General features: G+C 39.4%; 4 protein-coding genes across 6 annotated transcripts; 1 reads left to right on the top strand and 3 right to left on the bottom strand.

The window, feature by feature from the left end:
• Nucleotides 1–4,868: 4,868 nt before the first annotated feature.
• On the bottom strand, nucleotides 4,869–28,126 carry bahd1 (bromo adjacent homology domain containing 1). The gene is made up of 7 exons (XM_026339504.1): nucleotides 27,547–28,126; nucleotides 12,638–14,377; nucleotides 9,304–9,710; nucleotides 8,875–9,034; nucleotides 8,684–8,763; nucleotides 7,080–7,171; nucleotides 4,869–6,891 (listed from the first exon to the last, which is right to left on the bottom strand). Exons 2-7 carry the CDS (start codon nucleotides 14,247–14,249, stop codon nucleotides 6,699–6,701), a joined length of 2,544 nt encoding a protein of 847 aa, XP_026195289.1. The 5' UTR covers nucleotides 14,250–14,377; nucleotides 27,547–28,126; the 3' UTR covers nucleotides 4,869–6,698.
• Nucleotides 28,127–30,345: 2,219 nt separating this feature from the next.
• ivd (isovaleryl-CoA dehydrogenase) lies at nucleotides 30,346–38,025 on the bottom strand. The gene is made up of 12 exons (XM_026340280.1): nucleotides 37,774–38,025; nucleotides 37,088–37,177; nucleotides 36,931–36,982; nucleotides 35,947–36,116; nucleotides 35,770–35,863; nucleotides 34,748–34,878; nucleotides 34,460–34,556; nucleotides 34,252–34,345; nucleotides 33,800–33,881; nucleotides 33,564–33,668; nucleotides 33,172–33,244; nucleotides 30,346–31,273 (listed from the first exon to the last, which is right to left on the bottom strand). Exons 1-12 carry the CDS (start codon nucleotides 37,903–37,905, stop codon nucleotides 31,140–31,142), a joined length of 1,254 nt encoding a protein of 417 aa, XP_026196065.1. The 5' UTR covers nucleotides 37,906–38,025; the 3' UTR covers nucleotides 30,346–31,139.
• A 2,246-nt stretch (nucleotides 38,026–40,271) lies between these two features.
• Nucleotides 40,272–51,041, top strand: itpka (inositol-trisphosphate 3-kinase A). The gene is made up of 7 exons (XM_026339694.2): nucleotides 40,272–41,071; nucleotides 45,870–45,966; nucleotides 46,386–46,599; nucleotides 47,841–48,045; nucleotides 48,521–48,622; nucleotides 49,203–49,274; nucleotides 49,862–51,041. Exons 1-7 carry the CDS (start codon nucleotides 40,655–40,657, stop codon nucleotides 50,138–50,140), a joined length of 1,386 nt encoding a protein of 461 aa, XP_026195479.1. The 5' UTR covers nucleotides 40,272–40,654; the 3' UTR covers nucleotides 50,141–51,041.
• A 77-nt stretch (nucleotides 51,042–51,118) lies between these two features.
• ltk (leukocyte receptor tyrosine kinase) lies at nucleotides 51,119–89,131 on the bottom strand. Of its 3 annotated transcripts, none has more exons than XM_026339691.1 (29): nucleotides 88,902–89,131; nucleotides 76,842–76,934; nucleotides 75,142–75,291; nucleotides 74,633–74,861; nucleotides 73,141–73,280; nucleotides 72,527–72,652; nucleotides 70,918–71,067; nucleotides 70,610–70,710; nucleotides 70,301–70,461; nucleotides 70,066–70,160; nucleotides 67,529–67,702; nucleotides 67,069–67,243; nucleotides 65,925–66,075; nucleotides 65,617–65,745; nucleotides 65,321–65,477; nucleotides 63,852–64,037; nucleotides 63,281–63,379; nucleotides 62,151–62,312; nucleotides 61,881–61,994; nucleotides 58,643–58,829; nucleotides 58,470–58,560; nucleotides 57,869–57,933; nucleotides 57,076–57,205; nucleotides 56,896–56,993; nucleotides 56,557–56,649; nucleotides 56,204–56,305; nucleotides 54,898–55,032; nucleotides 54,327–54,417; nucleotides 51,119–54,233 (listed from the first exon to the last, which is right to left on the bottom strand). In XM_026339691.1, exons 1-29 carry the CDS (start codon nucleotides 88,951–88,953, stop codon nucleotides 53,169–53,171), a joined length of 4,701 nt encoding a protein of 1,566 aa, XP_026195476.1. In that variant the 5' UTR covers nucleotides 88,954–89,131; the 3' UTR covers nucleotides 51,119–53,168. The 3 variants fall into 3 exon arrangements, with proteins under 3 accessions (XP_026195476.1, XP_026195478.1, XP_026195477.1); XM_026339692.1 differs by having other exon boundaries at nucleotides 53,169–54,233; nucleotides 67,631–67,702; XM_026339693.1 differs by lacking the exon at nucleotides 72,527–72,652.
• Between the last annotated feature and the right edge of the window lie 19,233 nt (nucleotides 89,132–108,364).

Below are 108,364 nucleotides of genomic sequence, written 5' to 3'. Positions count from 1 at the left end.
CTTTGTATGAATTTATACAGCTATAAAAAAAAAAAACACAAGCCTGCTGTGCACAGATTATAATGGAATATGTGTGTAATAATTTATTTTTCTAAACAAAGTTATATATGTTTATGTTGTGAGAGTTTTTTTTACCACTAAAAAATCTTCTTTAGAGCTTTGGACAGTGATTTTGTTTATCTTTATCTTTCTAAGTTCACATTTAAGTACTAATTAACAAATTAAGTACCAGCTAATATAATTATTGCATATTGTTTATACGTTTGTGAATTTCTAATGCTGTGCATAATCTTTATGGCATTTACAGTATGTTTACAGTATTGTAAGTAGTGTTTTACCATCCTGTCAGCTTTAACTGATAGTATGTTGTACGCTGTGTGTATAAGATACATGTTGAGCAATATTATTTATTGTATTTTGTTGAATTTCATTCAATAAACTGAATCACTTCAAACATCTGTCTCTGATTCATTTCATGATGGTTAGGGGATAAAACAGTAGCATGACTAGTTCCTGTGATTGTGTTTCTGTCATTCAGTTTGGCCTTGAGCCACTGAACGCTTTTTACACTGCAGCAGCTGTGACATTTGACGAACACAACACTGTTTGCTAAATCTGAAGCATGTTTGAATGTCAACATTCAGGTGGTGATACAGCAAAAAATATTATGTTTTTATTGGTAAAGCAAATAGTAGAGGATAGTGGTTAAATCTGAGCAAATGCTTGGTGAATGGAGAAATAAAAACAGTCTGTGAGTCATATCACGATGCAATTAAGTCATAAGTTATGGATGTGCAGATACCAGGACAAAGAAATTTAAATTGGCCAGACTGCACCACCTGTGTCCCAGCTATCACTGGTTGTTGATTTGAACATGAACAGATCAAAGCAGCTGAATCACTTTTACCTGAACAAAAGCAGCAAAATGAGCAATCTGGTGAGTAATGCACCATAGCAGGGCTTTCAGCACTTTCTGACCTCAGCACTTCTCCCTCTCTATAGGTTCAGCAGTTATCGTTCTAACTTCAGCCATTAAAGAGCTGCCGAACTGTATCATGTCGTGATGTGAATGTGAGGACTGGATTCTCCTGCACATTGCTTTTATATTGTTTCAGTTAAATCTCCATTTTAATCAAACATATTAACCTGCCTCAAAAAGTCTGACATATCAAACAAAGGTTGGTTACTCACCTGAGTTGATGTTTTTTAACATTTGTCCCTAATGAAAGCTAAAGATCCTTAGAGAGGATGCATTAATTAATGGATTGCCATTAATAAGCAATAATTCAGGTACAGCCAAATATACAAGCCAAAGGAACATAATTCTCCACTGTGTTCTACACCAACTTGGATGATTGTTTAGAGATTTCTTATTACAGAAAACCAGATATCATTTATATAGAAATATCTATGTGATAGCAGTTGGTGACTTAGACTTGATTGTCAAGCAGGCAGTGGAAGTGGGAATGAGCTGCAGTGTGAATATAATAGAAGATAGGAAAAGACTAAGTTGAATATCATATCAGGGAAGCACAACTGTTGTCACTTCTGCTAATGGGTGCATGGAATTACCCACATACAATATATTCAACTCACACTTCTACTCACACATCATGCTATCTTTATTCCTGACTGTCCTTTTTAAAAATGAAAATGTTTGTAATAGATTTATGTGGGAAGTTGTTTAAATTATTGTATTTTATACATCATTTTAATTGTTTAGATGGTATATTACACGATATACTATATAATGTGTTAATGTGTTAACCCTAACTTGAATAATCAGAACAATAACAATAGCAAACGTAACAAATCAGAAAGCATTCAGCCTCAATTCTTACTTAAACCACAAAAACAAATAAACAAAAACAACAACAAAAAAGCACTTCAATAATCTGAAACATCTGCAAAAGTGAAGCCACCGCGCCTGTGATGCACTACATCACAGTACATCAGTGTTCAGTTGTACATGGAGGCAGGAGAGATTTAAAAAACAGAGAGCGGTGTAAAATTGGAATGAGTCAGTCTGTGGAAAACATTGTAGGTGTGTAATTTAAACACTTTATGGCCTCTATTGAAATACATTGCACTCAGCATAGTCTATGTAGCTGACTGACATGACATAAAGTAATCCCCTGTGAAGCCATTACATCACTTATCCAGACACTTCTGACACATGGGAAACTTTTTGTTAGAAGGCTTTGCGGAAAAGGCTTTTTATTTTCTATATATTTATTTTAAACGACTTTAAATTAACTTAATTTAACTGTCCACAGCTACAACTGCTTCTTTAACAGGGAAGTATAATTAAAAGCATTGGTTGCACAGCTTTTTGTCTGAAGTAGCACTGTGAGCTCCAGTATCCTTCCTTTCACCAACCTTCATGCATATGTATGTGCAAATCTGTTCCTCTCAATTGATATGTTCAACATGCAATTAATGAGATTCATGTTTGCGTTTCTTCTGTCATTTTAAGTGGCAGAAGCTAGCATTTTAATTATTTCACCTATCTATTGCTCTACTTGGCTTGTTAGTGAACTACAGACTGAATAGTTTTATGGTATTATCAGATGACAGCCTGTTTTTCATAAAGCTGCTCTGATGGTGGAAGGTTTTTGTAACGATGTAGACACATAATTTGCCAAAAATGTTTGCTAAAATTTTATAATTTAGGTTCATAAAGCTAATCAGTCTATAGCTACTACAGCACTGAGGATCCTTTCCTTTTGTTAATGAACTCACATTATTAGGGAATCTTTACGAGTCCATGCATCAACAGAATAGAAAATGTAAATATTTTGTTCATAAATATATCCACCCTAAAACAGTTATAGGGTGCAGATATTCATGAGCACACGGTCACTGCACACGTCACTGAGTGTGCATATAAACACATCATGTCAGATTTTTCTTACACTTACTTCAAACATGGTCACGGTTATATATTTACTTGCTCATGCCATTTCAAACTATCTAGCACGATTGAGAGGCCTGATACATATTCATCAGGAGCCTGATTGAAAAAGTTAGATGATTTACTTTTAAGACAATCACTCTCTCGTCTTTCCTGCCATGATCTATGCAGACAATGTGACTGTAATTACTTCAGGTGGGAAGAGGTGAGTGAATTATAAAAGCAGAAACAAAAGGAAAAAGGCAATGAAAATGTTTTCAGAAAATCTCTTATTGTGAAACTTTTAAAATAAAAGCAACTAAGGAATTGCAGGAATTTAAATACATTTCGAATTAACTTGTCCATTATGAAACAATAAACATGTTTGATGATGATTGATGGAGATTTGAGAACTGGGTGTGAGAATTAATTAACTGGATTGACTGAACCCCGATTAGAGTACAGGAGCTTTACAAAATGTTTTAATGAGGAGCCAGTTTGTTATATTATTGACAGTTAAGCATGAACCTTGTGCCAAACATAGTGCTGTAGAGCATGTGATTTCTCTGTTTGACATAACCAGATCAAACATAAAAAAATGGCAGAGTGAGCCACCAAGTGGGAAACATCTCTTACTACATCTGTCAACCAGACAAGCATTTGAAATCTGGTAAAGAAATCACTCACACATGTTCAAACTCATATATTATTTATTACAATTAAATATTTTTCTTATATTACAGAGGTCCATTTGAAACCATACAAATAATCTGTGCTGTGATTAATATTTTGATAATATTTCCAAAATGCCATGCAAAGAATAAACATAAATTCACATCAGAAGAACCAAAGTTTAGGTTGTGTACCCCTGGGAATGAGAATAAATTCATGTTTTGATACCCCCCTGACCTCTCTCTGTCTTTTTGGTGCAAACATTTGTGGTGATTCAAAATCAGACCAGCATCAACAGACAAAAATGAAAGGCATTTGGTAGGTGAGTTAAAACAACAGGATCGGCTCATTCTCTTCCTGATGGAAAATGCTTGGTCTATATATGGTTAATAGGAACAGGCACAGAGGACCAATTAAGACATAAGTATCACACATTTTGATTAAACATAATTAGTTTGCTGAATGATTCCTAAGGCCATAATTTATACTGTGTGTGAGTCCTAACACTGATCCAGAACACCCAGTGGGATTTTAATTTGAAATCGAATGTAGTTTACCCAAGTTTGCGTTGTTGCTGTGTGGGCTGTACAGTAGTGCTATAGTACTGTCAACTATGAAAATTCAATAACATGGCTCAGTCAGTGGAGAGGCCACCTGAACACTTTTAGTCTGATCTTTTCATTTTATCCTAAGGAACTAAATTAGACTGTATGAACTTATTCACATGAGGGCGTTTGACTGAAAGCCAAAAAATAATCCATTAACTGATTAAAGTAAATTCTATTTTTGTAGATTAACACACAAAGTTAATCCATCCCACCCTCTGTAAACAGAGTAAAGCAGAAGTGGGCAGGATGTGGGCATTTGTAAGTGATACACCACCCAAAATCTGTCTTTTCACACCACCTGTGATTATAAGATGGCCGTACAGTATATGGTTTGTGGTGTCCTACTTCATGTAGAACAGAGCTTGTGGCACTGAGTAAAATACTTCTTATACATCTTAAATTTTCCTGCAGCACCGTCCTTCTCTTCACTCACAAATAGCTAATGACGTCACCTCTGTGTTGTGCTATGAGCCTCTACAAAGCTCTGCCAAAAAGCGTGTCTTTGGACAAAAATGGGATTATTTGGAACATCATTGGAGCGTGCAGAGGTGCGTTAAGAGGTGATGTGAAGAAGTGGTTCGATGTGTCTTTTTGTCTACTGTATTTCAAAAGGATGAAACAACAAATGTAAAGAAAATGTTTGATATTTGGGACTTTTTCTTTTTTGAGAGCCAACTGTGTGTGTGGAAGTGCTCTTTAACAGCCATTAAGTCTTCAGGTGCTGGTTCTTTGATACTACTGATCATTTTCAATTTGAATCAAACATGGTCAGACATTTGTCTGATTAAATGTGTCAATCATGGGTCTTTTTTATGTTTCAAATGACATCAATGAGATGTACTTTAGACGCATTTCAAGCATCTAGGAATCAATATCAGCACACTAAGAAGCTTCATAATACAAGGCTGAGATTTAAATGAAAGGCTAGGAATGCTCTATAAGGCAGCAAGATCAAGGGCACAGGCTAGTGGCAAGGTACGTTTAAATCATTGTAGCATTTAAAGGTGAACAGGCAAAGCTTTATCATCTGAGGAGACGTGACAGGAAGCTGGGGGAGGCCAAGGTATGATTTGGTCCTGCAGGTTAAGCATCTCTGGTCACACGTTAGCTGGTGTCCTTCAAACTGTATCTGAAATCCTACCACATACTCCACGTGTGTCCTCCAGATCTGCCTGGAGGACATCAACATCAACACACAATACGCCTCTATTGGGAAAGCAAGCTCCATCAGTCACAGGAACACTATTGCAAATGACTCACACAATTTTCATCGTAGACAGTGCAGCTAAGAAGGAGAAACAAGTTGGACCTCCGTCCTAATCAGGAATGAAAGCCACTCATCTAAAACCTCTATTCTTTAAAATTATCTTTTGAAAATAAATTATATATTTTCAGTACAGAAATAAATATGCATCTTTTCTCAAACATAGGAATGAATCATCACAGATCTAAATGCTACACTGAATATATTACTCACCATCTCACTGGTGAGGAAACAAGAATATAGGTGACTAACTGAAGCCATCTGCCATGAAGAGACACTCATCCAGATATATAAATGCAAATATACACTTAGTTGAATCCAGGGTCAAATCACACCTCTGGCAAACAGCTTTGAGAAATAAAAATATTCAATGGCATTGGCATAACAAAAACCTCCTAGTCGCTTGGCTCACTGGACATCTTCACAATGCAAAACCAAACAAATAGAAGTGTGCTTTCTTTGTTGTTGTACGGTGTGGAAATCACCACAGAGGTGAATTTCAGAGTAAATATGTAGCTAGGGCCAGTAGCTGATTAACTAAAAATAGTGGGGAAAACTGGGAACTTGGTTCTTTTCAAAGTTAGACAAGTAGTTTTTAACATGTTTCCCGTATTGTTCCTCTGAACAAATTGAAGCTTTTTTATAAAATGTCAGCATACATTACGTCGTAGAAAACTGTATGTTTCTACATCGAGATGGTCACCAAGAAGCTACAAATTAAAGAGAAATCCAATGATGAATGTGATGAAGTCTTCAGCCACTCAGCCACAAAATCTCCTTGTTTCTCATTTCTTCACAGGAACTAATGCGGCACACTATGCCTGAGCCTGAGCTCTATGTCATATCATTGAGACACACAGAAAGTAACATTATTCACTTGTAACATCAACCTGTCCTCTATCAAAAGTCACATTTCTAAGAGCTACAGTAGCATTTTCTACAGCAGAGCATGTCCCAGAGTCTTCACACAGCTGCTACTACACCAGAAAGCCGTACAGTAAATGACCATTTAAGACCATTATACAACCATTTGGCATGGCATATTAACTCTTACGTCTGACCATCACTCTTACTAAATAAACGTGTGGCATCATGTAAAGTATGAACAAGAGATTTCAAATTATAATAGGCTCATCTTTTAATCCTTCATCCTAAACTTCCAGTTCCTCTCTCACAGAGGCAGCAGGTAGGCATGTAGCTAATTAAAGTTGCGGAGAATTAAACCAGAGCAGCAGCATAATGTGTCATGGCCCATCACATGCTACTGCAGGTTCTTGAGTAGGCGTCCATAGCGGAAGTCATAAACGTGTCGACAGAAAAACACCAGGTCTGGGTCAACGTCATCGGGCACACAGTGGTGGGCAGGCATGGTGTTGCTAACAACAGGTGGCACCATCAGGGAGGCGGCGCTGTCATGTACGCCCTCCCTGCGGCGTTTTACCAAGGCACAAAATCTGGACACAGCACAAATACATGGCATCAAACTCTTAACACCTTCAAAAACATTCTGCAACACAGTCTGAGAACTGAGAAAAGCTTCATAAACCACTACTATTCAGTACAGTGTCCTTAGCAGGTCCACGTACTGTTGTATGAAAAATCCTAGTACCACTGAAGATGTAAAAAAAAACTTCTTTCTTACCGACAATACTGTGCCAATGTTAGGACATAGCATTTGTCTTCAATACAGGCCACACTGTTCACATCCTGGTGACGGGACGCAAAGATTTCATTCTAGAGAAAAAGAGTTGTTTTATTCAGGTGTTAGCTCAGAATAAAAATAGCCATTTAACAATATTTGAATATTTTTATTTAACAATTGAAAGGGACCTCATCTCTCTTCTACATTGGGCACAAACACTTCTCTATCAGCTTCACTTCACTCTTACCAAATATTCCTCAGAGCCGCACAGCTCACACCGCTACTCTGATGTATTTGTTGTTTGTTAGTGCAGCCAAGAAAAGACAGACTCCGTGTGGTTTATTGTTTGTAGTGATTGAATAAAGTACAACTTGCTCCTTTGGGAGAAGCAAACACAACAGAAACATTTCAACAACGTGTGTGTGTGTCTGCCTGCATGTGTGTGGCGTGCTTACGTACTACCATCTCATTGAAACACATTTACAGTTACTGAATAACCAGAAAAAATATCAAATATAATGTACTTAGTTTATAGCCATCATGAAAAAAGGGAGGTTGGGGTTTAGAGAATAATTCTTGTGTCACTCATTTTCTTTTCTGTCAACAAATCTTATGAACAGTCCAACACTGTATAGCTGTAAGCTCTATTTTGCGCTTCTGAAAAACATATAGTTTAATTTTAAAAGGGTAAATGATTTAAGAAGCAAGTGAATTCAAAAAGCAGTAAATGATGCATAGGTTGGGGACTATTTTCAGCCTTAAATTAATACATATTTAGTGCTCTAGTGAGTACTAGTGCGTGGGAGCGTGTATAGTCTTGGCATCTTTAGGCATTATGTATATGGACACATTACACATGTGTGCATGAGAAAATGTGACGGTGCCCTCTTGACAGCATACACAATGTGTGAAAAATGTGTGTGATTAACCCAAAAGAAACCACAGTGCTCATGGTCATGGTAATAAAGGAAAATGTCAGCCAGTACAAGCACGTGGCAAACTGTTGTATTTTTAATAGTGTGTGGATGATGCTTGAAGTCTATGGCAAAGAGGAATACATGTCTACATAGAAGGTGTGGCATTAGAAGCTAATTAGTAGAGCAGCAGCTCTGGTGCTCCCTGTGTGTCTACACAGGAGTGTAACATGCAGCATGCTGCATTTATTTGTAATGACCATGGCCCAATACACAATAACTGTAGTTGCATCATGCATAAAACATAAGAAAGCAGACTTGGACCAGAAAACTGTGCCTTAAGTTGTGTTTGCATACGTTGCAGCACATGGAAAACTCCATAATGTAGGGTGGGCAACAGAAAAACATGGCTGAGGAGCTCTCTGCGTGGACGAGCTGAATCAGGCCCGGCTACACACGCAATACTTATTAGAAAGGTAAGTTCACTGCTGCTTTCTTTATTTTTATAGGGTCTGTTGACAAAACGTTTAATATACTGTACTGTATTGTACCTTACACAGTGATTTACACTCAATTAGTGGAGAGTTATGTTTCAAGTATCCTGGTATATCATTTTATTAAACATCTAATGACCACTTACCAAGCCATTTACTTCTGTGGCTGTGGTATAAAAAAAAATGTGGTTCTCACCTCACAATGTATGCTGAGATTGCGTCTTCCCTGTGTGTGCTCTGGGCGGTAGTACCAAAACAAACTTATCATCAGCTCTCCTACAAGAAATACAAGCACAGTTTACTTCGATGTTTGAGGTAGTTATTACTGCATTACTTCAGCTTCTCTTGTGTTGTGAGTAAACACACCGAGTACAGTGTGTGTCTTACCTGATTCTGGCTCCTCCCACAGAGCTGAGATTTTGGCCACATAAGGCAGAGACTTCTTCCGAGGTCCAGATTTCAGCAAAACAGCGTCTCTGACCCGAATCAGCTCTCCGTCCCTCTGGATTCCCTCAAAACACTTCCTCAGCACCAGACTCTCCTCGCCCTGGGAACACAGGCAGCAGGAAATACTGACTCTGGGCTGGGCATAAAAAGCTGCAGGGTGTGATCTGTATTGAATGATTTCTGTGACTCAACAAGACGTGGACATTTCAGATGTGAAAGTCAGAAAAAAAGTGATGATGAATGATGCACGTGATGATGAATTATCACTAAACTCTCCTAGGACAGTCAAGTTAAATTACACCAGACTTAATTACAAGCGGCACCATCTCGGCTGTGTCAAAAAACATCAGCATGACTTTCTCTACGTACCACAGAGAAAACCTCTCTCTGAAAGGGCACGCCAACTGGCTGCCAGCCGTTGGTGTTTTTTTGGTGGACGTTCTTTGGCTGCTTGGCAACCATGCGCCCTCCAAAGCTGGCAGGGTTGAGCTTCTGTTTCTTGTCCCTGTTGAGAGGGCAGCCAGCCGAGCTGATGCTGCCGGTGCCTCGTGCGCCAGACCTTGACCCACTGGGCGACTTGGCACTCTGCGGACACTCTTTCGCCACCTGCAGCGGAGGCTGTGGTTGGCTGGGGTCGGACAACGGAGTCTGAACGTGGGGCACTGATTGGCCAGCTGGAGGCACAGTGGGAATGGGGCAGCCAGTGAGGATTCTGGGGCTTGGACAGATGGGGATAGAGGAGGGACTGTGGTGGTCATTGAGGCCTGATGGGTAGTCTGAAGACGGGACAGAAATGGCAAGATAATGAGCTAGAGTGAAACTTGTGCACACAGTCCTTTAAGTAGCAACAACGTTTAACAAGGTTACATAACAGACACATGGATAGCACTCAATTGTTATTAGTTCAGCAGAACCAGCAGAAAAGGTTAATAGAGTCTCAATTAAGGTCAATTATAGAATTAAGAGAGCAGCCATACACACACACACACACACACACACACACACACACACTAAGCCATTTAGCTAACAGTAAAAAACACTCTCCTCTGTGTGAGACAACAAAAACAGGTTGTGCGCACTCCCTCGATACAGCTGTAGTGATGTCATTAACACGATTTAATGGTCAGTTTATTTTGGTGTGATCTCTCAGCTCTCTGAATCTAAACCTCATCAGCAGCCTTTATTTCCCCCGTGGAGAATGCGTTGGGCGATATGCAGCAGCATTAAAACGCTGCTAACACAGCTGTGATGATCCAGTGGCTATTTTTCAATGCTTTAAAACTGCAACAACTTGATCACCTTGTGAGAGGAAGATCTGGCTCTGAGCTCCTATGTTGTTCAGTTAGTTGCTAGCTTGCTGCACAGCCACACCCATAATGGCTGATTACCTCTGTGCATGTTGAGGTTGGGTGTGACTTTGTTAACATGAGGTCACCAAAGTCTGTGCACCTGGACTAATTCTTTAAATGAACAGGAAAGTCAAGGTGTACAAACCTATTCAGTCACACATTTAACACCTACACCTACTCTTGGAAATAATAACAGGTTGACCCCCCTTTGGCAGTAATAACTTCAACCAAGTGCTGCCTGTAGGTGTGGATCGGACCTGCACATAGTTCAGGAGGAATTTTAGCCCATTCTTCCTGCAGAACTGCTTCAGCTCGGTCATATTCTTTGGATGTCTCATGTACGATTCTCTTCAAGTCGTTATATAGCGTCTCTGTTGGGTTGAGGTTTGGGCTCTGGCTTGGCCACTTCAAAAGGCAGATTTTGTTTTTCTGAAGCCATCCTGTTGTGTGTTTTGGGTCATTGTCCTGTTGCATCACCTAACGTCTCCAGAGTTTCGGCTGACGTATAGACTTTCTCACATTATCCTGATATTTTTTTGATAAATTTGGGAGTTCATCTTCCTCCGAATCACAGCAAGCAGGTGTATTTCTAAAGTCTTTAACATCACTTTTTAACCCTTTCCAGCTTTTTATAAATCAACAATTTTTGTTTGGAGATCCTCTGAAAGCTCCTTTTGGCGAGGCATGACTCAAGATCAGACTTTTTTCTGTGTTATTATTTTAGGCACATTATATTTTATTATTATTATTATATATTTAAACAATTTCCCTCTGGGATTAATACATTTTTTTTTATCTTGAATCTTGAATCTTGAATTTGTTACTTGAGATCACATTTTATGACAAATCAATGCAGAAAACCATGAAATTGCAAAAGGTTCACTTTTTCTTGTCAAAATGTCTTCCATGAAAAAGTAAACGTTTTTCACTGATATGAAGGTTGGCAGTGCTTTGGTAGAGCAAGCGTTCACAGCCTGACCTGGTTGTGGCTTTTGGAGACCACAGAAAGAGACTGTGTGTGTGTGTGTGTGTGTGTGTGTGTGTGTGTGTGTGTGTGTGTGTTCGTGTGCAAGTGCTATGTTGAGGTGGTCACGTTCAGGTATTTTGAAGCATAAACACAGACGCTCAGACACGCAGACAGACACTCACATACTCATACTGCTTTGCACGTTGTACCGCAGACATCACAAAGAGTTTTCCTGTTCTGGTTCATAGCTCTGACTTGAACACAGCACCGACACTTGAGCCCATACAATCAGCTCATTAGGTTTCAGCTGCGCAGGCTTTGTATTCACTGTCCGGCTGCCTGTATTCAAACTGAGACAAAAGAGGTCTTGGCCTTTATCTGATATTTTTTGTTACTTCCCACTCAAGTGACATTCCAAAATGGGAGATTAAAAATGCCTGACATAATAGCTATTCTCAGCACATTCTGCTTCTTTGGCAGCTACACTAAGAGGGACACTGCATACTACATAACCTAATAACTGTATTGTGCTCATAGACTTTTTACAGAATCCTACTGTTTTACAGTAACAGTTTATCCATTTTACAAATGAACTTCAGTTGACTCAACATAAGGAGCCCTCTTCCGCTTGTACCAACGGTTTAATTTATGTATCTCTGGAGGAAGCTCTCTACATCTGAGAAAATAGCCCTGATGTCATCCGGATGACTTGGAGACTAAAAACTGATAACAGAAATCCTCTCTTACAAACAGGCAGCACAGAGTTTAAAACATGGATAATTACCCTGCGCGTGAAGTCTAACAAAAGAGCTAAATTAAGGAACTTATCTCAGCCTTTGCTACTTTTGTCTTTTCTTTTCTTTTTTATTTGTATCTAGCAAGCCTTCCATCTTTGTAGTGAGAAGTAAAAGAAGTTGCTGGAATGACTCTTTAATTAGGCCTCAGTTATCTCTGGTCTTCCCCATGTAACAGTTGTTTGATCACCATTTGCCATTTTCCACCAAAATCAAGCTTCTTTCAAGAGCAGAAACACAAATCTAATACCTACCAAGATTAATTATACACTCTCTGTTTGTTTACTTCGTTATTAATTGTGTCATTATCTGACAAGTGGCTTCAGAGGAATGATCAGGAATCAACCCCCATTTATAATATTTAAGATGAGCTAATATTTACTATATTACTACCACCTTTACTCTCAAGTCAAAGTGTGGCTCAAACTGCCCTTACTTCTGGTCAACCTTTCGAATCAAGAAGATAATGGGTACTTTTGAGCTGTATCTGATGCCCTTAAAGAAGCTGTCAGTGCATTGACTCATTATGGTGGTTTCTGCAAAAACAATTCAGTCAAAGTGTTGGGTATTCACACAAAGTAAACCTGTCTTACCTCTTTTGATGTCATGTTTACATTTGGTGCAGTCTGTGGGGTTGAAAGAGCACCTTCCTCTGGCTATGGCTGGAATCACACTGGTATAAGTAGAGTAGCCGTTGATCCTGCAGGGCTCTCCGTAGCAAGCCTCCACCGAGGTGCAGCAGTACACTGGATGTGTAATCCCTGAGGGCTGTGGACCTGTGCTGGGGAGCTTGGGTCTCTTGCCATGACATAAAGCAAGTGGTGACATGGGTGAAGGTGAGGTGTCCGAGTGGCTGAAATGGACATAGTAGCCAGGAAAACACGTGTATGTGTGTGGGCTGATGTTTAAGGCTGCTGGGTGGGGTACAGAGTGGGGGGACTGAAGATGGTGGTGATGATGATGGTGGTGATGGAACACATCGGCCAGAGAGCCATCCTCTGGTTCCTTGAAGGTCTTGTCATCCAGGAAGAGGGCCAGTCTGTGACAGTACTCGACACACCTCTTCTGTGAGCAGCAGTAGCAGGACAACACCTTGGTCTCCACTTGCTCCTCTTTAATAGTTTTTAAGGAGAATCCCAGTGTTGAACCACAATGAAGAGGATGCTTGAGGCACTCCGGCTCCCCTGTGGTGCCTTTCCACTCAGGATCCATAGCCTCTGTCTTACATAAACTACAGCATCCTTGGATATTAGGGCCCAGTTGGGAATAGACAGAATCCTCTGTACTTGGTTTTCTGTGCTTTAGTTGCTCCTCGTGTTTGGGATGTACTGTCTTTTTGGTCTGCGTTGTTCCTCTGCACACAGGTTTTTCACTGGCTTCATCCTGAGTTGTAGCTGCAGTTTCACCTCCACCCGCTGGCTTGGACTGGGTCTTCCTTTGCCGTTTGGTTCCATACTGGGAGCTGGTGAGTTTGAGCAGAGTTGCAGCAGTGAGACCTGCCTGACGCCGAGGAGTGGGCGTCAACAAACTTAACCAGTCAATGTTCTGAGCCTCCACTTTTGACCGCCTCTGTTTTTTAGGTTTTTCATTTGGGGTTGCTTTCCCTTCTGAAGCACTTGGTTTGGTTTTATGATCCCTATGTTCAGTGTCAGTGAGACCATCTTTAGCTGGATCTTCCTTGGGAGGTTGCTGTTTTTTTGTGAGATTTGATGGAAAAGAGTCATGTCTGTAGAGCAGCAAGCTGTTGACAGCCTCAGCATTGAGCGAGGCCATTCTGCGCCTGCGGGGCTCAAGGACAGGTGTGGTACACATGAGTAAGGCGTCTGAATGGTTGATTTTTGGTTCTAGTGCTTGCTTCTTGTCTGCGGAAGCTTTCTTTAGTCCAGATTTGGTCCTTCTGTGAGTGGAGCTGGAGTGCAGCTTCTTTCTGACTTTTAAACCCTTTTGTTTCCGTGCTTGTGGTGCATATTTTTCCTTACCCACAACTCCTTTCTCCTCCAGACGAGTAAGCAGAACACAACAGTCCAGTGCATCTCCATCACCCACAGTCAGTGTCTTTTTTCGACGTCGATACAACTCTTTCTTCTCCTTCTTTTTCTTTCCTCTCAGCTCGTTCTTACTCTTTTTTCCTTTTTTTACACTGCCTCCCTTCTCTTTCCACGGCTTCCCGCATATTACTGGCTGGTTACGCTGAGCTTTCACCATGGTCTCAGCGTCCTGGAGCAGATACACCACTTCCTCTTCATCCACAGGATCATACAATGGTGGGATTCAGCTCAGAGAGGGCCTTCAGTGAGCATCATAAAGGATCGTCAGATGGGTCCATACACTCTCTGGGGAGACACAGATCAGATCAGATCAGACCAGACCAGATATTTAACCACACATCAACTTCACTCTTTTAGAGTGACTTAATTCAACAGACAGACCTCTGGTGCATTATTTAACAACTGATTTTACATTTTTTTCAGTTTTTTTTTTTTTTGCTCTCATAATATATTATTTATTGTACTGTAGTTGTTATATAGTTACATATTTTCATTTAAGACGTCAGCCATAATAAAATTAAATAAAAAAAACCTTTTCCATCTCATTGAATTCATGTTAAAGCAGATTAATGACTCACAAATCCACCAGGAAGATGCCTTCACCCACTCACAATTGAAATACAGTGGTACAGATGAGGCGTTTAAGTGATGTATTTAATGTTTGGATTGATTCATTCTTTTAGAGGTGATCTAGAGGTTTAATCAGCTGCAGTCACAGCGTGCAGCTGATCTTCAGAAGTGTTACTATAGCTTACCAAAGACTACGTAATTAGATTAAACATCTAAGGACTGCAAGGACAGGTTGACCTGCTCAGATTACTTACTGCAGTTGTCTGTGAGGCCAAAAGGCTAGTGAATTATTTTAATACACTGTGTGGCACGAAATTAAGGAATAATTCATTCTCCAACATTTGGAGACACAAAAATGAACAGTATGATCAAATGACTCGTGAATTGATGATGATTTCACCAAAGCTGATGGCAGAACCACTTGCCAAACAATAGCCTCTTCAGTTTCCATGTCAACAGGCTGGTACAGAGGCTCCCCTTACAACTTTATTGTAAAAGATGCACAATAAGCTTTGTGGTCATCGGTAATATGTGTCTTTGTGCTCTCTCAACACAAAAAATACCCCACTTAGAGCAAACCTTTAAAGTTCTTGATGATTCAACTGTCAGTGACCTTTTGTGCAATGACACTCCCGTGTGCAACATAAAAAGATGGATCATCTTTTTTCTGCAGTCCAGAAGCACAATTATTCTACTTGACCTCCAAAAACTAAGTCAACAAGGATGTTTGTTACACACAGACATGTGTTCCAGACTCAGTTTCATTTAATACCTGACACATACTGAACAGTTTCTTTTTAATAAGGAGACAGTTTGTGCAAAGTTAGAATCACTTGCAATCAATGTGAGATTTAAGGTTTAATATTTCTCAGTGATTTTTAAGTAAATATGTGAAATTACTCATATTTTGTCATCATGCAAGTGTATGAAATATTACAAGTTAAGCTCAAAAAATTGCAAAGCAGCCTCCATGTGTTGTTTCAATGGTTGCTTAAAAATGACCTAAATTATTGACTGATGTAACAAAATCAATACAGAAATAGTTTTTCATGAATAAAACTGTATTCACCTATTCTTTGACTACACTTCATGTAAGATAATATACTGCAAACATCCTATGCTCCACAGAGAGGTAACCTTTATTTGCAAAGTGCATGGAAACATCATCAAAAAGTAATGGAAATGTGATATCTCTTACTTTGATGGAAAATGCATCACCTCACATATTAAAGTTCACCTTAATGGAAAAAGCAGGATTTACCTGAACTGATTTACTTTTGTCTATCTAGTGAGAAGCACAAAGTTTGTAGTGACTGGGCTTCCAGGGCTTCTTTTTTCTGAATCTACATCAGGGGAAAAGGATTTCCTCTATATCTTCAAGTACACAGCTACAGTATGTAAGTGTTGACAGTAACTGAGTGGAGTGTTTTTGACATTGCACTGTAAGTGGATTTTGCGCTGCATAGTAATAACAGCATCACTTAACTAACAGACACTATTTGCACAACTTCCTCGCAACATTAGATTTGCAGTGTGCGACAAATCTGCTATTCTTATAACACCTAATGAAGCTTAGAGTGGTGAATTGATTGCACAAAGACAAAGTAAGCTGTTTAATGTGAACAATATGCCAACCAGTTCATAATCTGGCACAATGGCTTTCTATGAAATCTTAAATGGATTTCTAAAATTCACCTTGTGACTCTTGAAAGCTGTAATCTGTTGTTTTCATTTAATACCTTGTTAATACATTCAACAAGATACCTACAGGGAAGTGAGTTAAAAAAAAAACCCACTTGGACTCTGTAGTGGACACAACTTTGTTGTTGGACATTTTGAAACCTCATAACCTAGTCTGCCATTATTGCTGAATGACTCGGTGAACCATGAAATGCAATGCATGACAGTGAAATTTAATTTCCAGATAACAAGACAACCGAAGGAGCCTCACATTGAGTTTCTGTCTGTGGATATCAAATCAAGTTGCTTCATTTGAATAGGACAAGCATGTACAACAAAAGCACAGGAGCACTCTGAAGAGCATCATTATTTCCCCTGACTACACCTTCACCACACAGAGCACAACAAAAAAACAGGATGGATTTGTTTTGGGTCAACTTAAGACTATGCTCTTACATTTCTGTGTGTTTTTTATGTTGGTAAGAAAGTAAACTTAAAACAAGGCACCGGCTTAAAAGCAGTTTGCACACACTCAACCTTGCAAAGCTGCAATACTTATACCCAAACACTCCCACACACAGGTTCACACAGGTTCTTGAAAACCTCAACATTCATTTCAGGACACTTTGAAGAAATATTAACATAAACTCTGCAACCATGAATCAAAATGCTGATGATGAACATACTAAGATAATGTGTCTTCTATATTAATATTTTTTTCTTAATAATAATCACAATTTTCTTTGAAATGCTGCTTGAAAATTTTCAAATAAAACAATGTGTTGCTGCTCATGAAGTTATGACCTCAGTGTGTAGATTAACCAAAGTGATTATCTCTCATTCTATGGCTGATTCAGATGGCGACATTTCTGAGATTTGAAGATGTGAAAGTCCGCAAAGTAGAGTCTAAAATATTCTCTATTACAAGTGAAAGCCTTACATTCAAAATGTTCTTAAAGCCACAATATGCAACTTGAGCAACTGCTACCATGAAACTCCAAATCAATCCACTCTGCTCCACTGAGACTTCCCTCTGCCTGCTCTGCTATACGCTTCATCGCCCTCGGCACTTCAGGTATGAGTCAGTATGAAATTACAATAAATGAGAATATTGCACAAAAACATTTAGAAGTGAGTATTTCTGCACTCGATGTTCAATGAGTCTGTGGCACAGGAGGATTTAATGGCAACTTTCCGCATGAAGATAGGTTGTGGAGAATAAAGTCGTTCTAAGAAAAGTTACATACTGTATCTTTAAGTAAACTGTTATTGACTAAATATAGGACAAACCACATGCAGGATGGTATCTTTCTTACTGCTTTTATTGTTATTATTATTAAGCTCGTACTGCTTTTTGTTTTGTTTTAACTCATCATGTCTTTGGATGCCTTTGCAGTTTTACAAGCCAATTTTATATTGTTGCATATTTGAATGGCTGTCAGGAAAATGTAGTGGAATAAAAAGGATTTTTAGTATGATGGAGTGGGCGTATTAAGTGGTGGAAAATTTGGATCCCACTTGGAGTCCTGACCCCTAGGTAGGAAGCACCGACTCAAAAGATCAAATGGAAAGATATAGCTATTTATACTTCTGAAAATTACAGCTCTTTTTAAACTGGAGAATGAACCCTGCCTTTACTGATCTGCAATTTAAAGTTAATTGAGCATAATTGACACATAAAACTTACTTAGGAACAATTTGGTGTCACGGATTTCTCTCTCTCTCTCCTCCTGATGGCACATTAACTGCAGTTTCATCTGTATCGGGAGTCAGATAAAGGAGGCGGCTGTGCTGCCTGGCTGTCACACAGACTCATTCAGAAGAGGGACATGGTGTAGACCTGTCATCGTGAGAGAAACAGCCCCGATGAAGGAGCTCCTGGGGGTTTGAGCTGGTGTACTGGGTGCAGCTCTAGATAGTGCCTATTAACGCAAGTCTACTTTCCTGGAGCAAATCAACAGTCCTAAAAAAAAAAAAAAAACCCCAACACCGCCAACACTCACCATCCACCAACACTACCTCCCTTCACCTCCATGCAGTTTGAGCCACCAGCAGCTCCAAACACACACCCACCACTCGCGGATCGGGATTAGTCAAAAAGCCGAAAATGCAATCGCGGGCAGCGTTGCGCACGGTGCTAAAACACACTCGCCTACTGATCTTGTAGTTGGCCATGGTGGTGGACGGTGGAAATGTGACAGCATGCCGTGGCAGGAGTGCAGGCAGTGATATGAGAAGTGAGGAAAGCTCCTCTGCGGGGAGACGAGTGGAAATGTTGCAGAACCTTCGAGATAAATCGTGGATCTGGAGCTGAGCTGCTGCTTAATGTCATTACGCGCTCGCGTTGCAGCCGAGTTGTTAGAAGCAGGCTACCCCCCCCCCCCACCACCACCACGATCCTATCATCTCCAACTGTGACGGGAATTACAGCCGCGATTCATCATTACCTTGTGTGTCCAGTCGCAAATGAGGAATAATAAAAAAAAAAAAACCCCGTTCAAAGAAATCCTGTCCGTGCTATTAGCGATCCTCAGTTTCCACTGGGTCGGGCTGTCGACCTGGAGAGCGATCCGCGGACCGAGCAGTCCACAGTAGCTGGAGACATGGTGAACAAATCGGTGAGCGGTGACCTACTTCCGAAGTGGCATGCTGGAGATAATATTCATGCGCTGCCTGCGTTCGCCGTTGCACCGGGACATCCCTCTGTAAGGCCAAATCACTGTCATGTTGCTGTTGTATTCCCACAGACACTAAACTGTAATGTCAGCGACAATTTCTCGCCACTTCACAGTGTTATTATTTTTTTTTATTTCCCGACATAGCCGCTCGTATTTCCTGTAAGAAGCTGCCGTGTGTCCTAAACACCTGGCTACATAATGACTACCTCTATTTTAACATGCAGTGCTAAAACAGCCACTTGGAAATCACCAAACTTCCCCCAAGAGGATCAAACCTTAAAACCAGGGCTGTGGTACAAGACGCATTAAGGTCATTTGCTTAAGTAAAAGTAGCCCCCCCAAATACTTGAAGTACCAAAAGTAAAAGTAGGCCTATTCTTTAAGCAACATGCCTTGTTATTGCTGAATTAAATTGATTTATGCATGATTGTGTTCATTGATTTGATGTTACAGCTGGTAGCAATGCAGTTTATGTTATATTGAACGATTTTCAAGGTTATTCAGATTCTAAAAAGTAAGTAAATATAGATATAAGGACAAGTACAAGTACAGTACTTTGTACTTTCAGTGTTTTTCCATGACAGAAGAAAATAGAAGGACGTGTCCCACTGTAATAGGCTCAAGTACTACTCTTGATATAAAAAGTCTTCTACTGTACAATCACTGTAACAGGCCCATATTGAAATTTAACACACAACACTTAAAGATAACATCACTGTGCATTGAACACACTGTGTCCCTGTAGTAAGTTAAATTGTGGATAAAAATACTCATTAAATTAGCGGCGCATTAATTACTCATATTTCTCACTAATGACTTGGCTCGTGCAGTCATAATAAAATGAACTACTCTCTTATAAAACAAGTAGAATTAGGGAAAACAAGAATAAACACAGAAAACACTCACATCCCGGACATCTAATATGCTCATGTTAAACATAAACACATTATATTAAAGTGTTATTGTACAATTAATATCCTGTAGAAATATTAGACTATTATTAATTCACTGTGTATAAAGCATGGTTCAGTCTTTGTATGTGTAGTTAACTGTAACTTTACATTACGGTTTTATTTTAGTCTGTCTTGTACCTAACTTGTGAGTCATCTGCCAAATGACTGTAAATGTGAACCTAACACAAACGTTATGTAAAGAGCTGAAATGTATCAGCAGCAACAGGGTTTGAGTGAAATGATGACATGTCAGGTGTAAGGAATTTCTGTGTTTACATCTTTATATGATAGTAAACTGAAGATCTTTGGATTTCTGCTTATAGAGTAATTCCCCTGAAGACATCATCATTGTGCCCTGAGACGTTTTGATGTTGGCAGATTAATCAATAATGAAAATAACTGTTAGTTGGAGACTGTGCATGAACACCACACAATGTTATTATTACATAACATCTTAAAGATATTATAGAGCACTGAGTTCCTGTACTATAAAACTACTATCAGGTCCATACTGTGGATTCCTAAAGGACTATTCCAGTAATTTGTTCCTATATCGTTGACAGGGGAAAACAGAGGCATGCATCAGTCTTAATTAGTCTCATTTACTGTATCCTCTTCTCTTAACGATACAAGCGATCTAATAATGTGGATGATTGATCAGTTGGATGACATAAACAAAGCACAGTCAATGACGATAAGTCAGCGATCAGTATCTGCACCAAACAGCAGGCTCTGCCTCTTAAGTGATTGGAAAGACACTATGTTATCAAGTTAGCAAGTAGCCAAGCTTAACTGGGATGAACACTGATTGTCCTCATCAATATCAGCTTTACAGTGTGTAATTAACGACTGTGAACGAGCCGAGTGTGCGGAGTTAACGAGACGTGAACACAGGAGGAAGCTGAGGGAGTATAGACTGCTGAGAGTTGACCTGAACAGCAATAAACACACTGCAACACACTGCAGAGAAATGCATGGCACCAAGCAGGAGAGGAGAACTAAATGCTTCCTACATGCAGGAAGCACTCAGTCACTCACACACACACTTTGACGCATGCAAAGCAGACATTAAAATCATTTCTGCAAATGAAATATTGAACTCTTTAACATTTCTAAACCTCTTTGACTGGCTACATGTCCAGCAGTCACAACCTGTAATATTCGCTCTCTTTCAGCTCTGTTTTTGGTCACCACCAACTCACAAGGGAAATATCTAGCTCTTCAATTAAACAACTGTGTCCGTCAGCTAGCTGAGCACTAACCTAAAATAGGGTTGCTGTTTTTTTAGTTTGTTTCCACTGACAACAGCTGGTTGTTGTGCCTGAAGTGACTCCGTGACAGCTGTAAAATTAAACAAAACATTGAAGTTGGAAGCCAGAAAAACAATAAGCTCAAGGACATTGTACAAGTTGTGCAGAAGTGAGGTGAACTGCAATGATGGCTGACGAATCTTAGTTTGTCATCACTAGCAAGTCTTTGTACATTACAGTTAATTACACTGATCCCCTGCTGTTATAAAAGCATTGATTGTAGCAGCAGTAATAATGGAAATTGTCATGATAACAGAAAAAACAGAACGTCACATCATGACAAACTTTTCCACTGTACTTCAGGTTTAGAGTCAGAAACGTGTGTCCCTTATTTCAGCAAACATCTGTACATCTGTCACTGAATGAAAAATAGCATGACTGTACACTCAACAGGATTTCTGAAGAGTTGTGGTCCACGTGTTCCAGACCATTTAACTCAGATATCTCCAAACTGATCTACATTTGGTCGTGTATCCCCATTCAACAAGATATTGCCCCAGAAACTCAATCTCAGGAGATGTTTACTGAAGATGATGAATTCTTCACTCTGACGGCAGAGAGATAGCATCGGGGTGAGTGAAATAACACCGTGATACTTTATTGATCCTTTTCTCTGCTTGCCCTGGCATGAAAAGTTGCAGCTCAGATTCTGCTACAGATCAGCCCCCGAGCTATCAAAGCATCAGCGCCCAAAAACTATAAGTTTACAAAAATATCTACAGCTGCAGTTGACTGAAAGATTTCACTATAAAACAGACTCTGACACTTTCTTTCACAAACAGAAGAGAAAAAGAGCAAAAAAGTCTGATCTCTTTAGCTTTAAAAGATGACAGATGGATGAGGTAAAGTACTTTTTACATTTGTGTTTACTTTTAAAATGACAAATAACCATAAAAGAAAATTAAAAAGTTGATTCCTGAAGAAATTAAACATACTGTAGATTTCAATACACTTCAATTCACTGACTTCAGTGTGTTGTCCACTGTGTGCCCATATTTAATAAAGAGTTTATTTTTATTTTTATTTTTTGAGTTCCTGGAATTTTTGTGCCACACCCAACCCATGCACAAGGGCACACTTTTGGCTTTGTAAGTTTAATAAATATATAAACATTGTTGAAAATGGTACTGGTGAACTTTCAGAGACAGATACAAATTGAATCTAACAATCTAAATACACTTCCAGAAGCAAATAATTCACAAAACAGTGAAATTCTGTTGGTTTGCTAAAATAGATTATTCTTTGCATTTGGGGAACTATAAATTATAAGACTAGTACAACAAATAGCGTTACAGTCTGACCATCTGACTGACTGCTCAGTGATAAGATAGAGATAAGTTTAATGTTTGCAGTAATTCTACTACTGTAGAATTGTACCAGTTGTGATTCTTCAGAGGGAGTTTTCACTGAACATAATGTAGTGACAGGTATGAAGGTGTTGGACTCACCCTGAGAATGATCTCACTGCGGATTACCCATTTGCTGTGCAGAAAGGCATTTCAGTTAACAAGGCTGGTGCAGACACAAAGGATTTGAATATTTAATGAAGTTACCGTTGCTGTGTCATGTGTGCAAATCGTGCACAGCCCCTCTCCAGACTTACAGTAGGCATAGATCCCGATGCAGCGCGACGCCCACAACCCACAACCCACAACTATTTAGCAAAGGACACAGATTCTGCTTTTGTTTAGTCAGCGTGAGACAGTGTCTGAAAGCCACTGTGTTCAGGACAAAAATGTCACATGTGCAACACTCAATACTCGGTGCTATGTCAATGTCAGGAGCCAGAGCTCACCTCTGGTGGGCTCCGGCCCAGTTCAACCCCCTTGCATCAACAGGCTAGAAGGGTGACAGGAGCTGCTGTGAAAGCAGCTCTATTGTGACAAGAAAAAAGAAAAAGAAAATGATTGTGCAGTGTTCCCTTGGCATTTTGCACCCTTGGCAACCGTCTATGTCGCCTATGCCACAGGCCAGCTTAGCTCTAAAAAACCTGTGAATATGGCCTATCAGAAATATAAAGAGCAACGGTTTACTGTCAAGTTCAGAATACAGATCAGGAGAGGTGTACAGCAGAGTTTAGGCATTTAATATATATTTTAAAGGGATTCATGTGACCCAGCAAAGCCATTCAGATGACCTGAGTACAGAGTGTGTGACAAGTATGTGTCATGTGTGGTTAGTAGCAACAATGTTATTCGTGCCTGTTTTATTTGTGTGATAACAACCTATTCGCACAATTATGTGCCTGTGTTAGTTAAGAACATTTAAAGGGAGAATATAGAGAGAACAAATACAGAGAAATAAATGATAACACAGCTTCAAGGGAAATTTGTGGAAATTTCCAGGAACAAAGCTTAAAGAAAACAAAAAAACAAATGTATAATGCGCTACATGTGAGAAATAGATTAAGCAGACAGAACACACAAACAACTGAAGCGATGACAATGGGGCAAAGCACGTGAAAGCTTTTTAAATTTACATCAAAACACAAGTTCACAGCAGAAAATGCACATCAAGTTAAAAACCATATGTTTGCTGCACAACAGAACTGTTAGTAAGCTGTTATTTCTCAGCTTCAGCATGTAGCCGGCAAAGTTAAGCACTAGAGAGCAGATACAGGACAGGAAGTGTAATTATCTTCTTCTACTGTTCCTCTTCAAAGAGATGGGGCAAGATGCCAGACAGTCTGGCTGGTAAAGAGGGAGAAGAGGAAAAAAATAAAAAGAGCCGGATAGAGAGGGAGGCTGAGCTCAGAAAGATCGCCGCAAAGCACCAGGGAGGAGTGGGAGAGTGGAGAGCAAATCTCACACCTCACATCTCATTGAGCACGAGAAAAGTCAAACTTCGTAGAAAGCGGGAGTTGGGGAAGGTGAGGGGGGGGGGGGTGATGGATTGAGATAGCACAGAGAATGGAGACAGAGAGAGACTGTCATCATCATCATGAACAATGACTCTCTGATCAAGAAGGCCTGACGCTGGATTTTCGAACCAGCTGAGGAAAGAGAGGGGAGGGGGCAGCCACCCGCCTTCCCACCTGCCAGGGCTTCAGTCGTGCTTTTAGCATCTGCCAAACCGAAGGACGCTTGGTGCCATGTGCTTTTCACTGAAGGAGCCTGACGTTTGTCAGTCACAGTGAGGGCTTCTGTTCTGTGCGCCCTCAGCCAAACAGGGTTTAATGTCCCCACCCCATGTAAACAATCCCAGTGTGTGTGGGAGTAGTGTGTGAGACCCCGGTTCTGAAAGCTCCATGTCCACTGCAGCTGTGGGACGACAACAGCTGACACTGGGCTGTGGGGCTCTGCTCTTTTTCTCCTCACAGCCCCCCTGCCCTACCTCCCCTTCTCCGATGTTTCCATGAAACAGACCTGTAATTTTCACAGCTGTGTCTCCGGCAGTTTGCCAGTGTGAGTCAAGGAAACAGAGGCTGAGACAGAGAGAGGCAGAGAGAGGGGCTGGCTAATGTCTTTCAGAGGACTACAGCCCACAGCAGAGCTTTGCTAATCCTGAGCCACTAAAGATCCACTGCTCCTTCATTTGACAGCACAACAAGTTCCAGCTGCAAAACTCATTGTCAATTATGCAAATACAAAGTTCCACAAACTGTACGGTGGCCTTCGCGGTCCCAGTTCCAATGCCACTATTCTGCAACGTGCAGGAGTAGCTGAACTGTGGGAACCAACATCGCTTCGACAGAGTCAGAATATTAAACAGGTGGTAAACTGTGTTATTTAGAGGTCAAATTGAAAGTCGGTGTATGAGAAATGACGGTAATAACCCCAAATGGCAGGAAAACTTTTTCCAAGCAAAACTACACAAGTACAAAAAGTCAAAGTTGAGCCAGGAAGTCAGTCTGTAAACGCTGGTGCTTGTTTACAATAGACAGTTTGCCTTAGTTCTGTTTTCCACATAATACTTACTATCCTGAGGGTTTATATCATCTGACTGCTGGTATTTCTTGCCTGGTTGTTGTTGTTCTTTTTAGTAATGTTGCCAAATTCCCAGATCTTAGCTAAGGCTAGGTTACACAGAAGGCATGATGGGCATCTAAGGCTCCAGAGCTCATTAGGGTCAGAGTTTAAAGCTCCCTGGTGACAGTGTGTGAACTGACATTATACATGTGGCTTGTGTCCTCCTTTATTACTTGATCTTGAAATGTCCTTGCAATGTGTGTATTCAACAGCACGGGGGCCTATTTAAAGACAAATATAAAAACATTCAGTGCTCTTTTTATTCCTTAGTTGTGCCTGTCTGTCTCTTTCTCACACCACAGCTACACAAGATGCATCAGTGCAGTACTGAGTCTAGGTCGTCTGCATTGTGGCAGCGATCAGAGCTAAATATGCAGACCTGGGTTACACACATAAAACCACAGAAGGTAGACATGAAACAACCGCATGCTCTGAGCCGTGTTCACAAATAGTGTGAAACATGTCCAGGTAATGTGTCAATTATCTGCTTATAGAGCTGATTAACACAGGACCACTCCTGTTGTGTCATGTGTATTTATCAGACAATTAAAAAAACATGTAAAACTCATGTGCACATAATAATGCTTCAGTAGGAGAAAACTACTCAAAGCCAAAACTAACTGAGTTCACTAGGAGGTGGAGGGCCCTACTAACCCACATCGACGCTCACGCTGACAAACTGAAGGGGCAATAACATTCAAAGCTGGTGTAACTGAAGACAAATCACATGAGTGCAGCAACTTTTTTTAATAACTTCACTAACAGGTTTGTTGTTTTGTTTGGTGAGTTATTATTGTTATTATGTTATTACAGCAACTAGGACGCTGTCGAGCAAGGTGAGGTGATTCATTCGCCACAATCCACAGGTGCAATGCTACATCATCATACAAATGATAATGAATAGTTTGTTATTTGTAATGCTGTGGGTTCCCAAAATCATGCAACTCAAGTCCAAAATAAGTATTTGACTATGGCTGATTTGAAGAGGGGCTACTGAAAAGTGAAGAAAGAATCAACATCTGACAGCAAAGCTTGGAAAGTTAGAGAAAAGAAGACAACTTGTGCTGAGTGGCGTCCAGATAAATCAAGCCCAGTGAGCAGTCTGAGTTCCTCTTAGCTAATATTTAACATCCCTCTGTGGGGCACTCCAGTGAGAGGATGACTGTTTTGGAAAGAAGGGGCGCTTCAGTGTACTTTTCCTATGTAGCTGCACGAACAATAGGCTATTCTGGCTCGGTCGGGTGTTGTTTTCACTTTCAGAAAACGTCTTCCTATACTTAAATATAGTTTGTTCTATTTGATTTGCAAGATGATAATGAACTATAAAGCTTTAGCTGTATTATAAGTGTGGCCTGTATCTGAGCAGGAAGTATTTGTCACTCAGTGTGTTTGGATGACAGGAAGCATGTTGCCCATTTTCCTCATCTTACTTTATGGTCACAACAGGACACTTTGTTTTTGTTTTTTTTTGGTTTTTTTTTTTTTTCTGCAATAATAAGATTATATCAAGCTTCATGGCTGACGTGTGACCACTGCACTGCTTTTCAACATGCTGCTATGACAGGCCTGTCAAGGTGAGCTGTGGAGAACTGACTAGACACAAATCTACCACAACCTCCAAAACTGAACCTCTATTGTCAGCTTTGTCTGGTCACAGCAGGCTTTACAAACACCATTATGCTGAGGAACTTACCAGGCAACTTGTGTTTCAGGCATTATAACCCTGATAAAACCTGTACTTTCAGGGGTTTTCACATCAACTCTAGTGATATCTGATGGATTTTTGATTAAAATAATGCTGGAACCCTACTATTCTTGTCATTATGAGGACTCATGGGCAGATTATTCCCCTTGACTTTGACCAATCATTTAATCTATTAAATGAATAATAAATAAAAAACTAAATGTCCTTCAAGACATCCTTCATCTCCATCAAACACCAGTGAACCCACAAGCACGAACTCCAAAGCAGAGTCGAGCTTTAAACTTTAGACTTTAGCAGAAGCTGCTTGTGTGACATTTTCTCCGACCACCAGTCTGAGCCGAGGCTCTTTTCACGGTTTGGGCGAGAAAAGACGACGGTGCCACCTGCACAAGTGACGGCACACATAACCGACATCTCCAAAAGTTGCCAAAGAGGTTTCTAGATCAGCAGCAGCTAAACAGACGATCTGTGTGTGTCTACAGCTGACAGATTATTCCAACCCCGAGCAGTCTGATCGCTCCATCTTGTCCTGCCTGACACTTTCAGTTTTGCCTCAGATGCGATAGAAGTTGAATGATTTTGCGTCTTACCTCTTTGTAGGCTGGGAAATAAGTCGGCGTGCACGGTATTTTAGAAATCCAAATCACTTCCAAAGGGGGGCAGAGTGAGAGAGATGCGTCAGGTGTACGCTTCCCGCAAGTGAAGGAGGAAAACAGAGTGGAGAACGACTCACGCTGAGCTGATCGGCTCAAGCGTTTCTTTCTCGCTCCAAACTGCGCCGCTCGCTGCGCCACGCGTAAAAGAAAAACCACCTCTCGCCACACTTCAAACTACGGCAGGCTACTGGTGTGCGAGGCCAAGTGAGGCGTGCTCCACATTTAACAAAGCTTCCGAAAACTACGGCTCACTTCGGCGTGTTTTTACACAGCCTAACAGCATCATCCGCTTTTTTATGTTGACGCATCATGTAGCGAAAACATGGAGTTTCTTAAAGGGCCACGGACGCGCCGTCCGCATGTCACCGACTCCTGCAACCCCCGCTGCGGCTGACAGATGGCTTTCACCTAGTTAATGTCTTTAAGCCCCGTTCTTGTGACACTCGTATTAACCCTGGCAGCAGTGGGTGAAGGAGCTGGGTGCTGCTGCCGAACACCTACAGTCCTGTCAGCGCCCACTCGTGAACGAATCCTGCTCCGACATGTTCGGTGCCACCTGGAGTGCTGATATACAGGAGCTGTGTTTTATGTAACTTTGTATTTTTGTCATTGAGAGAAAGGTCGTCAAAATATGACCTGATGAACTTTCTTCGGCTAGTTTCCCTTAAACTAAACTGAAACTAAACTATTTTCTTACCTTGCATACTTAAAGGGGCATTAATTATCATGGCACCACTATCTAACAAAGCACCCTTTACATCTTCTATTAGTGTTATTAAATCCATTAGTGTGATATTTATTAATAGGTTAATTAATAGTAAAAAAAACAACTTGGACCTGGCATCCACCAAACATTTATCAAGGATTCACTTAAAATAACTTCGGTCTCTGTGCTTATTTTAACCCTCACATGACAATAAGCCATTGAGTTTGCACCTCTCCCCTAAAGGGAGGGGTCCTTCCTGCTTAATAAGGAGGCATGCAGCCAGAAAGACAAGGTCTTCTGACATTTCAGCAGATACATTTGGTATTTTGGAGGTCAGTGTCAAAAAAGTGAAGTGGGGAAAAAGAGGAAAATCTCAGTCAGTTTATTCATTATGAACGTGCTTCTTTTGCTTATATATTGATTGATGGTCTTTAAGTCAAAATAAATATGACTAAGAACTCAAACCAAAAATGTACACAAGTGGTTTCAAAGTCACAAAATAGTGTGATGTGTTTTTTTTTTTAATAGGAGGGGGAAGTTAGAACAATGAGTACATGGGTATTAAAGTACCTCTGTTACAGTACAAATATTAGGAAACATGATCATCCTCATCACGACTAAAGGTGCAGAATAGATACAGGACAGGAGAAACTGTGTAGGATGTTTATAAAGTCTAATTGTGTAATATTATGTGTTATATGTTTACAGTGAGGCACATTTTCACAAGATATCATTTGAATCTCATTCCATTGAGACGACACTTCTTTTCAGTCATCTTAAGCAGTTACTGTGGTCCATTGTGTTAGAGATAATGATGTTTTCCCGTAAAGGGAAAATCCACACTGAAACAGAACTCCAATGTATTATTCAAATGCAGTGAGATAGTTCGACTGTCTCCTTTCTGACTTTCCTCGAAATAAGGAGCTCTGTGTTTCAGTAGATACAGAGCAACATGTTTGTTTACTGTGTTTGTATTTATGACACACACACAGCTATCTCTGTTTATAGTCAAAAGAGCAGATACGGTGCGTTTCAGCCTACATTTCTGCACGGGGCTAAGGAGCATCTTCAGATCTGAAATGCCAGCCTTTCATCTCCACTGGAGGCTCCAGAAATAAAAACGTCAAACTCACAGTTTTGTTAATCGCTCAGCTCAGTGCAGTGTTTTTCTCACAGAAGCCAAGTATGACACAGCCGAGCAATAGTGAGCGGTATCAAAGTCCAACCAAACAATCTTCTGCACATCAATCAGCATGACTCACGGTACATGGTGTGACAAAGATGAAACGACAGTAAACGGATCAGAGACATCGAGCTGATGAACCATCGTCTCAACAGGTGATGGATAGAAGACCGGAACCTTTTTAAAACTGTACTCTATTAAAACTTCTACTTGATTATTTCTACAGATATTCATTGCCTTATGATGATCCATTAACTTTTCTTGTGGCACCAATAGCAGTTTAATGTTTTTCACTTATCCTGTGAAATATCTGAACTGATGACATCCTGATCTGGTTTAATGTGCACTTTGGATTTTGTTGCAAATTAGTAAATTTTCATATGCTCACTAAACTATGACATGCTAACGTTTACATTAAGCTCAAAGGACTGCTGACACAAATGCTCTACAGTTTCCACTCGGGTACTGTAATTATGGAGCAGCATAGCGTGAATTGCAGAGTAATTTTGTAGTTTTCTAAGCCATTGTTGATTCCATTAAGCATGCTCTGTATTGTTAGCACCAGATGAAGCATGAAGGGGACGTTAAAGGGGGAGTCCAGTGATTTTGTGCAGCACTTCCATAAAGTTAGGGATTCTGGCATAAACTGAAAAAAATGATCAACATTAAAAAACAAAGGCTAAAATATTCTGATTTCCAATGAGGCTAAAAATGTATGTAACCCGTAGCAGCTCTATGTTAAATAATAAACATACTTCCAAAATAAATCCTGAGTTGAAGCAGTTGATGTAAACTTGTATTCTCAAAGCAAAAATCAAGAACATCCCAATGACTTGATCAAAACTCATGAGAATTGGAATTTATTAGGCCTGGTAGCACTCTAAATGAACACTAAACTGACTATACAGTATGTGTAACATATGGTGGAGCTCAATTATTAATAAAAACAGGTTGCATTTCTTGAAAATAAGATTTCACTCTCAATTCAAAATTCATTCAATCAATTTTGCAATCAATTATTACGAGATGATCAAATGTTTTGAAATACATCGGTTTGTGGGACATAGAATGTTTTTATTTATTGCAAACAAAACTACTGTATTTGATACACCTTCATATTTCTACATACCCTAAATCAAAGTTCTTTAGAGGGGAGAAGACTTGATCTACACAGTACAACAGTGGAGTATTTTTTTCCCCTTTCAACTGGCTTTGCTTAATGAGTAGGAACATTTTTCAGTCGGCACTGACATTTTGAAAGGGACTTTATGAAGACGTGATTGACAGTTGAGTTCTATACAAAGACAGCACACATTAATCTCTATCATCTGTAGTGGTAATGATTGCTACAGTTAGAGAAGATCAATTATAAATGTTATGTAATGTCAGATTTTGTTCCATCTATAACCACTTGACATACTAACATCAACATTTGTTCTTCTCATAGTCAGTCAGCTTGTAACACTCACACACCTTGAGTTATTTAATGTATTATGTAGACGGAGAAAATTGCCAGGGAAAATCGATTCCCCCAACAACTTCCTTTAATTTATTTGTCACATTAAAGGCCCTGGGTGAGAACAACTGTGTTCATTCATGAAAATTCCCTCATTCAGCTTTATTCAATGCCTGTTGTGCCTATCTGAACATGGAGTTAAAGGCTCGTCCAATGACGAGCCGGCGTATTTCACTTGTGCCTGCACCGATTTCATACAGCTTTGCATCACGCAGAAACCGCCCAACGGGATAGTCGTTGATATACCCGTTCCCACCTGTTGACAAGATAGTGTACAGTAAGAGAGCAGACATTTCAGTATGAATAAAACACATTTCAACATATCACACTGTTTGTGAGCACAGTGGTAAAAATGTTGCCTGTTAGAGCAAATTCCAGAAATAAAAGAACAAGTATAAAATTTATACATAGACTAAATTAGTGCCTGAGGCAGTGAGCTGTCAAGATTGTTGCTAGTTCCTAATCATACTACAATGCAACAACTATCAGCATGGACGGCTTGATGACTACTGTCACCCCTGAAATGTTATCAGTACATTCAGATTTTATCAAAACCTTATACGTCTATAATTATTCAGGCAATTAAGTCAGTTAATTACAGCATGAATCAGTTTACAATCTAATGATATCTCTAAATTAAGCACAGTTATAATAGGAAAACTAATATAGTGACAATGTGATAAAAGAGTACAACGTGATAAAAGAGTACAATAGTGTGTGTGTACAATAGTTCACCTTCTGCCTGTAAGAAGCACTCTCACCATGTCTGGGAGTCGTATAAACCTCCACACTGCTAGTTACTGTGTTATTTATTAACCAAAATAGCTGCACCTGTAGCTCCTGACTGAAAAACATAAAGTCCTGAATGTCCTCTAATCTTCTACTCCTAAATTCAGACACAGGTTATTTTGTTTGGTCCAAAAACTATTGTAATTCACTATTAATAGGATTTCCTAATAACTCCTTTAAAAGCCTCCAGTTAATCAAAAATGCTGCAGCCAAAGTTCTGACTGGAATTAGCAAGAGAGATTATATTTCTCCTACATTAGATTCTCTCCATTGGTTTCCTGTAAAATCCATAATAAAGTTTAAAAACACTCCTCCTTACATTTAAAGCACTTAATAATCCAGCTCCATAATTTCTTAAAGACCTCATAGTTCCATATTTTGCAGGCAGAACACTTCATTCTCAGACTTTTCCAAATATAGAATTGGAGGCAAAGTCTTTAGCTATCAAACTCCTCTCCTGTGGAACCAGCTCCCAGTTCAGGTTCGAGAGGCAGAAACTCTCTCTACATTTAAGACTAGACTTAAAACTTTCCTTTTTTATAAAGCTTATAGTTAAAGATGGCTCCGAGGACTCTGGACCATCTCTTAGTTATGCTGCTATAGATTAGTCTGTTGGGGGTACTCTACTGATAAACTGAGCTCCTCTTTTCTTCTCTCCTCTCCCCTCCTATCCTCACGTCTATCCATTCAAATGGCATCTTTTGCATGTCATTAATTAATAACTTAATCTCTCTTCTGTAGTTGTGCTTCCTCCTCTCTGCCTCCCTCTCTCTGTTCTTCTCTGCAGGTATCCTCAATCCTAAGCTGTATATCTCCAGAGTCCAGTTACTGGCCCTACCGACCTGCCCAGTGTTTTTGCTGCTTGTTGTTTTTTGTTGTTTTGTTTGCTGCTGTTCTTTTCTCTCTCCTCTTTCCGGTCGAATATATCGCATATGGCCTCAACCTGGTTCTGGTTCTGCTTGAGGTTTCTTCCTCTAAAGGCAGTTTTTCCTTTTCCACTGTCACCTAGTGCTGCTCAAGTGGGGGATTTTGGGTGTTCTATATAATTTTGTAAACAGTTATATTTTCTAAGGTCTTAAACCGTAAACACTTTAAAAGTACCTTGAGATTACTTCTGTTGTGATTTGGCCCTATACAAATAAAATTTAACTTAAATTTGAATTGATGCCAATACCAAGCCACTACCATTCACAGCAGCAACAAGACTCGGAATCAGAGTGATGACACTAAAGTAGGGGTTCATCTTGTCCCAAAACTGGACTCACTTCTTGTCAAACGCTAGCCTTTTTGTCCATGATAATAAAATAAAGATACATTTTTTATTTAAGATTCAGTTCTCATTCAAACCACATTGCTGGTACTTACCCAAACACTGAATGCCATCCAAAGCCACCTGAGTGGCATTCTCAGCACAATACAGAATCACTCCAGCACAATCCTGCAACAATAACAAAACCAACAGTGACTGCGTGGAGTAGAGGGAAAACAATTGTTTGATTTCATCTGTACAAACTTGGAGAATAAGTGGAATATTTTGCTAACTTATGGAATGCCTGAGTATGTTTCTGTCTCTTTCACAATGTTACTCTTGTGGCACTCAAATGACAAATTATACACATTTTGCACCAATATGCAGAAAGTGAAAGAACAAATATTCCTCAATTCACATAGATGTTCCATTAGCAAATGGTTTACACTTCTGTGTTAGATCTTATATGGCATTGAAGTAGCAGATGAGATATTAAAAATCCTCTCACCTTTGCACTTAAGTGTCCTTTGTCACAAGCTCGAGCAACATTGTAGAGATACTGCCGACAGGAGCTCAGTCTGGTGTACATATCTGCCATCTTGCCTTGCATCAGCTATAAAATTATATTATATTATATTCTATAGTTACTAGATTCACACTTGAGACATGTACGGTTGTATAGAGTGTTTCTGGTTAAGTCATAAAGTTCACATAATTGTTTAATGTGAAGACTGAAGATCAAACCTGAAAATGACCAATCTTCTCTCCGAAAGCTTCTCTGACATGCATGTAGGGAACAGCAAAATCCAAAACTGCCTGCATGATGCTGAAAAACAATAATGTTAAATACTTGGAGCAGGTATAGTTAAAAAGAAGATCTAACAACAGCAATTCACCTAAAATAAATTCTTCTTTTAATGCCAGATGTGTGTGTTTGGTCAAAACTCTGCTATTAGTTGTGTCCATCGTTTTGTAAATCCACTTCCAGATACTGTAGGATGGGCTCAACACAATTCAAACAAGATTTTCCTCATGTAGGATAAATTTACACAAACTAAATGTGCTAACATTTTTATATTTGTAAACACAAAGGTTCTCTACACCATATTACATTGTATGTGTTCTCTACGTACTGCGTGTATGTTATTACATTCTCTGTACAGTTTAATTCAAGCCTCATCCATTTATAAACTTACCCAACAGGCCCTGCCGCAAGCACCAGCCTCTCCAGATCTAGGCCGCTCATCAACACATAAACACCTTTATTCAATCGACCAAGCACATTCTCCTCTGTAACAAGCAGAAAAAAAAGAAGATCAAAATACATTGAAAACCTGGCTGCACAAGGACCACACAACACACATACAAGTGCACATGTGGCAAAATGTGCACTTGAACATACACCTGGGACTTTGCAGTCTTCAAAGATGAGCTCACAGGTGTTTGATCCCCTCATGCCGAGTTTGTCGAGCTTCTGTGCGGTAGAGAATCCTGGCATTCCCTACAAGACACACATACAGCCATTAACAACAAAGACAGTTCTTTGACTGCTATGATTTTTGACTTTTTCCTTTGCCATAATCATACAAGGCTAAGCCCCAAAACGGAGTAAAACACAAACATACCATGTCCCCTGAGCCACAGGTAAATGCCAAGGTAGAGAATAAGAAGTCTGAACGGGCCTGGCGTTACCTTTTCAACAATGAAAGCTGTGATGCCTCTTTGATGGGCCTCAGGGTCTGTCTTGGCATAAACAATAAGGACATCTGCATCTGGGCCATTTGTGATCCAGAACTTGTTGCCATTCAGAACATAGTAATCGCCTGGGACGAAAATCAAATTAAAGTCACTTACAGCATTATCTTGCATGAGAACATATTCACAGATATTACTCATAGGTTAATGGAAAGGAGGTGTGAGTGCAACCTGTAATTGTGGTCATTTAATAGGTACCTTCTCATTAAAAATGTTTAGGCAATCACATTTTCAGACAGCTCAATAATCAATTCTGTCGTCATGAAAACACCTCAGGTCCCTCTGGTCAAACACAAACAACTTCTCTCTCAACCCTTACCATCAACAACAGTGTCAAAAATCTGTGTTTACTGTAATAAGTCTTAGTCATTTCCACTTCCCTCTGCTGTATGTCAGCAAGCTGCATGATGCACTGGTTCACTGGTTAACGGCTTATGTACGGAAGCACTAAACAGCTGCTTGGAATATAAATTTCTGTGTTCAGGTGACTTCCAAACTTCTGCTGTAAGTAATGAGTCACACAAATGCCTGATAAGTATGTGAAGCCTTCTGCAGCTTACTAGTGCTGTTTGTCAGCATTCTCTATTCATATAATGTTGCTTTAAAGTTTTACTGTTTGTAAGTTACTTGAAATGTATTCATGTTTATTATTTTCATTGACTCTGCATTATTTAGGTGTATTATGCCCTTTTTAATGTTTACTAGTATCTTTGGCACGTGGTGTTTTTGTATGGTCCATTGTAAAATGGCTATATCCCCTTCTAAATGCATATTTATCAAACCATGTTTATGATCAATTATTAGGCTACAAAATGAGCACCCAAAACGTTCTTATCTTCTGATAACACTACTATAAAAATGCATAAATAAAACTATGTCAGTGATCATCATTTCTGAACCATCACTTGTCGTGTTTAATGGGTTATGAATGCAGAACTAATGCAGTGGAGTTGTCTTACCTTTCTTCTTGGCTCTGAGTTTCATGGATACAACATCAGAGCCGGCATTGGGCTCACTCATTGCCAGAGCTCCGACGTGCACGCCTGTTATCAACTGATTACAGGTAAGAGTCAGATAAGAATAAAGAATTAAACTTAATTTCTTTTTGTTCACACATGATCTGTTTGGGTTCTGACCTTTGGCAGGTACTTTTCCTTCTGCTTTTCATTTGCATTGCGTACCAACTGGTTGACACAGAGGTTTGAGTGGGCACCGTAACTGAGAGCAATAGCTGCTGATACTCGAGAGATTTCCTCCAACACAATGACATGGTCTAGGTAACCCAATCCTGTGCCACCATACTCCACTGAAAGATATTTAAAGAATAATTTAAATTTTATTCCTAAAGCTAACAGTAATGCAGCCATTATTACATAGAGTGGCAAGAAAAGGTATGTGAATCTTTTGGAATTTCATGGTTTTCTGCATGAATTTGTCATAAAATATAATCTGATCTTGATCAAAGTCAAGCGTATTAACACATAATGTGTCTAAAACAATAACACAAAACATTCTGATCTTTCGTGTCTTTATTGAGAGCAACCACAAAAATGATGATATGCAGTGACCCTTTTACATCAGATGTAGTGCTGTGTGTTCTTTTCTAATAGTTCAATTTAATTTCATCAGTCCATAAAACATTTAGCCAATAACGCTGTGGAGTGTCACTGTGCTCTTTGGCAAACCACAGGCGTGCAGCAATGTTCTTTTTAGTAAGCAGCAGCTTCCATCAAAGTGTCCTGCCATAGACACCCTGCTAGTTCAATGTTTTACCTACTGTGGACTCATGAACACCGATGTTAGCCAGTCCCAATGATGCCTTTAAATCTTTGGCTGTCACTCAAGTTTGCATCTCTACCTCAATAATGAGTGTTTGTTGTGCTCTTGGGGTCATTTAGATTGGAAGCCTAATTCTTGGTAGAGTAGCCACAGTTCAAAAGCTTTTTTGAGGTTCACATACTTTTTAAACTCTTACTGTGAGGTTTTTATGTTTGTTGTCAAGACACGAAACATCCAAATTTTTTGCATTATTATTTTAGGCACATAATAGTTGTTAATACTCTTGGCTTAGATGAAGATCAGATCATTCTTGCCTCCGTATATAGCTCCAACTATCTTACCTGGAGCAGTAATCCCAAGCAGTCCCATGTCTCCCATCTCTTTAAAAAAATTCTGGTGGAGAGAATTCAAAACGTTGCCAAAAACAGAAATCCTGCTCTTGCAACTCAATCATTGAACTACAGACATGTGTTAAAATGAAGAAATGTTTCAACTCACCCGCAGTCCTGGAAATTCATTCTTCTTGTCAATATCATCAGCAAAAGGAGCAAGCTTTTCTGCACAGAATTTACGAACCACATGTCTGAGCTGTGCAAAAGACACAATATGAGCAGCATGCTTTAAATAAACTCATATTACAGTATGTGCAGACTCAGGCACTCATCAGCTTTACATAAGACAATGTAAAAGCTACAGGTGAATATGTTACTGTACTGAACAAGCCTACAGCAATCTGCTAACATTACACCTGTAACATTACAGTTGCAGCCATTTTTGACCAGGATATAAACACAGACACTTTCAGCCAATCAAACCCTCTATATGGATCCCACCCCCTGCCCTCTTCCAGTCGAGTCTCCTTGGCTTGGTGTTATAAAACTGCTGACCCTCTGTCACCTAGATTTTAATTAATAAGCCTTGTATATGTAACGTTGTTTTAGATTTAACTAGTTAACGCTAACTGTTTGCTAAGTGGTTAGCTAGGTCGGCTAATATAAAAGTATGCTAACGTTATGTTGTCACGTCATTACACTGCGACGCAAAATAACTTCACTTCTTTTGTCCCTAAAACGTCATAAACCATAACGCAGGTTAGCTTTGTTTGTGTGATTTTAAGGCTGTTCTTTACTGGCAGCTGTTCACCTGCACGCAGCAACACAAGGCTTCGTGTCGGTGCGGCTAACCTGTATCTGCTCGTCGGTCAGTCCGTTCACCACATCGTCCACCGGGATAGAAGCCCCGGCGCATCCTCTCCTCGCCACCGCGGGGATGGATAACCGGGAGCCGAGGCGGAGAGCGTTTCTAACGGCAAACATGGTGTTTTTTTGCAAGGTGCCGGCTAAAAGGAGATAAATAAACTTAAAGCGGACACAGTGGATGGCTGTCAAACCCCTGACCCAACTCTATTTAGCAGAGAGAAAGTAAGAGGTCTCACTCTGCCTTTATTTCCCAGCACCAGAAACGTCATCCACCTTCACTCCCAGTTTATCAGTGCATTATCGCCACCTATCGGACTGGAGTGGTACAAACACCAGATCAAAACAGCTGGACCACTATTACTTAGAAACTTGTTGACATGAGAATATAATGTATGACAGTGTGTATAAATGCATGCCCAAATGAACCATCTTCAGAGGCCCAGGGCAGAAAGTAGATGTTGGTTCTTATCATAATTCAGGTGAGAACACTCTCTTAAATCAAATAATTAAAAACATTTCTTTAAGAATTTGCAAATAAGCTCATAATCCACAAGTTTTCATTGAGTCACTCATCATACAGGGCCCACACAGAGTAGGCCTTCTTCCTTTGGGGTACCTTTAAGACTGGGGTCCAGCGGTAGTCTTTCTCTGGTTCGTATCCCAGCCTTGGCTGCTGTGAAAACTAGTCCTAAAAAGCAAAGTTGTGTGACCTAATGTAACGTGACAAAAACCCATTACCCCTTTCCACTTTTACATGGCTCATGGCTTTGTGTTATATTGCATGTCCCCTGGCTGTTATTGTAAATAAGTAACATACATGAAACTCTATGTGACACATCCAGCTGTGTGATTTTCTATCATTTTCCACATATGTATTTGTCATCTGTCCAGAGAAGTCATGGGTTCTCCAAAGAAATATTTTGACTGACCATGCCAACCACCAAAAAGAGGAAGAACACAGAGAGACAATAGAAAGGGGAACTAGTAGAAAGATGGGGCTCTGATAGAGAAGAGGACAAAAGTGCTACGTTGTGCTTGGTATAGTGGTAATGAGTAGGCAATAACACTGTCTAGCACAAGTAATTACTGTAAAACTGAAAGATAAAGGAAAATAGTAGAAACGAAAAAGAAATTCAGAGTGATTTCTGTAAAAGGCAGACATAGACGTTACACAACTGAAATAAGACCTCAGCCAAAAGTGACATTTATTATGTAGTTATTATGGATAAAATTATCTTATTATGAATTTATTCTTTACACTGCATGTATTAAAATTAAAATGCATGACAACGAAAACTCTGTCATGTAGAGACACAGGGATCTATACAGCACAAAACCACTAATAGCTTTTGAAAATACAGCCAAAGACCCCATTGTCTTACAGTCAATGAAAAGCCATCCCAATTTCCGCTGCACAACACAATAGACAGAGTAATACTGCTCCACACCTCCGATAGCAGGAAGGCACAACGTTCTCTCTATTCTCTCTTCTCTGATTGCACCTGATTGGTCTCAGGTTAATGATGCAGTAAGAGACAACCTGCAATTACAGAGACTCATCTTCAGTGACTAGAAGAACAAGCGTTGCATCAGATGATCTCCACAAAGCCCTAGTCTCAAACCCATGGAGTCAGTTGGAGATTACATAAAGACAGCAACACAGAAATAGATTAAATCCACAGAACAACTGTGGCAACTTCTCCAACATGTTTGAAACAACCTATCTGCCAGGTACTAGAGAAACCTTTTGCAGGTGTTTTTAAAGCACCTGGTGGTCACAGATAATTTGATTTTCTTTTCTTTTTAAGATTACTGCACATTTTTTAAAGGTACTAGATAATTGCCTAACACCTATGGACTGTAGCCTGGTAAAAACAAACCAACCACACAACAGACATTATACATGAACTTTAAAATGCTATGATTTCAATTTCATTATTACTCAGTCGCTTACTGTCAGTAACTCGCTGGCTATGTGCTTTCTTTCAACAAGTGATTCATCTTTCAGTTTCACACCATCTTTGCTCTGTTTCTAGTCAAAAGAGCAAAAGTTGCAGGTTATGGCAGCGTCGCCTCCTGGACAATAGTGGCATAGTAATATATAGTAAAGTTGAAGTTTGAATCTTGTAGATTTCCTATTATGCTGCCATGTTATTGACAGTGTTTTTACATCAGTTTTGCATAAAAATATATGTGCTATGCTAATTACACATACTTTCATTTGAATTGGACACTATTGTTTGCATAATTAAGCCGCAGTATGAAGACTTGATTGCTAAATCATGTGTGTGCATGTGGGTGCGTGCGTGTACGTGCGCGTCTGCCTGCACAAACATTTCTCTGCCACATCTGTTTGTTCCTGTGCAGCCGACGTGTTTAACGCGTTTTAATGTCGCGCTTTGCTGAAGCGTCACGTTTTTTGTGCAGATCCCTGCGAGACACGAGAGAGAGAGAGAGAGAGAGAGAGAGAGAGAGAGTCCGTCTGGAAGGACCCGTCGCCGTGCGCTGTTGTCATTTCTTCAGCCAGGAAGCGAGAAATGCGGAAGATAACAAATCTTGTAGAGTTGTGTAAGTCGGTGCGTCGGCGCGCGCGTGTAAACCGCGTCGAGGCGCCAGCCGAGCCACCAGCAGAGAGGGGTTCCCTTTACCGACAGTGAGCACCGAGCACAGAGGCTGATGGACGCTTTTCATACGTGAAAGAGCAGATAACAGCGAGGAAGTGCCGCGAGGGAGCGAGTGAAACCCTCACCTCACCCAAACTGTGTCTGAACTTTGTGGAAGTGAAATGACCAGATTTGGAGGTCGCACTTGAAGCGGCTTTTGCGCCCCCGTCGTCGTGCGCTCTCACGACGGATTGACGTCTCTCATGCCGAAAGAGTGCAGGAGAAAGAGCTCCAAGGACTTTGGCTTCTCTGGGGCTGGATTAAGCGAAGGGTCCCGGTTAGAGCGAAGAGCGGCGGGGAAGCCGAATCAGCTCGGCGATGAGCTCCGCCAGAAAGCCCCTCAAGCCGCCCAGTCGTCCGAACCCGGAGAGCCGGCTGTGATGGATGCGCGCCAGGTACCGCAGGTCACCATCACTCCTGAGGGAGGCGGCTCTTCCCGGGAGATGCAGCAGGAAGACTGGGATGACGCGGTGGATGGTAAACTGCGCAGGAAACTGTCCAACTCGTCCATCTCGTCCACGGGCTCCTCTGTTGTGGAGTCCGAGGACGATTTACTGAGTGACAATGAGAGCAAAAGCAAAGGCATCATCACTTTAGAGCACCTGGTGGACACCGGAGAGGTGAGTAGACCACGAACAGATTCAGAGCTGCAGGGCAATGGGCTTTATAAGGGGAATGATTCCAGTGCAGCTTCATCTTCCAGGTACAGGATGTGTTAAATAATTCAAAACACCCACTGTTGTCTCTCTGTATAAATTACCAACTGTTAAATAATGCATGACTAAATCAGGACAGCTAGTGTCAGACTAAATGGAGCAATTAACCATCCTTGACCTCTGGTATATATATGCAAATCCACCGTCTTTATAATTACCAAATTACAGTAAAGAGCCCATGTTCTGAAAACAAGAAGCGGTGAAGCACAGCAGCACATCAGCAGCAGTCAGCAAACTATTTCCTCTCTGAAGACCACTGGGATCAGGAGGGGGGGGGCTCTGACTGCAGAAAATACACAATGGCAGAGCGACAGCAACATTTATAGAACATTTGTTTAGTTGGTTTGGGTGTCCTGTGTCTTTTGAGCGAGTTGTGCAGCAAAGATTTCTCATGGGAATTTAGTCACTTCTACATTTCAGGAGTTATTTCTGTATCCGTTCTGCGGCACAAGTACAATAAGCCTCTTGCTTTGAGATATGGGAAGTGTCAGATCTCCCTGCTTCAGAGTCACTGTCTTCTGTTCTGCTGTTGTTTGAGATCACGCTGAAGGAAGGAAGGAGAAACAACCTTGTGTTAGAGTGCAGGATAATCTTCAGGAAATTCAATTGTCCTCACTCAAATCATGTTATCTCTTGCTTTGTGTAATGGTCTATCAAAGTCTTTCACATCACCTTTATGTATGAACTGAAACTCACACGAAGAAGCTCTTGAAAGCCTGATAACCTTTGTTGTGTTGGTGCTGCTGGACTGCTACTGTCTGAATTTTGCATTAGTGTTGCTCATTAACTTTGCGGCCACTCGATGCACACTAATGATAAACTGTAGATGTAGATTCTTAGCGGCATCTTTATACTGATCTTTACACTAACAACCATTTTATGTGTGTGTGTGTGTTTTGTTTTGTTTGTTTTTGTTATCTGAGCTGTACAAGTCCTGCTCATTAAAATTAAATGGCAAAGTACCTGTTGCATATTAAACAACTGAACTCCAGCAAGTCATTGAACTGTATCTTATTAAAGTGTAACTTCTGACCTTTAACACTGTGCGTCCCTCCTTCAGCACACAGACGGCTGTTGAAGGATCGGCCTTTAGTTCAATAGATGCTGAGGGTGGAAATTTGTTTGCCTTTGACATTCTTGACTGATAAAGTTTTATTCGTGTCTTACAGGTTTACCTGAACGTGCTCCTTCATGCGTCATTTTGTACCTTTTAAAAGCACAAATTTGTCTACGATTAGGTTTGAACAGGATAGCGTGTGCTTTTGCTGCCTGTGAAGCTTTCACACTATCATTGCTTCTTCATGAGATTTGTAGGGAAGTGAAGTGTGACTCACCTCAGTGTTTCAGCCCTGTAGTTAACAACATAATCAGCTTTTTTGTCTACACTCTCACCATGTTTGACTCAGGCTCAGACTTTCATTGGGCGTGTATGTTTAATGGCACCACTTGTCTTTGCGTTCTCCATACAAGGTCTGTAGCTGTCACTTTGTTTTAAACAGACTGAATACACGTGTCTTGTTAAGCCTGTGCGTTTATGTGCAAGAGAGAGAGAGAGAGAGAGAGGGAGTGTGCTGCTGAACGTAGCACTGTCCATTCAAATGAGGCTCAGCATTAAGACCGTGACAAATAGAAGCATTGCGTATTTTGGACATCGTCACTTAAAATTGAAAAAATATTAGTTGTGTTACCTCTGAAAATAGCAGCTTTTATGCTCCTGCCCCTTCATCCCACACACCGTCCCACACACAAACACCCACATACATGCACAGTACAGCACAGACTAACATGTCTTTGTGTAATAATGTTTTTGTGGTCAGTTGCCAATTTGAGCCTTGGCCTTTGACATTTAACAAAGAACCACTTCAGGAAGTCTACATCACATGTGTATCAGCACTTTGCCTCTGATAGTTTTCCCTTTAAAGCATGTGCTGGTGCAAAACAGGTAAATTCCTAGTAGACGGTTCACAATAAAGAAGTTTTTAATGGCACTACAACAGAGGAGAGAACACGCAGGCGAGTGAACAAACAGGGTTATCATTGCAACTAGATTAATTTGACAACTTGAGTGGATTACATTCCATTAACACCCACAATAACAATGCACAATCACATGGAAGGCATGAGTTATAATGGTTGATCAACAAAACCCGTCTGAGGGAGTCACAGTGTGTCACAAAATGCATTGTTGGAAATGGCTGTTTGTGTATTTGCAGAGTTGCTATTGACTACTCTGAGATCAGCTCTGCGTTGAGTCAGATGCCAAATGGGCCTGTATTAAATGGAAAGGTGTGTCTGACAGAGCAGCAAACAATGCATTGGGTGTTGAAGAAACCAACCAGAAAGCAAACATTAAACTGGTCCTACAATTAAAACTTTATTGTCCTTGCATGGATTGTGTAACTTTGTACTAAGCAGTGGTGAAATGTAACCAAGTGCCTTTATTCAAATACTCAAGTTATTTGATTTGATTTTCTGCCACTTTTTACATGTTCCTCCCCCACATTTATAGTGTCTGTGTTTACTTCTAAAACCATACAGTTTCAATAAAAGATTGTGAACTGCAGTGTATTATTAAGGATTATTTCAGATTTATTTGTGAGCCTGTTGAGGCCGGCCCTCTGCTGTTACACATTAGGTAAACGTGCTGTAAATCTACTTACACCTGTAGACTCAACAGCAGTAAAATGCTGGATGTGTGCATACATGTTAATAGTGATATGTGAAAATATAATAATACCTAATGTGTGTGTATAATAATCAATACACAGTAAAATGAGTGTGTTTGCTTTTCTATACTTTGAATGCATGTAAAGGGTTATTTTTTAATATACTGGTAGTGTTAATAGTTTTTAGATTTAAAAATCCTAATGTTCTGTTTTGTAAGCAATAGGTCAAAGAGGTTTTGATTTTAATCAGTCATTTTTCTGTGGTATTTTACTGAACACTTGTAGTATACGGTTGCATATTCCTATTTAAACATTTGTAAAGAAAATGTTTGGAAACGCTGGTTGTGCATTTTAGCCAATTTTCTTTGACATGTGGACATTTATTTCATTACATCAGTTCTTGCCTTTATTATAAGAAAAAAAAAACAATGCAGCTGGCATATTTTGGCACCATTTTTGTTAACATCAACATCATATAGTGATGTTTGCAAACACCAGTTTAAAGGCAGCTTTAGATGCACTTCTTGATGTATTGATGAGGTACAATATTCTCTATAATCTAATATTTTAAGTTATAAGTTAAAAGTGAAACCAGAATAATTCCAAGTGCCGTGGTTTCTGTCACGACTGCTGGAGACGACAGTGTTGGCAATAGCCAGCATGAATAATATGACATTTCAATGTAAGACTACGGGGGAAATTTATTGTGTAGAGAGCTGTACGGTCAGTATGTTCATATTGTCAGGGAACAATTCCATTCCCTCTCCGTATAAAGACAAAACACCAAACAACTTCATTTTATTTGAACCAAAATGCATCAGTCAGTAACATTAATAGTAAATCAACATATAATCTAACAGAAGCCAGTGAAGTCACTTGCAGCGATAATACAAACGTTCGTTTGTGAGAGTCCTAACACCTTCCTAATGTGATATTGTCACTAAACAAGTAGTGCTAAGTGAAACACTGACATTTAAGAGAGACTTGCCCGGCTACTGCAGAGTTCTGATATTAGTGACAATGGCAAACTGTGAGACACTCAAGCATGAACTCAGTGTCTCACTAACATGAGAGTCCCTGTTTCATTTCCTGTTTCAATCAGAACACACAGTGACGTGACCCCTCCAAGGCCTAAAGATAGGACCGATCAGCATGTAATACCTTTTATTTCTAGTGTCCGAGAGTTTGTTTGATTTTGCTATATAATTCCATTTATAGAAATATATAAATGTGAGCGTTAAAAGTGTGCATTATTTGAGATATGGTCTGTTTTCTTGGGAGGGAGGAAAAAAACAGTTCCCCACAAGTGTGAAGTTCTACTGTGTCTCTGCGAAATATGCAAGCTGTCTCTGTGTTTTTCTCTGTGTGGTGAGAGTCAGAAGGAGAAAGAAGGAGAAGGTGAGGGTGTTGAGAGAAGAGTCCTTAAGCAAACACACACACAAAAACAAAACATTTGTGCTAAGAAAAGACAACTTGCTCAGGTCAATTTTTTTCATTTTCACAGTCATATGGCATTCAAAAAAGTCAGACATCGATAACAAGTGAGTGGGAGGTGAGTAGCCAGCAACATAGGCAGTGTCACATGAGGCAACTTGGTGTTAAAATGTTTGACCAAACCTATTATGCATGCTTCATTTAGAAAATGTATGTCCTTGATGTTAAACAGTTGTTGTTTTGTAGGACGTACTGTGCTTTCTCTGTGTGAATTAAGGTTGTGAGCCCATCAACATGCAGCTGGAGTTGCTGAATTGAGATGTTAAGTGCAGATATGAGTTTCCACAGAAATGGCATTTAACTGACCTAGATTGGAGGCTTCACGCAGTGGAAAACCAAAAGCCTGGCTTCAGATTTACTGGGTAGAATTTATTATTTCATCAGCTTTAGTACATATGCGGTGGACCTGAGTCAGAGATCTAAGACCATTTCTTCTTGTTATCATACAAGGAAACTTTGAGAGACACAAAAACCTGCTTCTTCTCTGTGCTTTGTATTCTGTTATATTAACTTTTACTTTATTTCTCGCATGTCCTCTCCAGAGCAAGCCATGGTGGAAGTTGAAGACGATTGTCCACTGGCCCTTCAGTGCTACTCAGAGGCGCAAACTAAACTGGGTTCAGCTAGCTGGCCATAAAGGTATGACATGTTTAGATCGTAGTGTCGAAATCATCACATCCTTGTTGCCATTGACACAAGGTGTTTATAGTATTATGTGTCATTGTTTGCCTTGATCAACTATTAATGCAGCTGGAATATGGAAAATGTAAAAGGTTTGAGATTAGAAACATGTTACAACACTCTGTTGTTTTGCAGCAGATGCAAACAATGATTTAAAAAGCGTTATCTTGGCCTAACTAGGTAGGGTTGAAATCACTTTCAGGTTAACTAGACACTCCTTCATTTCGCAGTAATGCCCAAATGTGTTCCCACATGTTCATTATTGGTACATTGCTGGACCTTTATTGGAAATTCCGAGAGAGTGTATCTCCAATATCTTTATCGTTCCCTTCTGTTCGAGAATACCTGAGCCCTAAGTAATGTTTATCTCATGCCAGGTAACTTCAAAGCAGCAGATGAGGGCACAATTCTGAAGAAGTTCTCTGAAAACGAGATGCAGTGTTTTGAGAAGCTGAAGTGCGACGCGCTGCTCCCATTTGTTCCTGGTTACCATGGCGTTGTGGAAAAAGATGGAGAGTCTTTCCTCCATATGACTGACCTGCTGGTGAACTTTGACCTTCCCAATGTTATGGATTGCAAGATGGGAGTGAGGTAAAAAAATAAAGTAGTTGCTTATTTACCTCTGGTACTTTTTCTTTAATTTCTTTCTTTTGTATTTATTAACCATCATATTTTTCCTTTTGTAGTGCCATTAAGGACGTTTATTTGTTATTTATTTTTGCCATTATAAGTCCCAGTTTAAATAAATAGCTGAAATAATAAGTTCCTTATATGTTTGTTGTTTATTATGATGTTTACTCCTCATGTTCTGTTCTTATAAATTGATGACACAAGTGCAGACTGGTGCAGTACATACTGCCTGAAACATTTTTGTGCTCTACAAGGGAACACCTGTTGTAACTGCAGGCTACATGCTTGGCTTCCTGCCACAGCGGGCGGGGTGCCTCACTGTATCATGTGAACAAGCACACACACACACACACACACACACACACACACACACACACACACACACACACACACACAAAAACATATGCATGAATGCACACATGAATCTATACATGCACATATTCGAGCCTGCACAGGCGTGCAGGTACGGACATTCGCCCCCCCCCCCCCTTTATTTCCGGTTCAACCAAGCAAATACATCCACAATGAATATGGCACACCCAGACACATAGATATACACTACGTACACACACATGATAACAGGCACACACGGATAAATCATTTTCTTGTCTGCGTGTGCCTGTATTTCTGATGCGACACGTAAAAATGTACACACTCAGGGTGTCCCTGGAGACTCCCCTTTGTCAAAAACACTCTCAACCACATGATTGCAAAACCGCCAACTTGCACAAACACACACAAAGATTTTCACACAGTTAAACACTGCACACTGGAGTCTCCTCTCAGCTTCCCTCTTCAGCAGAGAGGAAGTGTAGCTTACAAACTGAAACTGAAATTCACATCTGTTTGCACATAACTGTTACAAATCCAACAAGTGTGAATGTGCTGCTGCACTAGGAGAATGTAAGATATTTCTGCAGTAACACTAAACAGTGTTGTGTTTTCCATGTGTGGTTTTCATTGTCTTTCTGTTTTAGGGGGTCAAAAGAGAAATCATTGTGTGAAGCAACTCTATAAGTTGAGGTTTTTATGCTGTAAACACATTAGGTTTAATTCAGCAAATTACTTTGACTTCATTAACTATGAACGACAGCTATGCTTTGTGTATCTAAATAACTTTGGGTGTGAATGCTTTAAAGTAATGACAATAGGCTCTAAACATGCAGGTACGGCACCTGAATTTTTTTCCCCTGCTGTTTCAGGACGTACCTGGAGGAGGAGCTTGTTCGAGCGCGAGAACGACCTAAGCCAAGGGAGGACTTGTACAGGAAAATGGTAGAGGTAGACAAGGATGGGCCAACCCCTGAGGAACATTCTCAGCGAGGTGTAACCAAACCTCGTTACATGCAGTGGAGGGAGACCCTGAGCTCTACTCACACCTTGGGCTTCAGGATAGAAGGGATCAAGGTAATGAGGGTCATGTGCCATCATGTGCACACTAGTAGCTATACTATGTATTGCTATACACACCAGAATCTAACTGCTGGCCTTGACAATGTGCTGCCATATATGCTACAGATGAGCGCACACTAAGGTTCCTAAATGTACTGATATTAACAAAATTGCAACCACAACTGGTCTTTTTTTTATGATGATAGTTTTTATGGTATATTAGTCTTTATTTGATAGCTTGACAGTGGAGAGGTAGACAGGAAACATGGGGAGTGAGAGCGGATGTGACATGCAACCAAGATCCCCAGCCAGTCTAGAACAGGGGACGTTGTGGTTACACAGTATATTCATTAACCATTAGACTACCAGTGTGCAGCTGGGCTTGATATGTTGTACATTATAAAATATGCTATGTATAATGAGAGATACCTAGTCACTCAATAGCTTTTGTTTTCAAGTTATTCTTACTCAGCACCTTCCTTCTGTTTAGAAAAGTGATGGCACATGTCGAACTGACTTCAAGAAAACCAGATCGAAGCAGAATGTCACCCAGGTGTTCAAGGACTTTGTTGGCGGGAACAGCAGCATTTTAGTACGTGGCAGTCACTTACCACACAACCACACATACACACACACACACACACACACACACACACACACACATATATATATACAATATATTCTTGCATGTGAGACACCACACAATTACTTAACTGTGCATATATACCCAAAGGAATCATGCAAGCATTGTCTGGAAGACTACACCAACTACAAACATACTGGTTGACTAAGTGCTCTCATCCGTGTTCCTTGTTTGGAGGATTATAAATGATGTTCTATACTTTTACTCGCCTTTGACGTTTGGGAAAGTCTAATGATAAATGGAAACAGCCTCAGAGCATCAGTGTTTGAACAAGTTTAGCAAACAGAGTAAATCCAACTGCATTGCAAGGCAAATATTCACACAGTGATGCTATTTAAATTTTCTATTCTATTTGAATGATTATGGAGATTTCCAAATGTACACTGTGTTACACACCCTGTTATGTTAAAACTAAGACTTCTAATTTATTTATTGATACAGATTTATATATTTAAAATTAAATCATAGGCTTGAGACAGTATTAGTGTTTTACTTTTATCACTCTGCTCATTTTCTTTCTTTTGAACAGAAGTCTTACCTCAGGAGACTGTCGGAGATCCGGCAAGCCCTACAGACATCAGAGTTCTTCAAGATTCACGAGGTGATAACTTATCTAGTGTCAGATTAAAGGAAAAACAAACATGAAGTGTCAAAACCACTTTATATGGTGTTACAAAGATGTAAGAGATTGTCTCTAGTGTCTTATCCATTACAATAGGTAACTATTTCAACTATTTGGACTGTCCATTAATTTAACTATTTTTTTTGTTTGTTTGCTTTACCATATATGTTTTGGTTGTTTGGTTGTTGTCTTTTTCTAATCTATTTACTTTTAGCCATTCTCGCTGCCATAATTATTTATCATTTATTCATTATTTTTACAATTTTTTTTCAATGATTTAGTTCTAAACAAATGATACCGCTCTACTTACTTGCAGGCTAGTTTCCATGCACCTGGTTGCACCATGTAGTCTGTGGTGTGTACAGTAGTATCAAATCATAGTAGTTACTCTACAGTTTTGTATGTACCACATAGCAGCTGCAGATGTACCCCCTTTGGTGCAAGGATTATCATCATTATTCAATTTTTTTTTCTGAATACAATAAAACCTGTCTGGATTGATGCATGAGACGGAGCAGAAAAAAGAAAAGCAAAAGCTAATATGTAACCCCTGTTGCTTTCCACAGGTCATTGGCAGCTCTCTCCTCTTTATCCATGACCACACGGGTAATGCACAGGTCTGGATTATTGACTTTGGCAAGACCACAGCATTACCAGAGGGCCAGACATTAAACCATGCCATTTCCTGGAAGGAGGGTAACCGGGAGGATGGCTACCTGTGGGGGCTGGAAAACCTCATCAACACACTGGAATCTATAAGCAATGAAGGGAGCAGTGAAGAAACCTGTTGCTCAGTTTCCAAAGAAAATAACCAACTACAGAAACAGACAGCCAGTGACCTCTGACTTATAAATGGGTGTGAGGAACTCCTACTATGCTAATGGACACCACAGAGAGATTCTTTGAGAGGTTTTATATATATTGATATGCTTTGGGTGATCTATGAGTAGTGCTAAATGTAGTACAGAACAGAGAACATTTGGTGTAGCACAGATAGAGTTGTATAAGCTCTTGAACAGTGGGCAGATTTGACCTGCGCCCACAGTAATCCTGGGCTCTGGCCTTTAATAATTCAACCAGCAAGTACCATATTTGGTACTGAGAGACACTGACAGAAAAACAGACACTGAACAGAGAGGAGCAGAGAATTTGTCACTAGTTTGAGCAAATTAACTGACACTAATTCAACTTCCTACAAATTGAACAGAAGTGAAAGAGTAGGGATTCTGCGTTTCAGTTTGAGAGATGTTGCATGTGAAGGAAATGCTCATAAAATCCCCATAAATCAGGGTGAAAGTGAGAAATCATAACAAAGTTCCAAAGACACTCTCACTTCATAGCATCTACTGTAACCACCAGCCTTGATGAGGGTAATATTAAAGCACATTTTCTCTTCTATATGAAACTCTGACTGGGACACAGACCTCAGTCATATGACTACAACATTAAAACACATTCTCAGTATAGTATTGCATACTGTATAGTGATTAAACTGTAATATTAATGTTTTTTTTTTTTTATCCTTGTCATTTATTGTTTTATCAATTTATAATTTTACTGATTTTATTTCTGTAATCAAACTTGCAAAGTTGCATTCCTTGTGGTGTTTCAAAACTTGTTGGAAACAGATGCTGCACTGTCTGGGTCTTATCACTGCGCAGAATATGTGAGAGACGTGTTGTACACATGAGAGTAATGGAAATGTAGGTTGAATTAAAATGGGAAAATACTGTTAATTTTATTTTATACAGTAAAACTCTATTTTGTTTTTATTTATTGTAAATCTGGACCGAGTTCGGGTAAAAAAATGTGTAAGTGGTCAAAGTGACACAAATAATATCTATATATATGCTGATTTATTTGGGGCATGGTTAATAGAATAAAGTGAGAAAGACAGTATATTGCATAGAATGCCTTTGCACTTTTGGTTGAGGCATTACATCCTCAGCTACATAAATAATACAGAAAAAACATAAAATAAAATACACCAAAAAATAATATACATAATGGCACAAAGAGTCTTTAGGAAACTATGGGAGCCATTGTGAAGTTATGTATTCAAAAAGATGTTATCCTCAAGTGCAACTTACTAATATCAGCAGGCCTGAACATAAAAACCTACAGCAAGCTAACAGAACCCTTCAACAGTAAATGTAACCATTCACTTAACATAGTACAAACTAAACTGTCAACACATTTAGCCTCTAAATAAAGACATGTATTTGAGTGCAACTTCTAAATTAATTAAGTAAGAATAACCTGAAAACGTGAACATTTTCACAATTGAATCTTTGATTAATTATGTAAAATTAAACATGTTTGGTATTTCAACGTTAAATACCTCCCCCCTGTTCAGTAAACATAGGTACTAGCATTGCATCCACAGATGCAATGTATACGGTACATAATGGCAGTGATCAACTACAAGTACAGTATAGATTCATCATGAACTATAAATAAATGGAAAATAAATGACAAATGCAAGGGGGTTAGTCCAGTGTTAGTAAGGAAGTAGGTATAAAAATAGCAAATATTTTCACAGCTGCGTAATTTTGAAAAAACTCTACACATGTATTAGTCCTCCTGCAATCAACGTACATTTTGGGCCATAGGGGAAGATACTTGGTATTAATCAAAAATATACAAAGACAGAAAGGGCTAAGGCTGACTGATTCCCTCTGTTTTACATTAACTAGCTGGCCTTGCTGTGCAGGTTTTGATCTTCTCATCTAACTCAACAAAAAAGCTACTCCTTTGAAATCTCTGCCTGTGCACCCTAAAGACAGACACCCCGTCTGAGAGGAATCTGGATCGATGTAAGACATAACGTGACAAATCGACCCAAAAGATCAATTGGAAACAGACAACATTATCTGTTCCTGAACACTAAGTGAAAGTCACTCACAGCATTAACTGGAAAAAAATTAGAGACTTGTACCTTGAACCATATGCAAACATCTATTATTACTGTACGGAATTTACAGTCTTAGGCCACAACATAACAGACATCATCATGGCAACTTTGTCTTAAGAGATAGTCCTTGAGGTGTGGCCAAAGCTTTAAAACACTATGTAAGTCGACTTTATGTTGAGAGTTTTTTTTTTGCCAAATTACCGTTTCCAGGATCAAGAAACCTTGATGCACATGATCCACTTTTTTAGCAAACCTGAAAAACTTTCAGAAAATACAGATTATTGCAGCAGGAGGATGTGTTTTCACATTATTTGAGGTGAAGTGTTGCTAATTGGATGTAGCTCCCAAATTACGGTGAAATTATAAATGATAGACACTCCTTATTCTTTCCTTGTGATTCCACCTATAAATCAAAAAATTAAATTAAAACAAAATTTTAATTACTCTATATTTTACACTGCTGAAATAGAAATGTCTAATAAAGCACATTCATTGGGACTTCCCAGTGGCTCAGTATTTTTCACTGAATACAACAAACTCCAGCAAACCGTCAACAATAATGCAACTTATTCTACTCTCGAATGCTTTCATCAAAAAAATTAAAATTAAATTAAAAAATACAGCAAAATATAAAAAAGCAGGTCAAAGAAGGAGTCAGATCACAGCAGTTCTTCATGACTGATGTCCCCAATGTGTGGACTGTGTTGTCCAGTGTTTCAGCTTCAGTGGTCAGCTACCAGTATACCAGGAGTCCAGTGTTGGCTCTATTAATCACAGTGCAGAGGAGTGTTTGTGTCCATGTGTGTTCAAGTGTTTTTTCCAGCATTCCAGGAGCTCTAACAATATGATGGTGTTACTCTTCAAAAACAGTGGAGCCCAATCCAAAGCTCGAGTTTCACTGTGAGACACAGATAACATTTTGCTTAAAAATAGAGGTCCCTGTTACACGAAGCTGTTTCTTAGATTGGGGTAACGCTGAGGTCTTCAGACAGAGAAAAGCCTGAATCACGGTCGCGTGTTGGTTTCTCGGTTTTAGTTTGTCTCCTCGCACCCTCGTGTCCGTAGCTTAAGTTGCGTTTCAGCAGCAGCTTGGGCATGCAAGATGAGGGGGTATGGAGGCTTGACGCTTGTCCCAGGCTAGTCCCTGAGGAGACACCTTGGGCAGAGTTGGTGTTTCTGATGGCTTCTGGGGCTTTGGGCGTAACCAAGGGCAGGCTCTCTGCCTCGTAGCTTTGCTCATCGTAGGCATAGTTAACGTTGCCACAAGGGAAACTCTGCAACTTAGCCAGGTCCATGCCCGCCTTTGTGGTGCCACCTGCTGGGGTCTTATGAGAGGATGTGCTTGGGCCAGCTTGAGTCCTGTGGGAAGGCGATGGAGTAGAGGAAGTGCACAAGCTGGAAGGGCTGAGGTGGGTTCCATTGGCATTATCACACCCAGCCTCGTTACTCTCTGAGGTTGTGTTGCAGGTCTGTGTGGAGGAGGTGGAGGAAGTGGAGTTTGAGAGCGGCATGGACTGAGTGTGAGCTAGTGTTTTCTTCCCTCTGAAGTTTTCCAAAACCCAAGAACCGTATGTGGGGTTCCACAGATTTTTAGTTTTGTTCTTCAGCCTCTGACTTCCTGAGGAAGAGCTGTTTCTTGCGCAAGGTCGGTGATGGGGTGGCTCAGGGTGGTGCCAATGTCCTCCTGCACACATGTCTGGTGCTGCTGACAAACCAGGGGCAGGAACAGACTCAGCCCAGGATGGCTCCAGCACTTCGCAACATGATGTCACTTCATGGTGAATAGGTTGGGTTTTCTGTAGAAAAAGATGTGGTTTGGTGGGCTGTGGGGGTAGAGGAGTTAAACCCAGCCCTAGAGGGGGCAGACTCAGCTGGGAGGAAGACTCCTGTGAAATGGGGTGAGACACCAGAAGTGGACTGAGGCTCGTGGAAGTGTGGTCAGAAGGACGGACTACTGTGCCACCATCGTCCTCTGCAGTTGGGCCATATTCTACTGGTAAGGGTGTGTTGATTACATCTGGGTCCTGATAAAGAGAAGTAGGACAGTGCATAAGTACTAGACAGTAAAATAAAGAAACAAGTAGGTGAAGGAAGGAAGAGTCATATGTGATATATACCTGAGTGCAGTAGTTTATTCTCTCCAGGATGGTTGAGAAGTTGGGTCGGTGCTCGGGACAGTGCTGCCAACACTGGGTCATGATTCGATATCTACACAGAAACACATGGTTTCCTTCAGAAAGCTCTTTGTTAAGCTGTATATTGCATTAATTATATTTTAAATGTAATACTTTTGGATAGACTGTAGCATAGCAATAAATGCCCACTGCTTATTCATCAATTTTAAAAGAGAAAAACAGCTGAGAAAACTTTAGAAGTTCAACCAGTTTAAATCAATATCAAAGATGTCAAACAAAGCAGGTTCTGTGCTGCTACCTCTGCTTAAAGATGTTATGTTCAGTCCAACTATCATGCTTACTTGACAATAATGCTACACAGAGAAAGACTTCCTTTAACAAATGCACCTAGAAAATCAACAAAGTCTTTGATTCTACAAACTTCGTATTAGTTTTACGTCATCATAAGATTGTGTTATACAAGGCAACTCGTGTCCAGCTAAAAGCATTTTACTTCTGCACTGCTACTACATCCAGGCTTATTTCTTTTCATGTATTTCATGTCAGTACTCACACAGGGCCTGGGCAGCCCTTGGGAGGATCCATCCTGCCTCCGCTGGTGACAAACTCCAGCACCTCCTGATTGGTCTTACAAGGATAGGGCATGTAGCCCAGGGAGATGATCTCCCACAGCAGTACTCCAAATGACCTGCAGGGGGAGACACAGGTCAAGGGGCCTTGCACATGTTTGTAATGGAGCACAAATTTACAATGTGCACTGAATGTTTTTTTTCTCAAATACTGTCATATTTAAGTAATATTATTTGGACTTTTTTGGAGAATAAATACTGCTGATTTAGAAACTGCACTGGTCCTTTGTCTGAGATCAATTCAAGTCTTTCATTTAATTATATTGCTCTGTTTTTTTTAGAATTTTCTATAAGTTGCACTGTGACATACGCACATTTATCCTTTTCTCCTCATACATTTTCCCACAGATGTTGACTGAGATGAAGTTCTAGTAAGTGGATGGATAGATCTACAAGCTATCACTTTGATTTTTAAATTTTTTCTTCATTTGCTGTGGATGAAAGCCTGGAAAACGACTCATCTTCCTTCTTCCCAACCCTAATGCAAGGAGGAACGAAGTATCTCTGCAGAGTTTAGCTACCCACCATAAAAGATGAACCTATACATGTTTTTAACACCATGTCTGCCCTTGAGTTTCATGTAACAGTACATATACTGTATCTGCTATGTTGCTGTTTCAAGACAAACATTCTAATTGAAACTATAATGTTCAGGCACTGTAGAAGTATTTCGAACATTGCTAATCTCCCACTTGTTTTGACTGAACTCCTGCAGGAAAAGGATGTTTTCAGCTCTGACTTTCTTACAGATGCTGTTCTGCCTTATAATGATCTTCACAATTAGATCTCCGTAGGCCTGTCTGGTTTTGTTTAGTAGTAAAATTCTCCACAGATTTCATTGTCCTGACCACATAAAGAGTTTTGGATTAGCTGCAATTAAGAGTTTGGATATTTTTCACCATTCAAAAGAATTGTTTTGTTCTTTGACGTTTTTGGAAATGAAAAAATTGAAGTATGTTGTCAAAGTACAACTTCTGGTTTTGCTTGTTTACTGTCAAGAAAAGTTTTAGTAATACCCAGTTTCCTGTTAGGATGTCTGAATAATAGATGTGGTGTGACAGCTATTAGCATGAACACATGATAGCCAGCATTTATTCAAAGTTATATTGTCTTTAATAAGATGTCTCAAAACAAAAAGAAAACTGCATTCGCTTTTAAAAATTGAACACAGCTCCCCTCTGAATTCATTTTGGCACTTTCCAGTGTATATCATATGGTTTGTGTTTATACCATGTGTCGGTTTTGCAGGTGAAGATTCCCTCCATAAAGGCCTCTGGTGGCATCCACTTGACTGGCAGCATGGCTCGACCACCTTTCCTATAATAGCTGGCTCTGGGAAAAGAAAAGCAGTGCTATCAGATTTGGGAATGTGACTTTATTATCAGTTTAGAAGAGGAGGTAAATATCACAAGGCCGTGAACTCTGTAAGTACATTTTAAAGTCTTCCCCACAGAGGAAAATCAGATAGCTTTTCATCTGCTCCCCCATTTACCAAATAAACCCAGCGCTGCCTGGACTCCCATGAGACAGACCATCGTAAATCAACATGTGTGCTCTGCTATGTGAACAGAGCAGATGCAGACCTGTAAATGTCTCGTGCCATGCCAAAGTCTCCAATTTTAGCCACTCTGTCCGGCCCAGGGCAGGTAAGCAGGCAGTTTCTAGCAGCAATGTCCCTGAAAAACACATGCTCAGTTACATGATGGCACTAAAACACACACTAAATTAATGAATGGTTTATTAAGATTTTGTTGAATCTTAATAAACTTCTTGTATCTTAATTTACATTTGCCCTAATGTTTCTCATCCATATTATTTTTTCCACATCCTTTCGCCAGTGCTACACAAAATTTAATTAACCATTTTTCACACAGTTTGGATTTAAATTCTCCTTTCAATAAAAACTATATGTGAATCTGAACCTGTGTATAAAGTGGTTCTCCTCCAGGTAGCGACAGCCACACGCGATGTCTCTGGCCATTTGCAGAAGCTCCCGCATGGTGAGGGAAGAGGTCTGGCCCTGGATACAGCACAACTCAATTTAATGCACGGCATACACGTGTGCACACACATCCAAAATGATAGGTGTAGTACAGACATACAGCTCGTGGCCTGTTCAGCCTCAGAAAGGTCTTCATGTCTCCTCCGGTCATCAACTCCAGCAGGATGAACCGTGGTAAAATGTTCAGACTGACACCGATGCAGTGCACAATGTTCTCATGGCTGAATTTGCTGCATGGACAGAACAACGCTTAGGTTAGCAGGTTGTATATTGTGCTGTTCACATGTGCGTGTGTGTTTATATGGATAATGGATAATTTGCCCCTGATGTCAGTGAGTTTTAAAGAACTTTATTAGACATGTTTTTAAAGCAAATCTAGCTTTAATCAGAGAATAAACAGTAAATATTGCCTTCAAATGCTTCAGTGGATTCTAAAAATAAACCTTTTTTGCTGGTAGGTTGTATCTCAGCTGTCAGGGTCATAAGTTCTTTCAACATTAAGTTTTTGGACAAACAAAAACCTGATGAACCTGGATTATTTTTCTCTTCTTCACTTACCATAGACCATATCATGAAAACAATGTCCCTTCTACTGCGTCGTAAACCAGACTGTACATACCACATTGTTTTGTATTTTTGGGGCACTTCTTGTTTTTATTACCAATAGAAGGGAGAGATCTACTAATGAGGGAGAGAGATTCAGACTCAAGTCTCAGAATCAGCACCTTAACCCTTTGGTTGCCCTTATACCTTGTCCTGTTTTAACAAATCTGTCCCCCTGTCATCAGTTGTGATCTAAGAATTGGGTTTGGGGGAATCATTGTGTGAACCAAATTATAAGGCAGCTTGTACAGGGGATATAATGCATACTGTACATGAAGCAAAAACAGTACCTCATAATCAGCGCCTCCATCAGGAAATCCATTTCATCCTGTTCAGAACAGATTTCTGGAAGTGTCTGTGGAGCAGAAATAATCAGAAAAGCAGTTTGAGGTATGTGTGTGCTATTGTGAAGAAGGAAGATGTCATTAGACCTAATCAGGAGGCTATTGAAAAGCAAAGAGACCCATGTGGTGCACACTCAGCATTTATTTTTTTAAACCTTGTGTAGTTGTAAAGCCAAGTGGTCTGGAGGCACTGGCTAAACAAATCTGCATTCTCCTTTTTCACAGTCATCAGCAACTGTGTGCAGTCATGATGATTTTGCAGCACATCTATGTGATTTCATCTTTGCACAATAATGACAGTATTTATTACACAAAATACCACATTATTACATTTTCATATTAAGTAGCCTCCTCTAACTAAATGCATTACAAAAACCTGCCTCTTTAAATCTTTAATGCGTCTGTGACCTTTAAATCCGAGAAGCAGATGCAACCCTGTGGGATGTTGTTGAGTGGATTATATGTAATGATCCAAACTCCTGATGAGGTGCTATCATCTAGTATTTAAGTGCAACTTGTCCTCGTGTGTCACAGAGAGTGAGCTGACCTTTATGGCCACCTGCATGGGACTGTTATCACCATTCATCCCCAGAACTTGTCCTTCATAGACTTCACCAAATGCACCATGGCCAAGAGCCCTGAAAAAAATGTAATCGTATGAAAAGATATAACAACTTAGCATCACTGTTCATTTTGTCATTGAGTCGATGTGTACTGTACCTGAGAAGTGTGATGTTCTTGCGTGGCACTTCCTTCAGTTCACTGAGCGAGGCAGCCTTTCCTGCAAAGCAGTAGTTAGGGTTGTAGTCTGTCATGATAGTAGAGGAGCGGATCTTGCTCAGTTTGTACTCTGGACTTTGCAGACGTCCCCTCACTGCGTGCAGGTCATTCTTCCTGCGATACCACACTGGACACAAACAGACAGGACAGACAAGTTAGAAGTTATCAATAATAATCATAACTCTGACTGAGACTGATCCCATGGTTCTGAGGTGTAGAAGGAACTATCTGCTAAACGTAGGAGCGGTAACACAGGGAGGGATCCAGCCACATTCTGGCAGTCAGTGTTTTTCCAGTGTAAAATAAAAAAAGGCAAGTGCACAAAAAATGTGAGACACCTATAGACATTGATTTTGATCTTAAAAGAGTACTCCACCAGCATAGCATAGCATTGTAGTGCTCTAATATTGTCAATTTTCCTAAAGGACAGTTTGACAAAAACAACTCCTGAGGGACGTGTCCAGTAGGGACTCTATTAGTGTCAACAGTGAAAATCATCCACTGTTATTTCAGTTTGGAAGTTTGGGTGTAGCTGCTAATGTTGATTAGAGGAGGAGTGGGTTACAAATGTCTGTCAGTTCATTCTTAGTTTTATTTTTTCCCCTTTTTCAGACACTCTTTATGAGATTTTGCAGAGCTCACACCTAGTCACATAAACTTTTTTACACCTGTAGTAGTCCTCCCCAAGACCTGAAAGATGGTGGAGTTCCCCCTTAAGAAGGCAAATCCTTCCACACACAAACATAAGGTTTTGTGAGCTGCGTGAGGGAAGTCCTCTCCTTGGTTACTGCTCCTAGACTGTCTGTGCCAGTGAGTTTAGACTCACCCGCCATGGAGGCAGCCCACGTCCCCGATGCAGGTTGGTAGTCTGCCAGGGAGGGGGAGTTGCGTGCAGGTAAGAGGAGCCGTCGAGCCATCACCCGGTGCAAGTGCTAGGGACTCGTTGGTTTGGGATAGGGGTGGGGTGGGGGGGCTGAGATGAGGAACAAGGAGGAAGGAGGAGGAGGGAGTGGAGGAGATGGGGCGCCCAGGGAACAGACTACCTCCCTGCATGGGGGAGAGCTCAGGTGAAGAGACACTGTTAACCTGAAGCGTGTTTGTTGTGCTGCCATTTAAAAGTCCCCGATAAACAAGCTCTTAATAAATACATCTTACCTTTTTTCAAAGCAAAGAAAATGAAAGGTATTGCACACACACGCCATCAGTTTGCGTTTAGTACTTGATTTATTCACTTGCAAATCGACACAATGCAGTTAGTAAAGTAGTGACACTAAATATTCATCGAATTTTGTTTTGCACTTTTAAAGTGTTATAATGTAGAGCTCGTTTATGACCGGCTGCAAGTAGCAAAATAGCTATCATGTCTTCAATTAACATCTGTCTGCACACTGCACAGACTGAGTCCATATTTGCCTATATCTAAGCTCAAACCTTTCTGCAGAAATCTGTATTTATTATTGTTATTTTTGTTTAGTATTTTCTCTGTTCAGAGGCTTTTATCAGAAAACACCATACATCAGATGACTAATACTTTCTGGTCTGACCCTCACAAACCCATCCTTTCCACTTTAAAGCATATCCTATTTTTCTAAAAATATCAACATTGTTGCCTGTTTCAGAAAAAAAGAAAATCCTGATTTTCTTGTTCAAGCCTAGAGAGCTAAGAACGTAACTGCTACTTCATAGGAAGTCAGTGCCGTGCAGATTCCTCCAGAGGTCTTTACACAATGTTCAGAGTCAGCAAAAGTAGATGTGGGAAACAAAGAGCGTTCAAGTCTTCCACACATGAGCTTCACCTAATATTCAACGCATTCAGAGAGGTCGAGGCGAGGACAACACAGAGATACAGACATAAAACCTGCCATATTCAAACACCTCAACTAGTGGGTCGACCTAAATGTAAAGATTCCTTTCCCAATTATCTGCAGCAGACATTTCTCAAAAATAGGGACACCGGTACAAACAGAATAATATTAACTATGTAATCCCTCCCTGTCCTATATTACTGCAAGTTGTATGTTCTTAATAAAACAGCTGACAAACTTTTAAAAAAAGTATACATAGCATATAGTGCATAGCAGCTTAGGAGACCAAGTAAAACACTCATGCAACATTAGTACTGGTAAGAAATGTTATAATTCTTATTGAATAGGAGATTGTGACTCTCTCTTCTCCTGCAGCTAACTTTCATTCTCCGAAAACAAACGGATCATTTGTAATTCCCCAATTCCGGTTTTAAGTTGTTTTATTTTTGTTTTGTCAGCATCAGTAAAATATTTTGCAGCATGTCTAACTGTTGGATAGTATCAGATTAATTAAAACCTGCAGCAGATAAAGCAAATTTATTGATTGTATCACTCAGAAACAGATGCACACCATCTCCTAAACCCTCTCTATTGCAGTGCATTTGTGTAAACAGCAGCTAAAGTCTTTCTACTGTATCTGAGACTCTTATCATCAAGAGTCAATGTCAGTGGGTTCAGATAAATGTGTGGTTGTCACTGTGTGCTTCCACAAATGACTGAAGGGCGAATCTCTTATCACAGTCCTCTGTTTCCTCATATTGTTCCTATCTTCATGACTATGTAATCATGGTGTTTTTTATTTCATTATCCTGCAATCTCATCTCATTCATCAGTCCACATTTTCAACTGAGAAAAACTGTCAGAGCTTTCAGCCTCTCCTTTTTAAAGTCAATCGTATCTATATTAAACTCATATACAATGTGATGCTTCTAGTACATCTCTCTCTCCTGTTTCATGCTTCCATGACAACAACCATTCAGCTTAAATACAGTATATTAACAACTAGGGTATTTAACTGAAATCACCTCCATTATCTCATTTCTCATCTGAAGTCTAATCTTGAGTCTCACTCTTTATACACAGAGAGAGAGCAAGGACAGCCTCGTCCGAAAAGCGTCCACATCTGATAAGTGTTCATATGTGCTCACTTCATATTGTGTCAGCAACGTATAATTCAAACACATATCTTTCCCAAAGTTCCTTTAATCATCTGGTGCGCAGCCAGAAAAGGGTTTCTAAACCAACACCAACAAAACTCATAGGTGTTTCTTCTCTTCGCATATCATCAGTAAGCATCTGAGTGTGGAACTGCGCTCACAGCCGGTGGAAAGTGGAGGGCATAGACTGCACACAGACACTGAGGAGGCGCTTACTGAGGATGACGCCGGTGCAGATTAGTGCTACAGCACTCACGACGGTGGAGACCACAACAGCCAAGATTAACGACATCGACATCTGATCCTGCAGAGCTGGGCCTTGGGAAGCTCCTGGGGGAGATTGGAGAAGACGGTTAACTGACGTGTGAAAACATTTGAGTTTGCATGTTTCGTCTGTTTAGACTTGAAAGACTTTATTGTTTATTATAAATTAAATTCACAATCACATAATTGCTATTAACCAACAGAAAACATTTAATTACACACCTACTATTCTGACACATGTCACATTGTCACTGGCAAGGACTTCATCGTCATCGCATAGACAGAGAATAAGGTGGGTATCTTCATCTCGTTTGCAGCTCTGCGTTTGACAGTGGCTGCAGTTCAGCTGCACCTTGATCTCACACTCCCCGTGACTCTCCATAGCTGAAGGAAACCATATGATAAAGATGAACATAAACGACAGAAGGCAAAGAGTTGTGTCAGTGCCAGAGAAGTTCATTGTTTAAAATCTATTATAACCAATTAACTTAGTTAGTTACTAGATTACTCTAAATGACTGAATGTTTATCTTTGTGCCATGTGTGTCATGTGTTAAACTCTCTATTTGAGTTGCTTTCATCTAGCTATATTGAATAAAAGCATATTTGTCTCCAAATTCAATTATAATATCTATTTTTATGAGATGTCACATCTCCGTGTATTTGAAAGTGATGACTGGCAGCACACACAGCAACAACAACAGCGCCTTTCCTTTCACACGAGAATAGAGATCTGTCTGGCTGTAGCTGCCGAAGGCAACAGGCTCCATGAGGCTGTGGATTAGAAAACTGTCATCCTCTTCCTTCCGCTGAATAATGAGAGTCAGATGCCTGGTAGTCTCACCAGAAAACAAGAAGACACCACAACACATATCCATGCGCGCACAAGTGTTTGGGCCTAAGTGTTCAGACAGACAGTTTGGCACAAACAGGTACAAGCACATTTGCACACTCGCACCTTGGTACGCTCTGGGGCACTCTGACTGGATCAATTGCTTGAAGAACTAAGTGAGCAGACGCCCATGAGCTCAGGATTTAATCTTCAAACTGACGCTGTGCCTTTGCTGTGGGATCAGCCCTGTTTAATACTCTCTGCTGGAGTGACTCAAAGCAATGATCCAACTATATGTTACGTAATTTTCAAGATATCCTGGAGTTTTCATACTATGATATTGTTTTGCTTTATTTTCTTTTTTTTTTTCTACTCATCAGGAGTCATCATCAAAGAGAACAAACACCATCTGTGTTTGTTCTCTTTGCATTTTTTCACTTCTCTCTGGTTTAGTCATTATATGTGTATATGCAGTAAACGCATTACTGTGATATGATTAAATGTGACAGACTGAGTCTCACCTGCCAGAGGCTGAAGGAAAATCTCTCCTATTGGATGAATGAAGGAGACTCCATTCTGACCGTCGGCTGTTATTTCATCTGCGAGTGCTGCATCACCTCCTGTCACAAAATATATGACATCCAGTGTTTTGCTTACTTTTTTAAAAATAAAAACAGATGTTTTCATCAAATTGACACAATAAAAGTGTAAAAGGACAAAATAAACAAAGAGAAATGTATGATTACTATTATCCATTACCATGGCAACTAGTTGATGAACTATTCAATTACACTCCAGGGTGTCCTTGATATTATATGTAGAAGTTGTCAAATTGTACATTAAAGTGAAAAACAAAATTCCTGTTAACACTGTGTAACTGCTGTGAGTCAATTGTCAAGAGAATAAATTATGCTACAGACTGATCCACACACAGGTAAATCTTTTATGGAGACAGTAATGCCATAAAATGATGAATATTTCTTTGACGTCTTTAAGGAACCCAGCAGGATATCTGGAATCAAATGACAAGAGGAAGAGAGAAGGAGGATAATGTGAGCATAGCAGCATAATGTGAGAGAAGATAATTGTTACCTCTGTATCCTCCTCCACCGCCTCCCGCTGTGCAGGCCCCACCACCACCTCCAAAGCCTCCAAAGGTGGACCAGCCAAGCCTGGACAGCGCCAGGGGACATGAAGATCCCCCGTCTGCCCCCTCCACCATAGACTTGCCAGCTCTCAGGTGAGGACTGGGACTGTCTTTCCAGCCTCCACCTCCACCTTCAAGGAAACATTAGCACAAAATGAATCATCGTACCAGGCTGGTAAGCAGACTGATTGGGTTTGATGGCTGCAGCAAGGAGACTGGGTGAGATAGAAGCAAGTCTGAGTTTTCCACTGAGGAAAGTCTTTAAACAGGCAGGTTTAGGTTGTAGTCGCAATGTGAGAGTGGCAGAAGGTAATGTAAAAGGTGTACTCCAGTGAATTACAATTGCACTTTCATAAATCCAGGGAATAGCATGAAATGAATCTTTGAAAAACAAAAATGATTTAAGTGCAAAAAAAGAGAAGCTTTCTGTCATACATTTCCCAAGCGCAGTCTGACATACCTCAGTGATATTACTAAAGCTTTCTTCAGAGCCCACAAAACCAAATGAGTAGTAAAGAGTTGTGTTAATGTGTTGGTTTAAACAACAGTGGTAACAGTGTTATCATCAAAAATGTCGCGTCTGACTCTGTTCAGTCAACAAATCAGGCTCTGCTTGGTGTGCCAGTTTGAAGCTTCGCGTTAAGACACTGATGTTAGCAAAATGTTCCAGAGGTTTGTGTCTTGGCTGTAAGGTTTTGGGTCATGACGATGTGGCCATCATGTTCTATATCCCATATGTATGTACTGCAGCTCTACACCCTTTCCCACACATAGTTAAACACAAATCTGCCCAAAAACACCACGAAAAGCTCCATATTTCCTATGACACTCTTTATCCAAACAACCTCACAGAGGTTTCAATAAGATAAGCTGGGAAATGGTCTGAGTAGGGAGTCTGGGATTTACTGAGAACATTGCAGAAGAAATTTCCAGGAGCAAAGAGAAACCCTAACCCTCTGCCATATATGTCCTGCTTCAAAGGTCAAGACCTGTCAGGAAAAGAAATATACAATCCAGAAAGATCCCTTTATCCACAGGCCAAACAAATCCTGCTGTGTGAGATCATGCACTCACGCTTACGTGTGCTGCTTCAAGCACGTGTATAGAGAACCAAAAAAAAGAAAAAAAACGTCTCTGGCCCTTAATCAACACGTCTCCATGGATAGCTTTTAATGCTACCTTTTAGAGAAATGGAAAAAAAACCTACAGTAATCATATCACACAGCAGTCCAGACCCACTCAGCTTCAAGGTGAAAAGTTTCTTGTCATCTGGGCACTTCTTATGAAAAGAGGAGCACATTCTTTACTAGGACACTGAAGCACTTTGTGATCATAAAGTATAGTCCTGAGTCTGCCAGTGAACCAACCCTTTAAACAAATATGTAAATAATATGGTAACAGTATGTTCACGTACCTGCAGCACCAGTTTTACCACTGGTACTGGGGCGTAAGGTACTGTTTTCATACTGCTCCAGTGGTATCTGGTCCAGACTGGACTCTGGGTCCTCCAGGTAGGCATTTCCTCCTCCACCAGCTGCGATCAGCAAGGGAATCAGCTCATCTTTTTCCATCTGATAAGACATCAACAAATAAAAGGAAATCAGCAAATATCGTTTCAAAATGTCAGCTGACCTTTTTTATGACAAACCTACAGAACCTACCACAAACCTACCAAAAGGATAGAAATTACTGAAGCAAAACACAACACACCTTAAAGATGTACGTAGCTCCTCCTCCTCCACCTCCTCCTCCAGCCCATTCTGGTCCGGCCTCTCCCCTTAGGTCGTCTTCAATTACTGATGATTCTCCCAGGCAGATCTTCTGTGTTTGGGGATTTCTCTACAATGCAGGGAACGGGTGGATTTAAGAGAGTGTCAAGATAGAAAGAAGCTATTTTCATAAATATATAAATGCAGCAGAAAATACAGTTCTATCCAGGTCACTCTCTCATCTCCCTTTTCCCTGGTTAAATGTGTGAGAAAAGACTTCCAGCCTGTCCTCAAGCTCACCCTACTTACCCCCGGGCACGCATCCTCTCCCTGGTGGCCCACCAAGATGTAAAGTATATCTCCTTTCTCCAGAGGAAATACGGCAGATATGAAGACCCCATGATTGCGTTTGTTGTGGTTTTTGGCTCCTTTCCCTCCTGCAGCCCCATAGGCAGAGATTCTGAGGGAGATCAGTGCACCATGTAATGCTATGACTGAAAGAAACTGCTCTCTGCTTCAGGATCAACAACACATATAATTTTAGACATATTTCTATATTAAACGTACACTGTGTACTAATATTATCAGGAAATACAGCTGTGTATATTCTACAATTAATCTTGAGTGTGATAATAAGGTCCCATGATCGACCATGCAAAGATTGAAGTCTCAATCCAGATAATTGTCATCTAATCCTAACCCTAACTATTTAGCATGCAGTCACACATATAAATTGTCACTAAGCCCTGCACTTTGAGTAACACACCAATATTAACACATATGGGTGAGTATTCTGTCTTCTCAAAAATTACCTATGTGAAGACGCCTAAAGGACACTGGAATTCTATCTGATCATACACTGCCCAACAAAAAAAAAAAAAAAAAAGTCACACACTCTGATACCCTTATAATATTATCATAATTATACTATGGACTGGGATTTGGACTGTGGTGGCTAATCAATATGTAAAAATGATGTGTCCCCGAACCACTCTTTAACTATTTGAGCCCGATAAATCCGGGCATTGTCCTCTTGGAATATGCCAAAATCCATTGATGAAATAACCTTTAGCAATCTCCTTAGATGTTTTCTTTGCTTTATTCATGTCAATAATTTGACCCTGCTGAAACAGATTAACATCGTTTCCACGACCACAGGATGTGTCTTCAGACAGGGTTGTTTAAGAAATGAGAAGCTACACACTGCATCAGTTAGAGTTAAATAACTTGTTGCCAGCTGAAAAATAATCATCCATGCAATAATTATCCAATAGGATAGGACCTAGTTGCTTAGTTAAATCCAGGTGGTGACTTTTTTTGGATGGGCAGTGTAGTCCTATGACTAAAAATCACTGCCAATCACTGGCAAGCTATTTGTTCTATTACTGTCAACAAATCCTATGTAAATACTGAAACCAACAGTGTGTTAACCCATATCACCTCTATTACTTACAAGTATCTCTCTGTAGCCGGTACTCTCCACATTTGGACTCCTTTCAATGGGCCTTCCTTCCCCACAGTAACACTGACATTTTTGTTCCTGTAGGTACTGTCACACTGAGCCTGTGTTGGGCCATGGGGACCACTGGCACCGCATGAGTTAAACCACCACGTCATCAGGGAAACCTCTAGAGACACAGGGGAGATTTTACAATAGGTGATTGAGGGACTAAATATACTTTTGGAAGATTGTGAGACTGACTCTTGAATATCATTCTGATATATGGCACAGCATCTCAGAAAGTGAATGGAAACAGCATTAACTGTCTGGTATGTGCATTGACATCAGAATAGATTAAAAGCCTTTTGGTCAGGTGATACAAGCCTCAGATAAAGCCTCAGATAAAGCCTTAGATAAAGCCTTAGATAAAGCCTCAGGCATCAAGAGAAATTCACAGTGGAAAATGCACCACCTGGTATGTAAATTCTGTTTTCACAATGGATCCAAAAAAATGGCACAGTATGCTTCAGAAATTCACAAGGTATCCAAGGTGAGAGCTGGAGCGGCACGCCACCTGAGGCCGAAGGCTCTGGAAGGGGGCTTAAGAGATCTTCCAAGTCCACCATAGGCAGCAGGGAGTTGAGATCTGTAGAGAGGCAGTAAGCCAAGGTAAAGAAAGGTGGGAAGAAAGCAAGAAAAGAAATCACAGTCATCCATCTACATTTAACAGGAACATAAATTATGTTCAGACAGAAAGCAATGCTGTATAAAGGAAAATTTGCAAAATTCAAGGACAGATGCAGTATTAGGGTGAATGTGGAGATTAATTCCTGTGTCGGTGGATAGCGAATACGTTTTTCACTTCATTCATCACACAGCACACTGTGATTTTGTGAATTTATTGGTGGATGCCCTGAACATAGTTTCTGTGAGAGTTAAGGTTTTAGAGTATATCATTTTTGCATTGTAAACAGCCTCACACCACAGCTCTGTCTTCTGCCAGGAACATACATCTAAAACCATTCACTGTCTTTGAGTTTGCTTAAGCAACTAGAGCCTTCACAGTTCAATCTTAGCATCAAAATATAGGATGAGATCTTAAATTTAATGAGAAAAAACATAAGTAAGAGTTGCTCTGAGATCCTGACTTGATCCTGATATCCGAAATGATTCCAGCCTTGCCCAGCTGGAGCTGAGTAAGAGCCATGCACCACTGTTATCACTGTGCCTTCCCTCAGGCTTTAAGCCATGCTTCTCTTAAATCATGCACAAACAAAAAGAGACTCATCCCTTTAATCCAGTGCAATGAAGCCAAATTTCACATCTGGGAATCAACTCTAGTACCATGCTAAGTAACAAAATTCATCCCGCACAATTTCAATAGAGCAGAAAGAGGTTTTCAAAAACACTCTCACGTGACTGTGACACTTAAAAAGTTCAACAACACTAATATAAAAACGTCAGCACAGACTTTTACTGTTATATTGTGGTACTTCATTTGGAGTAAGGAATTAAATGTTGGTTACCCTCATGTCACATCCAATGATTGAAACTGGGCCCCAAACAAATGACTGGGGAACACTGCAGCACAGGGTGAAAGACACAGCTGAAAGGACACCCTGTACTCTCTGTTCTTATTTAATCCAGTACTTTATATCATTTTAAATGCTGACAATAGAGACAAAATGCTGAGCTACAAACACAGATATTAACAACAGAGAATTTCAACAGCTTTCACTAGGTTGTTTTGACAAAATCTCAATGTACAGTGGCAAAAAAAGGATGTGAACCTTTTGGAATTTCATGGTTTTGGTTTTTTTCATGGAATTTCATAAAATGTGAACTGATCTTCATCTGAGTCAAGAGTATAAACAAATATAATGTGCCTAAAATAATAAAGACAAACAAAGAAATAAAACCTTTCATGTCTTCATTGAGAACAACCATAAAAACCTCATAGTGCGAGTGGAAAAAGTATGTGAATGGAATTAATAACTGGTTGATTCCCCCTTAGCAACAATAACCCCAAACAGGCGCTTCCAGCAATGTTCTTTTTAGTAAGCAGCAGGTTCCTTTGTTGTGTCCTGCCATAGACAGCCTGCTACTTCAATGTTTTATGTACCGTAGACTCATGAACACAGAACACTTCAATGATGCATTGAAATCCTTGGCTGTTTCTCTGGGTTGTTTCTTTACCTCATTGATGACTGGTTGTTGTTTGTCTGGACCCCACTTCTTGGTAGAGGAGCCACAGTCCCAAAGTGTCTCCATTTATACAGTATTTCTGTTACTGTAGACTGGTAAATTTCTAAAGTCTTTGACATCACTTTGTAACTCTGTCCAGCTTTATGTAAATCAACAAATCTCGATCGTAGATCCTCCTTTTGGCGAGGCATGGCTTAAATAAGTGTATTTTTTGTGTGTGGACTCAAAGTAGCTCTAGTCCACACCAACCAACCTTTTTTCCAAACTTACACTAACACTGATCAGCTTCACATACTGGCCACTTGCACTGTGAGGTTTTTATGGTTGTTCTCAATAAAGACATCAGAAAGATCGGATGCTTTCGGATTATGCAGCACAAGTCATTGGACTAATCTGGATACTATTGCATTGTATTACTGACGGGGCTACCAGCTACACCATCAAACCCTTCCAGATGATCCTGTAGCTGACCACATCAGATTCAAAGTCCTGACACCTAAAGAGTGGTGAACTCAACAGCACCTGCCTTCCTGAGCTCCCTCATCCAGGTCTACAACCCCAATTTTAAAAACAGGTCGTTCCTAAATACCACAGCTACAGCTCTGCATTTAAATGCTGTAACAGTTATACAAGTACACTTTGTATAATAATCATCCACGTGTTATGTAGCAAGGACGATTTTTGTTCTTGTAATACAACGCCACACTGTTCACCTCTATTAGTTCTGTTATTATACGGAATAATGAATCATAATATTTATTAATTATAATAGCATTTTATAGTGGTAAGTAAGGGGCAGCTTACCTGTGTCAAAGCAGGTTGCTCCTATTGCAATGTTATCAAGAGCAACATCAGCATTGGAGCCTTCTCCCCACACTGCTGTCACCTTCACATGAAACCTAATGCAAAGCATATCAAGGACCATTGGTATATTTAGATTATTTAGACTTCTCTTCTCTTCTGTGACAGATTCTTCAGATGAAAGCAAATTTCTTCTGTCTCAACATTAAATATATCTTTTTGTTTTCCTAATACCTACCCATGATGAAGCTTAGTCAGCTGCAGAACAACGTCTTCCCAGTTATCTGTCCACTGATCATGTCTCTCCCAGACCACTATTGCATTGGAAGTCCCATTCTCCACCACAGTGACCACCAATGAACCATTGAAGTCCCCTGACAGATACAGAGAGAAATGCATCTGCGCAAACAAAGAGACAGAAGATCAGCAACAATTTTGCACATAGACTTTTTTAACTTGACTGAATCCAAACAGTCTCAGCAGAACAGGAGAAATGAAAACATTAACATTAAAACATTTAACTTCACCATCTTTCAAAACAACTGACCTGACAAGCAACAGCAGAGACTGGAGGAGGGAAATAAGAGCTCTGAATGGAAGCTTCTCGATGGGAACTACCCTCTCTTACCTGCAGAAACAAGAAGTGCCCTAAGGGTGCACAATACAATGAGAAACAGGCAATGAAATCCCTCTTTTAGATATTAGCAAACTGAGTTCTGATGCCATGCAATGTAAGATTTGTGAAAAAGAATGAGGACAAATATTGGGTTTGTAACTTTCATCACAATAACAAACTCAGCATATGAGATGTTAACATGTCTACTCCACACATACATGTACATACACACCACTAACCTAGTGTCCTCTGCAGAGTGATATCATGCATGTTTTCTTTTTCCAGGAGCTCATCCGCAGCAGCCCTCCTCCAGGCCAAATTATGGCTGGACATAGACCAACCACATGTATCCTGTTCAAATGAACAGTGTGAGCCAAACGGAAGAGCACCTGGAGGAGGCAGATCATTATTAAATATTTCACTTAGAGTATGACATCACAGCTGCTAAAAACTCCATATTTTTCCTTTCATTATGTCCTTTCATTAGAGATCTATTTTTGTAAGTTACTAAAATGTTTTTATTTGACATAAATTAATGAAAACGATTCCAAATTGTGCATTAAAAACCAGATTGTAGGGCAGACAGGGTATCAGTCTAATGATTTTCTCAGAAGTCCAAAACACTCACTCAAAAAAATGATGGTCACCATGGAGGAGTTGTCTATGTTTTTCACTAATGTAATGTACTTATGTACAATACTGTGTATTGTATACAGTACCAAGCTTGCTCTTTGCATTGTTCCATTATATATTTGGCATATTCAAATTAAATGTAGTGAAAAAAAGTGAAAAAAGGAAATACTAGTTAAAATACCTCCACTTACACTAAATATGTCTCTCGAATGAAAAATAAAATCTTTTAATCTGATCTTAAGTAAGATAAAAGAAAAAGAAAACATTTCTAAAATGTCACTGTGACCCTTTAACATCACAAAGAGTATTTTTAAGTTCTCGTACAGGGAAGATTTTAGTGGCGGATCACTGAAAAAAGCGCACAAACATTGTGACCACAACTCAAGGACCCTAAAGCGACCTGTCTATATTGATTTCATTACTGACTGAAGCAAAGCTTTTGATTCTCAGTGTCTTGAAGTGTTTTTCTTTGTACCGAATGGCTGTTTTTAAAGAGGAAGCTTGTTTTATTTTATGACTGTAAAGTGGAATGAAATGAAAGGTAATCATAGTGTAAAAACACAAAATTTCTCTCCAGCATTTTTCTTAAGCCTGGCATTTCAAAACATTATCAAATCCACAAGAAGTGCAACATATTATGCTAAACTGTTAGATACCTATATTTAGACATTTCAAAGGGATAATTTAAAGAAGAATACTGTAAAAACAGCATTTTCTAACAATGCAAGAATTTCCAGCTAAAAAAAAAAAACACTAGCTGATGCAAATTCCCCACAAATAGAAGCTGCACTAAATGCTGTATAGTAGCCTCTGAGCTTTAAATATATTGTGTAGAGGCCCTTGGCGTGAAATAATCTGCCAAAGGATTAACAATTTATCATGAATTTAAACTTTAATAAAACTAATGCAAATGGATTACCTCTTGCCAACATCTGCACTTCCTGCTTCTGGACTACCGCGCTGTACCTTACTTAACTCTCCATACCTGATCACATTCACTCTATTGTCTCTTTTCATATTGGTTTCACACTCCCACTCTCAGAATCAGTCCAATTGTTCAGAAAATATTAATCCTCATACAAGAGGAAACCTTCATAGCCAACTGTAAATGTGCAGGGTTCAAAGATTATCCAGAGAAATTCAAGGTCAGGACTTCCATCGAAGCAGCCTCCCACTCTACAACCTGAGAATGTATTAATACAATTAAAACCTTACCACAGATAAAGCCCTCATCCTCTCCTAATGGGCAGTCAGTGTGGAAGTTACACACGTGGCTCGGGTCGATGCAGACGTCTGAGTTTTCACAGTGGAAAGATTCCCCACAAGCTGCACCTTGGTGTTCTGAATCCCACACAATACAACAACACTGAAACCACACATAATCTATACCAGTGATTCCTTTGTGACTCTTTAATTTTAAACAGGACCTCTCATCACAAGTTCAGATTTTCTTGATGCCTATGTAATGTTTTAATTTATTTATTTTTTGCTTGTTTGCTAACATTAATTTGTAGAAAATACATAGGATCATGTTTGTTGTTAAGCACAAGTAAAAGCTGAATGAAAGCAGTCTCCATCCCACTGTAAACCTGTACACATACTATACTAAGTACAAAACTAAACACAACTTAAACTCCTGCTGCAACAACTAATCTGCACAGAAATGTCTTTTGAGTGTGTCTCTTTTTCTACATGCTGCGATGTTTTTCCCAGTGTGTCACACCAGACTGCAGGTTCCTAGTTTGAACAAGTTTGGAGCAAACAATCGCTGCAGAGTTTAGGTTGAACAGAAATTCATTCAAAGCTCTGATTAAGTGTAATAAACTCACCCGATTCACAGTTTATGATCTCAAGCGAGTCTAGTGCCACCATGGCTCTATCTTCTCCCACACAGGAACTGTAGAGCAGGGTCAACTGAAAGGGTTCATCCACCTGGCCAATCACAGCCTCCAGAACGTCCCATTCAGCCCTGCAACAACCAATGACAGAGAAGTGTCTTTAAAACTTGTTCATTTATTTATTATTAAGGGTGGCTTTGGATTGTACAGATTAAATCAACTAAAGGAAATAATTAATAATATTTACAATGTGTGAAACATACATTTCATATAATATAATCCTTCACTCAATGGTTGACATCTCTGCATGAAGCTGTTAGAAGGTGTTTTCAATACTTTCTCAATTTTCGTGATGCAGACTTCAATTACTTTCATATTCTAAGTTGGTATTAAAACAGATACTCTCAAAACACGATAATGTGGTATACATAATGTGAACATCCTCGTGCATGTCAAACACAAGATAAAAACAATACTACTTATCAAAACATTTCACTGGTACACAACAAGTGGTCAGTGGGAACCTTTACTGCACAGTATATTGCATTTGTGACCTTGCCAAGTAATTTTTTGGCTTTGGCTTCAAAGTTTAAACTTGCAGATTTCAACATACTGTACATTTAGCAGAATGGTTGACTAGCAGAAGCATATAGTAATATGAGTGCATACAATCCAGGGGCCATTAAGCAGCAAAAAAACATTTAATTAGGACAGTTTCTGGCTTCTGAGAACAGTCAGTACAGATGAAACATCACAACCCACACAGTGTTACAGCAAAAGTTGTGTCACGCCGGATGAACCCTGAGCTTTAAATGGAGAGTGCATGCAGAAGTTACGTTTACAAGTTAGTGTTCAATGAACAGCAGGCTAAATAAATGAGACCTGTGTCCGTGTGTGACTCATAATGGAATTGCTCAGTCCATTACTGCACAGACACCAACAAAGCCAATGTACAAAATTACTGAATATGCCCATCCATCCTTCTTCTGTCCTAACCAATTATATATAAATTCATTTCCAGCCTGCATCTAGAGACAAGAATGCTTTTAGCTGCTCTACAGATGGCTGTGCATCAGTATTAGATCAATAGAAAATACCTGTCCTCATTTCCCAATACAATACACAGGATACTACTATCCCCACGTGGTTACAATTGCTTATTTTTATTCAACATAGCCAATAAGAAAATGTTTCTAAATTTAACTGTGGTACCACAGAATTAAAATTAATGAATGAGTTTCTGTGCCCTTGCTCTGCCTGAATGCCTGTGTCACCATTTATTGCAGTGACTCTAAGACCTCTTTTATTCGTTTTGCAGGCTGAACTTGAACTTGACAGGCACTTCAATCAGAAAAGATGCACGATATTGCTTCTTGACGCTAATTAAATTGGAAATGTTGCTGTACACCACAAAATAAATAAAAATTCAGCACAAACACAATCACAAAACCTTAGAGAGCTTTAGCTGAGTGTATTTGCTGACCTCTGGTCATCTCGTCTCTGATGAGTGAGAACCACAGCGCGAACAGCTGAACTTGAGAGAACTGGCTTGATCAGCAGCGTGAGGTTTCCCACCGCTGGACCTGCCTCGTACAAAGCCAACTGCAAGGTGCAGTGCCTGTTGCTTCGTGACAATACCGGGCTGGTCAAGTGGTACTCACATCTCCCAGAGGCCTCAGCAGCAGGGGAGGATGTGAGAAGGAGAAAGTGCCCTAGGATAATAAAACAGAGTACATATTTCATGCTTGACAGCAACCACATAATACTGTCAATCCCATAAATAAATTTGAAAAATGCCTTAACATTAGGACAAATTTCAGACCTAGCATTAAGATAATTCAAGCACTATTCAAAATAAACGTCAACTCTTCCAAACAGAAGTATAAAAATCAATTACTGGATTTTCCACACTCCAAATATGTTTCACAGATGAAGAAAGCATGAGCAGTGTTCTGAAGCACTCATTTAGTTTCTCCTCAGAGAGTCTCTTACCATCAGAGCTTCCCACTGAGTGATCAGTCATAGGAACCATCCCAGCCTGTGCACTTTGCGGTTGCTGTGGTGACACCACTGACCAGTCACTGTGGTCGCTGTGATTTGATAAAGTCCAGAGGCACAGAGACTCAAAGTCACAGGAAATAACTGCAAGACAGAAAGACAAGTATTATGTTATACACTAAATAGACTGCCTGTCCAAATAAAAAAAAAGTCACACACACTAATATTTGGTTGGACCACCTTTAGCTTTGGTTACAGCACGCATTTGTTGTGGCATCATTCTGATAAGTTTCTGCAATGTCAACACATTCATTCCCGTTCAGTGATGCATTAATTTTTTCGCCAAGATCTTGTCTTGATGATGGGATGCTGAACCTAGACCTACTGTAACCATCTGCAGCAACCCCAGATCATAGCACTGCCCCCACAGGCTTGTATGGTAGGCACCTGCCTCTCTTCTTACCCTGATGCACCCATCACTCTGGAACATGGTAAATCTGGACTCATCAGACCACATGACCTTCTTCCATTGGACAGTTCTTAACCCAGTTTCAGTAGATTCATCAATCATCCTATTTGCTTGATTCATAATTTGAATCTTCTGAAACAGACTGACATCTTTTCCACGACCACAGGATGTGTCTTCCGACATGGTTTTTAAAAAAAGAGAAGCTACTCACTGCATCAGTTAGAGTTAAATAACGTGTTGCCAGCTGAAAAGTAATCATCCATGCAATAATTATTCAGTGGGAGGTTCTTACCTATTTGCCTAATTAAAGGGAGGTGGTTTTTTGGATCAACATTTTTTAATCAGTCCAGTTTCCCACTTCGCCTCAGTCCATGTTAAATCAGCTCAGACAGCGGCAGCATTTTTTGGTCTTGTTTATTACACTTTTCTTTTTTTTTTTGCAACTACAAGATGCTGTTACGTGCACTAGTTAATGGGAAAAGAAACATCAACAGTGTTCATCTATCAGTGCTAAATAATGGTTTTAAAAACGCCTTTGTTGGCACATGGCTCAAATTTCGTCTAAATTTAAATTAACTAAATTAAATTTAGTTACGCAATTCAGTCAGCATCCAAACAGACAGCCTGATTGTGTGTCTGTCTGTGGTGGGACTTAATAAACAGGATGAGAAAGGAGGAGATGTTTGAGACATCATGTGACACTGGAGGGGAATGTCTCATGATGTCTCATCATGGCTGGTTGCCCTATGTGACATTTGTATTTCTGTTATAGATTGACTAGAAATAAGCTTAATTTGATTTCAAATTAACTAAAAATGTGGCGGGTTGTTTTTTTTTTTTTTTGTTTCCACACAGCTTTTCTGTTGTCAACATGCAGCCACTTCTTTCAGTTTGACAATCTCACAATGTTGTTGCAAACTGAGTCAAACTACCATCTGAACTTCATAATGAGTAGTTTTCTGTTCCTCAAAGGTCAAATGTCTTGTGTATAATTTTCATTGTTGACCTTTAAAAATATCTTTTCAGGTGCTGTGTATGAACTACACACTCTTAAAGCTTCCTTCCCTTGACTTGTTTCCAATTTCCAGTCAAGCCAATATTCACTCAGATTGCTGATTGCTTAAGTTGCTGCATGTAATCATAATTATACTAATGACATAGATGATTATAGGAATATTTATTTTCTGTTTGTGTGCTGGTTCATGAGTTACTTCACAAGTCTCACTTTGGCTGTCATTTTCAGAGTCCAGGTGATGAGGGTCATCTGAGAAGTTCTCCACCAGAAATCTGTCCAATAGAGCGTGACAGGTACAGCTGACTGAGAAAAGACAGAGAGACAAGAGGTTACAATACTGATAGACATTACAAGGGGAAGTCATATACAGGACTAAAGAGTCTGTAGCTATAGCAGATAGAGGATGTACAATATTTTGCATTTGATATAAATGTGTTACAATAAACATGGCAGAATGTCAACATTCAAGCACCCACTGAGTCTTTGTTTTTTTGTTATTTATTCATTAGGACAGAACCCTTCCTCGGCCCACTGCGTGCTGGGGCTTCAATCCCCAAACTGCAACCCTGAAAATGACATATGATTCTCAGAATAGATACATCAATGTATGAACCACGAAGTTGATCCAGAAATAGTGTCACTACTGACTGACCGCAAAGAGCCAACGGACACAGGCTTATTTTGGGGAAAGTCATGGCTGCTTGAAGATGACTAAGAGGGAGGGGACTTTACATGTGACATGCCATTCAACATGCAAACTAGCATGACCACTAGAGAGAAATGTTCGTATCCCAGTGGGTTATTAAATGTTAACCTCTTGACCTGTGAACACTCACAATACTGTTCTCTAATGTCTGTAGGGCAAGGTCAAACAGGTCAAGCAGGACAAATCAAATTATTAAAGGCAGTTTATTAAAAGAAGTTAATTGTGATAATGAGAGCATGACAGGCTTATAAATCTAAATGGCACCGTGGTCATTCCCTGGTAATTATAGGATAAAAGCTGCCATGGATAGATTCTCACATCTTCATTTTATTGCCTCAAACTCCCTTTTTGGCTTTTCCTTCCAGTGTCAATTTCAAAATTCAATCTTTTATTAAACAGGTGAAATGAAAACAGAGGGAATAATCTGCCTGATTAGTAGCAAGAAGTTATTTTGCTGGTTAGTTTGATGACAGTCCAGGATGCTGGCTGTACTGTAGAAGCAGAAGCTGTTTTGTGTTAGTTTCTAAGATTGTGTTGAAGTAGTGAGTGTTGAAGAGGCTGAAAGCTTCTGCTGGTTGTAGTTTGTTAATCTCAAGATAGTGGCTTTGTAGTGGAAGTTGTTGATCCTGAGCAGCTCAAGAAAGTCATCTCATCTGATGTGGTTCTCTCACAGAAGCTGCAGTAAAATAGTGGGAGCCACTTTGCAACTGATAGACCTGAGCAATCTCCTCTCCATCTCCCAGCAATCTTCCACCATCTCGTGTATTACTTTGCCCTTGGAGGCTTTAGTTCACACCACAGTGAAATGTGTGACAACAAAGATATCTAGGTCTGTTTACAAAGCTTTTTAAAATATTGCTGTGTAACTATTGACTGTTTATAAAAGGAAATAACCCAGTCACGCTGCAGCCTGAGGAGTTCTTTAGGAGCAGTATATTAATAAGCTTTAAATTCATGATATTCTTGCATTGTTTCAGAACTTTATAAAGTGTTTTTCCTGTGCTCATAGAAGTGGCAAGCTGCAAATACAAGAGTGAGAATCTACATTTATGCTGAACTAAAAGCCGCAGTGATAAAAAGGTTCGCAATGAAGTTTATCATCTTGTTGTTGCCCTCCTGTTGAATAGGTTACACTATTGCAACTTAACTGACACCAGTTTAGTCATCTGAATTATGCTAGAAGCAACAAATGTAGCCTCAACTGTAGATGAGATGTTTGTAAAGGACACTGATACTAATAAAAGATACTGATCTGATACTCGTTGGAGATGTGGACAAATCTACAGCAGCACACAGGAAGGCTATTGAAACCTGCACAACTGAGTACTTTCAGAGTTCTCCCTGATTTTACATTGTTGTGGTCTTCATGAATATGCTGATAATTTTGAGTTTTTGGTCAGGGTTCCCTCTGACCACTGACCCAATCACCAACAAAACTAGTACAATGCAGAGTTAAATCTGAGAGGCATGCACTAGGCCCATGCAGCCTTATGTGTCTGCTACAGCTACAATCATTTTCAGGGGCACACACAGGTAATTACAATGCATCCTGAATGTTTGTAGAGTTTTACCATTCGCACATAGTGAAAGTGTAGATATGCAAAAACAATTAAAACAATTCTAATTATTAAAGAAGGATAATAAGGAGACCAAGGATTCATTTCCATGGTGTGTAGTCATCATCTGCAGAGTGAAGTTTAATCTATCTCTCAGTTTGTTTAACAAAGTCATGATCCCATCATATCCACCACTGACTCACACATTTTCAAATAATAAAAGCACATATTGTCTTGAATTACACATAAATTATAATGTATCCCTGTTAACACAGGTAATTTGTGTGATTGAGCGAAGTGTATAGTTACAAACACATACAAGGGTGCTTCAGAACACTCCAATAAGCAAAAAGGCAAAACTAACTAGATAAATAGTAAAATGATACAAAACTCTGACCCATAAAACATTCACTCTGGCAGGGAGAGTGTACAGCATGATTCAAGCGTTGCATCAGAAAAAGACGGGCCTACTGTTGTGTTTGTCACTAAGTCAAAAGCTAAGCAGAAGTTTGTAAAGTTGCCACAGACATAAAGTCAACGAGCTGTCTGAAAAGTGACAGAGGAGGCTTTATGCCACTACTTGGCAACTGGACTTGCCTGAATATCCGATGAGTTATGACTCACACTGCACCTAAGATTATGATGTTTCAAGCCTTTCAAGCCATTGGATGAATAAGAAAATCATCAGAAAGAACAGAAAAGTCCAAAGAAAAATGTCAGAGAGGGGTCTCGCCACTTGCATTCTTGGGTGCACACAAGCCTGCACACCAACACGCACATACACAATAGACACAGCAGGAGATGTCCTGAAGCAAAGGAAATGTATAATTAGTTAAAAGAATTTGCTGAAATTCAGTCACTCCTGTTATCTGCAATTATCATTTGGAATTAAAAAATAACCTGATATTTTAATTGGTGAGCTCTGCAGGTGCTGGTACGTTGATTTTGAAAAAGCACTCCAAGAACAGCTTACAGAAGCGACACCGTGACATTTGGCCTGCAATCTGTTCAATGTTCTCAACTTTTTATGATAAATTAAAACTTTTATTGAAGTTTGGATAGTTTTAGGCAAAACAAGAAGAAAGATAGAATTTATGGTGAGTGTTCTGGGGTAAAACTACCACTTACACTATTACTACTTCACTAAGATTAAGGGACTTTCATTGTAGTTACAATAATAATCATTTGGGCAAGGTTATAGAGAAAGACTGAGGTCAGTTGCAGACTGACAGTCTCCCTTGTTAAAGTGCAACCTTTTGTTCACTCACCCACCGTGCTCCTCACTTAGTGGATTGTGTGGCTCCACAATAACGTCACCCTCCATCCTTCCATTTTGTTTCCAACAGAAAAGAGTCAGAACTGCTACAGGGTGGTCACTTGATCATATGTCAAGACATGACAGTAGTATTGATCTCCTAATCTAACCTTCAGTAAAAAATAACTGCACTGCAAAAAATATCCAGCAACTCCTGGATATGCACAATGGTACTGAAGTGAAATAAAATTGTGCATGTGGATCTACTTAAAATTAAAGTATCTGATTTTCAAGATGTCTTTTGGCAGGAAGTGGAGAATAAAATAAAAAAAAGATGAAGCCTCATTACGCTGATCTCTACAAAGCAAGCCCTCACAGTGACAGTTTGAAGAATTCAACTTGAGAAATGACACTGCTAGGAGAGTGTCACCTTATCGTTCACTGGAAAAATTATTTTAAATGTATGTTGTATATATTTCTATGGTATCTGCCCCTTCCTGATATTCTTGTCACACTTAAAGATCATCAAACAAATTTTAATATTATATATGTCCCTATAATCACGTCTTGCTTATTTTATCTGACCTGCACTCCCAAACCTAGAGTTAATGAAACGACAATCACAAATACATGAATCTATTTAATGCATAGTTTTAATACCTTAATATTCTTTTTATTATTATTATTAATATTATTGGGAGATCACATTCACCAATACATTACTGGGAATAAAAAGAGTTGCAGGAACATATAATAATCCCCTTTTCCAGCAGCCACTTGTACTGAATAAACAATTTGGTAAACTGAAGGTTCGCAACCGTTTCTGCACTTAATTCTGTGTCTTCTATGTCACAGTAATAATGCGGCCTAAATCCACTTTTCTCTGGGATCAATAAAGTTCACAGTGATCTAACTCAATTCTCGTGCATGGATACTGCAAGGTATTAGTTATAAGTGAGTTAGTTCATATTAGATTCAGTTCCAGATGTTACAAAAAGACCAATACAAACAAGCTTTGTCCATCTCTGCACTTTAATTTGCTTAGTAGTTTGAAAATCTGAACTTAACTAGACTTTTTTTAATCATTGTTAGACTAGAGATTTTTCATCCCGGTACAACATCCAACAGACGTCTAAAAACATATTTGCATATGTTTCAGCATAGATGAATAACACCTCTTCCACGTATTCAACTTGTACCTCCATTCGTGTAATTAATTAGGAGGAATCAGTCTTCCTCCCAGACAGAGACTGTTTGTTTATGCTGGTATTTGAAGTGATAAGTGAGATTTAGAAAAATATTAGTGTAACCGTTTCAGCTCAGGGTTTATTTTTCAAAAACGATTTAGAGTTCAACTAAACCTGAAATCTAAACTCTAAACACATAATTGTTGAATTTCATCTCTCACCAGCCTGTCAAACACTGCAAAACACATTTGTTCCCTTGTCTCAGAGGCCCTGTCCAAAGAAAGCAAACACTCCTATCACCTTCCTAAACCTCATCTATTAAGCTCTAGACGCACACATGCACACTGTATTTTGAAACCATTTGCACATACCAGCATGACTCTGGACCATAAATCAACTTTTTTAGTCTAATTTTAGCAGTCAGTCACCTGCAAGGTCATTAGAAAACAGGGGTATTAGACACGTAGAGGAAATCTCAAAACTCTCCCAGGGCCCTCAAATTGGCCTTAATGTGCTCAGAGGTTTCATGCAGGCAAATGAAAGAATAAACATTTATGCATCTTGGAAACAACTGCTGACAGGCCTTCGTTACTACTGGAAAATGAAGCAAAAGCTGAGCTTCTGCTCAAGGTTGTGACCACAGCTATTTAGATATCAGACTTATTGAACCTTCACGTCACCTGTTTCTGCTCAGCGTGTGCTTGAGGTTTTAATATCCTACCTCACTGACTATTTCAGTGAGGTAGACTTATTTTAGACTTCAAGTCTAATTGGGTTATTTTCAGCCAACAGTAAATAAAATAATTGAGTGATGCACAAACAAAACCTCCAACCTGGCAGACCACAACTGCCATCAGGAAAAAAAAGCTAGATTTATGTTTTCCTTTCTTTCACTCGAATGCAATTTAATCAAAAGTATCAAAGCATAAACTCTGATTATAAAAATATTGGTTATGAAAATAACTAGTAAAACACTTCAATCCAAACTCCTGTTAAATATTCATTATACTTCATGGTAAAAAAGACAAGAAAATATTTGGTTTGGTGGTTTATGGTTCCCTAAAAAATCTGGTATCTGTCAACAAAATGACATTTGGATTCCTCACTAGGGCAGGCTCAGAAAAAATTACTGCAGAGCACTCTGCCAGGATCTGCATCAGCCTCAGTCATGCTGCCGTTAGAGTCTAAGGCTCTGCCAAAAATCTAAATAATAAATATATTATAAAAAAATTAAAATTGTGTTCATCACATATTTTTGTAGCAAAGTCCCAACAGGTCTAAATGCTGTTTAAAGTACTGTAAACACAAAAAATCATATGAACCATGATAAAAACATTTAATCTGGAGTTTCCTTATTTGTCCTTGTGTTTATTTCCTTCAGGCCTCCTCTTATGTAACTACGGGGTTTACTCACCACAAAAAGTGCCGAATTTTATAAGAAACTATGAATGATAATTACTCACACCAGTTTGAATGATGACATACAACAGCTTTAAAAGTTTAAGCACATCAGAGCCACAGTTTTGAACGAAAAATCACACTTATTTTACTTTTTAAGTTACACCTTTCACAGCTTGAAAACAACACGTTATGTGACGTCATGTGTCTAATGGCTTTACGAGTACTGGCCCCATCATAAGTAACTTGAGGAGAATAAATAGCATGAAAATAACTTCCTCTGACTCATACATGAATACTGCACCGGTCCATCAGTTCACACTGTCCATTACATTAAATCAAGCACATGGCAAACCGTGAATTCATCTATGCTTGTAAAAATTCTTCCTTCTCCGTATTTATTCCACACATCAGCTCTGCATCAAGGAAAACTGAGGCCAACAGGTTCAATCATTGTAGAGAAGAATCTCCATTATATCATACTTTCAATAAGAGCAAGATGTGTTTATCTGCATCCACACACACACTTGTGAAGACCCATTCATGCGCAGTGAATCAGGCTTTTGGTATTCCCAAAAGAATTAAGGCCCATAACTCAATTTATGATTTAATTGGTTGCAGCTTGGCTTCAGTTAACTAGCATCGTGTACCAGTATCAGTTTCTTCTAAATCTTTTCATTGTTTTTGTCAATCAGATGTGACTAAAGATAAAAGGCAGCATACAAGATGATAAGAAATTCAAGGTGACGTGGGACAAGTTAGCTTACATGGAAACACAACTCATGTGACATAACCAATGACCAATTTACCAATGATCAAAAAGGCCGACACATAAACACAGCCAACACATTAGTAAACTGTAATACAGGTAGTTACTGTATGAGTGTGAGTAGTGCATGTGAAAACATTTCAGTATTAGTGACAGCACTGCTGACATTTGATGCACCCTGTCTATACTGCAGCTGCCCTGACATCTGTCTGGATAACATCATCTCTAAAGGGACTGAAGCTACCCTTCTCATCTCCAGCCACAAAGTCCAACTCCCACTCAGCATGAATGGGCTGGTGAGCTGACCTTCCTCCACCGAGATCAAACAGCACTGTCTGTGAAAAGTGTGCGCACACCGCACTCATACTCGCTTCAGCACTGAGATATCAATTAAGCCAGAACATCACTGCTACCAATCAGAGCCAGAGCCGTCTCCTGTATGACTCACTGCATTGATTTAGTGGACTTGAATGAATGTGTGGTGCCTGGTGAATGAAGACTGAAATCTTTTGACTGTGTGCTAAAGCAATGTTTCATGAAATACACAAGGTTAAGTATATTAAATGCCTCCTGGTACCAAAATGCTTTTTGTCTGTTTGAACAAAAAAACGTATATGAGCCAAAGAGTAGGAAAAAATCACCTTGTTTATGATTTTCCTAATAGACAAACATCAAGAGTAACTGCAGCCTGGGTGTGTCACTGGTTTGGCTGTTTATTCTCCACCACAGACTCAAAAATCTATTCTGAAATTTTATTATTCTCAACGCTCCACCTTCATTTGGTGGAAAGGAGTCACGACACCGATGTGTGATGGTGCAAACTGTACCCAAATCGACCAGAATGCTGTAAAACAAAATTGTCCCATAATAAATCAACATGTGACCTTTAGTCTGTGACATCGAATCCTGCGTTGTTGTGGGGGTTTTTTTTCCATGTCCTTCTTCTCACAGGGGCCTGTTTTCATTCAATAAGTCACTCCAAAGCAATTCCTCACCACATGTAAGTTCAGATTCTCAGACTCTTTAATCTCCAAAAGACTTAAATCTAAATCTCAACTGAAACTAATATTTGACAAATAAAGACATCAAATCCTCACATTTCAGTATGTCTTTGACATTTTTCACAAAAATAAATCACTGAAAATGTGAAAGCATTACAAAAAGCCTTTTAATGAAGTCACAGGATTTTATGTGTTATTAAAACATCACTTAAATCTCCACTAATGACAGTCAGTAAAAATGTTATGGCATATAATCAAGATCAATCTTTCAACCAACACATGTAGTTTCCTTTCAATATCACACTCACAGAACACGTGAGACCAGACAGAACAGATACAACATTGGTGCCACATCTGTAAAAAAGTGTTATGTGTGCCACCTCCAACTTTGAATCCTTGAAACACAGCATGAATTATTAGCACTGGAGCTGAAACAAGTCGTCAATATATCAATCAGTGAATAGAAAGAAGAAAACTGTTCCGGCTTTTTAAAGGTGACGATTTGTGTGATGGCAAATTCAATGTTTTGGGGGTGCTTTGGGTTGTTCTGGACAAAACAAGTCAATTAAAGACATCAGGGCTCTTAGAAACGATAATGGGTGTTTTACACTTTTCCTGACATTTTATAGTAATTTGCTGTCTGTTTGTAGTGACTTCAATTTTTTGCCTCAAGAAAAAATACAAAATGTACTTTTAATATTTGCCAAGTCTAACATATCGCTCTCGTTTTGAATTTCTTGCCAGCGGTCATCTTGTCGTTTTATCTTTAAACTGTGTCTCTCTTGCCTATTTTTATCCATATCACTTGTTTTCACTGCTTTTGTTGATAAGAACAACATCTGACTGGTTTTGCCTAGCCATGGCCGTCCTTGAACGTGAGAGCCCCACAGCTGGCTGCTCATCTGTCTGTTATCCAGCCAGCAGAGAGACGGCCCTGCGGCACAGCTTTGATCTGCCATTTCCCTCTCTTTTAGCTAGCTGTGGATACACCATTACACTCTACCTACACCTGAGCAACAGACGCTCAACTCTCATCCAACGGTTTTACTACAAGGGCGCAAGAGGAAACACTCTCCTCTGTTTCTGGTTCAGAAAGTGGAGAGCAATAAACCCAAAGATAGAAGCAGTTCCAAACCATGAGGTCTTTTTTGTAAGCCTGCCAGGAAGGCAGACTAAGGAAATAAGAAACCTTTCAGGGAAAAGTAAGAGAATCTTCAGAGAAAAGGCTGAACTCAGTGATCGTATACACACAACCTGAGTTAAAACGACACCTAATTCCCGTGTTTGAGACCCAAACTAATCAATTCACCCCTTAACCGTTCTCCTCTCAGGTGAACATATAGTCAACATTTAATGTGCCTTTTTGATTTCCAAAAACAAGCTCAGCTTTGAATAAATGTCATATCTCAATTCAACCCAGAGGATTAATCTGAATTAAAAGACATGAAACAAAACATAAATGTGGTGGACGAACTCTAATGAATCACTCAAGTGATGGGCTGACTTGCTGTGTGAGCATGCATGTGTGTGTGTGAGTGTCTGATATTTAGTGTGCGCTGCCAGCAGTAATGAGATTCAAACTCTGCTGATTAAGTGCGAGGCAGACTCGTCTATGTTTTTTTAACATTCATAGAGACACATGGGGACTGAGAGGTGCAAAATAAACAGATGATTATTTGAGAGGGATCATTAATGCTGCCCACACTTGTACACGTCGTTACACACAATGCTGTTTGAGACTGACCGCTGTTCAATCAACAATCAAAACTACACCGGATTCTGCAGTTATTATACGAACCACTGTGATGTGTTGTCCTGAAGCCCAGTTGGTGGGAGGGATGGCATGACTCAAGTGTGAAAAGAAGCACTCTGTCTTAAAAACTAATGGCAAAGTTGCATTTTGTTCGTGTTCCCCTCTGTGCCATTTTAGAAGATGCAACTTGGCATTTGGCTTAGAGCTGCTGAAAGAGGAGGAAGGAAAAGCTAAGTGCGTCAAACAGCGACGTGGACATCTACTGCATGTGTTTCTACTGCACATCGACCTGTACAACCTGTTAGAACTACACCTGGCTTCTTAAAGTTATAGCTGTAGATTCGTGTAATGTTTTCATTATGCCTGTAGTGCAACCAAAGAGCAAGCACTCACTACTGGGAAAAGGAAGACGCGTGAAGGAAAGGCTGAAACAAACCACAAGAAGCAACATTATTATTATATATTTTTTACAACAAACTACATTAGTACAAAGCAGCTATTCAGAAACGTTCAGGGTCTTGGACTGTAGCAAAGACAAGCATGTTGGTATGAATAACGGAATAATTTACAAAACAAACTTCATTTGGAAACATCGTATTTATAACTGACATTCAAAATCCATTTTCTCAGGCCAGAAGCTGACCCATCAGACATTGTTTCAGCTCTCACTGGCGTCATGCCCAATGGCTATAAAGAGCCAAATCAAAGAAGGACTCAGTGTCTACTTTCTAGAAACTTCCTTGTTAACCACGTGGGCTTTTTAGAAACTGAAAGAAAGAAACCGATTGGTTGTGCCAACCATGTGTTGTGAAAATTGTAACTGCTGACGTATGTTTATTGGAAACACATATTTCAGCAAAGTAAGTTGAAATAACTCACACGACAATGCAACCCTGTGGCGGTACCTTCACTGTCATGGAAACATAATCATAAATATGCAGTCCAAGTTTTTGGGCAAGTTACTGTTTAGTTGAGATGCAAAAACAACTTGGTTAGCCTCAGTAAAAGGGATTAAAACAAGTATTCCCAGGTAAAAGTAGCGTTGTTGTCATGGTTACAGTAATTACTGCATGCTTTATGTTGTGCAGTGGTCATGGATTAAAAAAACTTTCTCACTGACATCAAATGTCAGGTCCTGTGTTTTCACCCACCCCAATGTGTAATGGGTACCTTTAAGCTGGAATCTGAAATACAGGTCGCATTTGTTTTGTTTTGGGCACCAGTTCAATACTGGTATGCTCACTGGTATCCATCTCCATCTGGTCTGCACTCTGCACACCAGATAGTCATGGTGCCAATCACTCGGAGACTGCTGAGGCCTACAGAGACTGACTGGTCATGTCTTTATTAGTGGTGTAGATAATAGGCAAACTGCACACAGATGGAGAATAGCTGTTACGTTCACACACGCACATATTTAATTAAACCGCAGCGTACTGTGATTATACAATATAATTGCACAAGCTTGCATTGTGATTGCAAATAGATAGATCATCCGGCACCACTCTTCAGATAAATTCTAATCATATAAGTTGTTACACACACACACACACACACTCATATATATATATATATATAATATATATCTTACAAATTCTATTTATAGGAGTATACTTGCAATCCTTGCATAGAACAGTATAAACTACATCTAAATCTATCCAGTCATTTCTAGAGAAACTAATACATGTATAAAAATTCAGAATACAGAATGAACACGTGATTCCAATCTGGATTTAATATGTGTGAACTAATGTGCTGCATGGAAACATTTAAAACCGAATGAAATCATAGTGACATTAATAAAACCAGCTCTAGCGGAAGTGAGCTCATCATAATTTCTGTGCCCCGATGACATATAGTAACTCTGCTGGTCTTCAACACTCACTCCATTCATAAAGCATTAAGCCTGCTCAGCACTGATTAGCAAATGACACAAATAAAAGATGCACTCAAGTAATTTAGATTTCATGCAAGAGAAGGAAAAAAAAACTTGATGATGAGCATGTGGACAGTTAAACCATTCAGCTAGGTTAGAAACTAAAACATAAAAAAGGTTTTAAAGATATTACAGAATATCTTAATTTTGTCTTTAAAGGCAATTGTAATCATTTCCTGATTAATTTAGTGTATATAAACACTGTGACTCACAGTATATATTACTCTGTAAGTGCAAACCCACTTATAATAATGAGAGCAGATGCAGAGCCCATTTGGTGCCAAGTCTTGTTGTGGTACCACTGTGTAAATGAATGTAAATCTAATTCCCTCAAGTGTGCCTCAAGAGACTAGGACAGCTCGACTGATTATCAGAGTGGACGTGAAAACACATTTGGATGTGTGCGTGGAAATGAGAGAGAGAGAGAGAGAGAGAAAGAGAGAGAGTTGTTCCAGGCAGTCAGAGATATGAAACCAAACTGCAACAGGCTCAGTCTAAATACTGGACCAAATCCAACCTGTGAGTGGCACGGTGTGCGCAACGGCGCGACACAACTGCAGCAGATCATTCATTTCACTCCCTGTCGGGGAACATTGATTCACTCTCCGTGTGCAGGAAAAAGTCATAAACGGAGGAGCAAACGAGGGAAAAGTTGAAGTTTGGCTTAAAACAGAAGCTGACGCGAGCTGAGTGAAATTCTCATACTTACTTATCAAAATGACGATGGAGAGGCATGTATTGTGGCTTTTTATATAATCCATGGCTCTCCCCTTTTTTTTGGCGCAGCTCCACAGAGAGTCCGTGCACTTTTAGGCACCTTTAGGTCCTCATGAATCCGCCGAAGAAAGTCACGAACCGGCTCATGAAGCGCAGCTGTTGATAAAGTCGCACAGAGAGAGACGCGTGTTCTTCTCTGGACAGTGGAGTCTGTTTCTCCAAGTTGCGGTGATGCTGATGCTGCTGCAGCTCCCGCTGACGACAACCCCTCTCTCTCCCTCTCTCTCCCTCTCTCTGCTCTCTCACTCTGTTACTCACCAGTCATAAGGACTCTTGGTCCTAAAGACTTGTTATTTTGAGGTTTTTCTGTGCCTGTTCGCCAGATGAGTTTTATCTGTGTGCACTGGCTGCAGGATGTGGCACTTGTCTGTAAAAGATAAAAATACAGTTTAAATTGTTACAACAAACGTCAAAGATTTGTGGGAATACCATGCTTAAATGTGATTTCCTTGCCTTAGCATTTCTAATTTATCCCACTTCATGTTCTACATTTCAGGAGTAAATAATTAGCTTTTTCATCCTTATTTGAAAGATGATGTCATCATACCAGGAAGACAGGTTGATACTACACCCTCAACCTCAACCACATCAACAACCATGTGACATAATTATATAATAATAATAATTATTATTATTATTTTTTACACTGATGCATGTGCTGCTAAGGGTCTGTACTTAATATCCTCGAAGTGCATAATTGTGCATCTGCATTTGCATCTGCACAATCATGATGCTGCATCTGTGTTTTCATTTTATGCAGATGTAATGTAAAGATGTTTATTAACACAATTTGAACAAATCACTGGTAAACATACAAAACTGTGTGTACTTTGGGGACTTGCTGTGTATTGTTGGGCAGTGTTAAGGTGTATTTTATATTAAGCAATCACACACCACACTCCAGTGTACATTTAGTTAAACTGTAACTTGATTATGTTTCATGATATATTAATTTATGTTTGTATACAACATGTTTTTGCTAATTGAATAAGTAGCTGTGTGAATCCAGATGGGGAAGGATTTAAGATGCTGTTACACTGCATCATTTATTTTCTATATAACACACTCAGTATTGACGTTTGACATGATTTGTTTTTCATTTTAAAAACAGGTCATGCTCAAGTTGTCTTATATATCAAGATGTACTGATTTTAAACTAAGGTAGAAAGGTGCAATGACAAAAGACTTACAAATGTCAAACTATCAAATCCAGGTCTGCATTTTCATTTCTTCCAAGCTATAAAGAGAACAGTGTTTGGCTCAAATCGACAGCTGTCTGAGGAGGAAAACTGAACGCAAATCAGTTTAAAAAGATGATGTGCTAATTAATTTTCTTTCTCTAGCATCACATTTTAATTTATTCCCTATTTTTCTGTCTTATTAACATTGTCAGCCTATCTTACTTCAGTGTTATTTTTTTCTTTTAATACAAAGACTGCTTTATAGTGACCCACCTTTGTGTTCTTTAAAAAGAGGATTCAAGCATACAACGTGTTCTTCATCAGCCTTCTGAAGAGAATACTTCTGTAAACATATCAGTCACCGGCAGTTTAAAGAAAATATTTTCACTCTTCAGAGCTCTTCAGTGTGCAGATTTGCAGAGCAACAACAAAAGTGAGGATTGATGTTCAGCAGGAGGAAAATGGCTTTGGGGTAGCAGAACATAAAGATCTAAAGAGAAGAATACCTTCTTCTTTCCATTGTAAGCATAGTCGCTGTCATTGATCTCAGTCATTAACGCAGCGGTGGATGTTCTGGTTTTCAAAGGTCATCCTCTCAAAGACCTTAAGAGCTTATCTCAAAGCATGTGAGATTTGAGCTTTTCTGATCGAAGGGACCACAGGTGCTATTATAGCTCATTCAAATACACTGTTGTTATCACCTTCTGCAGAGATGTGCGGCTGAATAACTAATCAGAATTTGTCACAAATGCAGCATCCATGTGGAATGATAAACACAGGAAATGCACAGAAGGTAGAACAGCCGTAATTGCGCCATGCGTTCTGGTGACTCAGTCAAATAATGTTGATACCAGGAACCAGAGACGCCCTCACTTTTCCAACTGGCACATTATTGTACTTTTTTTTTCCAAACTTCCCTGAGTTTCATCTTTGTGAAAATGTCCAATGCAGCAAAAAAAAAAAAAAAAAAATGAGTGAAAGGCTGTCTTAATAATTCAGTGTTTTCCTCTGAATCAGTGGAACCGTACTACACGGTGAGTTCAGTGGCATCCACAGATGTTTCTTTTCATCAGCCTTTGACTGAGCAGAGTCAGTCATTTTGTGAAGTCCAGGTTATTGATTGTCACCTTCCTCTACATGACATTATGGCCACTGACCTGTGAGGTATGCACCCTAAGTAATTGACCATTTATAGCTAATTATACATTGATATATTTTGTGAGAAAAAGTTGGAATCAATCAGCAACACCGACAATACTTGTAGGACTAACCACCCTTAACAAACACAGGGTATGTGGAAATTACATATTTAAATAAGTGATTTGACTGAAGCATCAAGATACATGTGATGCCAGATATTAAGGGATATCTTCACAATCTTTCAAGCTTGTCTTAAAACAAGAGTCAGTTGCCAACGTGAACTTTATATTGCCATCAGATAAAGGTACATTTCTGCACACAGGAAGCTCTGTGGATTTTTCCTCCATGACCTGCACCCAACGTATCTCTTTGAGGGCTCTTTCAAAGGTATATAAAAGAAGAATTATTACAGCAACCAAAACCTTTTCATGTCTGCATGTGACCGTTGTTTGAAGACTCTAAACTGTGCACACATACTGTAAAGTGCTTTGACTGGACAAAAAACACCATGCTTCATGCAAAAAAAGAACAAAGGTTTGTTGTTAAGCACTGGTATTCTCATAAACTCTGGCTTCCTGCTGCTGCTTTGAATTAACTCTCCTGGTGTTTCCTTTAAAAAATGTCTTTTATCTAATCCTCTTTATACATATGATATTTCAGATGAGAGCCTCGTGTACCCACTTAAAAGCTGAGATGAGGGAGTTTGACCCAGAGGTGTCAAAGAAATAGACCATTTTCTTACTCAGATATTTTCACCAAAATGCCTACATGAACATTTTCAATGGACATATTACATATAAACACCCCCCTGTACACTAATATACAGGACAGACAGGAGTCTGAAACCTTCTGAAGCAGGTGTAGTGTGTATGCCAAGACAAGTGTCTCTGTTCTTCTGCTGGCATGTTCCTTTCACACATCTGCCGGAAAAGAAGTTAAACCGCTGCAGGGCTGACCTGTCGAGTTTCCAGTCAGCACAATTTTGAAAATAGCCTAAATACAAAATGTCCTTCCTGTTCTCTGTGGGACCCATCTTGCATCAGTTCTTGGTCAAACAAAAGACAGCAAGTAAAAAGGATTTCCACAGGGTGGTTTGATAACAGTGGTTTCTCCAGAGCTCACGCACCGATTGTAATTGTCTGTTTCGTTCCTTCTGGATAGGTTTCCAAATGTCCAATTGGTCGGACAAACTTGACCAGAATCACGTCAGATTTCCCTTCTCATACATTTTAACCACGTTTAAATTATAAACAGCCTATTTTTAGATTTATATCCAATATCAACACCACTGGACATGTTCACATGCTGCTAAAAGTACAAATACACTGTGGGTATTGTTACACCCTTTGAATAAAGCTAATGCATAAGCTCTCAGCTCTGGTCGTCAGTTCACTATTGTCCTCACAACTACAGCATCACCTATGGATTTGACTAAAAAAAATGTTGTCAGGTAAGACATAAGTGGGCAGCGTCTCAAAAGACACTACAGACACACAGAGTAAATCAGTAGAGAAGATGTTCATGTTTGAACATGCTGTTCCACTTGTGCCAAGAAGTGATAATTTCACAGCTATTTCTGGTGAGAGGAAAGGCATACTGCTGTCAATGAAGCTGCTACCCTGTCTCATAAACCTTACAATTATACAAAATGATGATGTGAATAAATAACACAGTGAACAGTTTCAGGCAGAAAAAACGGAAAGCAACGGAGCACATTTAAAATGCTATGCTGTCTGTTTTTGATGTAAATGACATAGAACCGAGTTTTAAAACAGGCTGAGAGCAGCAGTGGTTGAAGACACTTAGTTATGATGTACTGTAGTACAGTGTCATTATATTGCTCTGTTCCCGGTGTGCGTGGAGTATTTTTAGTTTTATTTTCATCCCAATGAGGTTCACTTTGGCTTTTATCAATGAAAGTAAGAATGTATAAAATATTCATATTCACCCACTAAATATAAATATTCAGTGACTTCTTGAGCGTAATGTGGCAAATTATGATGTGTAGGAAGTCTCCTATGTATTATGGTAAATATCCTGTTTTAAATCAGAGTCAATATATTAATGTGATTTTAGTACTACAGCTGTTTTATTAGTTCATAATAATATGTAGGCAAGTTACATAAGAAGAAACCAGAACGAACCAGTAGGATCAACAAATATCAGTGTCTATATCTTGAATCTTATCCAGTAATAACTGGTTCAGGTTCATGCCTCGGCGTGAGTGAGTCGTCACTGTTGCCAGTTCCTGAGGCTGTGTCCAATAATTCACCTCTCCTGTCAATTTTGGACTTATATGTAAGTGACTGTTTTGTTATAAGTGCTCTCGGTTAGGAGGAGGGGAAGTGCAGAGAGGAGGTGAGGCGATCATTTAGTTTTTGGGATTGATTCAGTTTCCTTGCTTTTTGTTACCTTTGGTGCCTTTTCATATCCTCTTTTTTTGTCTTTTTTTTTAACATTTTCATTCTTTGCATTCGGACTGAAAATTATAAACTGTAAGTATTATATTAACATGTTCACCACTTCTACTTAAAAGGTAACAACACTGTACGTGCAGATTGTCTCTATTGCCTTTCAAGGAGCTAAGACTCTGTTAGTGTAAGATTAGGCTGTTCTTTGAGGTCTCCAGATGTGTTGCCTGACAAGCTTGACAGAGTTTTATAGAGTGTTTTAAACTTTTTTATGACAGAGGGTGTTTTTTTCCAAGATTTTAATTTACTCTGACACCCATAAGCTCTGCTGTGTTACTGGAATGGCTTATCTTATGTTTGAGGTATTCCTTCAACATTGTGCAGGCTGTCCACTGTGATGTAAGGATGACCAAGCTGGAGTATTAGTATCAGGGCACCTAGCTGTTGTCTCTCATGCACCCCGGTCCTCTGACCTGTTTGACTACGTGAATCTCACAGGATGATCGTAAATCTAATTATGTAATTCAGTTAGAAGAACCTCATTACTTTAAACCGCCTGCAGAAGTAAGGCTTTGTCTCCGCTCTTATTACATGACATTTCTTCTTCCATGAATGCAGACTGGAGGAGAATGAGACGGAGAGAGAAATATAACTGAGATATCAAGACTCCAACTCTTTCGTCTCATTGGAAGTGTATGATCCATCTGGCAGCCATGAGGCATCCCAACTTGAAATGCCGTATTTAGGCTTCCCTAAGGTCCCTTAAAATCCTTAAATGGTGCCCGTAAAATAATCTCTTTGAAGCTTGTAGCTTTCAGTTTCTATTGTGACTGTGTGTTGATTTAACTCTTTTGCATATTAACTGTCTTATGTTGCAATATTTATAGTAATTTGCTGTTTGTCCTGCACTACACTGGCCTAGTTTATGGTTACAAACATTTTGGTGATTTACACCTGATTAACCTGAAGAACAATGTGTTTTTCTTGTTATTCCATTCAGTATTGTTTTGACCAAATGTCTGAAAACATGAATTGACTCCTTAGAAAGAATCTGACCAATTGAGAATCACTTGACAATACAAAATGCACTGATTGAAACTGGTGTTTTTATTTATTTCTTTTGGTCTTTTGTTTTGCTATTGTTACAGATATAATAAACATAGTACAAAACCATGGATTTCACATTTGACTTTTTTTTATCAGCATGGGTAATTTAATTTGCCCCCCACTGCAGGGAGGTCAGAGTTTGGGTCAAGTGCACCTTTCATGGAGCTGTTCGATGTCTTGCTCAAGGACACTTCAGACAGGGTGAAAGCCTGCAGATGGGATAACTGAAGCCACTTTATCTTATGTAAAATCAGAGCTGAGCCATTCAGAAATGTTTTCCACTTGCACTGCTGATCATGCAGACTGACTAAACATCTAATATTTATGGTATTACTTGCATATTCAACAACATTTATGCAGCTGATGACATGAGCTGAACACAGCTTTTCTTGAACAACTGCGAATGTAAGAAATTCATGGCCTTCATGATCTATTATGTCCTTTTTCAAAATCTGATCATACATTTTTTCTATGTGTCTTTTTAAAAGCTTATATGTTTACCTTCTAGAAGTGATCCAGACACCACTTTCTTTACTCCATCTAATAAACAGCAGGGAAATGCAGATGAAAGTGCAGCATGAGGATGACATCATCCACCGAGTGATTCTTATTCAACCATTCTTACCAAGTTAAACCCTAAATCCTTTTAAAAACTAAATTCCAAGCACCTCTGAAACCACCCTTGTATAACTTTAAGAGCTACCAGAAAGATGTAATGACCGATAATGTCACGTAGCGATCAACATGTTGTTTACCCCACGGTTGGCAGGAAACTACACGTCTAATCTAATAAACGGGAAATACGAAACTGTCTGGGTCTCTCAGGATGTGTCTCCTCTTCTTACCAGGGCCACAAATGTTTCTTATTTTATCGTGTCCCAGTGACTGTAAAAAATTCTCCTTAAGTCACAAAGTCCTCTCCAGAAATTTGACAGGACATCAACTCACATCACCAGAAGAAAAAATGAGACTGGAATCATCTCTTTCCCTTCTCTTTTCTTCTTGTTCTCTCTTGCTATCTTTTTGGTCAGTGTAGGACATGTTGATAGAACAGTTAATACCAAGCAGATTAGATCCCTTGTCAGTTCGGGGTTTCACGGGAACCACATCTAAGGCAATAAAGATCACATTCCCCAGTTGACTTTGTGCACTTTAGCTCAAGGCCAGCTGATTTCAACTGCTTCATGAAATGAGGACAGTGCACTGTAGGTTTGGGAGTGTGTACAAGAAAGACACATTTTGTAGAAGATCTTGGCATGAGAGGTCAGAATCGCTTACTGGATTTAATTTTCTTCCCTCTGGCAAAACACCAAGTCCTGATAAAAACTGCTGGAAATAGTGCTGAGGACGTCGCTGCAAACAATGAGGTGATGCTCTGTATTAAAATCTGGAGAGCAGCAGAGAACAGGACTAAAGGAAACAACGAAAAAGAGTAAATGACCTGAGCTTAACCCTGACAAGTCAGCCTTTCAAGCTGGAACATCAGTGAGGGTTATACTGTAACAATGTTAGCATAAATGTACAGCGGGGGGAAATGGAAAACCCCTACAACAGAGAACTCAGATTCAGAGAAAGAAGTCGTGTCTGGGAGCAAATCAAGAGAGGAAATAAGAGCACAAAGGAAAAGATTTTGACTGGAGCCTGGAGACATTTTCACACAGAGCCAAATGAAAGAAGAGAAATAAAGGAAGGGCTTGAGTACGGCTGAAATAGTGCATTGGGATTTTTTTCCTGTGAAGTCTGATCACGCTAAAGGAATAGTTTGACATTTTCAGAAATACCATATTCATTTCCTTGCTGAGATGAGAGGACTGATGCATGGTCAATATGATTCTAGAGATTTACACACAGTAAAGGCTGCGATCAGTACAGATCACACATGAGACACAACAGATTCATTCGTGACCCTTTTCTGCTGTTTTAGAATTGGTCTTGATTTGTAACTTCAAAGAATGTAATTCTTGTTTTTCCCCCAAATGTTTATTCCCTTTACAGTAAATGGGTTTGTCTCTGAGTTTCTTTAGATGAATCATACAGAGGGAAGATGACTTGAGGGTGTGTTTCAGTATTTTTTACATGGCCAAATCCAGAACAGCAATCAGGTCTCTGTTGATGTTACTTCTGGCTGGCTCTGCCACGCTGCTAATCACACTAACCACCGCCTTTGAAAAAGGAAAAGAAGGTTGTTGATCCCAGCAGGGAGTAGTTTTCTCAAGTCCTTCCATGGGAATAAAAAAAGAAAAAAATGAAACAAAACAATACTGGACGAGGCTACAGTTTGATGTCGGGTCAGTCAGAGACAATAGTCTGCCTTGTCTGTCTCCCAGCTGAGAGACATACAGTGTCCCTACTGTCAGTGTATTTGCAGAGACAGATTCAGCCCCACAGTTTGAAGACACACTGTCTGCCATCCTGCCAAATGTCCAATCTCAGCTCCATTTCTGGTCAATATTATAGAAGGAGTTCTTGGCACAGATGTGAGCTGCGTAAAGTAATCCATCATTAAGCATAAAGGAGTGCACTATAGACCATTAGAGTGGATGTGTGTGCTAGTTATCACCTGGACTTCGACTGTACTTCTCAGCGGGCTAATAAATCTTTCCTAGTGTGTCATCCTCTACAACCAATCCACATAAAAACAAACAATGTAATGTATTTCCATGTAGATGACAAACATTATGCTCATCAGAAATAAAAATAAAAGAAATAAAGTGTAGACACAAATATAACATCATAATAATTAACCAGTATCACACTAAAACAACTTAGAGAAAGTAAAAATGGTTATTTCATTACAATGAGACTACAAATTATAATCATTAAGGCCAATTTTCAAAGCCAAACTTCATCCAGTTGTAACCTCTCAGTTTCTTTTTTTTTTTTTTGAGACATTTTTATTTGTTTTTTATTTGTCTACAGATTGTATGTTGTGCCATTAAACCTATTCAAATAGAGCTATTCTGCTGTTTCTGCATGATGAATACAACCGTCGCCTGTGCTGTGTGAACCACATGACTGTAACAACAAACTTTTGCACAGTTCCTAACTTTTTGGAGATGGAAAACACACTGTTCACTTCAACACCTTCCTGCCTGCCAGAGATAGGTGTAAAATGAAGGCCTCGCAATCCGTCCCTCACTCTCACCAGCAGCGGGGGACACAGAAAAACAGGGCTCAGTGTAATTATCCAGTTGCTCAGCAGAGTTACTGTGTCTAGCTGATCTGAGTGGACTGGGCAGGGACACGTCGACTCTACCCATGGTCCAAGTCAGGCTTCTCATCCAGCTTCGAGTGGCCTACTTTAACACAGGCTGCCTCACATAAAGCAAGCTGCAGGCTGGCACGTGACGGTGTTCATAAGATAATGAAGGAGCTGGAGAATAATGAGGAAGAGAGAGATGTGACGCAGACAGACTTGTGAGTGTGGTGTAACTTGAGTGTTTTTTTAATACTCACAGAAGGACTCAGTAATAGAACAGTATTTTCTATAGACTGTGGCACACATCTGTAAACGGATTCAACCACAGTAACATTAATTAACCACTCTGTCCAAAGCAACATTAATAACAGTGCGTCTTGACCTGTGATAGTAACAAAGAATAATTAACAAACATGAATTGAATGTGATGCTTTTACTTTTAATAGGACCGAGTTTGGCTAGTTTTAAAAGGGTTATACAGTGTGTGAAATCATCCTCACCATCTGATGATGATTATTATTATTGCTGTAAATTACAGGACAACAAGGAAGAATACATGACACAGAGTAATTTACTTCTGTGGGAAATGTACAGCCTAACATAGTTACAACTTTGTCAGTAAAAGCAACTACAACTGACAACACATTGAATTCTTATGAAATCCAGGCCAGTGTGTTTTTATATTTATGGGGCATGCATTTTAATACATAACAGCTAGATAATAACTTGTTGTTGTTGAGGGTTGTGTTTAAATTTAGACTAGTTGTTCTCTTTTTCATACTTCTGTCTCTCTGCAGACCTGGAGCTGCTATCTTGTGTGTATCTGAGTCGCAAACCGACACCAGTCAATAGGAAACCCTCTCCAGTGCCAGCCTTTGACATAAATACCATGATTAAAAACAGGTCAAATAAGCTATGTGAGCTGTTAGAGCCTCTGCAATTTGCAACATACAGCTCCATTAAAACATCAATAGGTAGCCATGCAGGCGCTTCACTGCTTCATTAAGCCCCTCACCGCCACACCGCTTTGACTCTGCAGTGCAAGCCAAAATAGATGCATGGCAAAACAGACTCACACTTAAAATGCTTTAGACAGAGAACGTATATGTGATTTAATATCTGTCCTATAACTACAGTCAGTCAGTGTGTATTAATTACTGAAAACAGACAACAGATTGGACAAGTGTTAGCAATTAGGCCACTGTAGTATTTAAAACTGAGACATGTAATAAGAGCGTCATCTGTGAGGAACTTTAGTGTGAATCATAGATGCAGCTTTTACTTTTATTTACCCTATTCTGAAAAACCTACACATCAGTTTAAGGTTTTCCTTCAAAGTGGAATTAAAGTGTCCTACTTTAAGCAACAGGGAGCCAAAGGAGCGCAGAGTAACTTCAGAAACGCTGACTCTCTGTTTTCTATGCATTAAAGGAAGAGATGAGGTAATGGGAATAATAATGGAGGCTGACAGAGACACCTGTCTGTCCTTCACTTCAACGACCCCTCGCTCTTCTTCAGGATTTGGCTTCACATCAGAGCAGATCAAAGGCGTTGCTGCTGCTGATTCTCCTGAGTCAACACAATCTCGACTGTGTGCGTGTGTTTTTTCGTGTGTGTGTGTGTGTGTGTGTGTGTGTGTGTGTGTGTCCATACTGCAGAGAGACCTGCAGGTTAAGTACTGTTTCCACATTAAGTGTGATTGGTCCAATCATGTTGTATCTCGTACAAACGCTGTTTTTCGAGCCGATGAAACGATGTTCGTTCTGTTCATACTGAATTAATTAATCACCCCAAAACCAAACTGGTGACATGTTCTGTGATCTATGAACCATGTCATACAGGACAGATGCTCCAAGTTTTGTTTTTGTTGTGCTCTGTTTATGCTGTTACCAAGAGCAGATGCTTGGAATCTGAGATATAACTGGCATGAACATTGTTTTTTCTTTTTTGTATGTGTGTGTGTTTTTTATTTGCAATCCATCATTAGATTTCTGTACATATTAAGCCCTCAAGTTCAAGCAAGACAGATTTTTATCTTTTATCTCACATCTTAAACTTGTTCAATCATCTGGAGCGTGATACCCCATTACACAGATTTTACCGCTCCCTCTCCTCTATAGTAAATGTTGCATTCGATCTTCCCACTTTATCATTTTCTATAATTTTAATGTGACAGCAGCAAACAATTTGAAGCCACATGGTTTGCTTTAATCCCCATGTCTGAGCATTTTATGAATTTCAAATCAATGTTTACTCAGGAACAGCTGCAAGTTTCAACAATCACATGCTGCAATTGTGCGTTATCCAACAAACAAAAAAACCTGTGATTGGAAATGAACACGTAAACAAATTAAATTGTATGTCAGAAAACAGCTCAGCTCAGAGGTGGGCCAAAATGATTTTTTTGTGTAATACCAGATTTCTCTATTGAGACCAAATGCCCCTTTTCTCTGTTAATATTACGAATGTGCAAATTGCAACAATTCATTTTAAAAATAAAATACACAGGCTCTGTAAACCTGATGTTCACCACTCTGTCAACCTGTATTAAAACATATCAGTTAAGAACATACAAAATGTGTTAAAGTCACCTACTGAGCTAGAGAAAATCACATTTCTCTTCTTTTATCTTCAACCCAGCCCTGGAGACAAACAAACACATTGTCTATTAGCTGTTTTACCTGTTACTCTTCTGTTACCTCTCGCAGTAAAAATTAGAGTAAACTTTGAAGGGCTGATCACCTCTGTGTCCAATGAACACAGAGGTGGAACTGATAAGCTCCACTGTAGCATCACAAACAAGCCGACCCCTATAATGTCAAAACAACGTGAACTGGACCAATCACAGCAAAATATTAAATGAATTTCAAATTGCATTTGTGTTTTGTGCATCACTCCCCAGCACCGTCTATTTCCTCTTCAATCTTCTCATGTACCACTTGACAAAACAAGTCGTCCCTGAGGTATAAGGGACGTAAAACTAAACGAATGCTCATCCCATCTGATTTCAAGTCACATCCATAAAACCAGTGTTCGTGGCTACATGAAAACGTGGGACGTGTATCTGACAAGATGAAAGGATATCTTTACACAATATATTGACCATGAACTGGAGCCAAGAGCAGCAACTACAATGTCTCTGTACAGTAAATGCACATTCAGATTAAGATTAAGATTAAGATTGTTTCTTACTGATGTCTCCTCCTGCTGTTCTCCATCGTTACAGTATTTTTACTTCTAACAGAGGAGAAAAAAAACAATCCTAGGAAACATATAGAATGTGTTGACAGTATATGATTGTATTTATATGGAGTATCTATGTAACTGTGAATCATGGAGCATGTGGAAGCTACGTTTCAAAGTGTCAGGTTAATGCAAAGGCATGGAGGAGGAAAAAGAAGAGTTTGGTCCAAAAGAAACAAGAGAATGTTTCTCAGATCCTCTGAAATGGGAGCCTGCACTCAAAACACTTTATTAATATTAATATCTTTGGCTGTACTTTCTACATGGGCCTAACAGCAATGCTACAGCTGATGTTATTAATGACTGCACAACGCTCTAATGAGCGTTTCATTGTTTGATCTCTATTAGATGATGATGGATTACAACTATGCACAGTCAAGTCAGTCACTCCGCTCAAGGTACAGGGTGTAGAAATCAGCTGTTCAGAAATAATTTATGATCTTTTTGTATCTGGCAACGTCATCTGGGAAGAACGTGAAAGCGAAACATAGATGTTCCTGCAGAGAAGAACTCGAGCAAAACATTTTTAGATCTATATCATGTCAGCCATTAATTTGTCACCCTCAGTATCTCCTCTTGTCCTCAAATGACCTGATATTTTAATCTCATTTATGCCTAGTCAAATTTATTTCTATGGGCCAATATTTAATCTCCATAGCCTTCAAAGGCCCAGCACAAGGAGCCAAGCTCTTTAAAAAGCTGGGGTTAAACCTGGGACAGTCAGTGGACCTGGGAATAAATAAATAGATAAAGATTTAAAAGAAAGATATAGGTGAAGATATAGGTATTTCATGTCTGATACTTCAGGAAATGTTCAAAAGTTTAAATCCATGGCCACAGCCACATTTGTATTGTTTTGTTTGTTTGTTTGTGTTTTACTATGCTTTTCACTTATTAGGCTACTACACATCAACTCTATCAAGCTCAGGAGACAGAGACCACAAGTAACCAAAACTTTACATGGGAGGCCTAAGAAAAAAAAACGAGGAGCTGAGGAATAAGTGTCTATTGGTTAATGTGTGTTTCACTCAACCAGCGCAGAAAAAAAAACACGGTCTGATGATGTAGCTTGACCCGTATCCATACAGAGTGAGTCATAAAAGTAAATTTCTTAGCTTCAGCAGCTACAGCACACAGTTAGATAATGGCAAAGGCAGGAAGCAGGGCAATGCAGGAGGGTTTGAAATGACAGCACTGTTAATGATTTGTGCAACACAGTGAGTAAATAGTGAAACAACTGATTAAGACACGACAGAAACACCAGGATTAATACAAATTAATACTTATTGATGTTTTGCTATAACATCATCTATTGGTGCAATACTTGCGTGAGTGAGCTAAAAGAACAGAGCAGTGGCAGATACTGTACCCCTGATGATCCCACTACATCTGTAGTCTGTTTATATTTTTCTTACAACTCACCGTCTTCATACAATATTCACTGCCAGCATTCTCTTTTTGCATCCGCAACATATACACAGTTCCCAAACAAACACACTGCTCCAAATTACATGTGAAGCCGTTCTGGGAATTGTTTATTCTGACTGATGTTAAGAGCCTTTGCCTGAGAGAACCTGTGAAGGTTATGGGCCCTGTAGGGTGAAAATGATGCAGATGTCATGGGTGTCTGCACATAACGTCAACACAAACACACAGAGTCACTAGAACAAATGCGGCTCAGCCTTCCGGGGTTTGAGCGCGCAAGAAAAGAAGAGACAGAGAAGGCAGCGCAAAAAGAAGAAATATGTTTGGATACTGCATCATTTATTCTGAGCCTAAAAGGTTTGAGGTTTTCCAGACTGAAACAAATTAAATTCCCATAATGAATCGCTTCAAACCATGGGAGAGTTAAATGGCTGGATCGAGAGGAAGGAAGTTCAACTTTAGATTTCCCTGCTGTCTCAACAGCACGAGCTGTCTGCAGCCTGTGGTGCTGAGTGGCGTGCGTAAGCTGCAATTGTTCGAGGAAACAGGGACAAAAGGCGTGTTTGTGTGTGTGTAGCGTCTGTACATATGTGGACCAAATGTCCTCAATAAAGAAGATAAATCGAGTTAATATTCAAGACTGGGGTTTTGGGGGCTAGTTTACATTTGGACTTTAACGGCCCATTGTTCAAATACACATAATTTTAGAGTCTGAGTTGAAGTGACTACAATTCATATTTTTATTTTTTACTACTGTCAAAATGTTAATCTCTTTAAATTCCTGTGTAATTCTTTGGTTTCTCTCAACTCTTCTGAGGCTTTTGTTAACTTTCAGATCATTGTTTTCAGTTGTTTTGGCTCATTCATTCTGAACCCCCACCATCATTATAGCTTCAACATATAGATAGATAGATTTATGATTGATGAAAAACAAAACGTTTTTCTCATTGTTCATTGCGCTTCATACAGGTGTAAGATGAAAATGTTGTTCAAATAAAAGATTACGCGCCACATTCTCACTCCAAAACTCTGCCTCATTTACTCCGCACACAGCCTCAGGACTTGGCTGGGCCATTACCGCTCTTTACTAAATCCTAAAGTATGATCATCCTGCTGTGATCAATAGCTCTCTGTTTGAACGTACGTTCAAGCTCATCACATCACGCTGAGAGTGTTAACACAAACCTCTTGTTTCAGGTAATTAGTTCAGTATTGATGGTCTTAATGGGTTTATGAGCATACGCCCACTCACACACACACACACACACACACACACGGCTCTTGGTCAAATTAATTAGTGTTTGCACTGCCTCATTCACTCAGACCCCTCCAGCACTCCTATAGTCTTTATTGGAGGGTAATGGAAAAGCTTCATTTACATTTCCGCCTCTTCCATTTACATGTCAATTTGTTTTCAGCACTCACGTACCTAAGTCATGTGAGCAGAGTCAGGGGTTGGGATGTTTCACACTGCCATGTGACCCAAAGTGGATCCTTGTCAAGGTATACAGAAAAAAGGGCCAATTATGGGAGCTTATCATGGGAGTAAAAAGCTATTAGTACCTAATTATAAATGGTACTACAAGCAGTAAACACTTCAAATACTAAATACAAAATACTCCTCAAATTAAGCTCCTGCAAAAGTGAGTCATTTGAAACTGGGTGGCAACTTCAACAAGTGTTTTTACAATCAGCCATTTGACTGTTACCACTTTAGAAGCTATGTGAGAAAATGCTGGAGTCTAAATCACCTGAGCTGAAAGAGCAGATAGACGAGTAAAACAGAAAACATCTCAGTTGTCATGTGAGTAAAAGGTATTTTTTAAACCCGAATCGTAACTCAAACAGCATGCAGTTAGTTATCCAGATTTCCAAACTGCAGGATTATTAAAGTTTTTTATGGTTGTGTTTGGGCGCTGGCAGCACTTAGGGAAACACTGTGGTCTCACATAATACAGAAAAGCTAAACAATCGTGTGCTTATTTACTTTTAAGCAAAACCACAAACGTTCTCTAATCTTAAATAATGCTTAAATAGTGCTTTTATGGCCTAAAATTAACCACATGCAGGGCTCTGGAGTTTTTATACCCACTCCAGCCACTTCTAACGCTGTTTCTGTTACTGTTAGTAAATGTAGAGCTTTATTCATTCACAACCTACGTGGTACTGGAACATAACCTGGTCAGTAATTGATGATGTAATGTTAATATAGTAGTACTTATTAGTGCAGCTTTAAGTAAGTGCAGTATCATCATATGAAAATATGAATCAGGCTGTAATCAAATAAAATCCACAAATTCTTTGCACAAACGTGTTTTCATGCAAAAATCCCTTCAGCTTTATGACAGGTGTTCAACGTTAAAGTCACTTTTTTTTCCAGCCTGCAGTGACTACGCTGGAAATACAGTGTCTGGTAACTGTCACTCAGGTTCAAGGAAAATGAGGAACACAGAAAGTTACATAAGCCCTAACTTATATCCAGATTGTTCCTCTTATTCCCTCTCCCCACGTCTCTGTCTGTTAGCATTTTTCTCATCTCGCTGGCTCTTCCCACTCATGCAGTACCTTTCTAAACGCACACATATGCACACATCACAGGCAGAAGTGGAGGAATTCCCATGTGGTTTTAAGCTAAAGACTCTTCTCCTTAAAACGGAGCTGCTCATCACTTGACTGGGCCTTTTGAAAGATCAATCTGGTGAATCCTACTTTCTGTTTCTGGCCCTTCAACTTTACTCAACTCCTCCCAGCTCGAGAGGCACAGTCCTCGTTAGCTGGCTGTTAAATATTTAACACTCACTCCCCGAGCTACAGAGAAAGGGAAAGAGACAGTGAACAAGAGACGGGCAGCAAACCTGGCACAAACCCATAGTGGCAGCAAGTGTGTGTGTTAAATGTTGAACATGTACCGAGCAGAAGACTGGAGAAGGAAAGTGCTATGTGTAAACGTGTACATTAATATCTGTCCTCTTTCAGTCTGCTTTGTTTTATATTACATTTTGAGTCCAAGCTAAATTAGTATTAATGTATTCAGTGTGTTGTTTTTCTTTTTCAAACACTGAACTTAGTCAGGCTTTTGACGGGCAGCAATCTATAATTATTATTAATGGTTTTATGGGATGTATTTTAATAAATGTAGTTCATTTCCATACTGCCAGCACACATACAGTAGATGCACATAAACACAAATCAGGAGAATGCAAGGTGGGATGTGTTTATGCCAACGCTACACATAGTGCTTTCGAAATGTTTCACATCAGCTGGTTTTGTAAAGTCACATTTGCATTTCTAGCTGTTTTTCCTCATGCTCGAACTTTCTCTTCTTGTTTTTCAATATGCCGTATGAAAGCTGTGGCTTGAAGGCAGGCTTTGTTTGCGGGACATGGTGAGAGCGTCATGTCCTCCCTCTAATGTAATCAGTTTGAGTGAATTACAACAGCTCCTAATCGCATTAGGGCCCGGGTGACACTCATTTAGTCCACTTCATTTCTAGTATGTCTCAAACTTCGGAGAGCCTGAGCATTAAAACTTTAAATTTGTTAAAATATTTCAGTAACTCTTGCAACACTCAGCACTTTTGGTTTAGATAGTGAGAAATCCAATTTAGGAATTAATTTTACCTAATGTAAAAAAAAATAATGAATGCAGTAATTAATTAATTACATTTAAGTAGCTTGGAAAAATCCACTTTTTTGCATTTCTGTTTGAACCATCAGTGTAGCTTTGAGCTAAATTCTATATTTCATAGCAACCTATTCATACAGTTCCACCTCATGGTGTCACTAAAGGAGATGTATGCAGGTTACAGGTTTTTGTCTCAGTCCATCTAGTAAACTTTAATCCATTTAACTGGATAAATGACATTTTTGATCTCATGCTGCAGTAAGTTGTTTTTATTCATTCTGTACTGTCTGTGGACAAATTTACTGTACTAAAGTACAACCAGAGCAGTTCCCCAGAGCTACAACAGCTTTTGTTCTAAAACGGACAAAAGAAATGTATGGCTAATATTAAATTGTTAAAACTCTCCAATAGTTTTATTAGAACCAAAAGTAGCTTTGGTCCAACATAACTACACTCAGTTCCTGTCACCAGTCATTCAGCCTCTGTTACCACTCTCTTATAATGTACTGGGTGCTTGCTCTTAGCATGTTAAACAGTCTGCACAGTCATTATACCTTTGAAGATGCTCTGCATGTGATTCTGTAACTAATGAGACCGAGCTCAACATTCATCTTCAAAGCTCACTGCGTTTGACATCAAAAGCAAAGGAATGCAGGGAATGATGATACACTGAGCTCCAGGCTGACATAATTTACACATACGTACACAGAGAGGTGTTAGAATACTGCTGCTGTGTCACTTAAGTAACACAGTGGTCATAAATAACAGGCACACTGTCTCAGTCTCTGAGATCGGAAACATCTGTGCTAATAACCTTCCAGGGCTCTTGGAAGAACAATGTAAAAAATGTCTCCCTGTTCGCCACTTTATTGGACATGGCCCCTTATTTTTCTTGCAGGAACGAAAATCTGACAATCGTTGCATTGTCACTTGTATCAAATCAAGGGGACTACTGATGACAAGATTATTTTTATTATAAATTCACTGAAGGCATAATTTTAGAGGAGTACATGTAAAAAAATAAAATAAAAAACATTTTTTCAGCAGGCGGTTTTCTTTGACTCAGCATGTTCATGGATGAAATGCTGCCTGTGTTCATTTTTAATCATTCGACTCCTCTCATACTGACGTTACAACTTAAATTTTTCAATATCCACAAAAAAAAACAATAAATGACCATGTTTAAATATGAACAGTGTTCACACGGAATATTATCATCAAAATATAATCATTGAATATGTTTGCATACAGTATATTTGATATTTGTACTCCATTTTTCTTGATACTATTTTAAACACTGAGAGCATGTGATGCAGACTATAGGTTTAAGACAACACAGAGGCAGTGGTGACTAAGTTAGGTATTTTAAATCAGTATTACAGCATTAATAATGATATATTTAGAAGATTTATATCTTAATTATTAATATATCACTTTAATGTTGCATCTGGTCATTTTAATTAATTTGTAATTTAATTTAATAGATTACCCTTTTATGTTGTTTTAACCTATAGATATGTCGATCCATGCAACATTTTAATCACTTATTCTGTTACGAGTCACAGGGATGCTAGAGCCAATCCATCATAATATATCTGGTAATTATATTTTGCATTATCGTCAATCTGTAATCTTGTCATCATCTTCAATGGCTAAAGTTATTAAATAAATGTCATGTAGTAAAAAGTATCACACCTTCCTCTGAAATACAATAGCAGAAAACTATAATACTGTGTCTTCTTTGGTAAAAACTAAGAGTATGCTGTATTTTAACTGCTCCACTGAAACTCTTCCTTGATGGAGCGCAGCCTATGACCCTGAGCTAAGATTAAACTTCTTTACTTGTATGATTCTTGTGTGTTGAACCACATACATCAGATTCATGTACGTCGACACAGAGCTGATTATGTTGTAGCTAGATATACTACACAAGATAGATTGGATTCCATGTGTTGCTGCACTCTTTAGTTCCAACTTTAATACCCAAGAAAAACGTGAACGCATGGTTTTAATTAAAGGAATAATTACTCAGGATATTGAAACTTTCCATCTGTGGAAAAGGGTT

This window comes from Anabas testudineus, chromosome 22 (genome assembly GCF_900324465.2).
Source record: "Anabas testudineus chromosome 22, fAnaTes1.2, whole genome shotgun sequence".
NCBI classification, from domain to species: Eukaryota; Metazoa; Chordata; class Actinopteri; order Anabantiformes; family Anabantidae; genus Anabas; species Anabas testudineus.
Note: the sequence above shows the minus strand (reverse complement) of the source record. Positions and strands in the feature narration are given on the sequence as shown.

Coding starts and splice junctions, on each gene's coding strand:
- bahd1 (XM_026339504.1), bottom strand. CDS start 14,249: ATGGTGAAAGCTCAGCGTAACCAGCCAGTAATATGCGGGAAGCCGTGG. Junction 9,711..12,637: donor TAAACATGACATCAAAAGAG/GTAAGACAGGTT, acceptor TCCCGTCTTCAG/ACTACCCATCAGGCCTCAAT. Junction 7,172..8,683: donor ATCTCAGCATACATTGTGAG/GTGAGAACCACA, acceptor CTTTTTCTCTAG/AATGAAATCTTTGCGTCCCG.
- ivd (XM_026340280.1), bottom strand. CDS start 37,905: ATGTTTGCCGTTAGAAACGCTCTCCGCCTCGGCTCCCGGTTATCCATC. Junction 35,864..35,946: donor AGGAAAAGTACCTGCCAAAG/GTCAGAACCCAA, acceptor ACCTGTAATCAG/TTGATAACAGGCGTGCACGT. Junction 34,879..35,769: donor ACTCAGAGCCAAGAAGAAAG/GTAAGACAACTC, acceptor TTTTCGTCCCAG/GCGATTACTATGTTCTGAAT.
- itpka (XM_026339694.2), top strand. CDS start 40,655: ATGCCGAAAGAGTGCAGGAGAAAGAGCTCCAAGGACTTTGGCTTCTCT. Junction 41,072..45,869: donor ACCTGGTGGACACCGGAGAG/GTGAGTAGACCA, acceptor TGTCCTCTCCAG/AGCAAGCCATGGTGGAAGTT. Junction 48,623..49,202: donor GCGGGAACAGCAGCATTTTA/GTACGTGGCAGT, acceptor TCTTTTGAACAG/AAGTCTTACCTCAGGAGACT.
- ltk (XM_026339691.1), bottom strand. CDS start 88,953: ATGGATTATATAAAAAGCCACAATACATGCCTCTCCATCGTCATTTTG. Junction 56,650..56,895: donor GAGAACCACTTTATACACAG/GTTCAGATTCAC, acceptor TGTGTTTTTCAG/GGACATTGCTGCTAGAAACT. Junction 55,033..56,203: donor ACCTGCAAAACCGACACATG/GTATAAACACAA, acceptor CTCCCCCTGCAG/GTCATTTGGAGTACTGCTGT.